Here is a 141061-nt window from a genome sequence, read left to right on the forward strand (position 1 = left end):
AGTTGAACAGTGTTATTTATGACACGTGTGGCGAGAGCTGAATAAAACAGAGTGGTGATACGTGGTTATAAAGAAAGCAGAGCTAAACTTTTCCATTGACCCAGGGATAAAGAGTGTTGCTCGTGTGAAGAGTCTTGTTCTCCTCTTGTATAGTTGATTACAGATCGTGAGGACTCTTCTGAACTGACAAAATAAGGGATGTGTTGCTGCCCTGACACTGTCAATGGGAAACTGAAGCATAATCTGCTTTGTGTGGTTTGACAGCTGTCATGGAAATTGTCTGTGACCGAGGCAGGAACTCAGTCCAGCTCTTCAGTTTTCCCCGATGGCTTAAAAAAATCCCTTTCTGCGGTTTGACTGAATTTCATTTAAATTATAAACATACCTGAGGTTTTATACTTTGTGCGTAGCAGGTATTGCATATACATCTAAAAGCTTACCAATAAACTTCTAGTGTTTACTACCTACTAATTCTGCAGGCAGTGTTACAAGCTCAGTTTGATTCGCACTCAATACTAGAGCAAATATTGCTACAAAGGACTCTGAAACACCTCAATACCGTATTATCTGCTATTTAATTTTGTTTGAGCTAGGGAGGTAGTGTTTCTGCCCCTCGTGTACTCAAACAAGGAAGAAAATTGTTCCTTGCTTTTTAGTTTGCAATCTCATTGTATCAGTGAGGCCTGTTAGCAACATATTTGCGTTTTGACTCCTGTGTTTAGAGTTTGATAACCAGCGCCTCCAATCCAGGGCGTGCAGCTGACAGGAAACCCTTCTGGATGGAGCACCCTGGAGGCAAATCTCTTGTGACATTGCTGCCCCTTTTGGGGTGCAGGTCACACCAAAGAGAAAAGGAAGCACAGGAGGAATCATGTACCGCTTGCCCATACACCCACCTTCTCCTTCCCCCTGGTTTTCAGACAACGGTTTGTTTTCACAGGAGCACATGGATGGACACGTTGCAGCTCTGAGTTTACAGGCCTTGAGCCCAGGTCTGTTGCTATCACCCACATGTTGCTGGTTTCAAAGATCATGCTAGAAATAACCGCAGTGCAAAAGAAGTATATTCTGAATTTAGTAACTAACCACAGGACAAACAGGAATGTACACCCAGCTCTGAACAAAAACAGAGAAAAGGACCTATACAGGAGAAAGAATTTTAATATTTTAGCTATTTGATTCGGTGCTTGGCCGGTGCTATTTCCTTCTTTGCTGACTTTGCCACAGTTTACTTCATGTTTTACCTGCGTGCCTTGGACTGTAATAAATCTATTCTTCTTATCATTTAAGGTGATGGATGTTATTTGTGGAAAAGGAAAGACCAATGAAGTAAAAAACAGCAACAGCAGGTAAAGTGTTTCTGAATATATGGTCCATTTGTCACCTTAAATAACTGTAGTCTGAAAATGTTTGCAATCTTGAAATCCATGGCCTGTCAGCAGAGGGTCTGGAATGAATGTTCGTGATCTGAAGAAAATATATAGTTTTCCTCTTATTTATGACTTAATTCACACGTGTATATGAAGCATCTGCTGTCATAGAGCTCGTGGGGCATCTGTGGCCTTACAGGTTGTTGGTCATTAAGGATCTTTTTATATTATGATCCATGGAATGGGTGGAAAATTCCCACAGATTGCCACAGTTGGGGCCTGCAGAGGCTTCCTAAGTGGAAAGCAGCCAGTGCCTGTTCCCAGAAACAATGGGAGAGTCAACAAAGCTTATCCTAGTAACAACCGCTTAAGGTTAATATGCCGAGTGGGTTGTCCATGAGGCTTTATTAGCCTTAAGCCTGAGATTAACACCTTGAAAATAGCACGGGCCATTGGTATATCTGCATCGGGAGAGGGGCAGGGCTGTGGTGATCGTACCCAGCTCTATCACAAAAATAAAGAAAGGAGCCACTGTACAAGCTTAGATCCTGAAGATATATTGGCAGGAAGAGTCTAGAAAGGAAGAGAGTATCAGGATGTGACTCCTACTGTCTTGAAAGTTACCTGATCTTTCCAAGAGTTTCCATCAGAATAATATACACATTTTGGAAGTTAAGCCATCTTCTCAGCTAGGCTTGTTCTATAAAAGGTAGGGAATTTGTTTAGTGTGGAAGAGGGCACGTTGGGAGGGTGTCTGGGTGTGCCTGAGTATCTGTGCGTGCATTGGCAGCTCTTGTGAGTTAAAACAATATTTATCCTAGGCTGGGATATCAGAATAATGCTTATTATTTGCTCCCAGCTTTTTTAAAAAAGCCTGAAAGGTGTTTAAAGACATGCCTGGAATCCAAACAATGGTATCATTGGATGCACACTGACAGGCAGCTGAAATATGCGGAGCATTTTGGGGAGGGCGGAATTAGCACACATTCCAGCCACATCTCCAGCTCTGCTGCAATTAACCTTTCCTGATCCCTGCGCGTATCAGTGGGCAGGAAGCCTCGATGCTCCCTCACTGCCAAGGGCACCAGTTGATCCAGTCACTTGTGCTGCACAGTCACCCAAGATCTTTTTGGTGTGGAATCCATCCCACTGCGAACCTCCCCAAAATTCCCAGTGTACAAGACTACCAAGGGCACTGAACGACACCCTTGCCTGTTGTGATCATTTTGAAATCAGATATGAACCTGGAAACTCTTACCCTGGTGAGCAATACCATTTAAATAAGAGAGACTGCTTAAATTAGGAGTGGCAGATTTTCATATATCTTGTCTGATATGAGAAAACAAGCTTTCCAGTGTCTATCAAGTAACAGAAAGGGACAGCTATGAACATTAGCAAATTTTCACTCAGAGGGAGAATTTCCACTAGCAGAGAAAAACAAAATCAGACTTGGATAGTGGCTGTTTGAAACAAAAATGGTGCAGTCTGGGCAAAGGTGTGAATGAGTGTCCTCATTTCATGGGTCTTCCCACCATTTCTGCACTAATAGTGCATAATAGTGGGGAAAAAAATAACCCCTTAATTTTAGAAGACAAAAACTTGCCCCTTGAGTGTGTCTTTATAACCACTAAGCACTGAGGAGCAAATTGCTGTGGTCAGGCGCTGAACACCATGGCAAGATCCACGTGCAAGAAGATCAGAGGACACATCCCAGTAAAGGGAAAGTACGTGCTCGGTTTAAAACAAGGTGCCTAATCTTAAATCCTCAGGTTTTAAATGATTGTCTGGAGAGCTGGGTTTTGCACGGTTACTTGTTTAAAACAAGTAAATGTCTTGGCCAGTGAGCCATCCCAGATTTTCTAAGATTAATAATAATAATAATAATAATAATAATAATAATAATAATAAGAAGAAGAAGAAGAAGAAGAAGAAGAAGAAGAAGAAGAAGAAGGAGAAGAAGAAGAAGAAGAAGAAGAAGAAGAAGGAGAAGAAGAAGAAGAAGAAGAAGAAGAAGAAGAAGAAGAAGAAGAAGAAGAAGAAGAAGAAGAAGAATCCAATCCTGTTGGTACATTTTTGCTTTCTGTTGGAGCTGAGAACAGAGTGTGATGTCCATTGACCACTAGATGGCAAATTGTTACAGCAACCTCAGCAGTTGGAGTCTTATTATTGCAAACCGAGTCCAGGGTTGTTATTAAATCAGATCTTACTGTCACTAGGCTGCTAAAAAGACTGACTAGGAGGAAACTATAACTCTAAAATCAAATGAATCCCTGTCAACCTGAGACCTGTTCCCCGGGAAGTAAAAGCTGAGTCAGGATGCAGAGGACTGGAATTCTTTCAGATTTCCAAACCAGTAGGATATTTGTTTCACGTGTAATTCCGGTGACTAATGGAGATATTTTTTGATCCTTTAATATAGTTGTCATTTTTTTTCATTAATTTAAGTATACATACTCCATTATCTAATAAGGCATTACATTTGCACAAGGTTTATTAATGAAAGATTTTGAAAAGTTCTAGAAACATAGGTAGCAAAGATTCACAAGATCTAACATGAATCATAGAATGGTTTGGGTTGGAAGGGACCTTAAAGATCATCTGGTTCCACCCCCCTGCCACGGGCAGGGCCACCTTCCACTAAACCAGGTTGCTGGAGCCTGGTCCAGCGCGGCCTTGAGCCTTCCAGGGATGGGGCATCCACAGCGGCCGATTCCAGTGTCTCACCACCCTCCTGGGGAAGACTGAGTGAAATGTTTTCTCTTTCAGAAAAGGGATGCAGCAAGAGATGAAAAATCAATCTGACAAAGGCCAATCGCACACCAACCGTGAGCACCGGTAAGGGGGGAAGCCCCAACACTTTGGCATTTTTCTTATCTCCCTCTCCTTATCATGACCCTGTTGCCATCAAGTGCAATCTAACCAGCCTCTGCTGTCTCTGCCTCTGCCCAGTCCTGCTGAGCCAGGCTCTTCCCTCAGGAGTATCTCACAGAGTCGCTTGGCTCGTTGTTTGTTTTGCGGAATTTTTGGGAGAAATGGGGCTGGAGTTTTGTAGCGAGGTCTCTGTCTCTTGCTGTCAGGTCCTGCTGTTCTTCTCATCATGGCCACATCCTCTGCAGGTTTTAGCATCTCTCTTCCTATTCCCCACGTTCTTTTCATTGCTCTTTCAGCTCAGTAAGAGGCAGCCAGATTCATGTGACTTGGTGGTTCCCACTTTATTTCATTTTCTGAGGGCGCGTATAAAGAGAGGGAGGTGATTCAGACCTGTTGAATGGGGTCCTCGAGTCACTCCAGCCATTTCTCATTGTGTAGAAGAGCGAATGTAGCATAAACCAGACCCTTTTGTGACTACGCTCAGCTTGGAGAAAGCATCCCTTAAAAAATCACTTAATAATTGCTGGTATAATGAGAGCTGATGTGGGGATATAAAGCTGAGCTGTGTTTTCTGAGCAGGTTCTTGTAATTCTGAGAGCTTCCAGGACAACCCAGACTATGAAGGTGGCTGAAGCCTTTATCTGTTTGCAGGCTGTAAATCCCGCCAGGCACTTCCCAGGTAGGACACAGCACATCCCGTCCATCCCATGATAGTCAGGATGCCAACTGACGCAGAGTTTCCCCTTTCTCATGTCGGCACCGTCATGTAAAAATCAGTAAGCATTTGAAAATATATTTAAATTGAGACCTAAGGACGTTAAGGCTCGAGCCAACAATGGCAGCCAAGAACCTTTCCGACCCCCTGCGATAGGCAGCAGGGGCTGTTTTCACCTAAAGAAGCTCCCTGATTAAGAAATTTGCCCTGAGCACACCCAGAGGTGTTTGACAGCAGCACATTAAGCAATGTCCCTGGGTGCGACACGGGGAGCTGAGCCAGGCCACTCTGCCACTCATTCCAGATAAGTCGAGCCCTTTAACACTATGGACTGCGAGGGGCTTGTTCCGTGCTCTCAGTGAGATAAGCTGCCATCCGCGCTTCACCAGACACTCCGATCTGCCAAGCCGCTCTGAGAAAAACTGGGAGATGTGCAGCGTGATTTAAAGCACATTACAGACCCCCCTCTCAAGCCACAATCCTAAATGGGGGGGTCTTGCTAATTAAAATTACCAGAGGGGTGGAATCCTGCAGATAGGGGGGTGTTCATGCACAGCTTACAGGTGTTAAACAGCTGTGAGGAGATAACTGCAACACAACTAGAAGGATGGAGCTAGCAGAAATTGAGGCTAAAAAGTGGGAAAGTGATTACAAATTCTCCAATTAATACGTGTTTTCATGATCCTGAGCCTCACAAATGTTAACAATGTATAAATAGTACCTGAGATTAGTCTCTGTATGCATACGCTGCCACTAAAATGGTCTCAAACTGATGTGACAGTTAATCAGAAACCAAATCTGTGTATCACTGGGGTGAGTTTCCTGGCTGTAGAGCTCTTGCCTCTGGACTCTCATTTTCCCTGCCTGTTGTGATATTGTTTTTAAAGCTGCCAAGATAAAGTACCATCTTTTATGCGCTAGTTAAATTTGGAGTGCAATTAGTCCTTCAGTTTGTTGGTCTTGGATATATTTGAGACTCTTTCAGGCAAGGAGAGTTCAGTAGTTGCCTTGGGAAGTGAGCTCTTAACAGCGTTTATCACATTCCTCAGTAATTCTGACCTATACGTAAGTGTTCTGAACATCCTAAACAAAGCTGCAGAAACCAGACTAAGGGGGCCAGGCCATCTTTGGATTTCTTGCTGTAATTGAAGCCAAAATTAGTGAGAAGTTCTGTACAGTTTCCCTTAAAAATAGACAAAATTTGATACTCAGTTTCACCGCAAACATAAATGAGAGAAGCTGCTGACAACCCTAATTTATCCAGTATCATTCAAATCATCAAGTTACAGAAACTGAAATGTAACACATTTTAATCTTTGCATTTTTAAAGCTGTGCTTAACCAGTATTTTTTCCTGAATCAATCTCTTCTGCTGTTATGTACAACTTGCTTTCCCTTTTTGATCCCAGCCCTAACATCAAATAAACAGAGCAAATATTAGACATGCTTGTCTAATTTTTCCTCATGTTTTGTTGATATGATTACAAGCTGTTGGCTTTGTAATCACTATCTCATGCTGAGATATCAGGTAACACTGCCAGAAAATATTCCACCTCTGCTTAGTACTCAACTTGTCAATTAAATAATAGCAAGCTATTAATCAAAATTGTCAACAAAATAATTTGGAGTGAACAGAGCCTGATTTCTTCCAACCCGTCATTCAAGATTAAGAATCCACAGTTCTAAAAACCAAAGACACGATACATTTAGTAATTGTTCCCAAGAACTTTGTGCTTTAAGGGCTGTGGGAGTATTTAAATGGAGTTCTCATTATGAAAAATAATGGTATTGTGCAAACAGCCCATTCGGAGGCAGTTGACAAAGAACGAGGAACAAGTTGGGAGGTTTCTGGCAAGTTTTGTTCAGGACTCTTGCTTTTGTCAGTGTCACTGGAGCTGCTCAGGGTTGCCCGAAGTTTAACACACACACACACACACACACACACACGAATGCCAAAGCTCCACAAAATAACTAGATGCTGAAAGAATTTCAAAAATGTAAAATTAAAACTCTCTCTTGACCTCGTTCTGTGAAGCAAGCATGATAAGAAGCCTGCGGAGTCAAACCTCCTGGTGTTAACAGCATGGCCACCCTGCTGTTCATCAGTGCTGCAGCACAATCGCTTTCTGCCTCGAGCTCTCACATAGTAACTGGCTGCTTTTTGGCCGTGTCTCACCAGGTTTGAATTGTTAGACTGAATACATTGGGTCACCTTTGAGGGTACTAAATTTTAATATTATTTCGGGCCTCTGTCTGCATGGAGGTAAAGGGAGTGGAGACAAATCCATCGATTTCTTGGGACATCTCCCATTCCCTGTGGGCAAATATTTATTTCCAGGAGCCATAATGTGCTTGCACTAAATATAAGCATTTTGATTGCCTGTTTCAGTTCATTTTGAGGCCTAGCAAGAAAAAAGACAGGTTATATGTGGAATGTACAGAAGCAGATACAAAACCAAGGGTCTGCTTTATCTTCCTCAGAAAGAACGATTGAAGAATTTTCTGTGTAAGGTTGTCTGAGTGCAGGACTGAGCGATGTATGCGAGCACGTGCTAGAAATTTCCCAATGAAATACAAAGCCAAGCCAATCATGCCAGAAAACAGCACAACGAGCACACAGGGAGCTGGGACACGGTAACAACGAAGCCATGAGCTCGTCATGAATTTGCCGCACGTGGCCATGAGGACACAGCCAGGAAGGCAATTCCCAGCTATCTCCTGCTCTTTTATTTCTGTTTCAGTTCCACTGGCTTAAAAATCTCTGCTTATCATTATTTATCTGTAACGCTGCGCGGCCGGAGACCTGCAGCTGTGGCCAGGTTGCGCTTGTACAAATGTGATGGGGTCCCTGCTTGGACCTTTTGCCACCTCAGCGGGGAAAAAAGACGACAGGAAAGGGAATTACCAGTAATAGCGCAGGTCGCTTGTGTGCTCTGCTCATTAGTGTGTCCCCCGTCCTTGTCACTTGCCTGGAAATCGCTGGTGAAGACGACGTGCCGCTGGCTTCCCACGTAAAGCTATCGATGGCATTTGTGTTGTCTCTGTTATACCCTTTAAGTAGTTCTTTAAGTAGTTCCCTGCACTTGCTGCTGCACAGCGACTTTCCTTCTCCCTAATTTCTTTCCTTTTTTCCCAGTCGCGCTGTTTGTAATGTGTTCCTACACTTCCCTCCCCGCTCTTTCATTCAATACCATCTTCTAATTTTCCAGTGACACCCAAAATCAGAACATGGAGCTGCTGGGAACAGCCCATTTATGGAAGGGGAATCCAGAGCAGCCACGAACCGAGGGACGCAGGAATAAGGACTCAGGCAGATGCAGGAATGGAAACTAATTTTAGTTATTCCATTGCAAGCTCATCACACTGTCAGTATCGCACTGTCAGTGTCACACTCGTCCTTATCTCCCGTATCACACCCAACAGTTACCTCATGCCACAGTTATCTCCTGACAGAGACCGTTGTGGGGCATTTTTGTAATAATTTCATCCCTGTATTTTGGAAAACGTGGAATCACATGCCGTGATGGTTGCTAGAGCACATTAGCTTGCATCACTCCTGCTCCTCTGAAATCACACGCGCGTCCGCGGTGTCCTGATTAGAGAGCAGCCCGGAGCTGAAATCCCTTTGGAAAAGGAGCTCAGGTTTGCCCAGCACGAGTTTTAAACCTTCTCAACAAGATATCTTGCTGTTGATCCAGCCTGAACGTTGAGATTCCATCCAGATAGAGTGATAGAGAAGTGTCTTATACCTCCTTACACTGTGCTGCGGAAAAATAGGTGGGACATTTTCACATTGAACTCAGTGTTTTGAGGGCCGACTAACGTCACCGGAGACGCTTCTGTCCTTCCATCAAAACACACCCTTTTGTGCTTTATTGACGCCCCAATACTTATGGGCAAAAGCAGTCATGTGGCTGCTCTCTGTGTCACTCCCAAGTGACGGCTCTTTGCCTCATATAGAAAAGACTCTCAGCCTTTATTATTATTATTATTATTATCCTTAGATACATTTTCTTTTACGAAACAGTGATGTTTCCCTCAGCTACCCTGTGTGTCTCTTCATGTGTATGTCTTATCTATTGCACATGCAAGTGTCTAACTGTGCTGCAGACAAATAAGCATAAAGCTTGAATGAAAATTATAAAGCTCTTTGAGATCATAAGTTACTGGAATTATTTGATGTTTGTTGGGTTTCCTGTCTCACCTGCTCTAAATATGGGCATTTGGAATTGCAGGTGGAAGATCTATAAGAAATGTCCCTGAAAGCCGGTAGTGGATATGAGTCCTTCCTTGTGAAATGTGAAATGAAATGCTCTTAGCTCCATATCCCAGCCACAGTTTTACCTGTGATATTTACCTTCATATATAAGCTGGACTCCCCCTCTAACAGATTCTTTATTTAATTGACTTTTTTTCATCAAATGGCTCTTCAAATATTTTCTGAAAAAACAAACAAACAAACAAACAAGACAGGAACCCTAAGGAACATCTGCTTTTCAGTAATGCTGATGTATTTAGACCAAGAACAGTTGTATTTTCCTGTGCTGAAACCTTCATCTCGTTGGGTTTCCTTGGTGGGGTTTGCTGAGATGCTCTCTCAATAGGAGCCAGTAAAAACAATCAGAGCAAAAGGAAAAAAAGAAAAAAAACCCCCAAACTCGAATGTTTTTAAAGCCTAATACTTAGAATCATAGAATCATTTAAAATCATAATTTTAAATAATAATTTTAAGTAATCGCAAATAATAATTTAAAAATCTTTATTACATTTGTTAAGGTCTGGGCTACTGAACCAAAATCCACTTGAGTTAACATGTGGAGAACTTATATGTGATTTATAATAAGTAACTGGCAAACTCTCTTTTTATTCACTGAGGAACCATTTGTGTCCAGGAAGCCCAGGACACATAAACACGAAACCCTTTCTCCTGGAAAGGTTGCCCATCCCAATCTGCTTGGAGTGTGTTAGTGGACAGCAGGTGTTCCTCCGTTCCGAAAACCAGCCTGAGGAAGGGTGAGGATGCTTAAAAAACCACTCCACGTTCCTTTTCCCCACTTCCTCTTCCCCAGAGGAGCATCACCCCCTTTTGATCCCAGATATCGGCAACCTTGACACTTGGTCACGCTCCGCTTCGCTTTCCAGCCTTTCAGCGCCCAGCTCGCTTCACACATTCCTGCTCCAGCCCATTCTTCTGCTGCCTCTTGACAGAAGAAGCCGTGGAGGCATCGGCCTGGAGAAACTTGTGGGGTGCCTGAGATTAGCGGCTATTTTGGAGCCCCACAATCTTCAGGACCGACCCTTTCGACAGCTGTTCCCGGGAGGTGCTGCGTCAGCTGCCCTGCTTGGTGCTGTGAGTAGGAAAGTGCTCTCTGCGCTGATTTATTTTTCCCCTCCAGTTCTTACCGTGGCGTAAGAACGGAGATTGTCCAGCCCATAGTGCCAGATCCCACAGGAAGGGCGAAACATTAATTAAACGGTGCTAAATACACAGTGATGTTGTTCCCTGGCACTGCCAGGGTCGGAGCAGAGGCTCAGCTTTTCTTTACCTACATTCTCCCATGTACAGCTGCAAATTCACTGGGGAAATGACACAAACTGCCTAGGAGTGAGTTCTATAAGTCTGCCTGCCTGATGCGCCGTGAGCGAAGTGGGCTCATTGTTTGTGCTGCAGATTTAATAATAATTAATCAGTGATGCTTATTAATGGTCCCTCTCCAGCTACCTCAGTTAATCTATTTAGCATAGATTTTTTTGAGGGCAATTTGCTTTCTAGGATACTTAAGGCCAAACCTCTTCAATACAGTGACATGGTATAAATCTCCTCTGTTATACATTTTAATTCAGAAAAAAAAATAAAATGTATATGTTAAATTGCTCAGCCTGCAGCTAAGGAAACAGGAAACTGCTTTTATATCCGATGTACTCCATGGTTATTCCTCATCTGGCAAATCCCCAGCAGGCTCTAAATGGAATAAGTGAGGAAACTCGGCAAAAGCTGGTTTGGATATAGCCCAGCGGGCTGCAGTGCCCTTCGGTACACGATTGTTCAAGCAGTTATCAAACCCCGAGCGGAAACGCAAAGGCGGTTGGAATGTCTGGGCGGTAATTGTGTTCCTAATGAGCCGCTGAATCGAGATGACATATGTGTGGGTTAGGAAATTTATGTCAGATCGCTGTGCGCGCACTACGTTTTACTTTACATATTTATATCTGCAGACTGCGAAATTACAGATTCATAGAAATTATGTCTGGGCTTAGCGGGGCTTGGAGAGGTCACTGGCCCGGCCTCTGCTCAAAGGCACTGTCAACGCTGCTTATGTTATTTGGAGCAGTCGCAATAACGCTGTTCAGTTTTGTGAACCAGAGTTGCACAGCAGACTAAGTTTTAGTACATAGGAAAGAGGAGTGAACCTAGAAAAGCTCCTCTAGAATCCTTCTTTTGGATTAACAGAGTTACAGAGAGAAGAATTTCATTCGATGTCTGATGGGGTCAGTCCTCAAAACAGCCAGTGTGTTGGTAGGGAGGGAGGAGATTCAGCTAAAAGCCTTGGAGCCATACAGGTGCTAAAGAAATCCTTTTAAATTCTAAACCTCCAGCTCTGAATCTCATCAAAACCCCCAAACCCTCAGAAAAAAAGACATTTAATACCATAGATCTCAGGGCTTACAAGCTCTGCAAGGCTGTTGCCTGTGCAATGAAGCCATTATTTGTGTTCGTCTGAGAAGCAAAACCAAAAATGAGCAAGGACTGAGGATAAGGCCAGGTGCTGGGAGGTGCTGAGAGCGTAGCAAGCAGGAGCTCTTACAATATCTGTCTGTATATGAAATAATTGCGTTTCTGAAATTAATACTTAAGCATAAAAAGGGGAAACCACTATGGCTCTCATGACAAATCCAGTCCCTGCACAGCTGGCTGGGCCAAACCACCCCGAGGACTTTCCTTTATAGTCCCCAGCGTTGTGCTGCATGAAAGAGTTAAGCCTAAGTCTGTTCTCATGGCTTTTAATGTTAACCCCACTTCCTATGGCCATAAGGACCTCAGTTCAGCATAGTCAGGTGATGAATCACCAACAAAAAGAAGATTGCGCTTTTCTTTTTAAGTTAATTAACAGAAGCGGCCTGAGCTCAGCTCCAAAATTTGCCCAAGTTTTCTGTGCTTGGCTCTGCAAAGCCACGATATTCGGGGATGAGCCTCCGACAAGGCTGCGGAGGACTTATAGATAAACTTGCACAGATAACCATGAACTCCACAATGACATCTAAATTAATCTTCCTAAGCTCAAACATCTACTTCTAACGTAGTGGAGCAATAACAGGGACCTTGGTAATGAACTTAGCGTTTATTGTCAAGTTCCCCGTGGTGCGAAGGAGAAAAGTTGAATAGAACGAGGTTTAAAGGCTGTGCCAAAGTCTGGCTCCGTGACATCAGCACCGAACAAGATTTTCACAAAGATACTGATATTTACTTAAAAAAACAACAAACAAACAACAATTAAACCAGCCATGGCTTGAGTGTCACTCTAATCAAGAATAACTGTAGCCTGACAAATCACATATACAAGATAAAGAAGGAAGGAAAGAGTTTTCTGAGCCGTTTGCAAATATTCCAGTCCTCTGTCTCTGAGCATTTACACGACACGCAGCACCGAGCACCAGCATTCAACTAGTGTCGATGTTTGGGTCAAGAAAGAGTGGTTTAGAGCAAAAATAAGCACTGAACCAAAGAAAATCAAGTCCTTTGGGTGGTGCCAATGCAGGTGCACGAAAAATCCGGGGGTCACCCTTGATGAATGGACCGTTTCCCAAAGAGGTTCCTTTGTAAGTCCAATATCAAGATTAAGCTCTAAATTAGTTTTGAGAAGGGCAGAGTTGTTATTTTGAGGGAGTTATTGTTTGCTGTTCGCGCAAAATCTGTAAGTTTGGATAGAGGCTGTGTAGAATTTGCGTGTTATTACAGCTTCCAATCTGCGCGGATCAAAACCGTTCGCGCACAGCAGAGGAAGCCGGCGACCAGGAGGCAGAAAGAAAAGACAGTTCTTCTTGGAGGAGAAACTCATCCTATCTGAGTGTCCTAGCGCAGAATGTTTACAAAACGCTCATTAAGGGAAAGGGGATTGCGAGATAGCAACAAATCTGGTGAACAGCTTACACTACCCGAGATAAGAGGGAAGGCGACCATAGAAGAGAACAAGCCATATCCAATTACCGAGACCTGCTTTTGGGGAGGGGGAAGGGGGGAGACAGACAGGACGGATCACAAGTTTCAAGACAAGAGCTTCCAAACTTGTCATCTCTCTGTGACACGAGCCGCCTACAACCCAGGGGATAAAACCGCCACTTAGCCCTCACGAGAGCTATTGCTTGTTGAGTGCGGTTGGAGGCTTGAGCAAAGCCATGGATTCCGTGGTCCTCCAGCTGGGGGCTGCCCTCTGTCTCTTGGGTCACCTTGCCACTTGTAGCCCCATCCTGAGCCTGGAACACTCTTCCTTGGAGGAAGACGTGCCTCTTTTCGACGAGATTCTCTCCGAGCAGGATGGCGTTGATTTCAACACGCTGCTTCAGAATATGAAAAATGAGTTTTTGAAGACCTTGAACCTCTCGGACATTCCCCTGCACGAAACGGCCAAGGTGGATCCGCCAGAGTACATGCTAGAGCTGTACAACAGGTTTGCCACGGATAGGACGTCTATGCCATCCGCAAATATTATTAGGAGCTTCAAAAATGAAGGTAAGATATGTGCATCTTGAGAGTAAATAGAAATAAGCGTCCTTATAGTCAGTGTGAAATGTATTTACCTGGCGTGGAGCGTGAACAGCACTAGGGGAAAAAAGGCCTTTCAGCGAGGATGGCGTTGGAAACCGGCAGCACCAACTATAATTTGGGTGCATAGTTCTCGTTATCCCCATGATGACACCCATCATTTGCAATCACCTGATTGATTTTTTCAAATGGATACCTTAAGTAAAATTTGAAATTAAAGCAAGAAACGTTTTTACGTACTGTTCAAAGGTGCAATAATCTCCCATTGTGAATTTAACCAAACCCAGCTTTCTGTTAATATCCTCTCACTATTGATCCTCACGGGATTTGTAACGATTTCTTCCTTTGACATCTGAGCATAGTCCATAGAAATACCTAGAGCAGAATATTGAATTACACTTAGGTGCTACTTTTGAGGACTAGAATATTTCCTATTAAAAAAGAAAAAGCCTAATTGTGACCATAGGTACCTTCACTGTATGTTTCTGCTTCAGCATTTCCTCTCAGTTCCACGAGGACCAGACAGCGTTTCAGTGCTAACGTTCAATAGTTTGTCAACCCCTATTTGTACCAACACAGATTTTATGTTAAAAACATTTTTCAGCTGGTCATTTCCAAATCCCAATTTACTGCACTTGGCAAAGTGCTTTGATGCGTTTTAGCTACTCTGGGGTACATGTGACTGTTCAAACTGCCATGGAGGTTCTCTCATCATATAATTAATGAAGTATAGAAGTCATAATTGCTTTTTTCTTACATTTGCAGTTTCAGAGATGAGCTATAGGGAGAGGCTACGTGCAAGTCTCCTCGGTTTTGCAGCGCAGTGAGATTAAAGGAGAGAATCTACCAGGCCCTCACACTCTTTACCAGCGAAGTGTTTCTGGTTTGAAGAGGCACTTGTGGTTTAAATCTTATTTTCTCCAGTGCAATTTGTTGATGCCGAACCAGTTACACCCACTGGTGACCAGTCACTCATCCCAAAGCCGTGCCTGTCACTGCCCCTCAGTATCAATGAACACACGAGCAGGAACGCATGCTGCTCTTTGCTCATTTTGCACTATTTGGAAAAGAAACGAGATAAAAATTGCCAAGTACAATGTGCTAAAGAATAGAATACGGTGCGGTTTAGTGACATAAATCTGAAGTGACGCCGCTGGTAAAACCGAAATTCTTTCAGGTTAGCAGATGGTACAGATTGACCTTTCGCCATAACACACGCAGGGGTTCGCAGTTGTGGGCTTTTCTGTAACCGAGATGTTCGCTGCCTGTTTCATCACTGCAGAAGTTCTGCACCCATTGGGTTCAATGTAACTTTCCGTGCTTTCAGTGTTTCTCACCTTTTCCCACCCAAACCAGCAGGATGCAGAGTGAGACTGCTGGTGTTCAGACAGCTTCAGAATCACCCGCGCTGAGAGGGACCGTGCAATTAATGTTTGTTATGTGTCTGTAGAACTATGAACCACCCATTACATGCTAAAGAGCTCTTTTGATAGAGAAATCAATTACTTGCAATAATCAGGACAGTAGAAACAGATCATACTATGGTATTTTTGCTTTCTACCGATAATCGGCAGTAGTGATAGTTTCATTACTATCCACTTGAACGTTCTAGAAATATAATGTGCTGCATGGCTGGCATTAGCTTTTTGTTTTAACCCACGGACCGGAACGTCTCCATTGTAAATGGACTGTAATCAGCTCTTAAAACTTGAATAAAGGTCTGAAGGGAAAGTTTTCTTTCCTTCCAGACTTCGGCTCTCCCTTCCCGACCCCGCCAGGGCTGCACTGGTAACAGCAGGAGATATTTCACCCTCCGGACCTTCCAGCTAAAGAGCAGAGTCACATCCTGACCTAGAAATAAACATTTCTCATGCCCTGGTAGCGCTCACCCGGCTTCTCACACGCAGCGTGGCCTTCCCCTGCCTCCCGATTAATGACTCGTGCTCATCTTCTGTGTGCTCAGGTGGTTTTTCTCCACCCTGTCGTTATATGTGATCACTGCAGACTTGCTTTAGCATCTCAGCGTCTAGGAAATCCCAAAGATTAGTTCCAGTACAGAGATTATAGCTGAGCTTTAATGGCTTTGTTTTCAGCTCACAGTCTGCTCCTACTCTGATGCTGTGCAGCGCATATGCAGCTCCCACCTTTATCAGTTGACAAGTAGGGAAATGCAAGCAGGCTCACCCCTCATTTTTTATTTATGAACAGATGAATGTGCAAAATGGAAAAAAAAAAAAAAAGGCAGATGCCTTAAAACCTCAAAACTGGAATTAAATAAGACAAGTCACGTGCTTAAGTGAACTGCTCGCTGCAGTGCACTGATGGAGCACGGCCAGTACTTGCAGCTTTATCAGTGTCATTTTTCTACAAACATATCAAAATGGGAGAGGTCAGAGATGAAGACAGCAACAGGTTGGAAGCAGTTTGCCTTTGCAGAAATGTTACCTGTCGTCTTGATGCCCAACTCTGTCCTATCTGTCTTCTGACGGAGCAGACAGCGCGGTAATCCAGCAACCAACACACAATTGTTAGCTAAGATCCCTGCGTTGTGTGGAGAAGTGCATTTTCCTATGTCTAAACAAACAGCACAGATAGGACAGAGCCTGACTGACAAGCAGATGTCACGTCCTTCTTATATGTTTTATTAAGTAAAGCTGCCAGAAGTGCCTGGCTGGGTGCAGCTGTTTGCTCCCTGGAAGCCTGTTGAGTCCGTGGTAGGATTCCTGTGGACTGGTGCTTCACGCTGGGTGTTCATCGCCTGCTCTTCCTAACCAGGAGCCTTTACATCTTCCAAAAGCACTTTTCCTCCCTTTCTGAGGGCTGTTTCTGCAGAAGGGAACACTGTCTAGCATAGAAGCTCTAAGCAAACCCAGATACAGCCTGCTGTTCTTGCCTATGCAGATGTATCACCCATCCCATATTCACTCCAGTGTCATAACTTTCTTCCCTTCCTCTCCTATGCTGTTGTTTTCCCTCATTTCTTAAACAGTTGCTGTGCAGCAACCTAGAAGTGATTTCAGTATTAGGCAACACTTTTAATATGTAGTCAGGTGACAAGGAAGTTCCTGGAAAGCACAGGAGAGGAGAATCTATAAATCCGCATTTATGGTCTTTATTGTGTCTGGGATCTTGCTGTCCTTAGACATGTCAGTTAAAGTCAGACTTTTTTACAAGTATGGTTTTGGGAAATGATGAAAAACCATTGTCCTGGAACTGTTCAACTGAAGCAATGCAACACATGTCAGATGAACTTCAGTGCATGTCTTGCTGGATGTATTGACCCTTCTAAAATATTTGATCTTTGTCATTTCCAGACTTGGCTTCCCACCCCGTTGGTGTTACAGGAATTCGGAAATACCCTCTTCTGTTCAATGTTTCCATCCCTCACCATGAAGAAATCACAATGGCAGAGCTGAGGCTCTACACCTTGGTGGAGCGGGACCAGAGGCTCTACGATGGGCTTGACCGGAAGGTCACGATTTTTGAAGTGCTGGAGAACGACCATATGGGGGTAGGAGAAGAGAGAAAGACGGTGGCACTGGCATCCAGGCAGATCTACGGCACGAGCAGCGAGTGGGAGAGCTTCGAGGTCACTGAAGCCATCAGGCGCTGGCGAAGGGCCGGGCTGACCACGCACCGGCTGGAAGTTCACATAGAGAGCAGGGAAGGGGAGGAGCAGAACGGCGAGGGGAAACTCGATATCGACATCAACTCGGAGGCGAAGCACGTGCCCCTCTTGATTGTGTTCTCTGACGACCAAAGCAACGACAAAAAAGAGGAGAAGCAAGAGCTGAACGAGATGATCGACCACGAGCAGCTCCTGGACTTGGAGAACCTGGAGGTTGGCAATTTCCATGGCCAGCCTGGCGAGGAGGCGCTGCTCCAGATGCGCTCCAACATCATCTACGACTCCACCGCCCGCATCCGGAGGAACGCGAAGGGCAACTACTGCAAAAAGACTCCGCTCTACATAGATTTCAAGGAGATCGGCTGGGATTCCTGGATCATCGCCCCGGCGGGATACGAAGCTTACGAGTGCCACGGGGTGTGCGCCTACCCCTTGACGGAGCACGTCACGCCGACGAAACATGCCATTGTCCAGACTTTGGTTCACCTGAAGAATCCCCAGAAAGCCTCCAAGGCCTGCTGTGTGCCCACCAAACTCGATCCCATCTCCATTCTCTACTTAGATGCTGGGGTGGTTACCTACAAGTTCAAATATGAAGGCATGGTGGTATCGGAGTGCGGCTGCAGATAGTAACAGGGAACACGCGCACAGCGGGGTGCACAGGGGGAGTATTGGGAGTATTTAATGATTCAGTCTGTAAATTTGTACATTTCAGATTTCCTATTTAATAAGGTTATTTAATGAGGCATGTACAGATAATTGTATGTTTCCTGTTACGGGGAATGGGCAAGTCGTGCGACTGTAGGGAATGTATATTTTGTTCCATTGCTTGCTTCTTGCTGTTCTTCGCTGTCCAAATTATGACCGAGTCTCTCTTCCTCTAAGGGCGTAGAGCAGATCACTGGATTACTTGGGAGGGCATTTCGTGCCAAAGGGGCACATTCAAATTCACAGAAATAAAGGCTTATTTTTGTACTTTAGAAATGTCGATTGGCATCTCTAGGGCTTTCCAGAGCTACTCAAGACAGGTGAAGTATGGGCAATACACACCTAGATTGTCTAGTTTTGTGTAAAATCTTTATAAAGATCTTTTCATGCTCAGATTTCTTTTTTTTAATGTAGATCTTATGTCATCATAATTCTCAAGCTCCTGAATCACTAAGACACAACAAGGTGTTAGATTTTTCCCTTTTTTCTTAATTCTTTCTTTACTCTTTCCCTGTCCCAGGGGTGATTTGGCACCATTCCCTTTCCTATTTTTCTTAGTAAAGCAACAGGCCCAGGAGCAACGTGCGATGGCAAGAAATTCCCCCTGTGCGTGTTTATTACCAAGCACCCCGGATAAAGCAACGCTGGCTTTGTTGCCTTAGCCTTGCGTTGTCTCTCAAGGGCCAGAGCTTCAGGTGGCAGAAATAAGTGCAGTAAATCTCCCAGTTGTACCAGTTTAGACCACTTAAGAAACTCATCTCCCTACCCAGTCCAGTACATCACCTACAATCCAGCTGTGCAATCCAGTTCCAATGGCCGAGCGGTCGTGTTGCATTTAGTCTGCATAGGTAGAGAAGGATCTTTCCTTTATTTATGTGCTGAAGTTGTCGATTCATAAAGATCTTGCCCCCCCATGTAAACTCCATAGGAGGGAGTCACATGCCATGTTTCCGCCACTCTTCTACAACAAATCCTGCTGATAAGAAGGTGGCGGAGCTGAGAAACAATAGACCCGTCACTTTATTTATACTAAGCTGCAAATTTGTCAGATTCTTGGGAAAGTGTAAGTGACGTTGACTCTTTTAGCCTGTCCCTGAGCCTCCTGTACTGTCCCCGCATCAGTTTTACACTTTTAAGGGAAAGTTATCTTCCCTGGGAGTGATAAGAGCCTTTGAAAGAATCACTCTAACACTTCATGGGAATGAACACAAAAGTCTTTATCATGCACCAACTAAAACCAGTTTCACTGATTTTTCACACATACTCTTCTGTGCTTCCCATAATTTATTGACCTATTTATTGACTGCCTGCTTTTGTAATATAATGTAGAATACAGAACGTTTTATTTTTGTGCTTGTGTGTAATCCCGCTTGGATCAAACCTTGTACCGCTCCTATTGCACGTGGAATCCCTCTGTTGAGTTGTGCTGCACAGAGATCGGGGTTGCTGATTCATTTTCTCCCCTAGATACTTGTAAATAGCGTATGTCACATTTATCTCCCTTGCTTACAGAAACATCTGCTCGCCGCAGTGATTTAAATAGTATAGTATAGTCTTGTCCAATGTATAACCACTCTTGCAAGGGTATCTCTGCCTTAAGTGCTCAGCCGTGTAGTTTATTGTTGAGTTACGCAGTCTCCACTCGTGTTTGCAGATAGCTGCGCCGTGGGGCTCTATCGCTTTATTCCTGCTACAGATGTCACCCTGCGAGTGACTGACGCGGCTCGCCTGCAATCTCAACCTGCGGTTAATGGCACGCTAAAAGAATCCGGGAGAGGTGCGATATTTCCCCCTGCTGACATGAACCGCGGCAGCCAGCGGTTGAAGTGTGACCGCTCAGATCCTTTCACAACCAGCCACGATTCTTCTGAAGCCATTTGCCAAGACAAACCATTCACCTTGTTAGGAGCGATAATCCAGCGTTAGGGAGATAATCCGACATTTGCTTTTATCATCTCTTTTCCGCGACTGTTGCTGGGCGGTGATCTGACCCGCGTGCTCTTTGCGCCGCTGCCCTTTGCCCAACAGCACCAACATTTCGGAACAACGTGGAGAACCTGTGCCTTAAATATAATAAATAACCCACTCTGATCGCCCATAACCAGCAGACATTTTCAAAGCAGAGGGGCTGCTTCCGTGCTCCCTTGTTGCCAGAGCTTTGTTGTATTGGAGCAGATGGGATAGAGTAACAGAGCAATGCGAACATGGGTAGGCAGGGGATTTGATCAGTTAGTAAAGCTGCATGTGTGAATTACAAGACCAGTAAAAATATCAGTGATAGCTTTTTAGGATTAGGGGCCACCAGTCTTTTGATATTAGTAACTTTTCTTCATAAAGAAATAAGGACTGTACTGATACAAGGGGATGTCAGCCGGAGTTTGTGGTGAAAAGCCATAAAGATGAATCCTACAGTGCTATTTGGGAGGAAAACCGAGCATCTCTTGAATCCTTCAGCAGCATCTGTACCATTCATAACCTGAGATCAGAGAGTATTTCACCTCATTGTGTGTCTGCTCGGATTGCACGGCTGCTTTGTGAGCAAAACCTCACCTGAATTCTGCCCCACCTTTGGCTAGAACTGTGCGAAGACATTCGCTGGGTGTTCGTGCAATTAGATCAGGCAAAATAGCACTGAAAAAAATGAAGGCAGTTATTTCCTAAAGAGCTTGACCTATGTAGAAAATTAAGGTTGCCTCTGCAAACTCAGAAGTGCTTGGCTTTAAATGCACCTGTCCGTATAGACACGACACACACAAATAACGTGGTGAGTGCACAAGAGCCGGTGCTACAAGCCCTCAGTGCTGGCAACGTCAGCGAGAGGGCCCTGGAAAAATCTTCCACTGCATGTTTTCATTTTCTTTGTTTCTTTACTCCCTTCCTTCCATCCACATCCGTACTGTGACTTCTGTTTCTAAAAGAATTGATTTTTCACATTAAATAGTAGCGTGCATTGATTTTCCTTTCATTTCTGATCTGTTTTGTCTCGACATGCTGGCAGATGCTTGACTTGAATCTTAAAAGCAGTTTCAGTATGGAAATCTCTGTCTTTCTATCCATCCACCCATCCATCTCTGAATTATTGCATGCACCTAAAGGAGGCAGCAACCCTGTCTCACTGAAACCAGCAATACCAGTCGGGTTTTTGCAGAAATAAATGATAGAAAGGGATAACATATCAACGAGGGAGCTGAGGGAAGAGCTTTGGTCTTGGATTGCTGCTCTTAAACCAACACACATGATGCTCCATGAACTTCTGAAGGAACCTCTGAAGGAATCCCCACCTGTGTCTCCGGTGCAAACACTCAGCGCCAGATTTCACAAAACGCTTGGAAACGTGGGGTTCCCTGAACCGATCCGTGATCTCTCAGCTCTCTGTGCATGGACTAAAACGCCTCAAATTGATTTCTCCCCAAAGCTTTCTGGTGTTAACCCATTTTTGGGTGTGCTCTCTGGGGTCGGGGCTCGCTCTGTGGTGCCCTGTGTAGCTGAAAATACAGATTCCTGGCTTTTTGAACTTGACGTTTTGTGCCAGGGCTGCCGCAGCCCCTTGCTCGGAGGGGACAGGCTGCTTGGGGTGGTTTGGGGAGCTGGGTGGAGGGACAGAGCCCCACGTTGTTCTGGGAGGAAAGTGGGGACCCCCTCTCCCTACCAGCTCCTGCTTCTCCCCTTTGCAGGGGCCCAAATACCAGTTTTAGCGGGGAGAGGGGGAAATAATTCCTGACTATTGTGGCCACATCTCTCTTTCCAAAGGCAGGTGAGCAGCAACTCTGGAGCTAAAGGCATGAGGGTCAACCACCCCATAAATGATAAAAATCATCTCCCAAAGCAACTGTCACCCAAAGCAGCCGCAAAAATCTGTGCCCAGCTCCTCATCCCGAGCTCCAGCTCCTGCGCTGCCCTTTTAACACGGCCCGGAGAGCAAAGTGAACAAACCCCACCAGCAGCCCAGAAACGTCAAAGGATCCCGCAGTTTTTAACGTGGACGGTTTGTCACCTACGGCATAACGGGAGAGGTTCAGTTAAGTATTGTCTGTGAAACACACTGAGCCAAACCCCAGCAAAATCTATCTTTTTTTAAGAAAAAAAAAAAGAGAGGAAGATTTCCTGGCACTTGAACATCTGCTTCAAGCATTTGAAAAACTACAGCCCAGTGTTAATTTAAACTTCCTTATAACCCAGTTCAACATTTGGAGTGCAAACACTGTTAATAGGCTGGGAACCGGGGTGGTGGTGCTTTCCTTACTATATTGGGAAACAAAGCCAGAACCAAACTAGCTTGAGATAGAGCTTTTGTTTATACTGCTGACCCATCTGTCTTCATTAATGCACTATTTACAGGAAAAGTTCAAAAAATTAGCTTCTGCCCCTTCTTCAATTGCAACAGCAACAAATACAGGCTGAATAGTTCAGTTGCCCTTGGCTAAAAATGGAAATTCTTATCAGCACCCCTTGGGAGAAGAGGTTTATTATATAGAGGGAATTATTACTGAATATTAGTGCTGGGAGAAGGCATTTTGGCCAGAGCTCTGTATTTCTAGCACAGGCAATGTTGGGAGTGAAGAATGGTCGGGGAGGTGCCCATGTTGCAAAAAGCAGAAACCAGCTGCAAAATGTGCCCCGTGTCTTACTCTAAACTCCTCTGCAGGAGGAATAATGTGGGTTTTCTCTTGTATTGACCCACACAGGTAACTGTGATTTCCCTGGGTGGGCAAAGGGACACGTTGGAGGCAAAGCCTCAAACTTCTGGCTCTCTGAGCTGCCTGAAAGGAGCTTGGAGCCAGGGGGGTCGGGCTCTGCTCCCCAGGAACAAGCGCCAGGAGCAGAGGAAACGGCCTCAAGTTGCGCCAGGGGAGGTTGAGGTTGGATTTAGGAACAATTTCTTCCCCAAAGGGCTGTGGGGCATTGGAACAGGCTGCCCAGGGCAGTGCTGGAGTCACCATCCCTGGAGGGCTGGACAGACGGACACGAGGTTCTCAGGACATGGGGCAGTGCTGGGGGCGGGTTATGGTTGGACTCGATCTCAAGGGGCTTTTCCACCCAAAACAATTCTGTCATTTGCACATCCCACCACTCATGACCTCAGAACCATGGGCACGTTTTGGCAACAAATCAGGTGTTTTGTCTCACTCCCACTCTTGTTCTCCTCCATCCCTTCATCTCCCTCCATCCGCTTTTGCTCGGGCAAGAGACGTTATTTGTCGGGCCATGGCTGGGAAGCGGGACGGGAGCCACGTAGCGTGTCCGTCCCTCCCCAGCGGAGCAGCTTGCGGGGGAAACGCGGAGCTGCTGGAAGCAGTGGAAGGGGCAGCCGTCAGGAATTCCGCTGCTTTTCCCGGATAAGAGCAGAGGGGAAAATCCCCCTTTTGATACCCTTGTCAAGAAGATGAATAGTGGCCGTGGGTCCAGCTCTCCGTGTCGAGCCCTTGGTAACATCTCCTGCAGCAACTGAGCACGTTTGCATTCAGATGCGTGTTAGTAAATCCCAATTTACTGTCTCGCAAGGAGTCACTTCACATGTCAGCGAGAGCAGAATTTGAGCCAGTAATTAGCTGTGAAAACTTCTGCTTCTAACCCCATCTCAGTATTGCTGCCAAAACTCGTTAGGACGTGGCTGCATTATTCCAGAAAAATTAATTACTTTTTAGAGTGGATAATACTGGAAAAAAAGAAGAGTGCTGCTGACATATATGCCACATATATCCAGCTCAGGGCAAACGAGTATACGTTGGAAATAGGAAGTTTACTTACCTGTTTTACACTGTTGGGTATGTACCCAATGCAATTCTGTTCACAGCACAAATTGATCAGCCTCCTGCTCAGCATTTCCAGGGCTTAGCGGGACCTTTGATTGCATTTTTTTAAGCAAACAAATGAAATATGGGGCATAAAAGCACTCAACACCGCTGCAATAAAAGAAATTCTATGAGAGGAATGGATTTCCACGACAGAGCAATGCTGGTTTTTTTCTTAGCTCCAAATCTTACAGTTTCTGTGATGGCCCCAGATGTCACCAACAATGACAATACGCTATTTTTCATTTCAAACGGGCAGCTGCAGTACCATTAATTCAATATTAGCAGGACTGTATTTCGCAGAAGCCGCTGCCTGTGGTATCTGCAGCAATTTGGGACAAGGGGACGCTCCCCAAACAACGTCCTTCAGCTCGCGCGGCTGAGCCTGTCCAGGGCCCGAGCCTCACATGGTGTTGAAAAGATACGTGTCGAGTTAAGTGAGAAGGTTTCAATACAGGGTGGTCTCTGCAATCAAGTCCAGTAGCTAACTAGCAACGGCAGCTAAACAACAGCCTGGCCTTCCGTGGCTCGCAGGTTTATGTTGGCTTTGCTGTAGCAACTCCTTATCTTTCCAGAGATTAGAGCGGTTTAGATCGGTTGTTGTGAGATTGGGTGGAATCCGTTTCCTGAGCTGTCACCACTGGCTAATCAGGCAAAGGCACAATGCGAAGCTTCGGGAGAACGGGACAGCAAACCCCATTATCATACGATACTAAACGTGCTCTGTTTGCTTTTATCATTACCAGATCTGAGATGCCCAGCTCAAGATACCGATGCAGAAAAGCCTACAACCTGAAACATGAGCCGGCTGAACTGTAAGCAGAGCAAATATTATAGGAAGAATGCACCATGTTACCGTTTTTACAAGTACTGGGAGCTGGTGTACCTGTTCACCAGTTAGTGCCCTTCACCAGGTGTGCACGATGAAACCCCAACCTGGATCCCCCATGGGTTAAAATGAGAGGGGGGATCCATGGGAAACTGAGACCCACAGCTGGGAGACTAATGGGCTGTTTCAACTGCTGAAACAGTTTAGGTGATTTGATTTTGGCTTACGTTCATGGTTTGTTGCTGAGATAGGCGCAAAATAGCGTGACATCAATACAACCTGCTATCCAAAATTTCCCTTGTAGCTTTGTGCCAGTTTTGAAGTCATTCTTGCAGGAAAAGCAGGGACAAACTCCACCACGGTTGCTTTCCTTGCTGAACTCTCTCCTTTTCCCTTGGGATTTCTCTCACTCGCATAGTTTCTCATTCTTTTACACCCCTCTGCCAATCGCCAACTTCCACCAGCCGCGAATTTGGCCCAATACTATTGATTGCATGTCTTGTGCTTCCTCTGCCCACCCTAATTAGTGCACTGGAGATAAGCAGCGTGCCCCGAGCAGCCAGCGCACAGCAGAGGGAGCAGCCCGAGCGTCGCGGGGCGTGTGTCCGTCCTGACGGAGCTGCCACACGCTGCTCAGGGCACTGCATGCAGCGCTAATGAGCCCTGGCACAGGCAAACAATTCAGACAAGGGCCTCAGTGAGCTCCCCAGAGTTGCGTTAACCCTGCACTTACTGCAAGAGAGAGGAGGAACCTTTAAGATGAAGCTGTTGGTATAAGCCGGACTATACGTCTGTTCAACCCCTCCAGGGATGGTGACTCCGCCGCTGCCCTGGGCAGCCTGTTCCAGTGCTTTACAACCCTTCCCAGGAAGAAATTGTTCCTAATATCCAATCTGAACCTCCCCTGGTGCAACTTGAGACCATTTCCTCTTGTCCTATCACTTGCTCCTCTTCTGGCCCAAAAACTCTAGAGTGAAGTTAATAAAAGGAAAGGTTATCTGGGAATATCTAGATATCACAAATATTAATAGCATAGATTCAGAACTCCTTTAGTCGTTGGCTCTGCTCCATATGTGCCCTTCAAACATTTCCATTACCGTTGTGTTTTGTAGAGCAAAAATGCGACCTCGGTTGCTTGACTTTGGTTGGGACAGAACACGTAATGAGTTTGGCTTGAACGGTGGGCGCTGAGCGATCTGCCGTGACCTTCTTTGCCTTGACTGGCCTTGGCACGGCGAGGCTGGCCCTGGGGCAGCTCCTGGGCTCCTTCCTTGCTGCTATTGAAACAAAAAGAGGGTGGGGAGCTAAGCCATGGGGCAGGCCCAGCAAAACCCAGTCTACCCATCCACACCCTACACCAGCGTCTTAAAAAGCCACTAGAGATGCAAACCACACGAAACCTCCATCTCCGCGTTGCGATGGGATGCTTTGCCCCAGCTGGCGTTCCCGCGTGTGATTTCTCACCAAATGGAAGAAACACTCTGCTGCAATTTTATTTTTAAAAGCCATCCTGCTTGCCATTATCAGTGAGCAGGACCAAGGCAGAGTGGTTGACAGCAATTTAATCTCCTGTTGCTTGTCCATAGCTTCTTGTGCTATCCTTGACCCTCAGCCAATGCCCTTCCACTGCCAGCTGGGGAGAAGAGCCAGTCTTGTGGCGCTAATGACTTTCTAAACATGCATCCCAGGTCTTCCGCAAACTGTAACTGTGGTTTATCCCCATTTCAGACCTCTTCATGCAGCCTTTTTTGCGCTGGGTAGGAGGAAGGCAGTGAGGGAGCTGGATGTTCCCCCTGCCCCAGTGGAAATGTCCCTTCCCAGGGTGTGAAAACTCTGCAGTGGACATTGGACCGCTCGCTCCTCGGTGCTGCGTGTAACTTTTTTGCTTGGAACAACTGTCCTCAGGGTGCTCGGCTGACATCCTGACTCCTTTTGGATCGGCATTTCCACAGAGTTCAGCACTTAACGTGATTTTTAGCAGCATCACAAAAGTGGATGCGTGCAAAAGGAATGCTTAGCGGCGGTAGAAAATCCATCCTCTGAGCCCCAGGAAGGGACGCCTGGGGTAAAGGTGTCACTGAAAAGACTCCAAACCTCTATTTGCCCTAAGGATTGAGGTTTAGATTGGATATTATGAAAAAATTCTTCCCCCAAAGGGCTGTGGGGCATTGGAACAGGCTGCCCAGGGCAGTGCTGGAGTCACCATCCCTGGAGGGTTGGACAGACGGACATGAGGTTCTCAGGACATGGGGCAGTGCTGGGGTGGGTTATGGGTGGACTTGATGAGCTTGGGAGGCTTTTCCAACCAAAATGATTCTGTGATTCTACGAGTGCGGAGCTCACGCAGAGCACATGGAGCACAAGGGGAACGTCCACGGCTGGATGGCAGCTCTGCTGGCCCTTATCCCAGAGCCGAGCAAGGAAACAAGGCAACACTGCCATGAGAAGGAAAAATTTACCTCTCACGTGCTCAGAAAGCAGACGCCAACCTGCTGCTTATCCTCACTTCTTTAATCGGAGGTGAAAACCTCGCTGCCCGGTTTTAAACCGCTCTCGTTTGGAAATAGCTCCCTGGATGCAGCAAAGGCCATTTTGGCTGGTGAGATTAAAGGAATGTTGCCCCGTTCCCAGTTCCTGTTATCGGTGCATTGTGTCAAGAGGGCCCAAATATCACATCGTGTTTTTACGCGTGATAAAGCAAATTTCCACGAGCCGCAGCAGCGGCCGCTGACGGGAGCGTGGGTGCCTGGGCAGGGCTGGCTGGGCACGGGGGACCTTGGGGACAGGGTCGTGCTTGACGGGCTTTGTGTGGAGCTGCCTTACCCGCTGGACTCGAGGGGTAAACAGGGTGTTTCCTTCTCGCTGAGCTCTTGGATGTTTCAGCTTGGTGAATTCTCTGGTGTTTGCTAAAGGCTGAGCACACCCTGCAGTCTGGCAGCAGCAGCACCACCGGGGTCTCTGCTCTGCACCCAAATTCATATCGCGCACCTGGTTGCTGGTTTGGGCTGAAGCTCTAAGCCTTATATTTTTTACAAAAAATAAGTTCCTAATTAACCTCTGAGCACTTCTGTTTATGGGAATTACCTACTGAGAAAACTCTTGTAAAGGGAAACGCCTAGAAGGGTAAATTATTATTAAATTATTAAAAAATTATTAAATTATCTCAGCGAGCTGTTGGCAATGGGAATTATCCATGGAAGAACCTCTCCCAGCTCAGGCCTTTCTGCAGGCTCACCACGCATTTATCTGCTTGAATAGTCAGAATTCCTAAACTTGCAGGTGTTTTGTGCCACAATAGATGAGCATTTTCACCAAAAGACTTCTTATTCAACCAACTCCTGTCGCTGTTACCCCATTGGCTTCCTCCCGCCCATGCGTTCCCTCTGGCTTTATCAGGCTGCTCCTTTTTTGCCAGGTTATTTCTCCTCCAGGCCAGTTTAAGTCTGGCTTTGTAGCATCGCTGTGCTGCAGCAAGGTGGCAGGAAAACTCCGAGAAACGGTGACATCGGGGCTGCACCCACGGAGGGTTCGCCTGGAAGTTCGAGGACAGTTTTTTTCTCACTACTTTCATACAAGAAATCTCAACTTGGCAGCATTTTCTTCTTAAAAACAGCCTGGTTTGGGGGTATCTTTCAGCTGGCATGTAAAGAAAAAGGCTGGACTGCATTACAGAATCCCAGAATGTCAGGGGTTGGAAGGACCTGGAAAGCTCATCCAGTGCAATCCCCCCATGGAGCAGGAACACCCAGCTGAGGTTACACAGGAAGGTGTCCAGGCGGGTTGGAATGTCTGCACAGAAGGAGACTCCACAACCCCCTGGGCAGCCTGGGCCAGGCTCTGCCACCCTCACCAGGAAGAAGTTTCTTCTCATATTTAAGTGGAACCTTTTGTGTTCCAGTTTGCACCCATTGCCTGTTGTCCTACTGTTGTTATCACTGAGAAGAGCCTGGCTCCATCCTCCTGACACTCCCCCTTTAGATATCTGTAAACATGAAGGAGTCCCCCCTCAGTCTCCTCTTGTCCAGCTCCAGAGCCCCAGCTCCCTCAGCCTTTCCTCACCCGGGAGATGCTCCACTCCCTTCAGCATCTTTGTTGCCCTGCGCTGGACTCTCTCCAGCAGTTCCCTGTCCTGCTGGAACTGAGGGGCCACAACTGGACACAATATTCCAGGTGTGGTCTCCCCAGGGCAGAGCAGAGGGGCAGGAGAACCTCTCTGACCTACTGACCACCCCCTTCTAACCCACCCCAGGTCCCATTGGCTTCCTGGCCACAAGGGCCCAGTGCTGGCTCATGGTCACCCTGCTGTCCCCAGGACCCCCAGGTCCCTTTCCCCTACGCTGCTCTCTAATAGGTCATTCCCCAACTTACACTGAACCTGGGGTTGTTCCTGCCCAGATTCAAGACTCTACACTTGCCCTTGTTCTATTTCATTACATTTTTCCGCACCCAGCTCTCCAGCCTGTCCAGGTCTCTGGATGGCAGCACAGTCTGCCAATGACAATTACTCTGTCATTCCTGGGGAGAACAACATGTTCTCACTGCTTTGCTTTTGAATTTTATTTATTTTATTTGTATAAGCCATCCCAAATAGTGGCTGGACACTTTTCCGGCACGTCCACCTCGCCTCCCACAACAACTCGCTGTTTTATGCAGTAGCCGAGCTAAAAAAGGAAAGTTATTCTCATGCCAAAAATGCAACTTTGATAAAATGTGAGGGGATAAGTCAGCATAAGCGTGACTGGCTTGGGATCCAAATAGAGTAATGTGGGAAAGATAATTTTACTTTCTTGCCTCTCACGCCTACCGAGTGCCTGGATGTAACGAACTGAATTCCTAAACGAATGCAGTAAATACCTAAGCAGAGCAAACCAGATTTTTTGCTCTAATGCAAAGAATGATAGACAATAAAGTAGGGCTAAAATATGTCATATTTTCACCCCACAACACATGGTTTAACAGTTGTAGATGCATTCAGACCTGTGGGTTTAATTGTTCTAATTTGGAAAGCCATATCACATTTAAAGGGAGGGGAAAATCCTCAGTGTGTTTTGTGGGTTATCCTACACACTCTCCTGTCACCTCGAAGAAGATGCTCTTGTGTCCTCTGGGTTAAATGGGGTGAAAATTGCTTTTTTGGGGGTTTCCAAACCTACAGTGCCCAGGACAGGCCTGAAAAGGATCCTTCTACAGGCTTTATTATTTCTTATAGACAGCCTATTGTACTTTTGTGTGATTACTATTACACTATTGTGTGATTAAGAGTAGTTCCACACTCTAGGGTATCCGGAATTAATGCTTAGAGCTGTCTGAGCTGAAAAGCAGCCACCAAACAACCAAAAAACGAGTTGATAATATCCCTTTGCAGCACAGCAAAACAGCAGCTGCCGCTTCAGGAGCAGGAGAGACTTTCTTGCTGCTCCTTCCCCAAAATGCTTCCAGGCTTGGCTGCAAAAATGAGAGAGGAAGGAAATATAGGTGGTGTTTTCAGGGATCTCATGTTCTGGTGTCTCCAACAGAAGATCTGAAAGTGGCATTAAATCCAGAGTAGGATTTGGGCATCGCCAGGATTCAGGTTATACCCTTGGGGCTGAAAAGGATGTAAAGTTTCCATAGGTCTGGCATGGGCAGATCCATGATCTTCTGTCTCTGGAAAAAGCTCACTTTTTATAAAAGGAAAACTCAACTTACAGCACCCAACAAAATACCAGCTCATAACATGCCCACGTTGTTCTCTGGGGCTGCTCATCCCCTCCATGCACTTCGGAATTTCCAGCCCACCTGACCTCTATTGGAATAAAGTCTTATCTTTTAAACACGACCGCTATAAACACTCCACATTTTAATGGGCAGAATATCTTCAAAGAAGTGGCTCTGATCGTCAGAAACAGTCATGGCTCGATAGAGGTTGTTGTGCCTATCTGCAGCGGAAGCGGAGGAATGCGCAGTTTATACTAAAACAACGCGCACTTGTCCTAATCACAGAGGCTTCTGAGCCTCGGCCAAGCCTTTTCGCGTCATCCCGCTCTGCTGCGGAGGAATTATTGTTTTATTTTCAGGGAATACTGTTTAATTTAATTGTCCTGATTTTTCCACACTTTTGATCTTTGCAGGAAGGAGCGTGTGGCATTTCCAGCCCAGATGTTCACCACGTTTCCCTAAGACTTGATGGAGAAATTTCTCCCTAAATGACTCATGAGCCTGATGCCCAGATTAGTAATGAGGTCCTTGTAAAGGTAAAACATTGAATAAGCTCTGGCAAGGTCAGACTGTTCTCCTTGGGGCTCCTTTCTGTGCTGTCCATCCCTCTGCAAGGGGGATGCAAAGGGCTACTGAGATTTAAAATTCCCACATTGTTTCTGATTTGAGACGTTTAAATCAGATTTGAAACATTCAAATCAAATTGGGTCATTGCCAGAGCAGAGGCCCTTGGCTGTGGGTCCTCTGGAAAGTGCTGTGATTTTGTACTAACCTCATACATCCCTCCAGAACAAATGAACTCCCTGGTGTGAAGGTTTGTGGCAGGACAGTGAGGGGCCGTGGGGTCTCTGTGGATCCTCTGGAAAGGAAAATCCCCTCGAGCCAGAGTCTGCAGGTCGAATGAGCAGTTTATGGGTCAGATTCTGAAACGCAGCTCAACTTCCACAAACATTTATATCCAGAGCTGAGCAAAGGTGGATTCAACACACCAAACTGAATCCAAGTTTGAGTCTAAGGAGTCTGGGCTTAGTTTTAGGGCTAAACAAGCCCCCTCCGCCACCAAAGCTCGTACCAGCAAGAGCTATATACCCACTATTGACTTTTATCCTCTGATAACATTTTCCCACTCCCATCTCCCTTTTTTCACTGTTTGTGTCCCTTTCCCCAACCAGTTCATTTTTCTCTGCAGTCTCTGCCATGCAGATCTGCAGCCTGTCTTAAGCTGGACTTTTCTATTACCAAGGCCGAGTCCTCCGTAGCACTAATCCAGTGTTGTTGCATCAGCTCTGCTCAGCACAGAGGCACGTGTTTGATCCTAAACATCTCGCTTGAAAACTCCTCTTTGTCCCTTTTTTGCTCCCACGAAGGCTCTAGGCTGGGCTGAGCCTACGTGCTGTTGTTCCCCCCTCTGAACAGAAATAAGGAGTGAAAGGTTTTCTTGCAGACTCTTACTATTTTCTTTCCTACACCAAAAGCTTCAGCAGCATCGTGGTACCGCTGGAAGGGCGATGTGCTGGCAGTGGGAAAACAAGACAAGTTTACAAAGACCCACAACAGCACCGTGAAACCTTCGGGTCTGACGGCAGCAAGTGACCCCAGTATCGTCATTGGGGTGCAAACTCAGGTTTCCACCAAGGTGGCCGAGCAAATCCTGTTCTGCGCTGATGAAATGATGAAAAACAAAGGCAGAGGTGATAAATAAGTCCAGATCTGTTATTCTTTGAAAACCATTCTTCGGGAAAAATGCAGAAGCCCCGTTTTGTGTACTGGGTAGAGCTCTGCACAAACAGCTCCGTGTACGGACGCGTGGACGTGCTCTCCAAAGCCTCGTCAGCAGCAGCGCTGGATTCGTATGCATGTGGCTACAAGGAACAGTGATTTAAATTAACCAAACAGCCATTTAAATGAAGAGGTTTTTGCAATATTGTGATTTTATACCGGAGCCTTGATATCCATGACGGGCACAGCACAGCCAGTGATGCTCTTCTCAGTGGACCTGATGGGTTGTCTGGGTTTCTCTTGCTCTATAAGAGCAATAATTAATGTGAACATCTCAACCGCAGCGCTGACGGCGTTTGCAGCCCACCATCCGTCGTACTGTGCCACCCCAGACCTTGGGGCTTCTCTGTCTCCCCAGATCCAAGATTGAAGGAGTTTTGGTATCTCCAGCAAGGAGCCCGCTGGCTGCCAGAGGGGATGCTTGCTAGTTGATTTTATTAAAGGCATAATATATCCTTAACTTGAACTCCTGAGTGCAAGCAATTCTGATTGAGCAGCAAGAAGTGTCGGCCTGTTCTACAGGTAACTTGAGCAGCTGAAAGAGGAGTTGAAATAAACACTGAAAAAGAAAAATGCTAAAGAATATTTGTGAAATTTCCTGTTTCAGAGCACAAACCAGCCTCTGACTTCTGGGCTCCTTCCTCCAAACCAGCCGGCGGTCGTACCAGAACACGGGACGGTGCGAGTCCCCGGCACTGACCCCGCTTGGCAATTCCTGTGGATTCACGCAGCTGCTTTTTAGTCTGTGCACAGCTGGGCAGCTTCTAGTTGGTTTTGGTATCGGTTTTGCTTGTGGATTTGGCCAATCTTTTAATCTCCTCCTCAAGCATCTTGTTTTTCTTCTCCATGTCCTCCCGTGACCGCTCCACGTCCTTCAGCCTCAGCTCCAGCTCCTCAGACTTCTTCTTCTCCCTCTCGATGTCCTGATTCAGCCTCACCACTTTGGCCCAGACGTCATAGTTTTCCTTCTCAAGGCTGCAAAGAGAAACGGACCGTGAATGGATTGGATCAGAAGAGTGCTGAGAAGTCATCATTTGGCCCTTAAGGTGTCTACCCTCTGCATCATTAAGCAATAAAATAAGTTAGAGGTGCTGTCCTGATCCCCTGACTCTCAGTGGCCACATAACACAATGCAATAAATCATTACACGTGGTATATAATAACATGATTAACAACATGTGAATCTATATAATGCTGATGGTTACAACTAATAACATAATAATGCTACTACTGAATTCTGGATGGTACAGTGGTACAATATTGCAATAAGAACAAGAATTCCGACAATGTAATTATTGCAGAAACAATACAGTGTCATAGAATAGTGTAATAGCAACTATAGAGTATTAATATTGTAGTAATATAACATTAGCAACTATGTCATGAGAGTGCAGCACATCAGCATTGACTTTTAGATACCTGCTATAATACTATATTTTATCATTAGTTGTTACTATTTTATACTGTATAGTATTATTGGGAAGTAAATCTGTGCAGCACTAGTGTGGTAATAACACGAGCTGCAGACTTCATACTCTCCCGAAAGCAGCACTCTGCAGCCCGTTACCTTTTAATCTGCTCCTCGTAGTCATTTTTCTGCACCTCCATTTCTTTTTCCAGCTTCAGGACCCTGTTTTGCAGGAACTCCCTGCTCTCCAGCTCGGGCTCGGACGCCTCGGCCGCGCTGCTGGTGGGACTGGCCGGTTCCTTGGGCTGCTGGCTGGGACTGGGGCAGGGCAGGAATTCCTTCTCGGAGCCGCTGCTGGAGGGGCTGGAGCCGCCTTCCCCACCTTCAGCCTGGGAGGTGGCAACATTATCATAGTTCGAAGCCCGGTGGAGGTCGAGCAGCTTAAAGAGATCATGAGACAACGTTCTCTTGTGTCCGTCGGGAACCACAGAGCGCACGCTGCTCCCAGGGGCATTTTTCCAAAAGTCGCGGGCAAATATGTAATTTTTGTCACTGCTGCCTTTCTCCCCGGATGAAGCAGCTGTCAGGAAAGATTTCCTGTTAGGTAACGTCTGAGTTCTTTTCCTTGCCTGGGTTTTCCACATTCCCAATGTATCTTTGGACCCGTTATCTTCTCCGGGTGCGCTTGAGCTTGCAGCTGGTCCGAGGGCGCTGCTGGAATTGAGGTCGTCTCTCTGTAAAACAAACCTGCGGCGTTAGGACAGGCTTGTCCTGCGAGCAGAGCCAGGCTGCAGCCGCCGCATTTACAAAAGGCACATTTGAACCTGCGAACAGCAACGGCCACACCTTTCCCATAAATATTATTTCGAGTTGCACTACGTTTTCCATTAAAAAGAACATTTTGCAGAGATTCTTTATTTCTGAGAAAGGACTTTAATCCTCAATGTTTTCACTTCACCAGCCTGAACAGAAAAGGTTTTACTTATTCTGAAAAGGTTTTATCTATTCTGCCCTGAAAAATCACACTAGGGCTTATTTTGGGGTAGGTCTTATTTTTTGGGTAGGTCTTATTTTCAGGGTAGGTCTTATTTTCAGGGGAAGTCTTATTTTCGGGGAAACGCAGTAATTTTAAGGCCAGAAGGAGATAAATTAATACATCTCTACCTTTTAGCTAAAAAACTTTAGGAGATGTTATTTTTTCCCAGAACAGCAGATTTTCCACTGGAAAGTGGAAAGTTGATCTACATCATTTTCCTGATGTAGATATTCCAGGGATGACCATTATTAATAGCAAGTACGCTTAGTGGCTTGCTGACCTGTTAGATCCCATAATAATCCATCATACATTTATTAAATGTACGTGCTGTTGTTTCTCTGAGGATCTGGCCTTACCATTTGCCTTTGGATGGAGCTCTTGGCGCTGGGTGCCGCGGGGTCCTCGGCAGCGTCCCAGCCCACGGAGCTGCGCGGGACGGGGGTCTTCTTGTCATTTTTGTGGGTGGGTGGGGACGGTGGCACATCCTTGGATGCGGGAAAGAGCTCAGCGTGGTCACTGATCATCACAGTCATCACCTTCTGGATCTGCGGCGTGCCTGGTTTAGATTAGATTAGATTTAGATTTAGATTAGATTTAGATTAGCGATCTGTCAGTGGCCAACCCAACGGAACAGGCTTTCTTCTACCCACACTTGCGTTTTCTTTTTGGTCTTTCTGGTGTCCGAAATGGGGATGTACATAGAAATGCAGGTGAAGACAAGAAGCAGGATCATCAAACCAAATAAAAGGAGGGATTTTTAAATCATCCTAGAAAAGCAGGAGCAGACTATTGAGCAACCAACACGGGAGTCTGCTCAGCTGCACCAAGCCATAAATCGTGCTTTTTTGGCTTGACAAGCAAGCTACAGGTATCAGTTATACAAAGAATATCTGGACCATTCGCATGTGACATCTGTTGGGCAGAGCAGCCTTTCCGTGAAAGTATTTCTTCTGTTAGTTGTGCTACGTCTGTCCTTGGGGTTTTTGTCACTGTAAACCCATTTATAGCCGAAATAACACATGGCTTTGCTCCACCCTGCTGTACTTACTGTGCCCAGGCATGTGTCTGCCTTATATCCAGGGGTCTAATTGCAAGATTGTGGATGCAACTGCACATCAGGTGCTCCTGTGCCAATTATCCCAGGAGCCCCTTTTACCTCTCATAATAATGGCAGGATCCTCTATCTTGGGTCTGACGAGGTTCACTCCAATCACCGTTGCCAGGTTATCCACACTCATCTTGTTGACACCGGAGTTCAACTGTATTTCGTGTAGAAACCTGGCAGAATCCAGAGGCAAATATTGCAGGTCAGAGGGAAGGGGAAGGGGAAGGAGAGAGGGAAAGGGGAGAGGGAAAGGGGAGGGGAAAGGGAAGGGGAAAGGGAAGGGGAGAGGGAGAGGGAAAGGGAAAGGGAAAGGGGAAGGGGAAGGGGAAAGGGAAGGGGAAGGGGAAAGGGAAGGGGAAGGGGAAGGGGAAAGGGAAGGGGAAGGGGAAGGGGAAGGGGAAGGGGAAGGGGAAGGGGAAGGGGAAGGGGAAGGGAAGGGAAGGGAAGGGAAGGGAAGGGAAGGGAAGGGAAGGGAAGGGAAGGGAAGGGAAGGGAAGGGAAGGGAAGGGAAGGGAAGGGAAGGGAAGGGAAGGGAAGGGAAAGGAAGGGAAGGGAAGGGAAAGGAAGGGAAGGGAAACCCCCATCTAATCTCCAACTAGAGAAAAACACCTAGGCTGGGTGCAATGCAAGAGTTTTGTGGCGCCGCACTTTGTATAGAAAAACTACACTTGATTTTAATTCTCAGGGATGTGTAAGTGAATTTGAGGGTGGGCACTGATGCTCAGACATTGCCAAGGTGTTTATCTCCGTGGCTGAAATTCCTCCCTTTACAAAAGATGCCCCAGGGGGAACCAAAACCCGGGTCAGAGGGCTCCCTGGTGGAGCCAGCCCCAGCCTTTGGGATGATATTTCAACTCACCAACCCCAAATCTAAGCCGTTTCTACCTTGTGCACAGCACTGACCTGCAGATGTAGCTGAGGAGGTTGTAGTTGTCTCTGGGAAGGAGGGACAGTTGCTTCAGGAGTTCCTGGTGGCCCTAAATGCAAGTTAAGTAATACCTTAATAAATACACACGGATCTTTATGGACTCAAGAGTGGTTCTTGGTCACTCCAGCCATCCCTGCATGGTCTCACCTCTTGGCATTTGCTCACCTTGGCAATTATGTTTCTCCAGCATGGAGATGGAGAAGCTTTTGTAGAGCAAGGAGAAGAACCCATCGCCCAGCAGCAAAGAGCAGGGTCCCCTCAGCCCCGCTCTTCAGACAGAGCTCATCGTGCCTAATCTTGCATTTCTTGTATTTAAACATTTAGGACATTCTTAATCCCAAAGATCTTCAAGTGAAACAACCTACAAGAAACATTTTCCCCGAAACCCAGGGCTGAACGCCGCAGTTCCCAGACCTCGTGCTACTGAGGATATCTGCCTCACCTTGTTGTGTATAGCAACAGCATCCCTGAGTGGGTTTTTTGCAGTGGGGAGGCAAAAGATGAGATAGTTCCCATCTGTTTCTCACTTGTCCCTCTCCCAAAACTCCACTCCCTTCCTCGGTGTCACCTCGAGCCCTCTGCCAGCTCCGCTCTCGGCACAGGACCTTGTGCTTCCCACCTCTCCCTTTACACACTCGCTGTTGCTGCGAGAGCTCCATGAAAAGAGATGCAGCTCTGAGCTCTGCTCTGGAAATTCAAGCTTTAAAATGGATAAACCCTTGTTGTCAAGTTGGGAAACCTCATTGGCTTTGGGAAATTTTATATGTATATTCTTTTTTTCAGATGTCAAAGCTCGATAATCACACAGCTTATAATGCACAAATAAATCTGCACCCGGTATCTCCAGCTGGCACTGAAACACAGCTACCCTGTTTCCCCGAAAATAAGACAGGGGCTCATATTAATCTTTGCTCCAAAAGATGTGTTAGGGCTTATTTTCAGGGGGTGTCTTATTTTTCAATGGATAACAATCTACATTTATTCTTGAAAATAAATCAACGTTCATTACAATATAGTCATGTCATCTCATTCTGGAACACCATCGTAACTCTCCAAACCCTGAATTTCATCATTAATTTCTCGTGACTCTCTTTCTTCTTTCCATGTACAACAATGGATATGTAGCAATATTCATGAACAAATATCATCATTTATTCAAATACAGTCATGTCATCATCTTCTGGAATATCACAACTCTCCAAACCCTATCTGTCCCGCTGCATTCTATTGCCAATTAATTTTACCTTTTTACATGTACAGCTGCCTGAGCACTATTTAAATTGACTGTTTTTAATGAACTGTAACTAGGCCTTATTTTTTGAGTAGGGCTTATATTTGGAGCATCCTCAAAAACCCTGAAAAATCACACTAGGGCTTATTTTGGGGTAGGTCTTATTTTCAGGGTAGGTCTTATTTTCGGGGGAAGTCTTATTTTCAGGGAAACGCAGTAATTTTAAGGCCAGAAGGAGATAAATTAATACATCTCTACCTTTCTCTCATCCGCCTCCAGCGCCTGCCCGCACAGCAGGAAATCCTCGTACTGCGTCCAGGGCACGACGGGCTCGGGGAGCTCCCGCAGGTAGAGTTTGAACAGAGAGGCCACGGTGTGCACATCCGTATCCCTGCAATGGGGAAAAAGAGCCGCTCGTGACACTCGCACCCAGCTGGTGAGCAAACCCCATCCTACTCCGGCAGCGGGGGATTGTATTTAATTGCATTTTATAGATGCAAGATACATAAATAGAGAAGCCAAAGCAAGCTGGGGAGAATCCATAGGGCACCCCAAGGCTGGCAATGGCCCCAGCTGGCAGGAAAATAAATATCTGGTGGAGACTTTCCCCCATCCTGTGGGTCCGGCAGGTCCGCAGGGCTCATCCCCAGCCCGCATTTGACTCCTGAGGGTTTGCCTCCAAATTTTGTCCAGTGTCCCTGTGTTTTGCAAATGCAGAGCTTGCCTGGGGTTTGTAACAATAACTCTCCAGCCTGTCCAGGTCTCTGATGGCAGCACAGCTTCCAGTGTCGCCACTCCTCCAGCTTGGTGTCATCAGCAAACTTGCTGACAGTCACTCTATTCCCTCGTCCAAATCATTGATGACTATATTGAATAATCCCGGCCCCAGCACTGCCCCCTGAGACACTGCACTAGGCTGCTCCAGGCAGCTCTCACAGCGTTAGGGGTTTGTGATTTTCTCTTAGCCCTGCAGGGGAGGGGGGTCAGGAGGACGCAGCCTCGCAGCTGCCAAAATCTCTCTCTCATCTCTTTCTTCTGTAGCAGGTGAGTGCAACAGGAGGAAAGTGTCATGGCTGTGGGCCGGCAGGGAAAGAAATAACTTCTGCTGCCTGCATTGGGGTGTTCTCTGAGCTTATCAGTGCTCTTCTACTTGCTCTCTACCCGTAACTGATGGGCTACATGGGCTCTTTGCTTCCTTCCTCGGCTGCTCCTGCAAATGATAATCAGTGTGTGGGGCCAGGATTTTTCTAAATGTTTTTCTTTATTTCCATGTGTCTCATCTCAGCGCCTTCTGATTCTGCTTTTGCCTCCATTTGGGGTTTCTGCTGAATCCCCTCACCTTGTCAAGCCCTTCTAGAGGCTCCAAGTTTCCTGCTGGACTCTCTGGAGCTGCTTTTCCCCACGTTTTGGGGTGTATGAGACCTGGTTGAGTAGGAGAGGGGGGAATCCAGCATTACCGGTCAAACGATGGCCTTTCCCCAGCGTCGAACGCGTCCCTGAGCTGTTTCACCAGGTTGTCTTGGCCGGGGAGCCGGAAGATTCCCTCCTCGCTCAGGCCGTGCTGGCGGATGAACCCAGCGCACTCCTGCACCAGCATGGGCACCTGGTGCTGCCCGAATTTCTGCTCATAGGCCATGGTGTCTGCCAAGCGCTGGCCAAACACCGCTGGGGAAAGGACAGAGAGGTTAGAGGAGCCCGAAAGCTTTGCTGAAGGCACATTACCTGCCAATGCTTCCTGCAAATGTGACAGCAGAACCTGCTTTTTAATAGCTACAAGGACTCTGCAGACTGGGTGAAAGCAGAACTTCCAAATAAATGATTAACAGCTCTCAAAATAATTAAAATGAAGCAGTGGGTCTTGTTTTTTGCTTGAAGCAGGGCGCTGATCCAGAGGGAGACAGGACCAGCAAAAAGGCCGATGGCACAGGGAGAGAAGGCAAGTTTGTCACTCAAACTTGATATAGAAAGCACAGGAGACCACCAAGAAAAAAGAAAAGCAGCCTTGCAGAGATTTGGGACTGGAAGTCTTACTGACTGTGTTGTTTTCTCCAGAAACTCCCCTGTGCGAAGCCGAGCGTGTTTTGCAGCGGGCGGCACCTTTCCTTTGGAGCAATGGCTTTTTCCTCCTGAATTCACAGCCAAACAAGAGCTCGGCGCTGGGAAGGCAGCAGCCTGCATCCCAGCTCTCCCTCCTTGCAGCCTGCGGCATGGTAAGAGCAGACAAATCCCCACTCAAACTGGCTCTGAGATGTTATTAGCAAAGGGTGCTATGGTCCTCTACCATATTTTTGCCCTGGGATGTGTTCACCTTGTGCTCTGAAGGCTGAAATAATTCCTGTGTGTCTTCCAGACCAGGAAAATACAAGCAAACGCTCTCATCTGGAGCTATGAGGCTTGTTGGCACTTGCCTGATCGTGGGGGTTTTTCATTTATAACTTTTAAACAATGAGTATAAACCTGTTGTGCACAGTAAAGGCAAATAGCACTTTATGTTTCCTCCTCCCTCTGCTTTGGTAGCTGGTACTGAAATGTTTATTTAACTGCAAGCTGGCAGATCAGTTAATTGGGGGATAAGTCCCCGGGGCCACCGCGGTGCCCGCCCAGCAGGCGGCTGTTCTCGGGGGGTGGCAGCCAGACCTGCGAAACCCCGCGGAGATTTTGGAGATGCCTTTGCTGTTGTTTCACGCTGTGCAGCTGTTCTGATTGTTTGATGTGCAACAAGCTCACGAGTAGCTGGGGCTCCGGGGGCTGCTTCCAGGTGGGCTCTTGGCACAACCTCCACCATGGAGTGTGTTGATTTAAAAGCACATGTTGCCTCAGCTTGTGTTGAAGCCAAAAAGCTAAACTGTGATGTTTTAGGGTACATTTACCTGTGTATTGACATAAAGTGCAGCTCCATAGTATCTGACGTCTCCACTATCCTCGGGGCTCTCTGTACTACTATACATTTACATTTTATATCACATAAGGTCTCTTTATCTACCTGGAAGAAACTGGCAGCCTCTTAAGTTTAAGCAAGGCTCAGATGCAGAGTTGTTATTAAATATTAGAGCCAGGTGGGGCGATATCCTGAGCATTTTTGGCTTGTGCAATCCTAATTTCAGGTGGGTGATGCTGCCACCCCCAGGGCACAACGTGTTTGGTTTTAGAGGCAGAAAATACCTGGGTTGCAGACAAAAATCATCATTTAGGTGAAGCTCCTCCGTGCCTATGGCAGGGTGATGGTGAAAGAGCTTGAACTGGCAGCATCTGCTTGTGAACTGCTGGGATTTATATTAACACAGGTGCTGTGGGAGGCCAGAGCTCCATTGTGCTTGTGTGATACAGCTGAAGGGCGACTCTATAAAAATATCATATAAATAGTTAGGGCAAAGAACAGAGGGAGGAAGGAGAGGCTCAGGATGATTGTCCAGGTTAGTGCTCTTTTGGAAAAGGGCTAAAGAGACTCCCAGCTGTGTTTTATTGTTGAATCTTATAGGAGAAGTCTGGATATGAATAGTTCACCCTTACAGGAAAGTGGCTGGGGTGACTTTTGCTGCTTCCTTTGTGGTGGCCGATTTCTGATGTGCTCCTTTCTGATTAATTCATGTTTTACTTCCCTGTTCACAATGTTGTAATGACATAAAGGCACGTCTGAGGGGGCTGGGGACTGGGATGCTGTCATTGTGTGGCCAAAGCAAAAGGGCTGGGCTGAGCGAGAAAAGCTGGAAGGAAAGCAAAGCAAAGCAACTGGCAGGTTGAAAGGCTTTTTACAATGCTTTATCCCTGAGCATGAGTTGTTTTCAAGAACAACATCTTCTGCGGTCAATAAGTCAATGTGGAGGTTTGCAAAAGAGGTTGAAACCAGCCCAGGAATCTTGGCTGCTGTTTCCTTAACGCTGCCCGTGTTTGCAGCAAACCCAACACCGCGGGGTCCGCGATGGGAGTAGGTTTCTAAGACATTACAAGTCACGTTGCAGCTCTATTTTCAAGGATTTATGAGTCCAGCTTTGAAATCCTCACACTGAGGTGCTGCGGAGGGTGAGACGGTAGGAAATCACCTCTCCGAGAGCCGTCCCTGCTCCCCTTTACCTCCTGACGCCGACCCCAGCGCTCGCCGGATGCATTTCACCCATTCCTCCATCTCCGACTGGGAATTAGCCATGAGCACGCAGGTGTCCTGCCCTGTTCGGTTCTGCTCTCCGCAGACTCCTAAAACATAAAGATTCTGCATTACTTATAGAGAGGACTGGAAGCAAAAAACAAACCCACATTCTTGTTTTCTTTGCTAAACGCTTTTGGTTCCAGTTTTCCCCAATAACGTCCATTTGGCTGTAAAATGAAGCAGCGCTCTTACTAAAGGTTTGCAAGAAAGGAGCAGAAACGACTTAACGCTGCACCTTGGCAAAGCTCCTCATGGGACGTGGACACTGAGACGGTGGGAACACGGAAAGCAAAACACTGATTTTCATGTGCAATGCGGCGCTGTGGGCACCTTGAAAATAAATGGGGGCAAAATGACCTCACTGAATGATTTTTGGGTGACCAGTCCAGCCCAGAAGTACGTGATGGGGTGAAACGTCCTCACCTGGGATGATTTCGAAGATGAATTTCCCTCCTTCCTCTGGGTTGCTGGCGACCTCCTTGACGGTGCTTCCCAGGAGCGCCAGGCAGCCCTAGGACAGAGCAGGAGCTGCAAACACCCGCAACACACACACCCTGCAAATACATCCCTGCCAGGCTGGTGCTACCAGCACTGAGGATAAAGCCCTTCTTTCAAACAAATTTCAGGACCTGATGGCCTTTGTATTATATATATCTGCTAAAAATAACTTTTCAAACAATAAGGGACACTTCTTAATGCCAGTTTTTCTCATGAAGTGATTCCCAGAATAAGAAAACTGGTTGTTTTGCTCGTTCCTTTTATTTTCCCCCTCCCTTCTTATTTTTTCTTTAACCCCTGCTGGGGCTGGGAGAGGAAAGTACAAAGGAGAAGGGACTTGAGAAAACACCCAACTTGGCCCGTGGGGGCCGAGCAGGCGCGTGAGTCAGCCCAGCGGCCTCCCAGGGCAGGAAACGAGCCTGCGCCACACAAATTAGTAGGTTTTTCAGCAATTTCAGCCTCCTGAAAAGCCCTTGGGCTCCTGGGAGCGCTCCGAAAGTCCGAATTGCAGCTCTGTCAGTCGGAATCGTCGATGGGATCAGAGAAGCTTGAAACGAAACGATGGTGCATTGAGAGCTGCCAAAAGCGCTGCGACCAGCAAGCAGCTTTTTATTATACAGCACTTTCTGTTTCTACATCCTATTTGCAACCGGGGAGGCTGCTCTGCCCAGTCACCCCTGAAATGAGGCAAAGCCTCATAGGACCTGGGTCCCGCTGGGCTCAGCCTTTGCTGTCACCCCGAGGATCCACTGATCACCGTCCCCTTAGGAGCGCTTTCTATCTTGAGATCCATTTTGGTACCAGTAACAATACAGAGAACGCTTTTTCCGGCAATGGGGAGGAGCTTTCCCTGGAATTTCTCAAAACAACGGTGGATATTCAAAAGTAAATTACGATACGGAGAAAATGGTTGAGAAAACTAAAGTTATCCATATAAACTGGGGGAAAAAAAGACTGATTTCTTCCTGGCAAGTGTTCTACAATGTGTACCCTGAGAAATGGTTGAGACAGATAAGCTGGGGATTGTTAGAACCCGGAGGGGCTGCAGATGGGGATGGTGCTGCAGATGTTGGGCGCTGGTGCAGATGTTTAAATCCAGCCCAGGTGGGTGATCACACTTGTGTTTTGTGCAAAGGTTTGGGTAATTCTCTGGGGATCTCAAAAATGACTGAACCGGGGCGTTCAGCAGATTTCAAGCCGCTTCCCTTAGGGGAGAAGGCAGCGGGCAGGTTTCCTCTGGCCGCGCAGGGTGGACCGTGGTGGCAGCCAAATTACACAAACTGCAGCCAAATAACACAAATTGCATCCGTACCGTGGAGCCTTCTGCAAAGGACGGGCTGGGATACAAACCCGGACTTTGGAGAGAGAAAGGCAAGAGGTGCTAAGGCAGCAGCTGCCCTCTGCTGTCACCGGTGAGCCCACAGCCCTGCCTTGGGCACATCCACCCGGGCTGTGCTCAAAGTCCTGCTTGGCTTTTCCCAAAAACATCCTGGAAGATGCTTTTCCCACCAAGGGCACGGCTGAAACCTCTCGCAAAGCTCCTGTCACCTTGTGCTGCACCTGCTGTCACAGAAATGCTGCCGTACTGAGCTCTTTTTCTCCTCATTGTCTTGGAGAGTTACAGCAACCTTTTAGTTGGTTACTGGTTTTCTTTCCAGCACTGTGTGGTTTGGGCATAGACACCCTTTGAGAATTTGAGTGCATAGAGGATCCTGATCAGGATATCTTATCTGTTACTGTTAACCTCTTTAATAACCTACTCCGTAGAATTGTTTTGGATGGAAGAGACTCTCCAGATCGAGTCCAGCCATTAATCCCCCATGTCCCCGAGAACCTCATCTCCATCTGCCCAACCCTCCAGGGATGGTGACGCCACCACTGCCCCGGGCAGCCTGTCCCAACTCCCCCATCCCAAATCATTTCCCTACAAGCGAAGCTGCAAGAAGATGGAGACCGAGCATCAACAAAGCCCAGCGCCTTCATCCTACCTGTGGTTTGGCATCGTCCTCGTCCTTGTAGTAGTAAAGCTGCTGGCCCTTGAGCACGAAGTAGCGCTGCTGCCAGTTCTTGACGATGGAGCGCTGCTTCTTCAGCCAGCCCGTCTTCAGGGGCCGCTCCAGCGGGTTGGGGGAGCCCGGCCGGGCGCCCGCGGGCTCCCCGCTCATCACGCTCTTGGACCGCGCTGCCAAGGAAAGAGAGGGCAGGGCTGGTGGGGCGCGCGGGGACACGGCGCCAGCAGCCCTGCCCGTCCCAGGGCCCGTTTGGGGTACAGCGGCGAGCGCGGCTCCCTGCCCCTGTGCCGAGCAAACTGGCGATGAGTTTGTAAAGGAAGTGGCCGCAGTATCTGTCAGTGTGTGCTTCCTTTTTCCTGTGTGGGAGTAATTGTCTTGCAAGTGAGAAGAAAATCATTAGCTTTTTAAATGGGAGTGTATGTTATTTTTTTATACCCACCCCAAACAGCTTGCAGCAGCGATAGCAGAATGACCCAGCCTGGCTTGGAAAAAGACCAAACAACCAAACCTGTTTGGAAAGTGCAGTTTTGCTCTGGGAGAGCTTCGCCTGATGTCTCCAACGGGGCAGCTCTCACACAATGAGGCTGGAAAGCCTCTAAATGTGCCAGTGTGGACTGCAGCATCCCCTTTCTCCTGTTTGCATCATGTGGATGAGTCCCACCGCTTCCAGGGACCGGGACTGGGGCACCTCTAAGTGCTTCTGTGACAATCAATGCCTTGGGAAAGATCATTTCCAGAAGGGACACTTTGATTTTTGCCTCTGGACCGGGCACTGCAGGACCCCGGTGCCAATCTGGTTGGCAAGAATTAGCATTTGTGCTCGCAGGGCAAAAATAATATGACTCCAGGGGAATTCAGCATCACTGATCTCTGCGCGGTTTGGACTCGGTGCTGAGCAGTTGATTCAGAGGTCAGAGTGCTGCAGTTGAAAAGTGTGTCCAGCTTCCCCTTCTGAAATCCCCTGGAGCAAGAAATCCCACTGCATTTTGCCTCCATCCTTCGGAGTCAGGTTTGGGTACAGCACTCCGAGCTCGCTTCTCCACTACAAACCCATTACGGGATTGCAAGTCGCGGTCCAGAAATCAAGAAGGATTGCGAATCCAAAGGCTCAGCCTTGGAAAAGCAGTGAGGACGCTGCCTGTGTCTCGGTGTGGGCTGATGCGGGATGTCCCTGCATTGCATGTGGTTGTAAGGAAGGACCTTCAAAAGGGATTTGCCAGCCAGCTCCCCTGCAAAACGCTGCTACTGGGGATTACCCTGATGCAAAAACCAACATGAGGTTTCCAAATTGCACCTCAAGCTCCAGGCAGCTCCTTTGCTCTTTGCCGGAACATCTGCATTACTCAAATCTCATAAATATTAATGCAATTGCTCACGAACATCATCGCTCCTCTCTGTAAATCGTGTTCCTTCGTGTCTTGCAGCTGCTGCGAGCTCCTTGGGGCTGAGGGTTTTCCAAGCACCGATGACAACAAGGGCTGAATCAGAAGTGAAGCTGTTGCGGTGCAGCTCGCGGGGTCCATTCTCACACCCAAATGGGTGGGAATCAGGGATGTGTCTCCATCTATCAGCTTCCCAAAAGAACTGATATTCCAGCGGCACAAGACTTGAAAGGAGAAATATTGTCTTTTATGACCTTTTATCAGAGATATTAATCTCCCTCAAATCCCATCACGGTTGCACTGTGGAAAGGAAGCGACCGGCAGGTGCTGCTACCCAGGGGGTTCCTCCTGCTCTCATTTTTGAGCTTAAATTGCCCAGCCCTTGCTGGAAATGATGTTTATTCTCCCTCTCTGCAGCCTCTCCTGGGCGGATAAAGACTGTGCATTCAGATGGGTGCACTTGGGTGCCCATTCTGTACCATCAGCCCTTCTGAAACACCAGACCTGAGGCGCAACCAGAGGCTGGTGCTTCGCCGTGGCTTAACCCCATCCATGCACGTACATATACCCCAGCGTGAACACGCAGATTTATCTTCTCTCTGCCCAAACCAGCTCTCCCTGTGCTATGGGCTCATTTAAGGCCAAAATAACGACTTGCGGGATCATTCTTACCCACGGAGCGAGTGCTCCCAGGTCGCTGTCCCCACCAGTGCGGAGGTGTGGGCAGCTTGGCTTTGCTAATTTCAGGTCTATTTTTGCCCAGTGGAAAGTTTTCTGCCTTCACCAAACAAGAACTACCGAGGCTGCGGCTCCCTCCTTTACCACCTTTCCAAATTTCTGCCTTTGTGGCCGGTGCAGCGTCCGGCTCATGTGCTGAAAGTGTTATATGCGGCTGGGGTGAAGCTCTTCCCTGCCTCTCACCATTGGGAGTCACCTCCTTCACCAGCACGTCCCTGCTCCTCCTCGCCGCTCTCGCAGCCACTGAAAGAGCGAACACGGTGCCTCCCAAAGCGTTTCCTGTGGTAACCGCCTCTGAAGCTGAATATTTCCTCCAAAACATCCTTGCTCTTCCTCCAGCCCCGGGAGCGGCTGCAGCAGGGTGCCTGTGTCCCGCTCCCCAAAAAGAGGAGCCCTGCCAAAGTGTGACTTGCAGGAGAAACTCCATTGCGTGCCACATCAACGCTGTTTACTGCTCCAAATCCTGCCCTTCCCTTTGCTCCTGCACCACAGGGCGTTGGGTACTCGCAATAAAAACCAGCAAAAGTGCCACGAGAGGTGTTGCGGTGAAGGTAGCAAATGCAATTTTCTCTTTCATCGGAATAAATCGCTTTGCGTTTTTCTCAGCGTGAGGAAGCACATGGGAGCCCAGCCCCTCACCAGCTCCATCGCCTCCTCTGCACCCTCTCCAGCACCTCAACATCCTTCTTATGATGAGGGGCCCAAAACTGAGCAGAGAATTCAAGGTGGACTCAGCAATGTTAGGCTTACAGATGGGCTCAATCTTAAAGGTCTTACCAAGCTTAACAATTCTACGATTACATTAAGTACCACTTGAAACATAATACATTCTTCAGGGTTTTTTTTGTCTTTTTTTTTACTTATCAAAAGGAAAAGAGCCAATTTAGCTCCCTGGGCTTGTTGATTGACTATGTTCAGTTCCAGATCTGTGCCCCCCCCAGGGTCATAGAAGCTGCTTGTGCCGTGGCCACAGCTGGGCCCGAGGAGGGGAAGTGTCCCGAGGCCGGAGGAGCCAGCCGGGCTGGTGGTGACTAATACACAAGTATTTTCCACAAGCAAGTGGCGTCCCCGCTGCACCCCCGGAGACGGCAGCGACCGGTCCCTGCAGCCAGAAACCCCAAAACACGAGAAGAGTCGATGCACCGAGCTTAGGTCTCTGCACAGACACACGAAACCCTCATCTCGTGGGCTCGCAGCAGCTGCAAAATGCACCCAGGATTTCATCACAGGCAGATTGTCTTGAAAAACTAAAACCAATTCCTGGTGCCAATGCAGGTTCAAGCTTGTGTCCCATCTCTGCTTCCCAGCAGCCGGTGGGCTCAGTGCCTTGTTTTCTGAGCTACCGATTGAATTTACCCACTACTTCACAGCGTCTATGCAAAAAATTATCCTAATTATCCTAAGAGTGCAATGCAGGAATCCAGGATGCTTCAGTGATAACTCTGTGGGGATTTCTCCTCCGCTCTCCTGCAAGCTGATGAGTGCAGATGCTGGTGTTGCTTCCTCCATCCGCCTGCAAAACTGCTGGACCAGCTGGGGTCTCATCCTGTACATCACCGAGCATCACAGGGACCAGCAGCACTTCAGCTGGGGCCTTGTGAAGAAAACAGTTTGGCCACGCCAACGAAAGCAGCTCCAGATAAAAGTCCAAATTGCCTTTGCAAGAAAATCCAACCAGGACGACTTTGTGAGCTGACGCGAGGCACGGGGAGGAAGAGCTCAGCGCACAGGGGCCAGCTCGGCCAAATCTCTCTGCTGCAGAGAGAAATCAAGTTGCCAATTTGTGCCTTGACCATGTTTTGGCATCGGTTTTGGGACAGCGAGGGACTTTGTGTCAGTGTGCGCGCAAGGCTGGGCTTGTCCAGCCCTTCCTGGACCGCAGCGTCCGTGTTCCCAATCCCTGCCCTGGTTGTTTGACCCAAAAATAGGTGTTGGCTCTGCCTGGAGATTTTGGCCACGTAGGGATCCCTCACCCCTTCCAAAGGTGATCTCCAGTGTTTTCCGTGACGATGGATCCCATGGTGGAGCAGAGCCGTGCGAAGCCTTGGGCAGATAAGTCAGGACATTGCACGGTGACGCCGTCCCAGGGCACGTGGGTGTCAGAGACCACCGGACAGGAAACCGGTGACCTCGGGGTGGACAAAGAAACCCGAGCAAGAGCCAGATTTGCTTCCTCCGGCCTGCGCCGCTCCGGCCGCCTCTTGGCCTGCGCTTCGCCTGCTGCGAGTCTCGCACCAGCAGAATGAGCCCGTGCGGATAAATCCCCCCAAACCTGGATTTTGGGTGGGCAGCAGCCACCAGGCCCCCTGTCCCCAGCCCACCATTAACCGCAGCCCTGGCTGTGCGTCCCTCCCTCCATGACGACTTTGCAAATCACTTCTTGCAAATCATTTGCAAACCATCTGCTGTCTCGAAAGCGGTAGCTGGGGGCCGGATCCCCCCACCGAGGCCAGAAGCGGGTTTGGGGCTGAGCCGTAGCCGAAATCACATTGGGACTTGGCCACGGCCACCCCAGCAGCCCTGCTGGCACCTGGAAGGCTCGATCAGAAACAGAAGCACAAAAAGAATCAATCACGATACCTATTTTTGCAGCGTCCATTCTCAGGTTGAAATCCCAGTTCCGTGGCAGCTTGAGGGACATTTTGGATCAGGAGGAGCTTTTTTGATTCCCAAGGGGGTCTTGCTTAGGAGATGGGCTGAGACGGAGCTCCGATGGTCCCGTGGGAACCGCGCGCCCGGGGTGCGATCCCCCCCGCGACAAACGCTGGCTCGGCAAGGGTCGATTCACCAATGTACTTCCTCCTCCCTCCTCCGCGAGCGGCCGCCAACAACCCCATAAAAGTACTTTCCCGCCCCGCTTGCCTGCAAAGCCCTCGCCTTGCTGCCCCGGTGGTGCCGAGGCGATGCCGCCCGGTTTTCGCTGCCCGTTTCGCTCCCGCTTTGGCCGCTGCCCGGCCCAGCCGCGCTGCCGCTGGGCTGCTCTCCGTGCCGCCCGTTGTGTTTGAGGAAGTGGGTGTCCTTCTGGGGCCCTCGCCGCACCAGAAAAGCGCTTTACCAAAGGACACGGCGTTTCGGGAAACGTTTTGCTGGGCAGCAAAGCAGAGCCGGTTATGGCTCGGGTGGCCACGGCCGAACGCCGCAGGACGGCGTCACCGAATGTCCTAATGCATCCCGGTGTGCACGGCCAGGGTGGCTTTTGCGTTTTGTTATTGCGGATGCTGATTTAAGGTTTTTACACCCGCTTTCTAATGGCTGCATGAGCAAAATGGGGATGAAGTGAGGCTGCTCTTGGAGGAAAAGCTCTGTGTACCAGTGGGGGCTGGGGGACGTGGGCACAGACCCCACCTTTCCCTGCTCACAACAGCGAGTGGATCCTGTTTCACATCATTTAATAGTGTTTTTCCTCAAAAGAAACACCTGTGCAATGCAATCAGACTGCGATGCATCTGGCGAGACACAGGATAAACGCAAGGAGAGTTCGTTGCGTTCACAAACACCCAAACGGAGCAAAATGCAACAAAAGTGGCTACGAGACAGGGCAACGTGTCCCAAGGGGCCAACGGGGCGTCCAGCCCGGTCCCCCCATCCTGGGCAAGCAGAGGGAAGTTTCCCAGAACAGAAGCAGAAGCAGCGATGTGTGGATGCTGCCCCGAGCCGCTCGCAAAGGGGATTTTTATAGCACAGTTGCATACATTGAGGATGTGCCTCTCCGGGGAGGAGCTGGAGCCTGCGCTGACCGCCCCGGGGGGATAATTTGGGTGAATCACAGCTGAAAAAATAGATGTGTTGCTTTGAGAGGTCCCCGGCTCACATGTTCCGCTGCCGAAAGCTCAGGGGACGTGACAGCGTGGCAAACGGAGTTAATCCGGGCGCTTTGGGTGCGGAGGATTGGGGTTAATGTCGTTCAGGTTTGGGCTGCTCCGTTGTGACAGCACCATTTCTGCTCCCCCCCGAGCAAAGGACCATGAATGAGCCCTGAATTTAGCGTCAGTTTTTCATCATCTTAATAATATCTGCAGAAAGCTCTGGGAAATAATGTGTTTTGAGGCTTGTTTTTCTCTTCAACCCATGTTGTTTTCTTTTTGTCTTTAAGAGAACAGCTTGTGAACAGCCGCCTGTCCCCACCTGCCCCGAACAGGATGTCACACGACACCTTCCCCTCCTCCAGAAAGGAAATAGAAAACGTTTGAGCCCCAAATCACGTCATTTATACCCTCTAGCACCCCAAACCAGCCCTTCTGAAGCTGAATCGAATGCCCCAGGGGAACTTAAAAAGGACAAATCTCAGCCCGTAAAGTTTGTTTCGTTTTTACATCCCTTTGCTCTCAGGATCTGCAAACTGGCTGAAGGGAAGAAGCCAGAGAGTCGTGGTCAATGGGCAGAGTCCAGTTGAGGCCTGTATCCAGTGCAGAGCCTCAGGGGGCAGTGCTGGGGCCGGGATTGTTCAATATTTTCATCAATGATTTGGACGAGGGAATAGAGTGACTGTCAGCAAGTTTGCTGGTGACACCAAGCTGGAGGAGTGGTGACACTGGAAGCTGTGCTGCCATCAGAGACCTGGACAGGATGGAGAGCTGGGCGGGAAAAATGTAATGAAATAGAACAAGGGCAAGTGTAGAGTCTTGAATCTGGGCAGGAACAACCCCAGGGTCCAGTGTAAGCTGGGGAATGACCTATTAGAAAGCAGCGTAGGGGAAAGGGACCTGGGGGTCCTGGGGACAGCAGGGTGACCATGAGCCAGCACTGGGCCCTTGTGGCCAGGAAGCCAATGGGACCTGGGGTGGGTTAGAAGGGGGTGGTCAGTGGGTCAGAGAGGTTCTCCTGCCCCTCTGCTCTGCCCTGGGGAGACCACACCTGGAATCTTGTGTCCAGTTGTGGCCCCTCAGTTCCAGCAGGACAGGGAACTGCTGCAGAGAGTCCAGCGCAGGGCAACAAAGATGCTGAAGGGAGTGGAGCATCTCCCGGGTGAGGAAAGGCTGAGGGAGCTGGGGCTCTGGAGCTGGACAAGAGGAGACTGAGGGGGGACTCATTCATGTTGACAGATATCTAAAGGGGGAGTGTCAGGAGGATGGAGCCAGGCTCTTCTCGGTGACAACCAGTGACAGGACAAGGGGCAATGGGTGCAAACTGGAACACAGGAGGTTCCACTTCAATATGAGAAGCAACTTGTTCCCGGTGAGGGTGGCAGAGCCTGGCCCAGGCTGCCCAGGGGGTTGTGGAGTCTCCTTCTGTGCAGACATTCCAACCCGCCTGGACACCTTCCTGTGTAACCTCAGCTGGGTGTTCCTGCTCCATGGGGGGATTGCACTGGATGAGCTTTCCAGGGCCCTTCAACCCCTGACATTCTGGGATTCTGTGATTCTTCGATCTCACATCCGGTTGGTTGTGTGAGACCTCATGCAGATGTCTTGGTTTGAGTTGAGTGTGGAGCACAGCCGGGGTTTCCCCTGGGAATCTGTAGTTTGTGATGGTTGATTTAATTAAACCAGCACAGGATGGGGAGGAAAATAAAGAGGAAAAGGAGGGATCTTCAGCTGAACAGCGATACAGACTCAGCGGCCGCAGAGCCCGTCAGATGATGTGTGTGACTCACGCCGCTGGCCGGAGATCTCAGAGCTCTTGTTGCAAAAGATACAACACCGAGGGGTTTTTAAAGCTCTCTCGGTAACATCTACTTGCTTGATAGGACGGCTGAATATTGCACAGTGCCGCTCAGCGATTTTCTGCTTAACTGGCCGAGCCCTGCGAGGGCGACGGGAGATTTGGGGCTTTAATTTCGCAAGGTTGCTATAGAGAAAGAGAGGGCATCGTGTTTTGTTGTTGTTGGAGGATGGATTTGTCTGGAGATGCCCACGCGGTGTGACAGGAAGCAAAGCGAGGGCTGGTTGGGCTGAGCTGATAAGTCAAAACCAGTCAAAATATCACGAGAGCTAAAAATAGGACGTTTTGCTGGGTAAACAGAAGGATTCTGCTCTCCTAACCCTACGCAAGTCAAGAGAAACGGCTCAAATGAAGGAATAATTTATCCCAAGTGGGATTCCAGCAGTTTTTCAGGTTTCCAGTGAAATCTTTAGGGCAAAACGAGGTGATTCTGTGTGATTCTGTGATTTGCAGGGTGTGGCGGTGCCAACACTTGATCGAGATGGGCTGATATGATCCCATCACAGCTTCCACGACAACCCACCCTGGAAACGCAGCCGGTTTTGTTCCTCGTGCAGGTCACGGATGGTCCCATCTTTGCCACAACCAGGAATATCCCTGAGGAAGGACAGTGACAGGGCAAGGAACGGGGGAATCTAAGTTTAAAATAGACCGATCTGCATTACAGAGCACGGAAAGGAGCTTTTCAGCACTTCCCCCGCTCGCCGGCAGCGCTGAATAAAATTCCACTACCATAATGGAATTTATATTTATTTAACAGTAACATATAGTATATAAATAGGGTAAATACTTTAAAATATACAATATATCACATTCAGACATTCGGTCAAAGAAAGGCAACTCTACATGTGTAGCTAAACCATGAATCAAAAGAACAATGCACAGAGAAAGAAGCGGGTGGTAGAAACACACGGGGGCTGGAGAACGGGAGCACGCCAAGATTACAGTGGGACAAACGCATCTCCGGGGTCGTTACAGAGGCAGGAACCGCGGGAGCTTTCACCCGCTGCTTTTTGTGACAAACGCCCGTCCCAGGAGGGGCTGGATGGACCAGATGGGTGTTTTCCATAAAGCTTTGCCCTCCTCATCTCGTCCAAAGCCGGTCGGAGGAGGTGGGGAAGGGGCAGATGCTCCCCCGTGCTCGGGGAACTCGCTGAGCACATCGCAAGCAGGAGACAGGACTTGGAATATCAGATATTCCCAACCTGGTGCCAAGCGTTAGCTGATGATTTCCAGCTTCAGGAGATGCACGGGTACCAGAAACCCCAAGGCAACGGCTGCCCCTTGGGATCAGTGTCAGCGGACTCGAGCCCATCACCCTGCAGAATATCTACATGATACACGCACAAGGTATGGTACCCTATGCAGAAACTAGGTTTGGATGTTTTGCAGGCTGCGCGTCCCATCTGCAAATGAATTCGGGCTACAACCAGACTTGGAGAAACCAATTCGCATTGGAGCGTTGCTGAGTGCTCATCCGCACAGCCCTGACCCCGCCATGCGGCTCCAACCACGACCAAACCAGCGCCCGGCCCGTATCGCTCATCACCCACCAGCAAATCAACGTCGTGAACATTCAGAGTCTCTCACGCCACGCAAAAGCAGCTTTCTAGCCACGTGCCGTCCCTTTGCTTGTTACATACGCTCAGGTAAATAACACTCTTGCTCGGCACAAGCAGGAGGAGTTTTGTTGCTTGTGGAGCCCATCATGAACAGAATCTCTTGTGCAATGCTGAGCTTGAGCCCTACAGCTGGAAAAACTCCCTGTGAACATCCCTGTGTCCCCCACTGAGATGTCCTGGGGGCATCTGGCTTATCCAGAAGCTGCAAAAACTCCCTGTGAACATCCCTGTGTCCCTCACCGAGATGTCCCGGAGTCATCTGGCTTATCCAGAAGCTGCAAAAACTCCCTGTGAGCATCCCTGTGTCCCTCACCGAGATGTCCCGGAGTCATCTGGCTTATCCAGCAGCTGGAAAAACTCCCCATGAGCATCCCCACATCCCTCACCGAAATATCCCTGGGGTGTCTGGCCCCTCCAGCAGCACCGGCTACATCAACCGAAATTCTGGTGAGAGCTGCAGCATCACCAAGGTCCTGCAAGGCTTAATGCAACGAAAAGAGGCGCAGTGTGTTTTGCTTCACATCCCTTGGCATCACATTTAGGGACAGCCGGAGCTGGTAACGCCAGCTTTTCATCTCCTCTTAACTTTCTAAGTCTAACTTGAAATATCTCCAGCAAACCGAAGCCGCTCCTAGGCTGGGCCAATGGGGACAACCCAACGGAGGACACGCCACGGTGCTCACCTGCATTTCTCAGCAAATTCAGCTGTGCCGCTCGCAAATCATCTTCACAAGCCTCATCTCCTCCCCTCCCTCCTCCCGTGTCTCAAACGCAGCTCCCAGTCACTTCACCAAACTCCAGTGCGGGACGTTAAATCCTTTCCACGGAGCTTTACCCTTCAGGATCAAAACAGGCTTGGAAATCCCTCCTTTAACAGGGAAGGAAGCAAGAATAAAGCTGCGGGGAAAGCCACCCACAGGCATTATTGCTGCTGCTTCTCTCCCAGCCCCAAGAAGCCGCTAAATGCAGCTGCTTTGCCCTCCAGTGTCCACATCCAGCACTGCACTCCGCCAAAAGGCCCAAACGCTACTCGAAAAGCAGGCAGAAAAAGCTTCGAGTTTGAGTTTTGCCCCGCTAATTACAACTAAAGAGGTACAAAAGGTATAAAGCAAGAGGAGCGGGATGCTAAAGACCCATATGGAAAATTTCTTAATATAAAGAGCAGGACACTTGTGCCATATTTATCAATGCTGTAGCCTCTCCTGATGACCGATTCATGATATTATTTTACTTCCGAACCTACCAGGGATTTTGGCAGATGTTGGCAACGGGCAGGGAGGATCCAGCAAAGCAGCAGCTTGTCCGACGCCCGGGACAAACAGCTTTCCAGACGCTGCCACATCCAGGCCGGTGCTGCGCAGAGGTGCCCTCGCTCTGCCCAGCTCAACTCAGCCAAACCGTCGTGAAACGCCGCCCGAATATTCTCCTTGTGAGCAGCAAGACGGCAGCATCTTAATTCTCCCCTTCCGTTTTCAAATTAGGGGCTTGGGCCGATATCCTCTGCATCGATAGAAAAGAAATCCCTGCCTAAGTCAAGCTGGAAAAGTCTCAACAACTAGTCCAGGAAAGACTCTACGTCCATCCACGGATCACAAAGCGGCTCCTTCACCGCTGTCCTGAAACACCAACCTTCCCAGCACCACAATGGAAATATTTGTGGGAATGGCCCCTTCTCCTCCGCAATCTGTGCTTTCCATCAAATACCTGTATTGGCAGCGCAACGGGCACAAACTTCACCCCAAGGTTCCTGTTTAGGGGGACGAAGCGGAGCTTACGACACAAAGAGTCCTAGAAGAGAGGTCGGTATCTATTAATGTATTTACACGCGCGCTCTCTTGCTCACTCGGGGTAAATGAAAGCAGTGGCAGAATCAGAATGCCGAGTATGAGCTACAAAATGCTTCCAGGTGGTTTATTTTCCGGCGATGCTCAGCTTGCCTGCAGCGTTTACACGTCTCCATACAGGGGTGTCTCTGTATAAGGTTTATGGCAGCAACTGCTTGAAAACACCACGTACTTGTGTATTATCTCTCCCTGTCACTCGTTCCCCAGGTTAAAACAAGGTAAAGTTTCTCTCTCCCATACACAAGCTACGGAAAGAAGTAAAATCGGAGTCATCGTGTGTTTGGGAACATTGAAGAAGGTGGAAACTGGGGGATATTTTCACTATCTGATCACCAAGAGAAAAGTTTTGCAATCTTGAGGGCTTTCATTTTTAAATAACCAAAAAAGCGTGACAAAAGAAAGGAAAAGCAGCTATTAAGTACAAACTACTTATGAGAAGATTGAGTAAGCGAAGCAGGACAGAAACCTGCAGGTAAATGAACCGGGACTGAAATGCGACGCAGACCATGATCAACTCAGCAGCACGACATCTAGAACTCAAGTAACAAACAGGTGATAGACGTGATCCCTGAAAGAAAAACAAAATACCCGGCGGGCGCTGGAGCCCCAACCAGCAAACTTCACAAAAACAATTAAATAAACCAACAAAACAAGTTGGAAACCGCTCTCTCCATTAAAATACCCCAGTGCAGCATTTCCAACCATCGAGAAATGAAAACGCATGGGTCAACGTTTCTTAAAGGTTATTGAGGGGGTAAAAAAGAACTAAGTTATTTAAAGGGTTGTTCTTACTTGGCAGGAATTACTCGATGAAATGTCAATGTTCTCGAAAACCTATTTATGTGATGCAGTTTTTGAACCTCCCACATTCCCACAGGTAACGACCGGTTTTTGACTCCTTGTCCTCAGTCTGTTTCTAGTTTAATTGGTTACAAAAATCTTATTTGCCAAAAAATCAGCTGTAAGTTCAAGGCCGTAAGCTCTGCCCAAGCTAAGAACAGAGCACGAGGACAGTCGTACCCTCCCGCTTCACCCAACGCTCCTTCCGAGCCTTAATTCCTACTGTTCTTTTCAGCTACAAACCCAAGATTTCGCTCATTTGAACCAACGCTATATAAATATATTTCAAAAAAAAAAAATAAATCCACAAATGCAAACATTTACCAAGAAAGGAAGAAAAGTTACAGTGAAATGAGGCCTTGTTATTGTCTTCAGGATTTTCCTCGAGGGGGTTTGTCCGTTTGCAGTCCCGTTGCCATCGCCCGGCTGTCTACGCGTCCTCCGGGTTCCCCAACACCCCCTTGTCGACCAGATGCGCTTTTAGCGTGTTGAAGATGTGGATCTGCTGGTCCGGCCGCAAGGTTAAGAACTGCTGGATCAGTTTGCTCGGGTTCGGGCCCCTGGAACGCAAAAACATGGCGAGCGGTGAGTCACATCATTAAGTCGCAACGGCTTGGGAACCCATGTGCAATTTAATCAAAATAATAGGCTTAAAGTAATAATTATGTCGCCCGTTTCTTCACCGGTTCTACCCAGGGAGCTGAACTCCATGTGAGACGTGGGAATGGATCCAAAAGGCATGGGATGCTGAGCTTTAAACATAAAAACCCACCCCCAACCAAATCTGTTTCAAGAGGTTTGTGCGTTTTCCCTTAGGAGCAGATGCTCCCCCGCAAAAATCAAAGCAGCCACAGAAAGGCAGTTCCTCGACTCCTTCTGTACATCTTTTATGTGCTTATGGTTTTTCTTCTATGCTTGGCTACAGAATACTTGTTAATACTATAAAATGAGAGTTTTCTGCTTGTTCGGCTCTGGAATCCCTGCTCGAGATTGACAGGGATGCAGGAGGGACACCGAGGAGCTTCTGAGGGGAATAACAGACCCTGGGAAATGGGGGTTGTGTTTCCAGCTCTGCACGACCCTGCTGAGCGACGCTTCCCTTCCTCAAACCTCCATTTCACCTCTTTATCTTGTATTTTCCAGGTTAATGGACCAGGGCTAACAACTATCTCACATTACAAGCCTGCACATCACTTGGCCCCCAAGCTTCACTGCAAAGCAAGAAATTACCTGATAAAACTTGCGATGTAGACGTTAACGAAGGTGGCCATCAGGTACTGGCAGTCGAAGCGGTCCATGATCCCTCCGTGCCCTGGGATCGTGTTGGCAAAGTCCTGCGCAAAGCAGAAGGGATTGGATTTTGCAGCCTGAAATGCCCGTGACCTGTTCTTGCTTTATGCCCAACGTCCATACCCTTGCTCTACATCTTCCCAGGAGGCAAAAGTCAAGTCTAAGAAGACACGTTGTTTAATCTCTCCCTGGTTTTCAGCGTTTCTCCTTGATGGTGACTACCAGGGCCTGAGGGACATCAAGGCTTAACTCAGATCTATCACCCAAAGGCTGATGTTTATCTCCTGCAACCCCGTCTTGCCTTTCAAGGCATCTTAACCAAACTGTTTATACATAAAACCAGCCTGCAAAACATCAAGGGAAGCCTCAGATTGCAAAATTTCCTGACTCGAGTCTTTCTCCATCTACCTCAAGGTCTGTGCCAAAGCGCAGTTTAGAATATCCCAGAATATCTCTGCATTCAGTGAAAAAAACTGGATGCTGCCCCAGGATTTGATCTGTGACCAAACAAACCTTTCCCAGAGCTCCCAGCCCTGGAGCACAGGAACTGCTTGGAGTAGTTGCAAACATTTAGTCTGTCTTGTTTAAAATGGCAATGACCTTCAGCATCCTCACCTTGATTTTGAAGGCCCTCTTGAACCCGCTGGCGAAGAAGCCTCCGAAGGGCCCGATGAGGGAGGCGAAGGTGGAGAGCGCGATGCTGTGGATTTGGAAGGGGTACATCCGCACCGTCTTCTGCAGGAGGAAAAACGGCTCAGAGACGGATTTTCAAAGAGAACAGCGCATTCCACCCGTCTTTCTGTGCTCTCCAGACTTTAGATGAGTTGGTTTTCAAGTGGGTTAATGTCTCACCAAACCTGGGACAGTTCTTTTGAGTCTTCAACCAACGCGGAGCTAAATTCCCCCTTTTTATGGATGTACCACCAATCCCTTGTTGTGTTCCTTTGAAGGCCATACAAATAAAGCCCTGATCTCTTTGCTTGGTGTTCCTATCCTGCCCAGGGAGGTTGTGGAGTCTCCTTCTGTGCAGACATTCCAACCCGCCTGGACACCTTCCTGTGTAACCTCATCTGGGTGTTCCTGCTCCATGGGGGGATTGCACTGGATGAGCTTTCCAGGTCCCTTCAACCCCTGACATTGTGTGATTCTGTGGAAGTGACAGAGTCACCATCCCTGGAGGTGTTTAAAAGACATTTAGATGAGGTTCTTAGGGACATGGTTTAGTGCTAGAGTTAGAATAGGTTATAGTTGGACTTGATGATCCTGAGGGTCTCTTCCAACTGAAATGATTCTATAAATGAGCTCCAATAAAGAGGAAAGTCCTACCCAGCCCAGCACGGACTGCAGCACGGCGGGGATGTTGTACTCCTGCAGCTGGAACAGCTCGGACGGCTCACAGTCCACCGTGAAGCTGTTGGTGTCGTTGTTGAACTCCACGGGGCAGGTGAAGCACCGGTACCCGGACATCACGTAGGAAAGCTGCCAGGAGAGACAGATGTGCGAGACAAAACGGGATTAATATTTCCCCGAGCGACGTGGCGGAGCCGTTGTGAAGGGAAAAGGCCACTCAAGGAGACGCGGCTTCATTAAGAAGATTAATCTCCCGAGAAGCACTAATTGGCTAAAGGCAGAGTAAGCATTTTCGTTTGGTAAGTGCGTATGTTCGGCAAGCAGTGATCAGAGCCGCGTACGAGACGATGGAAACAACCAGACACAGATCATCGTAAAAATGGATAAGAATATTCCAAGAGCGAATTCCCCGCACAGCCCGTGAAATGATGCCCAGTGTTCATCCAACAGCAGCAGGAGAAAGTTTCAAGGGTAATTATTGCAATGAACACATCGCAGGGCCTAACAGGGAGTAAAAACTTTGCCTATCTGCAGGGGCAGCACAACAAAGCCCAACCAGTTCAAATCCTGGTCGGTGAGGAAAACGTGAAGTCTCTGACAAGTGACAAAGCATTTTCTAGACAAAATTCTGTCATCCTACAAAGGGAAAAGACCAAAGAAATAAGCACTATGATTGCTACTTACTTACCAGCAATCCAAACAGCACGGTGGCAAAAAATCCTCCGATAAAACCCTCCCAGGTCTTCTTTGGGGAGAGCTGCCAAAGAGAGAAGAGATTACAAACCATCCATCTCCGCAGGGCTGTGCAGCCTTTCTTTGCTCGGGAATTGCCGAGGCAAATAGAAATTGGTGCAAACACCCAATAAATAAGTGTTTGGTTGGAACGTGACACGAACATCTCGATCTGAAACGATTCATTTCACTTCACAGCCTTGAACGCTGGGATGTGCGTGGGGTTGAATTTGGAGCCTTGCTCCAGACCCACAAAAAGCCACAGAACCGGAGGTGAGGGAACACAGAGCCCAAAGGAGCCAAAATGTGGGGTTTGTCCACCAAAGCGTTACGAACCTTGATGAGCGGAGTGCGGCCGAAGAAGAACCCGAACATGTAGGCCATGATGTCATTGCAGATCACACAGGAAATCGGGACGATGAACCTGGATGGGAGAAGAGTCAAAGCATTGAAAGTGCCAAGATCAGACAACCCCAAGACTTAAATAAACGAGCAGTTGCTTCATAAGATGCTTAGTGGGGCCACCACATCAACATCCCACCCTCTACTGTGATACAAGGAGCACAGAACAAGTCCTAAGTTGCTGAGCTATCACTCGATATTTTGCTTTTCTATTCTGAACAGGCTGGTCCCTCCAAGGAAGCACCTTTTCCTCGACCATTTGTTTTTTTATAACGTAACAGTTTTAACTCAAAATATGGTCATTCGAGGCTGCAGAAATCAAGCGACTCGCAACATGGGCCAACTCACCAAATCATCCCTTCGAAGAGGTTGTGAATGATGAGGTGCGACTGGGTGACGACAATGAGCAACGTGACGTGGGTCCAGCCGAACTGGAAGAGAAGACAACGCCGAGGTGCCACCCGCACACGGCGTGGCAGAAATCTGATGTGTTAACCACCCCTTGGACACCAAACGGCTCACGCATCTTCACCGCAATGAACACTGAGAGTCACCAGGAGCAAGAACAGTCACCCGTAGTGATTTCTGGGCATATTGTTCAGCTCAAGCGCTTCACTGCGGAGAATTCTGCTGGGCCCAATGCTCTTTAGCTCCCTCATCCCATACATCTCAGCCTTCTGACTATATAAGAAGACTGCTAGATACCCAAGCTGTATCCCAAGCTGAATATACAGGAAAGCAAAACTAGCTGCGTCGATGGTTAAACACAAGCAATGTTTGGGAAAAGGACAAGAGTCAATTAGCTTTGGGCAGTGCTCTCAGCTTGCAGGATGTTTCTTAAAAGCAACCGCAAGCGCAGAGAGAAGAAAACACGTTTGTAGGGGAACTCGGTCAGAGCCGCCTTCCTAAAAACACAGTTTGCTCAGAGTAACTTTCCTTCAGGCAGCATTACAACACACAATTAGCACAGGAGCATCTATGGACACGGAATTCTCCATGCAACACCTTTACACAGCCTGTGGTACTCATGCGGTTGTCCTTACCATGTAGAACTGGAGGCGATAGTGTTTCTTCACCAGGCTCAAGACGAACATGCAGAAACCTGATGAGAAATGGAAGAAAAAGTAAACGGTGGGAACGTATCTTCAACAGTAAGAAGGACTTTTTTACCATGACATTGCACAGCTCCTTAGGATTTGACCTGAGTAAAGCAGCAACGTGGGGTGGACTTTGGAAGCCACAAAATACCATTGGAAAGATGAACAATCAACATATAAATTACAGAGTTTATTCCACAGAGATTTGCCACCTTGACTCTAACACACAACCACGTTACAGCATCAGCGAAGAGCAGAAATAATTTGCTACGGATACAGCATTGGACACAATACTGAGGGCAAGAGTAGTTCAAGGAGATTTCTTTCCTCCAACCCCAACAAGAACCAACAGAAAATGTGGTCTCTACCTGTTAAGTACAGGGCGAAAGAAATGAAGCGGTGGTATTTGCTGAGAATTCGCAGGGGCTCCTCTCTCTGAACCAACGTGAAGAAATAATCCGTCACGGTCTCACCATAGAAAAAGTAGTTTACGCAGAGCAGGAAGTACCTGGGAGGATGGAGATGCCGTTAGCAGGAACCCTGACCGGCTGCTGGACAAACACACAACGTGACTGATCCCAAAGAGCTTTCTTCAAGTGACAGCCAGAGCTTTATGACCCTGGTTTAGCAACGTCACCTTCATTCCAACAAGTGGCTGCATCACTCAGCTCCACCTGGAGACCCCACCACCCAGCTCCTGTTCTGCCCTTCTGATGCACAGGGACTTTCTGCCTTTAGGTGACTCTCCTCAATGAGCTTGGGCATCCTAAAAACACCCGCTCTGTGCGTTCTGAAAGCGCTGCTCCTGCCCTTTCCCCAGCCCTGGGTCCCAACATCCAACCCTGTTCCACAACCACCTAAAAACTCACACCCCGCCCACGCAACCACGTTGTTTGGTGACACCCGGCGATCAGGGGATTCCAAACTCTGCGGTTCATTAACAACAGGAAAAACTTGATCAATATGGGCTCTTTCAAGATATTCATCTATCGGGATCAGGGTGTCTGGTTTGGAGATGCAGCATTACAAGCCTGGGGAGGGGAGCAGCCCCCAAACTCACCAGCTGAGTGTCCTGAACCAGGGCAGGTCGTATGAGTGGTACACGTTGTAGCCGATCGTGATAATCTCGTGGAAACATTTGATCTGGACACACATCACCTGCACAAAAAGACACCCGGAAGCTGCAATACCTGCTGGTTAAACATCTCGTTCCTCAAGGAGATAAAAACCATGCACGGGCAGAGCAAAAGTCTGGCAGGAGTCTCCTAATCCAACATGGGATGCTCACCACGTTGTTCTTCCCTCCCCTTTCCTCTGCAGGAGGTTTCTAACAACCCCTTTCATTAGTTTTGATTGCAGCGCAACACTGACCGCCAAGGCAGGTGGTCACAGATTCCTTCCAGGTTTCCCCCATGGAGAGAGAAATCCAGAAAGCTGAATAAGAACCTCTGAAAAATGCAACACTCCCCAGTATCGCTGTGAACGTCAGGGGGTCTCCCCGGAGCACTTACAATCGTCATTAAGACCATGGGTCCCAAGTAGATGATGATGAAGAAGAAGGTGATCATTGCCAGCGTGAGGATGCCTCTGACCCACCAGTTCTTCCATCTAGGCCACAGAGAAGGAAAGATGTTAGAGAAAGTCAACACAAAGCTCTTTGCACATCACAGGAGATCTGGAAACCCCAAGTTTCCTTCTGGTGCTGCAGAGAGATCTTGATACACTGGCAAAGGCCTTGTTGGCTATGGATCAGCTCAGTTTTCCTTGCCATGAGCCTCACCGAACGCAGAAAGCATCTCCAAGGGCGCCGAAACGAGACAGGAGAGCGTCTGCTACAGCTTTCCCACACCTCGGACACGCTGCAGGGTAAATTCAAATAAAATGGGGACCATGGCCGTTCTCTGCACCCCTTTTCTAGAGGAGACACAGGCATATTATACCCGCGCTCGTCACCAGCAGATCCTGCCGTGAGCCTCTCCCGTCCTCGCAGCACGTCCAGCAGAGACTTTTGTGATAGGAATAAGATGCTTCCCCCCAGGCAGCCTGCAGAGAACACCCCCCGTTGGCTCCGAAACCCTGTCCTTGCCAGCCTGCTTTGCTCAAGCGTCCCTGCAGAAGCAGGTCGCGCCAATGCTTAAATCCCACCGCAGCTGCAGCCTTCGCGCTGTCAAAGCAAAACGCAACCGTCTTGTGTCCCGCCCGCCCCCTCCCACGCACAGCGGCCCCAGCGCTGCTCTCCTGCCACCGTCACCGTGTCACTGTGTCACCGTCACCTTCCTGTGGCCTCGGGCCACCTTCCTGCTCGCACAGCAGGGAATGAGAGCAAAGCACTTCAAGAGCTGCTTATTGAGCCTCCAGCCGGGGCCGGGGAAGCCCCGGGAAGGTGCGTGGGAGGGGAGGATGCTCAGCGTGTCCCACCTTGAGGACAGGTTGGAAAGCGCTCGGTTCAGGACCTCGGGGGTGTCATCCGACGTCGGCACCGGGGCCGAGCCTCCAAATTCCGATTTGCTTTCGCTGTCTGACGCTGTCTCTCCATCCAGCTTGTTCTCAGACTCTGACTCCTGCAAGTTAAAGAGAGATAAAGAGCTTTACTAGACACAGTGCTGGCACTTTTTGAAGAAACTCAGACCTATTACTGCTTCTGCAGAAATGAAAGAGGAGAAAATATTCTGGGTATTAGTGGGGTTATACCCATGAGAAACAATATCAAGTGTTTTTAGGGGACATACACAACAGGGTTTCCTCTCCATCCATCTCGCAGCTACAGAAAAGGATTTAGACACCTCGCGGTTGATTAATAAGTATCTCCAAGTGCTTCAGGGACACGGGCTCGTTAGCAGGAATTTTTCCGTCGTCTCCCGTTCCCCAGGCAGATCTCCAAGTATGAAACATCACCCGAGTTAGGCAGAAATAACAACCTCCGAGTAGACAAGCTCAAGGCTTCCAGACGGATTTTTCGAGCGCTGACTTTCCAGGCGGGCACTATAAATAACGCCGAGCGCATCCTCAAATAGCTGGAGAGGAAGAGCGCGGCTTATCGCTCCGGCCCAACCGGCCTCTGCGGCCAAGCGAAGAAACCTGAGGTACCGGCTGGAAATCCACGTGTTTTCCCCGATCCTTGTTGCGCTCCGGCGCTCGGCTCCGAGCACAGCCCTGGATTTAGGGGGTGAATCAACCCAGGTGGGTTACTGAAGGCTCCGCAACGCGGCAGTGACGGAAAAAGGACCATAAAGCCCCGTGCCCTGTCCCCAGCAGCGCTTTTCCTCCCAAACCCGAATTCCCACGTTTTGCCGCTCATTCCAGCAGCAGCTTCATCCTGCTCCGTGGAGCAAGGAAGGAAAAGGTGATTCCGCGGGGATCGCTCATCCTCGGACCATGCGCTGCTTTAAAACCCCGGAAAAGACGGCGAATTGGCAGGAAAAGCACAATGAAACAGCTCCACTGGGTCTGGAGAGCCGGCAAAGATCTATTTTCGCTGTCCTGTAAGATCTACTTGTCCCTTGGGCTTCGGAGATTTAGTGCCGTGTAGCTGGGAACACATAAAAGATCGAATCCATAAGGCAGCTGCAAATGGCAGAAGGGAAAAAGATTGGAAATTATACAATTCCCTGAAGACTGTGAGTTTGGCATCCTAGAGCAGGGCCCTGTTCTTGAGGAGCTTTTGGGAAATCAGTGCCCCCTATTTAGTTCCAGTCCGCGTTTCCCATTGCAAGGCCTTCTCCAAGATCCCCCTGTGATCAATCAGAATAACAGAGAAAAACTCCAGCCCGACCCAACTCCATTTCTCCTCCTGGTCTTCCCGATTACATTTAGGAAATTGGAGCTTTGCTTCTGTTGTTGCGCATTTCTAAAAATGGGAAATGAAGTGCTTATGGACTTAGGGCAACCACCATCATCTGTACGGGCTAAAACCAAAAGCCTTCAGCAGAACTTCTACTGTAATCCCATCATCTCATGCGAGTCCCAGGCTCGTGATAAAAGGACTAAGCACTGAAATGAGGGAGCGGATCCAAGCCTGCAACCCTGTATTTTATTCCCCAAAGTACACGAGGCTCAGTGCAAAACGGGCAAAATTATATCTGAAATTATTATCTGAAATTTCACAAAGTTCTCAGAGGCCCAAAGAAAGGGAAAGATCACGAAGGATGGACACAACTGCACCCAAGAGACGGAAAAAATGGATGTTGCAACCCAGCTAATGCAGAGCACAAAGCCGGGAATCGAAAGGTTTGTCAAGATAAAGGGATGTTGTCAGGGTTCAGTATTAAATGTAGGACTCATTGCCACCACGTGCCTTGCTTACTCAATTTAAGCCTGATGGGAAGTGGAAAAACACCCATTTTCCCTGATGGAATAAACGGCCAGTCCAAGTGAGACCAAACGTACATTTTAATATATTTGTTTATTTAAAACAAATGAGCAGGGTCAGGACTCAGCTCGTCTCCCTGCTTGGATCCCTCCCCAAAACAGGGTTTGAGATTCTATAGGACGTTGTGCCAGATACAGGCTCCGGAGCGGACTCGGTAACTGACACTATTTTTATACCTTTTATGCAAATTGCACCCATCAGCCCACAAATCACCAGTTTAAGCAGCTGAGCGGGATGCTAAAGAACTTGTTTAAGCCTGAGCGTGATGCAGCTTGGGCTGGGCTACTTAATCCAGCGGTGGCTTTGCCTCCGTACCGACCTGCCCAAGCCGGACATGTCCCCGTCCCCGACGGATAATCACCAAATAACGATGTATTCCACAAAGCAGCTTGCAGCAGCGAGCAACGGGCGCAAAGTAGCACTGACGTGATGCTCGCCGAGGCTGTCACGGTGCACATTTAAGCTCTACGAATCGGTGATGCTGCGAAGAGCTCGTGGTTTGGGCCGGCTTAAGGCTCAGACTGCAAACGCCACGTCCCGCGGTGCCGGTGTGTCCTGGTTTTGTTAAAAAACAAGTTTCTCTTGTAGTGAATTTGCCTGTCAGCTAAAGCTTCATATCAGCTGCATTTTCCTGGAGAACCAGATACATGTTTTGGTAACATAGCAATGGAATGCGAAGTTATTGATAAGCATGGATGGACATCTGGCGAGAGGGGCAACGAGAAACAGGTGACCAAGAAACTGACCAAGTGTGTATAACATTCCATTCATGTGATATTTTATATAAAAGTGGGAGATCACGAGGATCTTGTCCCTTTTCCTTATGGCCGACATTAGGAGAGGACCTTGTGAGTCGTCCCTGTGAACTGAGGCCTAGAGAGAGACTGAATCCAGCTCCAGTTGGCTGCAGAGTCCAGTCCAGGACTTCGGGTGCCGGCTCTGCAGTTGCTGAGACTTTCAAGATTGGTTTTGTATATTTTGTATTATTTTCTCTATTCTTATTAGTAGCATTAGTAAAACAGCTTCTCTCTGTCCTTCTTTCCCTCCCAATCTCCTGTTCTTAGTGGGAAGCGGGGAGAGGGAGGGGTAAAAGGGGGAGAGGGGGTTAACAATACATCTGCCAGGGTTTTATTGTCACCCCGCAATCTAAACCCTCGACACGGTGCAACGCCGGTTCAGGGAAGCTGGGTCTAAGAGGTGGCGTCCTGCCATTAATCCACATTTCCAACGCCTCTTGTGCCCTGTTCGCTCCCATTTCTGCCCTTGAAACAAAACCCTGGAGAGACCCAGACTTGCAGAGTCTCAACCCAAAACCTGTGAGCGGTCTCCCCTCCCGGCCACCGGACCACACTTTACCCTTCCATGGACCTTTTCTCTGCCTTTTTTGGTTGGTTTTTTTTTTAGATTCTTCCTAAAACTGAAGCAAAGCGCCCACGTGAAATCTGTGCGTGATGTGGAGCCGGGAAACAATTCCAACCCATTAGCAAGAGCAAAGCAAACATCCGCTCCGGTCACCTTGGAGCCCGGCTTTATCTTCTCGTTTATTTTACAGGGTAAGCATCAAATCTATTAAAACACAATCAGATGCGGTAGCTTTTATTGGCTTTTGTTACCAATGCGGAGTTATTAAATTGAAAGGCTCTTTTTTGTGCAAATCTGCCATTCCAGCACTGTAGGCAAACCCAGCACTTCTTCAATTTATCATCTCGATATTGAAGGCTCTTTAATCAAGGGAATAAGTAACGCGGGAATAAAATCAAAACAGCAACGTGCATTTTATCCTCATTCATTCCTTTCTACACAGGTCACGATGAGAAAAAAACCCAGATTGGGATGTTTGTGTCCACAAACGAACCAGAGCAAATGGAGATAAAACAGCCAGAACCTACTTATTTGTTATATTTGTGAAATCAGTAAATCTACGCAACGTTGTGGAGAAATATTTTATCATCCTAAAGGAAGATATATGGAGAAATGAGTTGTCTTAGCTCGTTCGAAACAACTTAACTCCTGCAAACATGAGGTAAGAAATCTGTGCTCACATCTCACGTTATTTTCTCGCAGCGGAAGCTGTTTTGTTTTAATTTTACCCGGTATCCATGACATGATCTCAGTTGTCATAGAAACAAGTCGCTTATCTCCCTGCCAAAAATGTTCTGCCCGATACAGAGATACGGTTACACATTCGATGCTGGTAGATTAAATTAGTTGAAGAAATCCCGTTATTTGTGCAGCTTTCGCGCAGCGAGGCGGTTTAATTGAGGCTCCCCAACGGATTTGAACAAAAAGCAGTGACGGAAAATGCTCAAGAGAAGAACAGAGTGGCTTTTGCAAGCAAGAAAACTGGCAGCGAGAACAGCGACCAAGGGTAAACGCTCCACAATTCTCACCCCTGAGCGCATTTGCAGGATCAAGGCCAATATAATGAGTCTATTATAGGATATTCTCTTTTAGAGGTTTATGAGCTTGGAAGGGTGAAAAAAGAGCATTTTGGAGACCTTTAACACAAGAAGTGATCTAGTTGGCATCTAGTTGGTCACTGCTTGTTTGTTGTCTCAACCAATTCACCAAAAGGTTATGTATACACAGGAATCCCTTTCCCATCCTAAAAAAACCCCATATTGTAGTTGAAAGCATGCACGGTAATTAGGCCACGCTTAAAAATGGAGAGTGTTAGCAGATAACATCACAAAAAACATAAATGTTTGCGCAGTGGCTGAAAGAATTAAGAAAACTCCCAGTCTGGGGTCTGTTTATTCCAGGAAATCGAGGAGGTAAATGGCTCCAAGTCCTTTTTAGAAGCTGTTGTATACAAAAGAGTAAAAATAGGTTGGTGGTGCTGGCGTGTGCCCAGAGTTTCCTGCGGCTAAGGAAGGAACCTGCGTCCCCCTCTGAAACTGCAGAGATGGGCTGGACTTAGAAGGCGTTTAGACGAGGTTTAGGGACGTTGGGTGAGGTTATGGTTGGACTCGATGATCCTGAGGGTCTCTTCCAACCAAAATGACTCTATGACTCTATGACATGGGATCAGGGCCCGGAATCCAAATCTGAATACAGAATACAGGTCAGAATCCAGAATCCGAATCCAAATATAGAATACCAATCAGAATCCAGAATCCGAATCAGAATCCAGAATAAAAAATACAAATCCGAATCGTGATCGGAATCCAGATCAGAATGAGAATCCAGAATCAGAATCCAGAATCTTAATCATAATCCACAATTCTAATCAGAAACCAGAATCCTAATCAGAAACCAGAATAAAAATCCAAATCCTAATCAGAATCCAGATCAGAATCAGAATCCTGAATCTGAATCATAATCCAGAATCTGAATCAGAATCCAGAATAAAAATCCAAATCCTAATCAGAATCTGTATCCTAATCAGAATCCGAATACGAATCCAGAATCAGAATCCGAATCCAGAAGCCGACTCCAGAATCCAACTCCCAAGCCAAATCCTAATCCAGAATACAAATCAGAATCCAGAATCTGAATCCGAATACTAATCCGAATCCAGACTCTGAATCAGAATCCAGAATGCAAATTCAAAAACAAATCTAAATCAGAATCCTGAATCCGGATCAGAATCCGGATCAGAATCCAGAACCCCAATCAGAATCCAGAATCCAAAATGCAAATCAGATTTTCCTTTGTGCCAAGGCCATTGGCTTCTGACCCTCAGTTCTTCTGGATTTACACATATTTTTCCCAAAACCTAATCAGGAAAAACTTGGACCAGGATGTTTAGATGTAAGGCTGATGAACCCCAATCAGTATTTTTCTCAAGTCACAGCTACCCTGTTTCCCCCAAAATAAGAAAGGGTCTTCTATTAATTTTTGCTCCAAAAGATGCCTTTTTTTTTTACATGTACAGCTGCCTGGACACTATTTAAATTGACTTTTTTAATGAATTGGAGCTTATCGCAACTCAGCACCGAACATCCCTCTGTTCACAAGAACCACCCCAAGCTTCAGAAGGGCGAGCAGATACACCGTTTGAGGACAAAACAGCCTGTTTGAGCGACGAGGAAGAGCCCTGACCTCAACCTGCAATACAAGGGGGACAAAACCAGCAGGAATATCCATCGGGAGCAGCGGATGAGCCGCGTTCTCCCTCCATGATCTTATTGTACACGGTAACGAGGTGCGGTCGGGAGCCAACGAGGGAGCTCAGGAAGAAGCACCAGCCCCACCAAGATGCACAGGGACAATTTGGAAACCAACTGAATGCTAACGGTGGCTTTTCTGATACTGCCAAGAGAGGCAGAAGAGGGGAACGCAGCCAGAGTGGCCAAAAATAAATCATCGAGTCATTAAGTAAGGATTGGGAAGAGTTCTGAGCTATCCAGAGTAACACAAGAGCAATGTGTATTTAGGGGGTTCAACCTGAGCATTGGGAGCCTCCGTGCTTGCTCTGCCGGGCACAAGTGGGAAGGAAAGAACCTCCTCACAGCTCCAACCCTTGAAATCTTCCCGGGACCAAGCTTCTCCGGCATCGCTATAAATGCACAAAGAAACAGGCAATTCCTGCACATTTTGCAAAAAGGAACAGCGGTCAAGCCCAAGGAAACGCCGAGCAGCCTGCGGCGCTCTCACCAGGCCTTCAATTTGCTTGTAATGAGCTCCATTAGAAGCACAATCAGTCCAGTTTCTCATCGCCACAATTAACAGGAACAGAGAATAACACGCTCCTGTTGGTAGGAAGACGTAAAGCCGAGCGTCAAACAGCAAGGAGCCTGAAATGCGCTCTCACATTGGAGCCAAGATTGCAACCGTCCGTCAAGAATAAATGAGGCTCAAGCTTCAGCAGAAGCCAAGCAGACTGATGCTTGGTATCAAGCCTAAAATAACATTAAGAGCTATTAAAAAATAAGGTTTTGGGGTGGGTATGAAAATGGACTTGTATTTCTGCCTCTCTTAATCGCGGCTGAAGATGGAGAGAGGCACCACTGCGGGGGTTTAGTGGCTTCGGTGCTACAAAACCTCATCTCGGCATCACAAACTCCCAACTACGAGCAGCTCGGTTACTTGTCAGCACCAGCGTTCAAACACCTGGCAGGTACTTAGCTCAGCATCTTCGAAGCGCTTTGCATCGCTAGAGAAGTCTCGCAAAATGCCTGGAAGCACAAGAAATCACGAGGCTCGGGGGCCAGTCTCGCACTTTTTGTACCGCAGGATACAGATGTGGCCAGATAAAAAGTCACGTTGCTCGTCCACCGCAAAGCTGGGCTGGAAAAAACAAATGCCTTCATTTGAATCTTTTGTAAATGCAGCAATATTCCACTTTTGCACCCCTCGCGCCTGCTCTTCGAGGCAGAATCAGTGAAGCGACGCTCCTGCAATCACCATCACTTTTTTCCCCATAAAAACGAGCATCCTCAGCTGCTGGGGGAGCAAAAAGGTGAAGGGTGGAAAAATCCATTGCACAGAACCGCTGCCACCTGCTCTTGCAGCTGCCACCTCTCCGGAAAGGGACGGTATTTTCCAGTGACAAAAGGTATTTTCCAGTGCCAGAGGGGTCGGTAAATAAAGGCACAAGTGACACAGCGGTGTGACCCGCAGCCCGGCTAAGCCGGCCTCTAAATAGACCTGCCCTCCAGCCCTTCCATGGGATGTCCAGGACTCCCCCTGGGTTTCAAAGTATTAGCGCAACGTCTTAAAAAAGGACAGAAAAGGAAGAAACCCTCTGTCCCTAATGTGAAGTCACACAAAGTACAAACCACTCTTGAGAAATAGTCTTAAAACGCCAGTAAACCAGCAGAAGCGTTCAGGAGCTCCACGTGCATCGCGAAACAATTGCATTTTGCACTTTTCCTGCTCTCTTTGGAAGCTGGAAGAGAAAATGTGATTTAATGGGATACACACAACACAGGAGAGAAGGGATCGAGCTCTGGTTTTAGATAATTAATGAGTCTACAAAGCAAAGCAACGAGCCTTGAAAGACCAAGGGAGAATGGGATCTGAAAGGTAACAACTAGAACTTGTTTCAATCGTCTGACCTCAGATCTCTGCACACTAACAGCAACAGTTCAGAGCATCCGAGTCGTTTGGGCTAAAAAAAAGGGTACCCAGCACAAAGAACATCAGGGCATCCTTGTTTTTGCACCGCAGAGATCAGAGGGAGTTCACTGATCAGAGCAAACAGACGCTGCCTTGTTCCCTCCGAGACCAAGACTGTGTGTTGCACAACAGCTTGAACACAAATCGATTCGAAACCGTTCTGGCAGGCCGGTCTCAACGAAAGCCGCACGGTTTGAGCTGCAAGCAGGAAAACATCAAAGCTGCAACGCTGAGCAAGGCTTAGAGGACCAGAAAGTGAAACCAGCCCCTTGCTTTCCTTTATCAAAGCAGGAACAAGTACAAAATGCAACTTCCCGCGGTCTAATCTTAAACCCAGCCTTGGTGTTTACATTTCCTTCTCACTCAGTTCTTTTAATTTGCTGAGAGCTCTTTTCAGAAAACACGAGGGTTTCGTAGAGCACCATATGTATTAATAAATGATTTTTCTTGGCAAGGCTGACTGAATGACAAGGCAGAAACAGGACTCTCCCCTCTGGACAGCGGGAAACACGCCGGGTGGGTTCCGACCCCCGATAAACGGGACACACACACATACGAGCAATTTGGCTGCGTTGGCTTTATCCCCATGTTATTCCCAGGCTCTGCCAAGCGTTTCCCGAGCGCTAAAAGCACAAGGGCTCGATCTCAGGGGAGGAAAGAGAAAAGTGCCACGGAAAGCGCGATGCTGTAGGGTTTTGCTAATAACCTCCTCCCAGGCTTGATTTTAACAGTTTCGGGAAATTCTCTGCCTCCTGTAACTGCTTTCTATTGTTAAGAGACGTCTTTATTTCCTTTTCTTTTCTATTGTAATTCATCTGAGCTGCTTTAGGCCGAGCAGCACGACACAAACGTTCCCTCTCTCTACTAAAGGCCACTCGAAGTCATCGACTCCAAGGTAATCCCAGAGTGGTCCTTCAGAAGGCTCGTCCTATCTAAAAAGCAAACTTGCCCGGAGATAAGGAGATCGCACTCAAAATAGCGGCCCTCTGACCTTCTTTAGGAACACAGCACGAGGAGCTCAAGCGAGATTGCAGCTTTGTTTGCCGGGACGTCTTCCAACTCCCACAAAAGTTCTGGATCATAAAAAGTCCCTGAAGATTGGGGTTTTTTTGCTGCTGCTGCAAAATAAATTCCAAGTGAGACAAATGTACGTATCGAGAGGATAACGGCTTTGCCCGAGGCACAACAACAACAACATTGGAGCCATCTTATTGCTGGTCAGTAAATCTGGATGTGTGATTTATAAAAAAGGCAGAAATTTCAGATCTACACCGAGGCGGTTTGGTCAGCACTTTGTGTCCCAGTTCTCCCTCTAATCACATCAGGACAATAAATCTTCCTCAAACCTGACCGTGCAGCTCCCGGCAGGTGCTGAACTGCTATTCAAAGCAGCGCTTAATGTGACATTTAAATTGCAAGGGACGTTTTGGCTGATGATTTCACGCTTCTCTGAACCGCGTACCTCGCGCATTAGCAGACGAAACATCGATATGATGCTGCTAAGGGCAAAGGGATGAGCACGGGGTCGCCCCCAAGACACCACAATAAACACCAACACAGCGCAGAACGGCTTTTCCCTCCCGTTTTCGCTCTCTGTCGCCCTGCAAATATTATTTATAAAGTTTTTCTTCGCTGTTCATTCCTCCTGTTCCTCCCAACGATGACGAGGGTGACGACACGACGCACGGAGCGACTGCTGAGATCAGAGCATCCAACCGGGCTCGGGTTTGGAACAGAAGAGACGTTATAGGAGAATAAGAGTTGGGTTTTCTTTTCGCGGCTCTTCTTTGGAAAAATGGAACCGTTAAACCTCATTAAACCTCCTTAATTGATGGAGACCCCGTGCCCCGCTGCAGGGATGACTTAGGAGGTACCAAAGTCCTGCCTAAGGGAACCTGCGGGGTTTGTAACCCCGGCTTGAGATGCCCCATAAAACCGGTTTACGCCCCGATCTCCGGGGGATCCGGGGCCGGTTGTGCAGCCCCGGACACAAACTCCCCCCGGGGCGGGTTTTGCTCATTCGGCGCCGGTTTTAGGGCTGAGGGAGGAGACGCAAATAAACCAAGCGACGGTTTCGGAGAGCACGGGCAGCCCCGCACGGAGCCCGAGGGTGGTGACGGCGGAGGATCCGCGGGTCCCCCCGCGCTCCGCAGGCCGCAGGCCCCGCACCCCCCCGCCGATCCCCGCGCAGCGGCACCGCCCCGCTCGCCGGCTCCCCCCGCGCCGCCCCGCAGCCCACCTTCTCCTCGGGCTCCCCCGCCCCGCCGGGCTCCCGGCCGAGCCGCTGCCGCAGGTCGCTCATCCCGGCCCCGCGCCCGCGGCCGCTCCGCCGCCGATGCCGCTGACACCCCCACCGGAGCCACCAGGGGGCGGGCGAGGGCAGCGCGCCACCGCCGGCCAATCGGCGGCGCGGGATGGGCGAGGGGGCGGAGTTGGGCCACACTTGGCTCCGCCCAGGTGTACCCGGATGTGCGCCTGCCGGCGCCATGATGGGTGGGTGCAAGTGCGCAGCTGTCGCCGTGGGGAGGGAGGGAGCGCGGCCGCGCCGCTTCGCGATCGGGAAAGGCCCGGGCGCTGGGAGCGTCGTGACGGATTTGTGTTAAAGAGGAGAGTGCCGCTGGGTTTCACTCAGGAAGGGGTTCCTGTGAGGAACCGGCGGTTGAGCTGTCCTGGCGGACAGACCCCGTGCGGCACCGGCGCTGCGGGGCAGGCGGAGGACGGGCTGCAGGGATCCGAGAGCCCCGGTACCGCCATCCCGCTAGGCCCCACCGGCCAGTACCGCCCGGCGCGCGCCTCGGGGAGTGCGTAACTCGCGTGGTGATTGGCTCCCGCCGAACGAGGGGGCGGGATTAGGGGGCGAAGCGGTGTCGGGATTGGCCGGAGTGCGGGGGGATCTGTCACGTGAGCCTGAATTGGCTGTCGCTGAGGGAGGGGAGGGCCGCAGGCGATTGGCTGTGGCGCGGCGGTGGGCGGGGCGCAGGAGGCTATAAAAGGGGGCTCTTGGCGGGCAGCGCTAGTTTGGCGGCCGGTTGTGTTGGGGAGTTTGGTTCGTGCCTTTATCGCTGCTGCGAGGATGTTCGAGGCGCGGCTGGTACAGGGCTCGGTGCTCAAGCGGGTGCTGGAGGCCCTCAAGGACCTCATCACCGAGGCCTGCTGGGACCTGGGCTCGGGCGGCATCAGCCTGCAGAGCATGGACTCCTCGCACGTGTCCCTGGTGCAGCTCACGCTGCGCTCCGAGGGCTTCGACACCTACCGCTGCGACCGCAACATCGCCATGGGCGTCAACCTCTCCAGGTGCGGGCGGCGGGGCCTTTCCGAGCGCTGGGACTGGGCGGGGGGGGCCCGGGCCCGAGGGTGCGGGGTGTGTGAGGGGTGAGGGGAGCGGGCGCCTTCACTCCCGCCGCCCCTGGGGAGCGGTTTCTGGGACGGACGGAACCGTTGGGATCCCCCCATGGCCCTTCCTCCCTATTCTCCTCAGAGCTCTCGCGCCGTTTTTTCGCGGGGCCTGTCGGCGGCGCTGACGTCACTGCCGGGCGCGCCATGGCGGGAAAGGCTGGCGGGAGAGGGGCGGCCATGGCGCGTAAACCGCCCGGCCAGGGGATGGGGTGGGGGGAACCCGGGCTCTGCTCACAGAATCCCAGAATGTCAGGGGTTGGAAGGGACCTGGAAAGCTCCTCCAGTGCAATCCCCCCATGGAGCAGGAACACCCAGATGAGGTTACACAGGAAGGTGTCCAGGCGGGTTGGAATGTCTGCACAGAAGGAGACTCCACAACCCCCTGGGCAGCCTGGGCCAGGCTCTGCCACCCTCACTGTGAAACCGCTCCCTAGGAGGCTGCTGCTCACCAGCCTTGTTTTCATTCAGTAGCAGACAATGGGCTGGCATTCCTGACATATGTCTTTATAATGCTGTGAGTAACCAGCCTTTCCCCCCGCAGTATGTCCAAAATACTGAAGTGTGCTGGCAACGAAGACATCATAACTCTCCGAGCAGAAGACAATGCGGATACGTTGGCTCTAGTGTTTGAAGCACCAAGTGAGTGTTAGATTTGGGAGCAGATTTTTCTACTGTGATATTTTTAGGTAATCTTCATAAACCGTCCAGGTGGGGGGGAAGGAAGTGACAAGAAATAGTTCAGAAATGAGAGGGGCCACCTGCTAATTCTGAATTTGGCTGGAGATGTAAGCTTAGCCAACTTGACAAATGTTCTCTTTGTAAGAGACTCTTCTTTAGGCCACAAAGAGATGCCCTTGGCAGGTTCCCATCTTAGAGCCTACAAAAGGCTGTTGGGGTCACTTCCAGATTTCAAGCTCTAATTAAACAAGGTGTATCATATTGTCATAATTGAACTGGTTTTACCTGGAGGGAGGAAAGGGGCGAAAGTTAAATTCAGGATGAAAACTTCTAGAAAACACTGGCTCAAACTATGTTTTGTTTCTGTAGATCAGGAAAAGGTTTCTGATTATGAGATGAAGCTTATGGACCTCGACGTGGAGCAGCTTGGAATTCCAGTAAGCAGCCGCTCAAGTGACTATACTGTCTCAGAAATGGGCATTTTCCCATTTTCACATCAAACTTTGAGCTTGTAATGTAATTTCCTTTGGAAAGACAAAGTCAAGCATAGTGAGTAGACCAACCCTCTTGGTCGGAGTTGAATTCTGACGCTTCTTTCGCAGGAACAAGAATACAGTTGCGTGGTGAAAATGCCTTCTGCTGAATTCGCGCGCATCTGCAGAGATCTCAGCCACATTGGCGATGCAGTTGTCATCTCCTGTGCGAAAGACGGCGTGAAGTTCTCAGCTAACGGAGAGCTGGGCAATGGAAACATCAAACTGTCACAGACCAGTAATGTGGATAAAGAGGAAGAAGCTGTAAGTTAAACCTTCGTGGTGCCTGTGGTGTCCTATGTGTTGAGGTTTTTACTAATATGAATAATTCTCTGACATGTTGAGGGTCAAAGTTGGGTCACTGGATTATGTATTTCTCTAGTTTATAGTTAAGAGTCGTTGCCAACTGTGAGTCCCTACCCTGGAGCCTGTGGGCAGAATAGAGTGGGGAGCACTTCTGGCTGCCTTTGCATGAGGTTCCTGGATCTGGAATCAGAGAATCATTTTGGTTGGAAAAGCCCCTCAAGATCAGAGTCCACCCATAACCCACCCCCGGCACTGCCCCATGTCCTGAGAACCTCATGTCCGTCTGTCCAACCCTCCGGGGATGGTGACTCCAGCACTGCCCTGGGCAGCCTGTTCCAATGCCCCACAGCCCTTTGGGGAAGAAATTGTTCCCACATCCAACCTCAACCTCCCCTGGCGCAACTTGAGGCCGTTTCCTCTGCTCCTGGCGCTTGTTCCTGGGGAGCAGAGCCCGACCCCCCTGGCTCCAAGCTCCTTTCAGGCAGTTCAGAGATCAGAAGGTCTCCCCTCAGCTCCTGTTCTCCAGCTGAACCCCCAGGTCCCTCAGCCGCTCCCATCACACTTGTGCTCCAGCCCCTCACCAGCTCCGTTCCCTTCTCTCAACTCGCTCCAGCACCTCAAGGGCTTTCATGAGGTGATCCCACCACCCCTGGGGCCGCCAATTTGTGTTTTGAGGTGATTTTGGTGCTGCCATTTTGAGCCCTGAGGTGAGGAGCCCAAAACTGCCCCGGGGATTCACAGTGTGGCCTCAAGGGGAGGCCCCTGGAGAGCCCTGAGGGACCCTGTTGCACTTATTGACATTTAACCTTGCTGCTGGTTTTCCAGGTTACAATAGAGATGAATGAGCCTGTCCAGCTGACCTTTGCTCTGAGGTACCTCAACTTCTTTACCAAAGCCACCCCCCTGTCCCCCACAGTGACACTCAGCATGTCTGCAGACGTTCCTCTTGGTAAGTAGAAACATCTTGCCTTGTAAAATCTCATGGAGCTGCATTAAGAGCTCTTGACTTTTCTGAAGAACCTTCTAAATCTCTTTGTTTTTCATCTCCCCAGTTGTGGAGTACAAGATTGCCGACATGGGACACTTAAAATATTACCTGGCTCCAAAGATCGAAGACCAACAAGAAGGCTCTTAATAGGAACGGGACTGAGGGGAGACGACAACCAACTTTGAGGAGGAAATGGTGTTTTTAGCAATTCCAGTGCGTTGCAGCATCGTATGAGCAGCGTTAGGCATTTGTGTAGATATCTTTGTAAATATTTTTCGCCTTACTCTTTTGCTATACCCTTGTCATTGGAAATAGGAGATTTGGTGTTGGTTTTGTTAGTTGTTTTTTTCTAGTCTGTTCCTATCCTTCCAATAATCTCTTTAGATGTTGCCTTAAGGTGAGATATCTTACTCCTCTCAACCCGTGTTAGAGAAGGGGTGCAATATTTAAAAAGCTGTTTCCTAGACTTTCACCTGTGGAATTAGTTGACTGTAGGGTTGCTGTTCAATTATGCCACGACTTTAGTTGCCCTTCATCTGATTATTTTCGAAGCCGGTATTCTGCAACTTGGAAAATGGAAATAAAGACTATAATTTCATGGGTTTTATCCTGTTTAAATGTGGTTGGATGAATCGGTGCTTTGTCAAACTTCGCTTTTTCGAAGGAACTTCACTTCTTTTGCGCTGGGGTTACTGGTGCGTGCTGGGATGGTTTAGGTGCTGAAATGAGGAGTGTGGATAATTCATTGCCCTGTGATGCTGTTTCTTCTAAGCAGAGGTTTGCGGAGCAGCTTTTCCCGATGGTGCAGCAGCTTTGGCCGATGCCACCTCTGATTCTTGGTGAACTCGGGGTGTGTGGACACACAGGCGGTGATTTGGTGACCAACGAGCCGTGTGAACCTTTTGGGTTTGGTTCCATTTCTGGCTGATCCATGTGAAGCCATGTGGTTGTTTTTGTCCCCACCTTACTCAATCCTGGTGACAAGTGTTACCTGTTCCACCAGTGATTCCTCTTCATCGAGGAGCTTTGTGATCACGGTTGTATTTATTGATGGAGATGTAAGGTTTACACCACATTTCACCCTGAAAATTTGAAGGAAAAATAGGATTTTAAAACCATTTCAGGCACCTTCTGGGGTTTTTCTTCACTTTATTGCTGCCAGCCATAAATCCTGCTGTCTGAAATGAGCAACTCCACTTTGTCACAAATGAAGAAACACTTACAAACCAATGACACAATTACAGTTGTGCTGTGGTGAATTGTCCGGCCAGGCTCTCAAGTGCTGTGGAGATGCTGATTTTTTAGGAGGCTGCGAGCAAGACAAGAACATCCTGAGCACAAACTGCCTGTGGACGTGAACAGATTGAGCAGAATTTCACAAGGTGGCAGCAGCGATCATGAGACAAATTCTGCTGTGTCAGAATGATGCAGCTACCAAAGAGGAGCTGGTCCTGGGGACAGGACTTGGCATGTCCCTGCCCTGGGTTCCCCATTGCTGCTTGTGCTGCTTTTTTAGCAGAGATGCTTTGCTTGAACCGTGGGTTTTCTGCTGCTTGAACCCTGTTTTGCTGCGGTGCAGGTGGTTGTGCACTTTCAGCTCCCATACAGAGTTTTGTCTCATGTTTTCAGAGCGTACCCCAATTTATTCTCTCGAACTTGGCTTCCTGAGCCACTCAGCGATGTTAAGAAAACATCTCGAAAGCGGGATCTGACCCAGCTGCACTCAAGTTTTTTGGCAATTGCTGGGTTGTTGCCCTTAGTAAAATTGCCCAGAACAGGAGCGGTGGATGCCCTGGGTAACCAGGAGGCTTTTTTCACCCCAAATATGGTTCTTCTTGGATTGTATCACCATTGAACCCACAAGTCCAGTGAGCAAATCAGTGAACAATCAAAGATTCCTGGTGTTGAGAATAATTCTGCTTTCCAACGACACGCATAAAGCTGGGCTGGGGATTGTAGCAAATCCCTTTTGGTACGATCTGTAGTGGCGATCACCAAACTCATTATTTGTCCTATTCCGCTCATAAGCACATTGTAAACCATGGTTTAATTGCTTATTTTTACAGCCATAACGACCTAATTGAGCGGCCTTATGTCGCAAGAAACATCCTTCAGCATCGGTCTCTACGCACTTGCGCAGTCTGTGTTATGGAGAAATCCTTAAAGAAGCTGAATGTTTATTTTGCCGTTGCCAAACCCTAATACTCACAATTAAGATATTAATTCAACAATAAAAGCTGGGGAGGCTTAGTAAATGCTGCGTTTCTCCATGTTTGAGAGCGCAAGCTTTGGAAGTTTATATCTTGAATATATTTATATATTGAGGTTTTTCACCAAGGAGCAAAGGAATAAGAAAGGGGGAGGGAGAATTCTTTGAAACTTTGAAGATTAGGTGTTCGCGGCTCAATCCGGTGTGTACTTTATTAATTTATAGGAACCAGAAGAACGGCAATTCCCCCAGGTCCATGTTCGGAGTGATGGGAAGCGGATCCCCCACTGTGTTCCATCTGATGGGTTAATAGTGCTCCAGGTGTTCCAAACAATTTTCTGGGTTTAGCTTTTGATGCAGCGTCTGACAGTTTAATTACATCCGGATCTTCCTGTAGAAAATGAGCTTTATTTGTGTATGTGTAAGATGGTTCACAAACCCCCGACAAACGCATGAGGTGGCCGATCCACTCGGGCACCACGGGACGTGGTCTGATGACGATTAAATTAATGGTTCACAAACCACCAACAGACGCAGCCATGAGGTGACGGATCCACTCTGGCGTGACAGGACGTGGTCTGAGGACAATTAACTTTAATTCCAGCTGCTGAGCTGGCCCATGAGGCTGAAAACCGGAGGCTGAGAAGCGGCCCGCAGGCCGCGGCCTTAACCTGGAAGGAAACGGCGGCGGCGGGGAATAAACTTCCTGGGTTGTGGGGCGGCCGGGAAGAGGAGACGCGAAAGGGAGAGATGGAGCAGCGGCACAAATAGCGGGTGAGCGTCTTCGTGGGGGTTTATTAATGTTTTGGAGCCCGTGAGGGGTTTTGGGGGGAGTTCCCAGATGTTGGGAACTTGCTGCGTCGCAGCAGAGAAACCATTTCGAGTTCGGAGGGGGGATCGGTGTGTTTTTTGAGTTCCCGAAAGGGGAAAAAAAATCACATCCCCTTTCCTTTGTTATCCCTGGGAAGAGAAGGGAGACAAATATATTGCTGTTATTTAGGGGATAAATAGAATTTTGGCTTGAAATGTCATGTTTGCAATTACTGATGAGCTTATGGGCCTGCGCTCTGCCCTGGAAACCTTTCCCCGGCCTCTGACGGTGTTTAAAACACAACTGTAGTGCAGCGTGTTAAAATAATCGAATTATAAGCATGATTTACTATTTATTTGCCTCTTTAAGTGCACAGCACATCTTATTTCTGACCCGGAACCAATGTAGAGTGTGAGTGAAGCTCAGTGGACTTTGTACCGGCCCTTAAACATGAGGTCTGAGAGGGTTTTTTTTTTATTATTAGTCTTTAATAACCTCTTTCTTCTTGATGAGCAAATTAATGAGAAGGGCAGGGCAATTTCTGCAAGTGTAAATTGGAAATAATTCCTCGGAATAGCCTGGTAAATAAGTCAGGAATAAATCCCATGGTCCTCAAGGGTGAAATGGGGCAGAGTCGGGGAATCGGCCACATTTCGATGCGCTTGTTTGGTTTTGGCTTTTCCCCCCCTGCACATCAACCCCTGAGGATGCGACTGTTACCACCCCAGAGGTGGGTGGTATTTCCATTATCGATGGGGCTTGAAATGTGTTTTGTCTGTTCTCAGGTTTTGCTATGGTGGGGGGGAATTCAAGTTGAAGGTGCAGCTGAGGGGGTTTAAGCTCAGAGGGTTTTTATAAAAGATCATGGTTTGTTCTTTTTTTTTTTTCTTATAAAAGTCAAATTTACCATAGGAGGAACAAATTCCACCAGCGTGGGGGAATTGCAGGGTACAGCTCTGGCGTAACTAAATAAAGCTCAGCCTAAACTCTGCCTCCCTCGGGCCGGACAGACAGTGACCTGCACTTTAGCTTCTTGTGGGTTTTTTGGTCACCTCATGCACCAGCCACCCCGTCCCCTCGTCACGTTCTCTGAGTCATCACTCGGGCTGTCTCAGTTGTGACAGCTCCACTTCCTTCGAGTTTTTAGTGGTGTTAGTTATTTATTTTTAATGCATCTATTGCAAAATAGCGGGTTGAAAAGCCGCTTTGTTTCGTCCTGGTTTGGGTTTATTTTCTAGTGTCCCTGTGTAGAAATAGCTGGACCTCCGACATCTCCTTGCAAAATGAGAGCTGCTTATACGTTGTGTATTATTCTGGAAGTTCTATCTTGTTTTAAATACAGTTTCTTTGCTTTCAAATATTGGCAGCTATGTTCATGCTTATGCATTTTAGGCTTAGATACGAAGCTTTGTTTGGACAGATTGAATTGATGAAAAAGAACTAAGATTTATGAGCAAAGATTTGTGAATTTTATACGCAAAGATTTATGAATTTTATACGCAAAGATTTATGAATTTTATGCACGTCCACCTTGCTCTGATTTTCCCTTTCTCGCTGTTTTTTGTCTTCCAGGTTCCAGCTGATGCTCCAGCTTCTATGTAATGATGCCGTCACGTACCAATCTGACTGCTGGCATTCCCAGTAGCAAAGTCAAATATTCCAAGCTCTCCAGCACTGACGATGGATATATTGACCTGCAGGTACCAAAATGGGCAAGAAAACCTCTTTCTGCTATTTCCGTGGGCAGGATCCCTCGCAGAAGGGCCGTTTCAGAGCCCTGCTGCAATGATCTGCTCTGTGTCATCTGCTTTATTTTGTCTTTCATAAGTTACACACTCAAGGGGTTGAAAACCATCAGCAGATGTAGCTGAATTAACTCATCTTCTGTACTTGAACGCCAAATGCTGTCAGTTTGCCTGCTCGTATCATTTTAGAGTCCTGTTTCTAGCTTTCGTTTACTCTTGTTAAATAAAGCAGCTGGAGCTGCGGCCTCCAAAGTAAGAAACTGCTCAGAATTACCCAGTTTGCATAAATTTTGCCAAAGAAACACCACAGTGCTTTTTCACATGCGGCTTTGCATTTGTTCAGAACAAGGCCTACAGACAGCAGTGCCGTATTTCATAACGATCTTACTTGAGAATCGTTTAAAAACCCAACATAACGAAAGCAAAGATCAGGTCGGCATCAGTATCTGAGCGTTTCTTACGTACCCACATTTAGAAGTTTTCATGAATGAATTAATGGCAGGTCATTCTTGATATAGAAATCATAAGAGGTGTTATACGCACGAAGAAAATAGGTAACCAACTCTGTAATGCGGGTGTAACAGCTTTAATTGCTCTGGTTCCAGCTGTACCCAAAATCAGTGATGGAGAAAAGTAACTACACGACTGTCCTGTGAGGAACAGGGACTTGGACTCAATGATGTTTATGGGTCCTGTCCAACTGGAGATAGAATCATAGAATCCCAGAATATCTGCTGGTGTGGGAGGGGAATTGTTGGGTTAAGCTCTTTAATACTTGTTTGTTTTCCATCCAGTTCAAGAAGAGCCCACCAAAAATCCCCTACAAGGCCATCGCGCTGGCGATCGTGCTCTTCATGATCGGGACCTTCCTCATCATCATCGGCGCCCTCCTCTTGGCTGGATACATTAGCAAAGGCGTAAGTGCTTTAATTACGCCTCTGGTAGGAGTTTTGCGCTGCTTGCCCATTCCTCAAAGCCTGAAATGTTCCATTTCGAAGTTCCGAGCGAGGAAGCGATGCCCCGCGCTGCCCCGCTGCTGCGACAGCCTCCGGTGTCCCCACTGATGTCTCCTGTGATGGCCTGAGCGGGTTTGTAGCTGGAGATTTGCCCAGGAGGGCTGAGTTTCTTTGTCCTACCTGGGCTACAATTCCATTTTAATGCTACTATACATCCCCGCTCGCTGTCCTGGCGAAACTTAACACTGGGATCATCGCTCTCCTAGTGAAGATCTGGTACCTTCTCTGTAGGAGATTCCAGACGCAGCCCCACTTTGCTCATCCCTCTGCGTTTATGATCCATTGAAGTGGGATCTGTGGTTTATATCAGACTCGGTGCTGCTCTGTGGCACGTTTCTCCTTTTACCCCGTGCCGTATGGAATGACTTTACGACCGGCAGCTGCTGCTTATCCTGGAATCGACAGCATTTTGGGTGGATCGGCAGCAATCCAGGTGCAGATAGGAGAGCCGCCCCTCTTATCTGAAGGAGAAATTGAGTTGAGGGTTTCCTGTAGCAAACAGGAGCTGCCACACCAGGGAGAGGAATTTTTGTTCAACCTGAAGATAACATATTTCTGATTTGAATGACATTTTTGGCCGCTAACCATAGGGATGAATAATTGTGGTAATTTGCTCAGTGAGGCAGGGCTGAAAAAGGAAAGGCTCCCCTATGTATGTTTTCTTTTTGCGCTCACATCTCTCTCTGTGCCGCAGGGAACCGACCGCGCCATCCCCGTCCTCATCATTGGGATCCTGGTGTTCCTCCCGGGCTTCTACCACCTGCGCATCGCCTACTACGCATCCAAAGGCTACCGGGGCTACTCCTACGACGACATCCCGGATTTTGACGATTGAACGATGTATTTAATTGCATTTCTAATTAGGTTGGCGGTAAGAGCTGTTAGTTCCCCGGATCTCAGTGCCTGTAAGGTTGTAGATGAAGCGAATCGGTCATAAGACGCCAGTTCCTGGGTTTGAGGTGTTGCAGGTTTTTCCATTGGGGGGCAGGGGGTTCGAACGTGGACATGACCAAAAGGATTTTGCAACGTTAGGTGGGAAGAACATGTGATTTGTTGTGTTTTCCTCTCTTGGTTACATCATGCTGGTTACTCATAAGTTGTTCTTTTTGGGCAAGGCAATTCTAGCAATTTTCCAAAAACAGATGAGCCAGTTTTGGCAGCAAAGGTATTTTTTATTTCTTTATAGAGTTTATTTCAGTTTCCAGTGAGATTGTGGTTATCACTGGGTTTACCTTTGCAGACAAACACCGTGCTGAAATTCGTTTGCTCTCTGCCCATCAGAAATGCTTCCGATCTACTTGTCCTGTGCTCATCTGGAGTGACAAAGTCAGACGTGTGCAAGAGGGGAGGAAACTGCATTTGCATTAAACGGTTTACACACAGTGCATTTGCACAACTCCTCTTGTCCCACTGACCAAGGTTATTTACTCAAACACATTTTTCTGTTGCCCACGGCACTGTTGCTTTTGGCAAAATCCGCTTCTCCTTTAAAAGGCCTGTTGTTGAATTTTGTTTATTATTTTAAACCAAACGGATACAGGCAGAAGAGTTGGAATCCGGACCAGGACTCAAGTGTCTAAATACCAAAAAGCTTCGTTTTGACTATTGTTTTGGATATCGGAGACACTTGAATTCCATCTGTTCTATGTATATTTGGAATCATTTTGTCCTTGTCTAGATATGCTGTGCATAACTCCCTAGACTGGTCAAAAGAAAATCTCTGTATAGTTTGTACTGAACAAATCCTGTTTGTATTGTTTGCTAGCTTCAGTGATATGTTATTCAGGGCAAACAGATAGCAGCTCTATTTTATGTAAAATAAAACCCGTCTGTCTCCTGAAGCGGGAATGGACTCAGTGTCCTGGACAAGTGACAAGTAGTGATGCAAGTATGTGCATTTAATATGAATAAACCTCGCTATATTCTGTGTACAAACCATAAGTTTCTCCTTTTCACGTTGGCAGATCTCGCTGAGCGCTAGAAACTGTTCTGGGCAACCACATTAAGGCTTTAGCTGCGTGTGCCGCTGCCCGATGCAGCCGCTGCCATCAGCGCTGGGCTGTGCTGAGCTTTGGATCGGCAGAGCCGGGGACGGGGATTAACCTCGCCAGGTCAGGATTCGCTTGTTGAACCTCACCCTCAGCCCTCCTTAAACTACCAAGACCCCGGACTTGTAATCGCTTTGTTTCAAGGTCCAAACAGCCGTTTCCTTTTGTTGCGCGGTGTGACCGTGTCTGTTTGAACGTGGCCTGCGCTGATACTCCAGAATTATCACGTGCGCCTTGTGGACTGGGTGTTTTTGGCAGGAAGAGGGGCGGGTTATCACCGCCAGCGCAGAGCATGTCTGTGGAGATGCTGAGATGAGAACAGCGCTCGATAAAAGCCTCGCTCTGAAAGTCCTCTGCAAATCGCCCATTTTCCTCCTCCGACGTTCTCCGTTAAACCCAAACCCTGAGCTAAGGTCTTTTTTTAACCTACATCTCACCCTCATTTGGCTGAATTGGCTGCGCTCTGAGGAACGGCTGATTGAATTTGGGATCTCCCTCCGCACGTTCTCTGCTGCGTCACGTCGGCCGCACGTTCCCGGCGCCGACTCTTCCCACATGTTGTCACGTCCTTGGCAGCAGCTGAAATGCGGCAATTAAAGCCGGGTCTGGGCCGGGAGAGCGGCTGCTGACGCAAACGGTGAATCAGCCGCTATTAGGGGATAAGAATGTGGGGTTTGTTTGGGTTTTGGGAAAGGGGAGAGGAAGCGGAAGGGAAGTTTAGATGGCAAAAGAAAAGCAGGAGGGAGAAGATGCTTTCCAGTGGGGCCAAGAAGATGTGGAAAGCTGGGTTGGCTCAAGGATAAGGAAATGCAGGGGGTAGGAGAAGAACACGCTGACATTTCTGGAGGAAAGGCAATTAATAAGTGTGGTTTTTATTTGACAGAAGCAAAGTCCTCAGGCAGCACAGTGTATAAATACGAACAGTCTCTGCCCTGATGCTCAGGGCTGTCTGCATGAGGGATGGCCAAAGGGAAATCTTCCTCTCTACAGGGATTGTTTTATGTCTAATTTGGGAAAAAAAGAGGCACTTTGGGGAAAGAAAAAAGCTCTGGGGACCCCTGGAAAAATGTAGATCCAGACAGCTTCATTTGTTGAGCTGACATCTTGCATTCTAAGCATGGTTTTCCTCTGGAGTTGGTCTCTAGATGTTCCAATGTCGATTAATTGCCAGGGTTCAATTTTCTCTCGCAAAGTAGTTTACATTTATTTCAAGAGATTGGAAAATTCGACTGCAAACGCTTGGTTTCTCGGAGCCCGATCAGCGGTGCTCTGGTGTAGGTTTGAGTGGAATCGGTGCCGTCAGCATTTTTATTTGTTAAAATATTAGATGCTTGGTTCCCCTCCTGTAAAATCACGACTGTTGTGGGTTTGGGACGAACTGAGTCACTACAGTGATGTGGGGAAGAGGAAAACGCCTGGGAAGAGGTTTCTGGTTCTAGAGCAGGACTTGAATGATAAATAAGGCACCGGCCGAACGCTGATGAATGAGGATAATACTGAATAGCTGGTTGCTTTATCGAGCGTCACCCACTCTGGGCAGCTGTCTACCAGAAATAAATAGTTGGCATTTATATAGCTCCATGGGGTATTATGATGCACAGAAGCTCTGGAGAAAGAACATGCATCCAGATTTTCGGCTTTTCTCTAAGAGTGCTTGAATTTGGGTATTCTCAGTGATGCTCTTCTGTGGTAAATTTATATGATTATGTATTTAATACCATAAAGTTCCTGGGAAGACATTTGGAAATGTGATTCTAGAGTCCTTTGGCCAGCAGTCCCACGAAAATCCCCCCTGATGTATTATTTATAAAAGCAAAGACGCATTTGAAGTCAATGTCTTGATTTTATGTGTGGGGTGGCTTTGTGGGTTGTTTGGGAGGGTTTTTGTGGGTTTTTTTGGCTGTCTGGGTGAACAAAGCTAAAGAAAGTTCCCAAGCGTCATCCCATCAGAGGAAACTTCCCTTATGTAGAGAAGCCGTTTGAAACATCCAGGTGAACAAACAAGGCGGCCGTGGAGACTCTGGGGTGGCTGCAGCCATGAACTCCAAGCCCTGGAGGTGGCTGCAAGATCCAGAGCGGCTCTTTCTCTGCTCCTCGTTAGCAGTGGCTCATCGTTAAGAGCTCATTGTGCTCCCTGAGGCGGTGGGACCTGTTCTTGTCATCTCCAGGAGGCTCCTGCCCGCTGTTGGTGGTGCAAATGCCACCAGCTGACAGAGGCGGCCACCCCGCGTACCTCATTTTCTAACACTTCCCACAGCGTTTCCCTCGAGGAGGGGAATCTCGCAGCAGATTTGTACCGAGCGCTGACATTCGAGTGTCGAGCTAAGGAGTGAACCCGCTGCCCACGCGCTGGCTGGGGGACCTTGGTGGGTTTCCAGGAGAGGCTGCGCACCCGGAGATGCTGCTGGGAGCACCACGATGGGCTCTGCGAGGGTTTATCGCAAATATCGCATCAGTGCTGCATCTCTAGGTCGCGGTCAGTGCCTCTGTTGGGATATCATGTAGAACGCCTGCCCAAAAGTGGCTCTGTATCATAGGAGGGATGGAGATAAACGCAGCAGTGGGAAGGGGCGATAGGAAAAGCCAGACAGCCAAAGTGTTGTGCAAATGGTTCTGCTAAACCCTTGACAAAAGAGGCAGGAATTGTGCTTGCGTCGGTTGCTTGATGCGGTGGAGCAGTGAGAAGTTTCACCAGCATGGAGACTGTGCGTGAGTCTGAGTCCAGGAGGAGCCACAGCCCTGAAGGCTCATCCCGCTACCCCGCTCTCTCAGTTCTTTGTTTTAAGGCTTGTGGAGGCGGCAATGTTGTGATTCTTACAGGATCGTGATTTTGCATCTGTCCACGCAGCCAGGCTTGTGAGGGACGTCCTTCCCTCTGCAGGCGCTGCAGCCTGATCCTGGAAAAGGGGCTGGAAGTACAAAAATGATCCGAGGCTGGAGCAGCTCTGTGTGGGACAGGCTGAGTGAGCTGGGGTGTTCAGCTGGAGAAGAGAAGCTCCGGGGACACCTTATTGCAGCCTTTCTGTGCTTAAAAGGGGATGATAAGAAAGATGGGGAGAGACTTTTGAGCAGGCCCTGTTGCGATAGGACAAGAGGTGATGGTTTTAAACTAAACGAGGGAGATTCAGGCTGGATATAATGAAATTGTTGCTCCTGAGGGTGGTGAGAGCCTGGTCCAGGTTCCCAGAGAGGTGGTGGATGAACCGTCCCTGGAGACATCCCAGGCCAGGCTGGACGGGGCTCTGAGCACCCTGAGCTGGTGAAGATGTCCCTGTCATGGCAGGGGGGGCGCTGGGGAGCTGGGGAGGTCCCTTCAACCCCCAACTCTTCTATGATACTCCAAGTAGCAACTTTCTATGTGTTCTACATATTTCTCAGCATCACTGTTGATCATTGAGCAAGGCCCATCACTAGTCCTGTGGTGATGCTACAAGAGGAAAATGGAGTTTCTAACAGCTTTTCTCACTGGTGGTTTGGATTTCTTCACCCCCAAGGCCTGGCTGGAGGTTGTTCGTCCGCAGAGCCGGGTGAGGAATCTGGGCTGGCCAACAAGTTCCCGATCTTAGTCCTGAAAATATTCTACTAAAGTTGTGTGAAACATCTGCAGAGATGGAGAGAGAATGGGATGACTCAGAGCACGCAGGCTACGACCCCCGTGCTATAAATACAGCCCTAAAGCAAATCATTTCTTGAACAAACAGCACAATCTGCAACAGCATCTCCGGTGCTTTTCTGGTACCCGTCGTGCAGGAACACTCAGCCCAGCCCGCGGTCGGGATTTGCTTTCTTTCTGTCAACTGCAATTAGCCAAATTCAGCGACATTTGCCACCGAGAGGCTCCATGCTCTGCTGCTGCTCTTCCAGCACTATGGATTTTTTTGCTTAGCACAAAAGACGACGTCAAAGCCCCGTGGGGCAGGAAGAAATGACTCGGCACAACAGTTCTGTCCCTTCTAATCAGATTTGTGCTTCACTCCACTTACACTGGGGTCCAAACCAGTTTCTCTGCGCTCTCTGCATCCTCCTCCCCCTTGTGCCTGGTCCTTAAAGCTCCCAAGGCTCAGCTCATTCATACAATCGCATCTTCTCCCTCGGCTGTTCCTCCTGGCCGGTCCCTCAGGGTGTTTCTCCTGTTCTCCCCAGTGAGATTTCTACCTCCAGGTCTCCTCCTGCCACCCCACTTGGCCCTTTCCTCATTGCTGAACCCCAGAGCTCATCAGCTTAGCAGGTAAGCGCAAACCGAACCTTTGCTTTGCCTCTTCCAGCTCAGGGTCATCAGCAACCCCGGCCTCATTTTCTGCCTCCTCTACCTGCTGAAATGAAAACATTCTTTGCCTTTTTCCTGGAGCTCTGTGTTCATCCATCCCAGGCTGTGTTTTCATGCCGTGTGAAACGCGGATATGCACGTTCACAGGGTTCCTTTCCTCTACCCTCAAGCTGCTTGTGTCTTAAGGTTTTTAGGAATGCTGGATTTAACTAAAAATAGTCCAGACAGTTCAGTGGGCCACAGCAGTTTCCTCCCTCCCAAGAGAACCGGCTTTGTTCTGGGATGGAGCCAAGGGTCAAGGGAAGATAAAATCTTGGGAAAAAAGCTTAATTGTGGATTAGAAATGATTGTTTCCAAAATATTTCATGGACTGTTTTGCTTCTCCAGGCTCAGGCAGACTTTGGTTTGTGCTGATTAGGTACTTGTTACCTTAAGGCTTTTCCTTCTGCGGTTCTGCCCATATCTAGGAAGGTTTTAATTGGAAGCAAGACAATTATTAGGTCCTTTTTGTGGCCTGCATGGACAGAGCTGACTTGTGACAAGGATCAGGAAGCGAATGTTTCCTTCCCCGCCACTGTCCTTGTGTTGGAGACTGAGCTGTGATGTTGTGTCTTGTATCACAGACTTGGGAGAATCACACGGAGCTTTCCCAGCCCTGCTGCACTTACCCTAAGGAACAAAATCGCAATGAATCTTCTCCGAGACGGCTCTTTCCGCTCCTGTGAAATAGCGATTTTGGCTCTGAAAGCGCAAGTTCTGTGGAGGAATCGCCGCTTCAGCCTGGGCTGTTAAAGAAAACAAGAAGGAAAAACACCCACTAGTCACCACTAATTAATTTTATTTTGAAATATTTACTTGGACTGATGTTGTAGTTGCTTTTAAGTCTTTAAAGGATTAGCTGCCTGCTTGTCTTTCATGCCTGCAACCATTTATTTAAGCTGTTGTTGCAAATCATGCTATTAACCTGTCATGCGAGGCTTTAACCATTCTTTGCTTGGCAGCAGGAGATGCGTGGTACAGAGTCTCGCTGACGTGACAGTGAGAAGTTAGAACATACACACTGGGGTCTTGGGGATTCTTCTCCCAGCTTGAAAAGCTCCCTGAAGTGGGGGAAAGATACAAGATGAATATAGCAAGAATTGCCGAAATATTGCAAAGCCTAATGCGGGGCCGTAAAAACTTCACCGTGTTGCGTCACATTTAACGCAAGCGGTCAAACCAAGAGACCAAAACGCAGCTGCCAGGGGAGGGTTCGCTCATTTAAGAGCATCAGTTTCTGAGCTAAAAGCTGCATTGAGCAAAGGAAATGTCAGGCGGATCTGGAGAGAATCCCTGAAGAAGGGATTAGTTCTTACTCTTACGCAGTTAGTGTAAAAGAGAAAGATTTCAGATCCCTAAACCTACAAATACTAGTTAGCATCACTACATCATTTTCTAGCAGTTGCTTTCATTAATATGTCATTAGAAGCTCCTACAGTATTCATTTTCCTTGTCTCTCAACACTGACAGTTCACGTCCCAGCGTGACTTCTCTACTGCTATTTTGGGTGGTTCTTTTCCAGACAAACGTCTTATTTTCTCTGTATTGGCTACTGCAGGTCAAGTGAATCCTCTCCGCCTTTTCTTGCATGAGAACAGAGGCAGGATTGTAACACGGCCAGTTCAAATGTGTGCCTAAAAATAGCCCAGCGGATGGTCTCCAACTTCAAACAGCAAAAAGACGCTCTTGCAAAGGTTTCTCTTTGTTGGGTGGCCGCATTTCAAACCGCTGAGGAGACGCTTGGAAGTTCAGCTCCCAAACAGCTTGTGTTTCAATCCTCCTCGTGGAACAAAGGGGATGATTTTCACTCGGTTGAGATGCTGAACGCCTGGAGCTGTCAGCCTGGGTTATAAAATTGCGGGAGGTGGGTTTAACATCCCTTGGGCAGGGTCAGCGCAGGGGACACTATCCTGGTCCCTGTCACAGGTTCACGTCCCTTCTCCCACCTCTGCTGCATGTAGGGACAATTAACAGCGGCAAGAGGGGCCGGAGCTTGCAGAACACATTGGTGACAGCGAATCGGAGTGTCTGGCGCTAATTATGAGCAGCGGAGAGGTGGCACTTTGGGCAGGGAAGGAGTTAACAAAATAAAGGGCAGTTTGTGGGGGAGAAGTTGGAGTTCATTGTTCCGGGCTCTGCTGTGGATTCGCTTTTTTATCTTTGCATCTCTGAGTCTTGGCTCTCACGCAGGGGGCTGCTAGGCCTTGCTGCTTCTGGTTTTATTTAGGCTGAGCCCACCAAGGCCTGGGCTTTACCCTAACCTGTGCGCAGCGGGAAAGCTCTGCCGGTGGAGAACTATAAATAGTGAGTCTGGCCAGCCGTGAGGCATCCAGCTCGCTATAATTGCCCGGTTTGCGCTTCCGTGACAAGCGGTAGTTCAGCTGTTGGGGAAAGAAGGAACCGAAAAGCGTTGCTGCAGCTTCCAGCTCTCGAGTTGAGCTTTGGTTTAAGCCCAATTCTCCCTCCCGCCCCAGGGAGTTCTTCTTTTTCTCTATGTGTGAGAATGATGATTCCCAGTGTGATTCGGACAGTTCCACTTCAGAAGCGGGTTTGTGGTGCTGCTATTTTGATCTTTAACTTGTGTGCAAGTTTATTTTGACTTTTGCCCCTTGCTAGAGGAGGGTGATTCTGCAGCACTCATTCTTCTGTCATTCCTGACATCGCCGCACGCTTTTGTTACTTAAGTTCGCATGAGGAATTAAATGAGTCACGGAGAGACAGCGGAGAAAAGTAATGACAACACCCTCTGACAACATCCTTCCTCTCTGAACAGGTTGTGGATGTTCTTTCGGAATTGTTTGCAAGTCGGTTCAAGCGATGAAAGGTTAAAACGGGGCTGTTCTCCCTCGCTGGTATCACTTCTATGCTGAGATATGAGTAAGAACCGCAAGGATGCTGCTGCCTGTTCTTTGCGGAGCAAAGGAGCTTCATTTGAACTCCCAGGGGAGGTGGCTTAAGAAAACCTGGTTTATTCTATGCTACGAAATTCCTCTAATGGACCTAAAAAGGATTTTGTGCACCAGGTCCACACCCTTTTGGACGTAGATTAAGTGGAAATAAGTTGCTCTGCTCCTGCCTGCATCCATCTGCCACCGGGAACTGTTGTTTATCGCTGCGGTTTTGAGCAGCGTCCACACGTGCGCTTGATGGTGGCAAAATCTGGTTTTGAGACTCTCTCCAAATGACAAATGTCTCGCCCGATGGGTGGCTGCAAGCAAAACGCCAGCGTGGATGTGTAATAATGCCAGGAGCCATCGGCCGCGGGCTCTCATGGTGTCACGTCTCAGAGTCAGGAGATGCGGCTCCAGCGATTCACTGTGTTGGCAACGGGAACCTGGCAGAGAATGGGGACAGGAGGATAAATACACGATGTTTTCCTGCTCCCGCTGTCCCCAAGGTGTAAGGACCCTCCCTTGGCTGGTTTTGGAGCCTGTGCGTTTCAAAAGAGGACGGGAATGAGCTCCAAGGGGCGGCTGAGCCCGTCTCCTCCTCCTGCCAAATGCAGCCTGTCCACTGACTCAGCAAGTGGAACCTGGTGCAGCCCAGAGGTACCAGACAGAACAGCATCAAGACAATTAACTCCTCATGCAAAGCACTCAAGTCCCGTTGAGTTAGTGTTCCTGGAAGCGTCCTTTATTACTTTCTCCCCTATATTCACTGATAACAGTTGGATTAGTACCATGTGGGCTCAGCAACCCTCTAGTGGGAAGCTGCTCTGGCTGGTTTGTACCTCCATTTACAAAGCATTTTGCATTTCTGAAGGTGAAGCACAGTCTCCTCCCTCCAAAAGCTACCGGAGCTAAAACCACCTTGATCCAAACACCAGGGATCCAACAATTCTGCAACTACACAGGTTTCTTTTTTCCTCCTGCTCACCTATTGATTTATTATGGGAATTCAGGCAACTGTAGCTTTGCAGCCCCTGCTATTTATCTTTCTATATAGCAAGCGCAGCAGTACATCTGCTCTTGGATCGCTGACCGAAGCCTCAGTAATTTGAGTACTTGGACTCAAAGCAGCCCGAGATCCTTGGGCTAAAAGCCCTATTTGCTATTAAGAGCACTTTGCACTAATTAAACTTCAGAGCGTTATTCCTGGGTCTTCCTGCCTCCATTTTGCAGATGACAAAACGGAGTATTTAGCTCAGTTTTAGAAAGAGTTCTTAGAAATAAATACATTTTTTTTTTTTGCTAATTGTATTTCAATATAACACAGGGGAGGGGGGGAAACAGCCATCGAGTCACGACTGTTCCCAAGATAAACTATAAATGTATGTAGGTCAAGCAACCTGAAGCGGTGTTTTCCACTAGGTGGTGGTAGATGGCATTTTTTAAAGGGTGTTTCACACTTGCTTGCTTTACCTTAGAGAATAGAAACCCAAGTTCTTCCTTGTTCAGTGTTCTCTTCCCCTTACAGCTACTGCTCCATAATGCAGAGGAAAAAGCGAAACCATCGCTGCTGATGAGTTGCTATATTTTCTTGCCTTTTCTTGGGGAGTTTTCTTTCACCTCCCGTTGGAATACCAAGGGTTTAATTTTTATTTCGTGTAATCCAGTAAAAGCTATTCCTGTTATTCATATATACACGTGTGCTGGGTTGTTCTTAACTCCTGGATTCCATCTGTGGGATTCATATCAAATATTATTGAGATGATGTTGAGGAAGCTGTTTGTTTGCTTTGGTTCTTTCCCCCCCTTGTTTTCAACAAAAAACACACCAAGATAGGGAATTGGAAAGGAGCTGTGGATCCCAGACCCCCAAGTGATCATTCCTGGACCTGATTGTGAAGTTTCAATCTGGTCTCTTGGAGCCCCTGTACTCACATCAATGATTTATATCCCAATTGAGGCAACACTTGGGTTTAAAATGGAAATTTTGAGTAAACAGCAGAGACGCCAGCCGAAAAGATTGATGCCAGTTCTGTCCGTGCTGCATCTCAGGACAGCCCTGACCTCCTCTAGTCCTGTCCTTACCATTTTATTTGCACAGAGCCGCGAAGACACGAACAAAACAAAGCCGGCGTGCGTGGGGAACACGCTCGTTAAAGGTTAACACAGACTATCACAACAATGTCGAGTTCTCTGGCTGCAGAGAAGGGCGCAGCCCAGCCCGAGGGCTCCACTGTCCCACGACAATATTGTGGAGGATTTTAGCTCCCGTGGGCACGAACTCAGGTCCATACTTGCATGCTGACGTGGAGGTGTTGTGGTGATTCAGGCTGGCAAATATTGAGAGGCACTATTTGCTCATGCACTTTCTAATCGTTACCGCCGCGATTATATTAATACTATAATATTTATCCTGCCATTATGCCAGCAAGCGTAATGACTGATTAGCAGAAAATCAAAAGGCATTGGGACTGCAGGACTGTAGTTCTAGCTGAAGAATTTAGGCCAGGTAGGGTAATTAAAGGAGGAACTCAGGCTATGTATTTTCAATGAACAGGTATTTTACGCTGCCTGCATTGGGAAATCTGGCATAAGTCTATCGTGACTAATTGTCTAGACGCAGAAACACCTCACCTGGCCAGGTAAATCCCGTGCGAGCTTTGAGGAGCTCAGATAATCTCCTAGATTAGATATAACATAGAAAATAAAAGAAGAAGACAAAGGGAATGCCTCTCCTTCAGGATCTCAAAGGTCTGCACACAAAATGATTAATGACTGCTAATTTCTCTTGATAGTATTGTTATGAAGGACGTGCACCGGCACATCCTGTGTCTTTGATTCTTCCAACTGTTTTTGTGGCCCTGTGAATCATTTGGGCAGAAAGTGACTGGATGTTTTTGTAAATACCTCATGGTTCTTCACTGCGTTTTAATAACAGAAATTGCATATGCCAGTGATGTCAGGAAAATTGCTTTTAATTCTAGAGTGGGACAGCATAAAATGGGCTCTGGCTCCCTGAGCGAGTGAAATGCCAGAGTCGTTTCTGAAACTTTACAGTACAGAAGGCCACCTGGAAGGTAATTTTATCTATTTAAGAGGAATAAAGACCTGAAAAATGCTTTGGCGGGTTTGAACCCGTGGTTCCAGGGGGGTCTAGTGATGTCAAATTTAATTCCTGGAGTGCTAAATCCACCTTTGTAATCTTTCCCCTGCTCCTCTTTGGGATTATCATGGCCCCAAGGTCTCTTTATCTGTTCAACTTCAATCCGACTGATGGTTGTGTCTGAACTTCCCACTTGCAGGTTTCTTGCTGTATTACCTGGATTTCACTCTGCCACCTTCCACCAGGGCAGGTTAGAAAACTATAACACTTGAAAAAAATATAGAGCTCTGTCTCAGTGATTTCTGAACACGGGATGTCCTCATAGGGAGACTGCACCACTGAATATGTATGATCCATCTTCCTTTTAACAGTGAAACTGCTGCATCCCCGATCAATCTTGCGTTACTAAGATGTCCCTTGCATCACAGCTTTGTGTTCCTCTACCCTAACGAACAAAGGCTATTAACATTTAAAAGCTGCACCGACTCTGTGTGTATGTTTGGGATAAGGCCAGGTATTGAATAACGCGAAGAGATCGATATTCATAATCTAGAGTGGGAGAAGAGGCACGTTGTGACTTACCCGTGCCCTATATTTCTCCATATGGTTCACGGGGAAGCCTTTTAGAAGCTTAACAAGGAGAGTATCGCAGTGAACGTGGAAAAAATGATGCGCAAGGATAAGAAGCACAAATGCTCTAGAGGCCTCGTAGGGTCTATGGTCTTAAAATAATCTCCTGGGTTTTAATGGGATCTGATGAAACCCTCTTTATAGGGGCAGCGGGACAGAGGGGGTCGGACAGCTGGTGAACAAACACTGTTTATTCCTGGTAGCCGAACTCTGCGCAAACAGCAACTTATTAAGGCAAAGACCTGAAAGATCAACAAAGAATTGCAGGTCTGGGTAAAATGATGCAATGGATTATAATTAGTGTCACCGATCCGGGGAGCACAGACTTTTCTATCGACTGAACAGCAACGAGGCACCGTAATCAAATAACGAAGGGGCTGGTGGGGGGGAAAGATCAGTGTTGGTCAATATGATCTCAAGGACACCTACTGTAAATTTGCAGGTTGTAGCATGGATTCTTTTTGAGGGGAAAAAGGTAAAATTATTGGAGGCGGCTTTGGGGCCTCAGCCCTGGCGTCCTGGGAAAGTGTTGAGGGCTTCATGAGCCTGGCAAGTCCAAGAACTGCATGTCATAGAAAGGGCAGAAGCCAAATTAAAGTGAGTTAAGGTTAAGAAAACCCATCAGGAATTGTGGGTTTTGTCAAGAGAGGTGGTGTCAGCTGTGGTACGGGGTCTCAAAGTGGGAGATCTCTGTGGTTTGTCTGAAAACCCCCAGCTCCGTGTGCTGATGGTGGCAGCTTTGCCTCATTCCCTACCCAGAAAACTGGGAAAATCTCAGAAAAGCGCCATTTTTAGGACGAAGAATACATGTGTAATCTTTTGGGGGCTCAACTTCTTTAGCCTTCCTTTTTCCCTCCACCCAAAGTTCAATCTCCTGTTAGAAAAACTGTTATTTTCTCTAAAAAAAACCAAACCAAACCCCAGAGAGTGCGAGGGCTGAGGGCAGCCTATGCTGACAACAGGTGAGCGCCATTTTCCTGGGGGCTGGGGAAGGACCCCCCCAAAACGAGGAAACCCCCCCCAAAACGAAGCGCCCCGGGGGAGGCCGAGCCCCGCTGAGGGGGATCGGGCCTGGAGCCCCGAGCGGGCCACCCCGGGGCCGCCATGGCCGCCGGGCGCTGAGGGGAGAAGCGCCGGAGGGCGGCGGGCGCCATCTTGTCGGGGGCGGAGCGGGGCCCGTCCCGCCCCGTGCTCTGCCTGCCGGGCCGGCCCCGGCCCCGCCGCACTCGCCGCTGCCGACCGAGCGGAGCGGAGCCGCAGCCCTAGCGCCATTGCCGCCTTCAGCCCGCTATGGCAGGTGAGCCCCGTCCTCCTTTTTCCTCCTCCTCCCGCGGGCGAGGCGCCGCTGTTCCCCGCTCTGAGGGAGCAGCCTCGGCGGCGCCTCCCCGCGCCGCGCTCCCCTCAGCCCGCCGCGGTCATTGCGCTCGCCTCCCGCCCGCTGTCACCTCCATCCCGGCTCCCCCGCCGCCGCAGAGCCGCCCTCCATCCCCACACGCCATCCGCACACACCGGGGCTCCCTCTTTCCTCCTCCCGGGAGGTGCTTGGGGCTCCCCGGCAGCCTCCACCATGTTCCCGGCCGCGGGTTCACCTTGGCCGCGCGGTTCCTGCGCCGCCCGTACCTCCCCTCCTCACCATTTGATTTTATATTTATCAGCTAAACCCTTCCCTGTTCTCCGTGCCGGGGCTTTATAGCTCGGCATCGCCTGGCTGGCGGGGAAGGGGCACCCACCCGGGTGGGCACCTGCGGCGGCACCACCTGCCCTGTGGGGCAGAGACACCCGTGGGGCTCAGCCCTGGCTGGGGAGGGGGGTGGAAATGACTCTGTTCCATTGAGGTAATTTTTTTATTATTATTATTTTTTTTCCCTTTAATGTGAAACAAAATGGGTGGCAGAGTGGCAAGCTCGCAGATGGGATGGAGAAATGCAGGTTAATTCTGGTCCTGAAGGGGTGGCCTCGCTCTCTTGTCTGATCCTGTTCTCGTGATACGCTTGGAGGTTTTTGGGTTTTTTTTTCCTCTTTATTTATTTATTTGCCCTTTTTATTTTTTTTTCCCCAATGCAGATAGAGGCGGTGAATATTTCTGGCGGTTTTTTTTGCTTTTGACTTGCAAACCCCATTTATATCTTGTGTGATTTTCTTTTGTTTTAAGGTACGTTTTGGGTAGAAATAAGTCATGTAGGTAGCACAGAAAAATGCCCAAACAAAGCTTATTGAAAGCCATCAATTAGGTTTCCTGACTCAACAGATAACAACTACCTACCTGTATAATACATTTCAGTTATAAGTGCCTTTTGTCTTTTTTTTTTTTTTAATAAAAGATGGGAATGCAGGCAGCAGCTTGCACAGTTTCATTCCAGCCCTTTCATTTTGGAGCTGTCACTGTCATTTTGTAGCCTGGGAGGACAATCGCCCATCGCAGTTTGGGTTCCCACACAGTTTGGGGTCCCATTGCCAGGCAGGTCATTTTGTAGCCTGGGAGGACAATCGCCCATCGCAGTTTTGGGGTCCCACACAGTTTCGGGTCCCATTGCCAGGCAGGTCCAGGCGGGGGATGAGCTGGAAAGCAGCTGCAGGCAGAGCCAGAAGGTTCTGGCAGGGAAGGGAAATCCCCAGATGTATTTAAGACAAGGTAAAGACCCCGCCTGTTCATTTTTTCCATCTTATCATCTGCCCCATGCAGCCGACTCTTGAGTTCAGTGCCAGGTAGACACTGGGTTCCCTGTTGCCATCGAACTTGACCGGCTGAAATAAAAGTACCGAACGCTCTCTTTTCACAGGGAGCTTTAATACATCTGTGTATCCTCACTGCAGCGTTGCCATACTTGAGCAAGCTTTAAATTACCCAGTTTAAGCGTAAAAAACATAAATGCTGTTTTGGGTAGTGGTTTTGTTGGCAGCTGGAGTTGAATGAAGGATGGAAAACGTAGCTGAGGAGCAGAACAAATAGCGGAGCGATTGGCGACTGATGTGCTGTGTGCTGCCAGAGCTGGACTTAATGCTGCACACCTGGGTCTGCTTGGTGATTTCACTATAGATAAAGGATTATTGCAACAAGTAACTCAGGTTAGTAAACTGGAAAATAATCCTTGATGTATAGAACAATTGGATTAGTAGTTGATGAGCTCTTATAACCCTCATGATCCAGATAGCTTGAAATTAAAGCAGTATTAACATGGAGATGCGCTGAAACAAATTCAACCTTGGGCTAGCAAGAAGGTTAAACAAGCCCCGAGGTTTTTATCATGCATTTAAACAAGCCTTTGGCTTTAGTGAAGATGCAAATAGGAGTTAAAAATGTCTTGTCAGAGCCCTGGGGATAAGGGAAGGAGGTAAGGACTGTGATTCTCAAGACTGGGTTGTGCTCCTGCTGTTACTTAGGCCGCATTCATATGGTTTAAAATCCATCCCAATCTGTCACTTGTGTGTAAGCCCTGCTCTTAGCCAGGCTTAGCTTTGGAGAAGGCACCTGGCTCTCACGTTGAGTAGAGGGAGGGAAGTTGAGCTGGAGGGAAATAAGGTTCTCAGAGTACGGGCCTCTTGCTCATCCTGCATCTTCAGTACAGAAACAAATCTGATGGAAAAAGAGCTTTTCAAATAGCGCGTTAACTTGGGCTGCAGGTTGATGAATGTTTCCGTGTCACCGCCTGGTGCGGGTGCCCTGCTCTGGATGGGTGCTCAGGAGTGAGCTTAGGCAGCTTCTGGGGGTTTGTATTAAAGCCAGATCTGCTTGGAGAATTTTTACCTGCCCCTTCCCGTCCCTGAGCCACAGACACACCTGTGTGTGCACCGCTAAAGCTGGACCCAGGAGTCTGTGTGTCTGGCATTTAAAAGAACTGCTAATGTGAGAATTTCTGTCTTCTATACTCAAAGCTAACAGGGGGTTGAATACCAGTGGAGAAATAAAAGTTGTGTCTTTGTTGGTATTATTTGTTTGGAGACTGTTTTCTTTAGGGGGAGCTGAAGATAATGGCAGATGTTTGAGGATTATTTTTCTTTCTCCTAACACAAAAACTTTATGACTCTGGATTTTCGCTGCATTTGTTTAGAAGACTCTGTAGAAGATCTTGCATTTCTATGCAGTTACTGTTTAAAAGGTTTTTAAATTAAACCAAGCTGAGTTTTCTTTCTTTGATTCTATCAGCATGTTCCTTTATTTTTCTTCCAGCTGTAGCCAAACCTGTCACCTTCCTTCTTTAGAAACTTTCTAATTGTGGGATGAAGTGGCTTTGTTGTGCTGTTTAGGTTGATTGGAGACCAGTTGAAAACTAAATAGGCGAAATGTTACCCATCTTCAGTATGGATTCCTCTAGAAGCGGCTGTTAAACTGCTCTGATGACCTAATCTGAATTGCATCAGTTAACCTCTCCTGATCCTGGGTGTGCAGGCAGCTGGAACGCACTGGATTATAAACCAGTGTCCCATGCAAGGTGATTTTCGGAGGATCTTGTTCTGCTGTAGCTGTTCCTGTCAGTGTCTTTGCATGAACCACGTAAGACTCAAGCCTGACGAGATTCTGTGGGGCCATTTCTTCAATAGATTTATTTTACTTTTGAGCACTTTATGCATTTATGCTTACAAGAGATAATGTGGATGGCTGCGCAGAGTGGTTTTTCTTCCATGGTTCGTGTATTGCTGGAAAAATTTATTTGTATCAAGTGTTGTTATTTATGAAGCCTTAGTGGTCATGAAATGGTCTGACACAAGTTACTGTGTGTGTTCTTTTACTTAAAAGCTGCAGGGAGAAAATATTGACAGGATGAGTAAAGAGAGATGCATCATGATGGTAGCGTAAGGCAGGAATGAAATATCATAAATTGGTTAAAATGAAAGTTATTTGCTGTGTTCTCCAGCCGTTCCCAGGGGTGAAGTGCATTAAAATATTGTGCTAACTTCGTGGTGCTGCACATAATAATTTTATCAGTGCTGGGGAGCTGATTTTCTTTATGGCTAAATATTTTTAGTTGTCATGAGCCATCTTATGACGATGGTTATTTGAAGGAAGAAGAGAAATCTGGTGATATTTGGCCATTTTCAGGTTACGGGGAGGAAATGTCTGCTATTTAAATGCTCTTCATTTAGAGATGAATCTAAATATGGATTTCTTGCTGTGGTAATTTGGAAATTGGTTTGGTAAGTTTTAAAAGGTTTTGAATGGAGCAGAACCACCTCCTTGAGAAGGGGAATTGGGGTGTTGAAACATCGCTGGCGCTTAGGAAAGGAAATAGGAGGAGAACTGCTCTTGTAGTTAACGATCTCTCATTCTAGTTTTACTCCTTGCACTCAGTATTAACCTGAGCCATTTCTGTTGCCAAACATAGCAATAAAAATGTGAAGGGCATCAGAAATTCGCTGCACATCTCCCCTGGTTTTCTAACCCGGCGTGCTCTCAGAGAATGAGAAATGAACTTATTTTCTGGTACTGAATGTTGTCATCGGTCTAGTAAATAGTGAATCATCGTTCGCTGTGGGTCTGCAGGGCTGTGACTTTTCTTGGCTGTGCCGTGGCCCTGGAGTTGGGCAGGTTAAGGTTTGAAAACTCTGGGTTGGTTTTGGGAAGGACAAATTCGCCGCCGCGGTCCCGGCCAGGCCGATGGGAGGGAGAACAAAACCTCCCATTTTGGTCATCTCCATCCTGCGCAGGGGGAATGTATTGAAATATTCACTGTTCCCATCTGACAACTCCGTTTTATTAATTGCATGGGAATGGCTGGGCTTGAGGTAATTATCAAACTGGTCTGTAACGGGTTTATAATTAGAAATTCAATGATCTAAATCTCCTTGTGTCTCAGCTCTCAGACCAGAAGATGAAAGTGCTGGTGGGTGGGTGGAATGCACTTACCATCCAAGTGTCTGCTTTTATTTCTTTGTTTTTTAATTAAAAATAACCCACCTGATTTAGGAGCGAATCACTGCAGTCCTATTCTGGTGAGAGGCAGCTTCCAGAATTTGTTCTTGCCACATCCAGAATATTTTATTCTTCCCCCAAAACCTCCATTACTGATAAAATTGATGTGTATTGGTAAGAGGGTATCATGTGCACCTTAGACTGACGGTAAAGCTTGCAAATTATGGAGGTTGATGTATCTTTATCCTCTGAACTAGTGATATTGTGATCTTGAACTTGCGTCAGCAAAAGGCCTGAGGAAAAGAAAAAACCTCTGTCTGATAGTTGTATTTTTAGGAGCAGCTTAGTCCGATTGTAACGAGGTGTGAGGAGCTGGAAGGAGCAGCGCGGCACCCGCAAGTGTTTTTGAATGAAATGTGAATATTTTTGGTATGAAAGCAATAGCTGAGCTCATTTCTGCGTGTTGGATTTAACCAGCATTGCTCGTTATCTCCTTTGTGATAAAAGGGAGCCTTTTAATTCCGCACCCGTTTCCTTTACGCTTGCTTTAGATTAAAATTGAGCTCAGATCAGTATAAATGATGGAGAGATTGACTCACCATTGTTTTGTTTTTGACTGGTTTGAAATGTAGTGACTCACTGGATTTCAAATGGCTGCGTGTCCCCCAAATTGGTTGTCTGAATTTATTTTTACATCAAACTATTGCAGCGCTTGTGTCATCTGAGCAGTTGGCTGAAGCATTTTGAGAATGCGCGGTGGGCAACAGCCCTGGGGAGCAGGAAAGTAAGTCCAAAAATGACTTTGGGGGGGGTTTTACGCACTTACATTCCTGGGCATTAACCTGTGGATGCTTGGAGCAGTTTGGGCTCTAAATGTAGCAACACATTTTAATTGGATTTACTCTTATTTTGCATGGCTGTGAAATGGCAGCCTAAGGCAATAAGGCCTGTTTTAATGGTACCCTGCCTATTAATACTTGTAAAAGTTGAGAGAATAAAGTGCAGTTCGGAAGCTTTAATAGCAATGTACCTTAAACACTCGATTTACTCGGCGTGCGCTTCACTGTGTTTATGTGATGGGGCGGTTAATGTGCTGTGAGGGGATTTATCCCAGTGTTCCAGTGCTCTGGGTGCAATTGTTGAGCTGGTTTTTGGGAAGGAATTGCTGGAAATCTCTGCTGCAATCTGCCATTAAACACATCTTTATTAAGCACATTTTTCTAGCACAGAATTAGAAATTAAGGTTTATTTTTTCCCCGGCTTTATTACTTTTATCACTGAATTGTCTTGTATTTAAGCGTGTGGCTCAGTCTTCCCATTTTGTTGTGCTATTAAAGAAAAAAGTGTGTATATATTCTTATCAGTATTCAAGGTCCTATAGAGTCTCTCAGAAGAACCAGTGTGTGACTCCCTGTCAGGAGCTTGGCTTTTTATTTAGGAATTTGGAATGGAAATAAAATGCTGCTCTGCAAAGTTAACCAGCTCTTTTTATCACAGAATCCCAGAGTGTCAGGGGTTGAAGGGCCCTGGAAAGCTCATCCAGTGCAATCCCCCCATGGAGCAGGAACACCCAGCTGAGGTTACACAGGAAGGTGTCCAGGCGGGTTGGAATGTCTGCACAGAAGGAGACTCCACAACCCCCCTGGGCAGCCTGGGCCAGGCTCTGCCACCCTCACTGAGAAGTTTCTCAAATTTAAGTGGAAACTTTGTGTTCCAGTTTGAACCCATTACCCCTTGTCCTGTCACTGGTTGTCACCGAGAAGAGCCTGGCTCCATCCTCCTGACACTCCCCCTTTAGATATCTGTAAACACGAATGAGTCCCCCCTCAGTCTCCTCTTGTCCAGCTCCAGAGCCCCAGCTCCCTCAGCCTTTCCTCACCCGGGAGATGCTCCACTCCCTTCAGCATCTTTGTTGCCCTGCGCTGGACTCTCTGCAGCAGTTCCCTGTCCTGCTGGAACTGAGGGGCCACAACTGGACACAAGATTCCAGGTGTGGTCTCCCCAGGGCAGAGCAGAGGGGCAGGAGAACCTCTCTGACCTACTGACCACCCCCTTCTAACCCACCCCAGGTCCCATTGGCTTCCTGGCCACAAGGGCCCAGTGCTGGCTCATGGTCACCCTGCTGTCCCCAGGACCCCCAGGTCCCTTTCCCCTACGCTGCTCTCTAATAGGTCATTTCCCAACTTATACTAGAACCTGTGCTGTGATAAGGTTTGAATTTCCATGGAGTATTTGAATCCATACGACAGAAAAAAAAAGGGGGGAAATTCTGCAAATTTTGCTCTGTTTATGACTTGCCCTCTGTGTGGAGAATCCCATATTCTGACCCTTTTCGTACCGGAGCAAAGAAAATAAACCTTTGGTTTTGCAGATGATGGGCTCTAAAGCTTCCCAAGTTCCAGCTTTCTGCAAGACATAATTGCAATATTCTCATTTCCGTGTCCTTTCATACATGGGAACAATAACAGTCATTGTTTGTTTGCTCACACTGGAATTATATATTTGCATGAGTACTATTTAATTTTGTGTGTGGAATTTTGGGAGGTTACGCTCAGCATAGTAGTTATTATCAATATGATTTTACAGGGTTCTATTCTGGTTTATTCAGACTGTCAGACACTTGTTGGCTACCTCTAGTTTATGTCAACTTAGTAGCAAATGCTTTTAAAACTCAAGTAATGATATGGAAAACGAGGCAGCTTTTTGGTTTTCAGTCTTGTTTGCAAATATCAGAAGAAGCAAAGGATGGAAGGCTGAGCTATTCCAGAGCCAATACATGATCTTTCTCCTAAAAAAATAGATTTAAAAGGCTCTTCTGCAGCAGGGGAAGATCTCCTGTAATCTTGAGCCCTGGGCGCTTGTAAACATCCATTGCTAATGAGTTTTTCTCTGCTTTGGAAGGGATCAAACACGTTTAACGCTTTTCATGAAGACGCCAATCGAATCGAGCAAAGCCGTCAATTAAACCTTCTATTAAGTTTCTTAGTATAAACGAGCGTAAACCCACAGTGTTGTCTGAGCTCTCCTCCTTGGCAGTTTGGTTTTGGTAACTATTTTATGATCGGTTTTTAATTTTTCATCTCGCTTAGGTGCGCTGCTTCTAAACCCGCTGCCGAGCGTATTAAGCTCGGAGTCTAACGACTGGTTTTGTTCTGGGGGCTGTTGTGACAGCCGATGGTTTGTTGAATGGCAGGTAATGGATTTATTATGGAGACAGCACAGCATGTGGGCACCTTCAAAGCAGACTCCGTCTCTATTGGTCTTTTCTCCTCTTAATTATTCAAATGGCAAATTTCGTTTGAGGGCAAAACGTATGCCTAAATTATGTTACTCCAAATAAGTAGCAGAAAAGAGTTCTCACATTTTAAACTATGCCAATTAAGTAAGAATAATCATGTTGTTTTATTTTTTTTTAAGTAGTGCTATATAGACATAACGAGCCCTGAAGAAGGAACCAGTCAAGTACAATATTGAAACCACAGTGTATTGGCTAAAAAAGGGTTGTTTTACTGGCAAAAATCACTAAAAGTGTTCCACTAAGTGTTTCTGTAAAAGGCACGTCTTGCTGAAAAGAAAAAGCTTTCCCTCAATAAAGGATAGATGGCATAAATATTATTGTAAGTAATGTGAACTCTGTCAAAATATTACATTTTCTTGTGCTTTCCCTGAGCAAGCAGATCGGTGTTGAATGGACTGTTCCATTTCTGTCCCTTTAGCTGGGGAAGCATTCACTTGGCCTCTTTTAACAGTTCTGTTGCTCGTAGGGATGTTTAATGCGTTAATATATATTTAATGTATTCTTAATTAACCGCTTGCATATGGAGAAAAATCTTCAAAGCTTTTGGACTCAATTACGTCTTTCATCTCCGCGTAATAACGTGTTACATGACGTGCAGGTTAAATGGCAGCTGGGTTTCAACAGGTCCCACTAATTGTCCCACTTACTAATTGTCCCCATGGAGTCAGGAATCGGCGTCACCTCAACTCTGTGAGCAAGACAGAAAAATGCACATTTATAAGGAAGCTGATGGTGATTCTGCCTTGAAACACTTTCACCTAAAGCTGCTTGAAAGCCGAGTTCGGGAAGTTAAGCAGCGAGTCTGGTTAAACACAAGCCTGGCTCTAAAAACGCTCCCAGGCTTGTTGTGAAATTAATAAATTAGTAATTAGTTGGCTTCCCATGTGGGAATCAAACGCGGGGTTGCGTACAGTTGTTTAGTGTGTGGGCAGAGAGTAAGCAGTGCTGGTTTCACTTCAAAATCATTAATGACTTAATTTTTCCCTGTGGCTATGGGAAACCAGGCTGCGCTTAGTGACCAAGGCTCATGGGACAGGCGGTTGGTCAACGGTTATCGGTAGTGATAATAGGAGCTGGTATAATTAATAATAGCATCTATTATTGCTGGCGTAATTAATAATAGCATCTATTATTGCTGGTGTAATTGATATTAGCATCTATTATTGCTGGTATAATTAATAATCGCATTAATAGGAGCATCTGCTTGTGCCCTGCACTAGCAGAAAGAAATTCTCTTGCCGTTTTGAGGGTTTGCTCCATGGAAGGACTTGGGGTCTTTAAACCCAGCTCGGTGACAATTAATCTCTGGGAACATAGAATATTTTTGAGCAGATGTGTTGGGATCGCACTCCCAATGGTGAAGCCAGAAGATCCTTGGCCTGCAGAACAGAGGGTGCTTGTAACACAGCAAAACCCGCACAAAAGCCCCCGGAGGATCGTTCCGTCCGTCCCCCTCGGCGCTTGGAAGCCTTAAAATATTTCCTCTGCCAGCGGAATAAATTTGCTGATTATTCCCAGGAAAGATCTCTTGAAATAATCTCAAAGGAGTGAAAGGTCACTGAGCAAGGAGGGCACAACTCTCCCAACTGGATAATTAAAAGAAGAAAATTAACAAGTGTGCTAAGTTGGAGATCGACTTGTGGCTGTGCTTTGAAGATTAAAAGAGCTTTTTATTTCCAATTTCAGCTGAAGGAGGTTGGGGTTGGTGGGAGGAGGAGTTGTGGGTGGCGCCACGATGCTGCATTTGCTTATTGAACCGTGAACAAGATACCAGGATCGCTTACCAGAAACTAGCCACTCTTTTCCCCCCTGTTTTAAAACATTTAGTCTCGCAGCTGGAGATTGCAAGCTGGCTGCTCACTGCTAAGTACAGGTGGGGTTTTAGGCATCTGAGTTCAAAACTGGATGAAAGTTGTAGAAAAGTTATGCCTTTAGGAAGTGAAAACAACGGCAACTTCAGCTAAAGGATGGAACTTTCCATGTTCTTTGCAAGCTTGTAGCAAGATCAGTCTGCTTTTATTTTTTGCGCTTTTGAAACTATTTGCAGACACAAAAATAAGAGGGAAAATCTGAGTGTCCTAACTAAATGGGGCAGAGTCCAGTTGATCCTGTATCCAGTGCAGTGCCTCAGGGGGCAGTGCTGGGGCCGGTATTATTCAATATATTCATCAATGATTTGGACGAGGGAATAGAGTGACTGTCAGCAAGTTTGCTGATGACACCAAGCTGGAGGAGTGGCTGACACGGCAGAGGCTGTGCTGCCATCAGAGACCTGGACAGGCTGGAGAGCTGGGCGGGAAAAATTGAATGAAATAGAACAAGGGAAATAACTCAATAACGCAATAACTCAAAGGAAAAACACACAACGGACCTACTAAACTTGAGTATCAAATAAACTTCCACCTAAAAAGCTATGAACAGGAATTCTACAGTGAAGATTTCACATCTACAACTCCAGTCTCTCTGTTTCACATGGCACAGGCACGTCCAAGGTGCCCTCACGGGTTAGAGACACGAGCAGAACCCATGATCAGCTCTGACCTCTTCAGCGCCGCAAACCACAAAACCTCGTGGATATAAAAATGTATACACTAAGTCTAGACCTGAAACATCCGCTGGTGTCATCTGCTAAAGCTGTAATTCTGTAATTTTTTGCTGTTACCTTGGCATCATTTTGCTGTTACCATTTACAGAATCACAGAATCACCCAGAATGTCAGGGGTTGGAAGGGACCTGGAAAGCTCATCCAGTGCAATCCCCCCATGGAGCAGGAACACCCAGATGAGGTTACACAGGAAGGTGTCCAGGCGGGTTGGAATGTCTGCAGAGAAGGAGACTCCACAACCCCCTGGGCAGCCTGGGCCAGGCTCTGCCACCCTCACCAGGAAGAAGTTTCTTCTCATATTTAAGTGGAACCTCCTGTGTTCCGGTTTGAACCCATTACCCCTTGTCCTACCATTGTTTGTCACCGAGAAGAGCCTGGCTCCATCCTCCTGACACTCCCCCTTTAGATATCTGTAAACATGAATGAGGTCACACCTCCGTCTCCTCCAGGCTCCAGAGCCCCAGCTCCCTCAACCCCAATGGCTTAGTTTTTCTGCTGTTCCAAGTTCCGCCTGGATCTTTTTATTGTGTTGAATGTATTCTGGAAGGTGTTAACAGAAGTCTGATGTATAAATCTAATCTCTTCACTGATGTGAAAGATTACATACTTGTTATGACTTTGGTAGGAAGAATATTTATAATAGATTAGGAGATAGCTACAGAAATGTAGTCGGGAGACTCGTTTGGCCATCACGAATGAGGCTCTGAGAAGGGTCCCTTGCAGCAGCTGAATATTTGTGAGGCATCTGCTGTGCTGGAACAGGCTTTTTAAAAATGATTTCGGGTAAGTTTGCAGATCAGAGAAGCTCGTCCCCAGTTTCCCAGCGACTGCGTCAGACGTGCCCTTTTAGTGTGTGTTTTTCTTGTTATTACCTGGCAATACATGAAGGTTGAAAGGAGGGGTTTGGTTACCAGGTGTTTGCGGTCCCTGAGTCACTATTACCAGTGTTGATCAGATCACCATTGTGTGCCATCCCTGTACACAAAACACATTTTCAGTACATTCTTCAAAGAAGAATCTTGTCCTGATTGCGAGCGCTGCAAAACCAGGGAGGTTGGCCTCAAAATAAGTATCGGAACTCTGAATGTTGCCTGTAAATTGGCAGTTAGTTGACTAATGTGTGTCTAAGAGCAAACATTTAATTTGACCAGGGCACCTTGAAGTATTAGTTTCATCCTTAAACTGAACACTGAGAAAAAAGCAAAAAATTGGATTTTCTCATAATAACCAGAAGTGAGCTCCTCCTAGGAGTAACATTCTCAAGCCAGAGAAGCGCTCCCATCAGTTTAAACTTCAGATATTAAGCAGGTAGTAAAAATGCTGACTGGCTATGTCGGATCATCACAGTGATGAAAGAGCAAGAGAAGTTGTCTGCTGTGATTTCACTTCCATCAATAAAGTGCAGCCGTACATTGAGGTTTTTTCGTCTGTTTATTCCCTCCTGGCTTTCACACTATTATGGAGTTTGAAGATCCCTGTCTTGAAACAGTAGTTGCAAGAGTTAAATCTTGAATTAACGTTCATCTTCAAGCGTGGCAGTGATTAAATACCTATTCAGTGCGAGGGATTTTAACCAAACAACCTGCAATTAAATCAATCTAGGATGTCGATCATGGAAACTGGGCTTTAAATGGAGGCGTCCAGGTTAGTAGGTGGTTTATTTGAACGAAATTATTGAGCGTAAATACTAAGTCATCACAAATAAATCTCTTGAATGATGGAATTCTCTGCTCACCAGTGATGAACTTTGCAGCGATTAACCTTAATTGTAAGGTAAATAGACAAGTCTTGTTTAATTGGATGCTTAAGTTATGTTACCTGCGTTGAACTCAATTATACTTTGATATTCAGGGCAAGTAGAAGTTGAGTCCTTGGCATATTTTAATGCAACTATTAAAAACCCACACCTGGATATTAGAGTAAAAAGGAAATTGGCATATTTCTTTCAAAACCTTATGTTATTTTTTTGCTGTTGAGCACTGTGGCTCCTTGTGAGAACATCAAATGCCTTTAATCTAAAATAATTTCCAGCATATTCCTCAAAAGTATTGTAGATGTGCAATCTTACAGGCAGTCTGTGGATTTTATAGTCTTAAGATGTGGCGATGCTTTCATTAAGGGCTGGAAGTTTTCTCCTTATTAGAATTAGATGATGTTTCTTTTTGCGAAAACATTTGGAAAGCAGAAGTAAAGAGCAAAGGAAAGAAGAATAATTGGAAAAGGAGCAAGCGGAGGAGAAAACTTTTCAACAGCTCTTTGCAGTGAAGATTAAATGCCGGAACATAATGTGGTTTTATATACGCACGCATTGCATCAAATAATTGGTGGAGATAATTGGCTTTCTTCCATGCATTCTTAGTAAATGATGAATAAAGAGCATTGCGTGTAATAGGTGTCAGCTTTCAATTAAATGTGCCCTATTCAGTAGCCACCGCTTTGATGCGAGAACAAGCACATGCCGATTTCTGATCCGCTGAGGATCCGCAGCGTCAGGTCTTGACAGTTAAATAAGCTCGAGGGCTTTAGGCCAAGCTTTTTAAACTTGTGGAATGCCGGCTTTACCGGGTGAACACCGGGAGCCAGATGGCGCCATTGGCCTGTGTTCCACAGCAGTGTAGGGGAAAGGGACCTGGGGGTCCTGGGGACAGCAGGGTGACCATGAGCCAGCACTGGGCCCTTGTGGCCAGGAAGCCAATGGGACCTGGGGTGGGTTAGAAGGGGGTGGTCAGTAGGTCAGAGAGGTTCTCCTGCCCCTCTGCTCTGCCCTGGGGAGACCACACCTGGAATCTTGTGTCCAGTTGTGGCCCCTCAGTTCCAGCAGGACAGGGAACTGCTGCAGAGAGTCCAGCGCAGGGCAACAAAGATGCTGAAGGGAGTGGAGCATCTCCCGGGTGAGGAAAGGCTGAGGGAGCTGGGGCTCTGGAGCTGGACAAGAGGAGACTGAGGGGGGACTCATTCATGTTCACAGATATCTAAAGGGGGAGTGTCAGGAGGATGGAGCCAGGCTCTTCTGGGTGACAACCAGTGATAGGACAAGGGGTAATGGGTTTAAACTGGAACACAAGAGGCTCCACTTAAATTTGAGAAGGAACTTCTTCTCGATGAGGGTGGCAGAGCCTGGCCCAGGCTGCCCAGGGGGTTGTGGAGTCTCCTTCTGTGCAGACATTCCAACCCGCCTGGACACCTTCCTGTGTAACCTCATCTGGGTGTTCCTGCTCCATGGGGGGATTGCACTGGATGAGCTTTCCAGGTCCCTTTCAATCCCTAACATTCTGTGATTCACTGACACAAATTTGGTTTCCAAAGATGCGTTTCAGGTAAAGCGAGCTCAGGATTCTGCCCTTGAGCGCCCGGTTCTTGGAGACATGAGTTTGCGCAGCGTCTGCTGGTCGGTGCTACTTTCTGCTGGCTTCTTTTAATTATCTGTTGGAGAAGTGATGGTTTCTCGTTCATACTCCAGGTGCAGGATGTGTTTGGAGAGGTGATTTTTTTCCCTCATGGAGTAAGGTACACAGTTGATTATAAGCAGTAACTTTGAGGGCAGGGATGCAATGTGAGAAAGTGTGGAGTGATGTTTAGAAGTGGTGTTTAGCCTTAATACAGCCCTGCAGAAAGAGAGGTAAGTCAAGGAAAGAATAGATCCCTCCAGAAGGAATGGGTGTTAATTAATCTTGATTTTTGTTCTTGTTTCAAGTCTCTCGCTTCTATTCCTGCCTCCCTTTCCATCTCACTTCACCACACTGAACACCACTTTCAATGCATTATTTTCCACCAGGAAATCGAATGAGCCCAGCACGAGATCTGATGTGTGTTCTGAGTTCTTGGCGAGGTTGTGGGTTGCTGAACCTTGTCTTATAGAACAGAGCGTTGAGATCCGGGACCTCTCAAAAATTGCTAAACAAAAATATTTCCGTGCAAGTTGCACAACGGAGCCTTATGGAGAAAATCCCCATCCCGATTGCAGCTGTCGGAGCCAGGCGTGTAAATATTTATGCAACTTGAATTTTGGGGGCCTCAGCTGGGTTTTCTCCCTGTGGCAAGTTATGTAAAACACTCCACCGTCCCGGTTGGGGTTGATGTGTGTGCGCTCCGCTGTTACTCAGACCGTTCGCTGACTTTTTTGTGACTCCGGCAGGGACGTGTAGTAACAGCCGCCGGCCGTGCGGCGTCTTCCTGCGTTCCGGCCGTTGTGTAACGCGCAGAGATGGTGATTGGCCACGGTTCAGTTATACAATGTCGGGAGCCCGAGCAGATTATAAGAATCCTCCCTGGGGATGTGGGCATCCCTTGGGGCCGCGGCTGGAGGACTCGGCCGAGCCGCCTTTAGGACTCGCTGCAGGTTTCTGGAGGTAAGAGCTGCTTTGAATTCCCGTGTTTCATGAGGGTGATTACAAAAAGTTGCAACTGCTTTAGTGTGGGTGGTGTTAAACCTGTCAAACCCAGGGTTTAATAACTAAGTTTTAATATCTTCAGGACTTGAGGACTTAATTTTTCATTTAAAAATTGTTAAAGAGAGACTCTAAAGTATTTACCCTCTTTCCTGTTTACCTACAAACTTTTGCTTCCTTTCTATTTTTAAAACAAGAGAAATTTATGCGGTTTACATAGCAAAAAGATTTCAAGAATGCTTGACCCCAAAAGTATAGTGTCTTGGTTAGTTTTTGCAAGTTTCTTGAGTTCCAAATCTGTTATTACATTAAATGGAAGGGAAGTATTTATTTCAAGACAAGCCTAATAGTTCGACTCAGTATAAACTCTTCCAAGTGTGGAATCAGTTGCTGGTTTTATGTTGCTTACCGGACTACAGTTGTTTTCTTGCAGCAAGGAGTATTTGTTTTAAAAGTAGAAGTAGGAACGGCTGAGCCTTTGCAAAGGAGCTTCATATTCGGAGTTGCAAAAGTTGGCATTTTACCCTGATTTGCTTAATAAATGGAATTTTTCCTAGACGAGTCTCTTAACTTCACCTTTGTTTTAATGTGATTAAGGTCTTGGAAAAAAATGAGCTTTCATCCCAGTGCCAAGTAGAAGTACAAAGGCAGCTGAGAAAAGAACCCGTGTGTGCTCAGGTTGCTGAAGGAGCTTAATGAACTGTGTATTAACATCCATAATAATGCTGAATATCAGAATTCTTAGATTATTAATGCTCCGCAGGGAGACTGGAAGGACTGTATACTATTGTAAATCGAATTAGTGGGTGCCATAGGCGTTACTGTGCTGCGAGACTATAGAGTGGTGTGTTATATAAAGAACCGCGCTACACTATTTCAGTTCCATGGGTTTTTTCATTCATTGCTATCCAGAGAACAACGCAGGTGTCGTTTGATATCAGTCATTTCAGGTCAAGCTGTAAAACTGTTATCTCCTCGCTTTTGCTTGCGTTTTGAAATGTTATCTTATGGCTTCCTCTGTATATTTATTTTATGGTCTTTCGTTAGGACTCTTAGCGCAGACCATTGTGTACATGTTGGTGGGATCTCCTATGGAGGGTGATGCCCACACTGCACAGAAATTTGACCAAACTGTTACCTATAGGAACAATAAAATGAGAATGTAACGGGGTTGAAAGATGAGTAAGAAGTGGCTTGACCTATGTTTTGACCACTTGTACCTTCACGTTGATTAATACTTATTGGAAATAGAATCATAGAATTAAACCCCTCCAGGGGTGGTGATTCCACCACTGCCCTGGGCAGCCTGTTCCAATGCCCAACAAGTATTTCAGTTATTTTTGTTTAGAATCACACCCTAAATAAGCTCTTATTTAATAATTCGAGTAACCAAACATATAGTTTCTGAAAGCTGGGAGATCCTTTGTTAAACATCTCATTCAGTCGGGTTTAAGTTCTCAGCAAGCTCATTCACACAGGAAGTTAATGAGATTTTAGCTAATGTGCTTTAAATCAGTGGAAGGTTTGAGCTGGGCAGGACTTTGTGCAGACATGCCCTAATAACGTGGGTCAGTCGTTAAGACACACCGTTCTGGATGGCAGTCAAAATACCAACTACTTAAAAATTCATTAGCACCTACAAAGAATATGTTTGTGCTTTGAAGACGGACTTGGAAGTGAGAAACTAACTCCGGACCGAAACGTCTTAAAGTGTCCATCGACTCTTGTTTAAAACCTAAATATTAGGAACTTGGGGCATATTTAGCAGCATTTTGTCAGCTTCTGCTGCAGGTAAAGGGAAATGTCTTTTTGTGTAGTGCTGTGTTAGGAATTTGAAGTCTGCTTTTCTATTTTGAAGTGTGGAGATGGTTTGCTCTTGAGTGAAAGGGGGAAATCTCCGTAGCATTTAAGGGCATGGCAGAAATTCAGCGCGGTTTTGTTCCATGGGAAGGAGCTCCGGGTGCAAGAGGCACCTGGTGAAGACAAATCACCCGCGTTTTTTTCAGACCAAAGAGGCTCAGTTTCCAAACAGCCCCAGGAAAAGCTCCACTTCAGACTCAAGCCAGAGGATGGTTTTGTACATGTAGCAACAGAAGACAAGTGTGGGTGCTGTGCAGCTTTTTTCCCATCTCTAAGATGGTCAAAATCCCCTGGAAAGTTTGGGGAACACCTACGGATCTGGAAGGGTTTGTGGGGCAGAGGAGCTCACATGTACCATATCTAGGTACCGATCTGGAGACGGGATCCTCGTGGCCAGAGCTGTGAAGCAACTGAACTTTGATTGCATCACGTTAAATACTTTATTAGCCTCCCTGATGAGATACTTGTTGATGAATCCTTTGAAACGGCGAGGACCGTTTTACTTTGTAGGAAAACACCACGCAGCTTTTTGGACAACTTTGAGTAGGAAAGTTGTTCTTTCAGTTGCTTGTGATTTAGTCGTGAATATTTTTTAACTCCCTTGATAACCTATTGTTTCGTTTTTAACGATTTCTCAAAAAACACCTTTCTCAGGCTTAACTGTATTGATGCTGTTAAATAGATTGTGGCAGGCAGGCTGGAGAATTAAAGGGGGAATCTTGTTCTAAGGGTCTTTTAGGATTAAAAAGAGGATTTTGTAAAAGTGAGGACATGTAGAAATACAAACCATGGTGCCTGTAAGTCCCGTGTGATGCACAGAACACAAGGTGAGTCTCTTTTGTAAATACCTTAATGGCACAAAATCACTACAGAAATTTTGTATGACAGGCATAACTAGACCTACTAGCAATCTGGAGAAAGCTGTTCTACCATAATTAACCGGGAATTGCCCCACTTTTGTGTTGAATCATGTGTCTGGCCAGGAGTAGCTGAACCCCGTAAGTAAACTGGTTTAATTGGAGCCTCCACAAAGTTCCTTAATTGCCTTGAAAGCTCAGAAGCACTCGCTGTTTCCCTCATCGGTTTGGTACAGTGTTTCCAGTGAAGGAATCTCTTTTAAAACTTCCCCGATCTCCTGGCATCCCCGCCCCCCTCCCCAGCCGTCTGCATCTCCCAGGATGCGCCCGGCCCAGTCTGAGTGTCCGTCTGTCTGTCTGTCCCCCTCCGTGTCCCTTGGAGAACGTCAGCTGGAGACCAAACCGTGAGCAGTTTCTCTTTAATATGTCCCTAAGTGTTATCGAGTAGTAGTAGCTGTTTGGCCTAAATGCACTTTTTAAAACTAAACAGAGTAGTTGTGCTGCATTTGTTGCTGGCTTAAATCCTTCGCAGCTGTCCGATGCTACGGGAACTGAGAATTGATCTTCTTTAAAACCGGTTTTATCTTCTGCTCAGACTTGGTGCATTTTAACAATAAGATATCCTGATGTGCAGGGAGTCCAGGTCCCTTTCCCCATCTCTGTCATTTGCCTTTTGCCAAATTATCATCTCAGACTAGAGGATGCCTTGATTTGTATATAAACACACCATGTGCTTGAGTTTCAGAGACCTCAGACACTTGAAACAACCATTGGAGACAGTGGAACTGCAGATGTATTGTTGTGGTTCAGGTTATTCACCTCAGGTGTTCTGAATTTATTGAAAATGTAGGTGAAACTGTGCTCAGTTGATGCAAAGTGGGACAATTTCTACCTGAGCATCATCTCTGCTTGCAGGAGAAAGTTGTTGTTATTCAGGTGGGTCTGACACCTGGTTACAGATGATAAATTGAAGACTGTAATTAAGCTGTCACATTAGTTTGATTCTAATCTCAGTGTATGCAACAGGCTGAACTCTCTTGGCTCTTCGGCTGTCGATAAAAACCAGAAGGATCCGGGTTGGATCCAGCTTCGCTCCTTCCTTGGGACACTGTGACCTGTCCTTGCCAGGTGACAAACCTGCCCCGGTGACCCCAGGAGCTGTTCCCTCAGGTCACTCCACACAGTGTTTCATCCCCGCCGTGTTTTACAACCACTCTGTTGTGCTTCCTTGATGAATATTTCCCTTGCGCAGCAGTGCAAATGTAGGGCAGGTCCTGGTTTTCCACGGTCAAGGTGGAGAGGAGGGGACCACGGGTACTGATTAACTAGTTCATTTGGTTTGACACGTACCATGCGAAGAGATAGAAGGGACTACACTTATTTTTCATACGAGCTCAAATTCTCCTTGTATCTCTTTCACCAGCTGGTTTACTTGTCATCTCAACCTCCTCCAGCAGAGCTTAGTGTTGGATGGAAAGCAATACAGCAAACCACAGCTTTAAAGTACCCCATTTCCATTTGTGTTTGCGTTTCTGCTGCTTTATAGATCGATAAAACATTTGTGACTGTGCATTGTAATTTGTTTAAAGACAACAGGCGCTCCCTTGCTAAAATAGAAAATGTGGCGTAGCCATGAAAATGCCAAGTGTTGTGTCAAGCCAGACGCTCCTGTAGCTTCGCGTCCTGTGCGGATTGCACCAAATCAGGAAGATTTGTGTGTCAGAGGAAAGCAAATGTGTTGAAGATGCAGATGGACCTTTCCCTGCGAAGGGTGAGGAGGGTTTTCCTCCTGTGAACTTGTACGTGGCCTGTCCCTGTTTGTCTAGATCCTCATCTTATCTGAAGGGCTGTAAACCCTGTCAGCTTTGGACCCTCGGGGTTAATCATGTATGAGCGCTGGAGATCGTTTGGTGTAGAAGAAGATGAATGTTAATCAGTATCCTGGTGGAAATTTCACTTGTAGCCTTTCCATTCGACCCACGGCGGCAGATAATTCATTGTACTGTGAGTACCTGGCTGATGAATGAGTTTTATCTGTTTTTACGCAGCTTTTCAGCCTCTCCTCTATTGGATTTGTTACAGAGGGCTATAAAATGTCTGAGTCACCCTGTTTAGCTGTGCTCACTCGGTGGGATAAGAGGTTTGATAAAGAAGAATTATCTCTTTCATATGACCTGATTTCCAGAAACATTTCTGTTTTGATTTGACGTGTCTGATTGCGGAATCAAAGTATTCTGCAAATCTGGTTATCATCTGTGCCGTGAAGCGTGGATTTAATTGCCGAGTAGTAAGAAGAAGTAGGAAGAAGTAAGTAAGGAGAGTTTGGAAATTTGTTCTCCTTGTTTTCCCTGGGCCGTCCCCCCAACACTAAATGCATGTAATGATTTTATGTGTGTATATATGTGTACACACACATTCCCTCTCAAGGAAAAGTAGCAGATGAGGCTATTTTTGCCTATTAATTTGGAATCGCTTGTCCGTGGTCACCTGGGAACCCTTATCACACACTATTTTTCCAGCTCTCAGGAATTAATACAAGGTGCAGTTTATTTCTCTGTCCTCCTGATGCAATTCCCCGCAACAGTTGCGAGTAATGATCGCATCTTTGGGAAGATAGCAGCCTGACTCTTTTGCAACACCACGTAAAATAGGATTAGATGGTCTTTTTTCTTTTGCACCCGTGGAGATGCTGTTTAATGCTAACTAAGAAGCTTATCGTGCCGGAATACCTTAAACCAGATCTGAACGACGGCTTTGCTGCTGGGACTAGGCCGGGGTTTTCTTGGCGTGGTTGTGTTTGTTCGGGACGTGTAATTTGGCCCTTTTCCTTTCCAATCTAAGGTCATAACGCTGCCAGAGTAAACTATGCCGTGGTAAACTATGCCAGGTTCCAGTATAAGTTGGGGAATGACCTATTAGAGAGCAGCGTAGGGGAAAGGGACCTGGGGGTCCTGGGGACAGCAGGGTGACCATGAGCCAGCACTGGGCCCTTGTGGCCAGGAAGCCAATGGGACCTGGGGTGGGTTAGAAGGGGGTGGTCAGTAGGTCAGAGAGGTTCTCCTGCCCCTCTGCTCTGCCCTGGGGAGACCACACCTGGAATCTTGTGTCCAGTTGTGGCCCCTCAGTTCCAGCAGGACAGGGAACTGCTGCAGAGAGTCCAGCGCAGGGCAACAAAGATGCTGAAGGGAGTGGAGCATCTCCCGGGTGAGGAAAGGCTGAGGGAGCTGGGGCTCTGGAGCTGGACAAGAGGAGACTGAGGGGGGACTCATTCATGTTTACAGATATCTAAAGGGGGAGTGTCAGGAGGATGGAGCCAGGCTCTTCTTGGTGACAACCAGTGATAGGACAAGGGGTAATGGGTTCAAACTGGAACACAGGAGGTTCCACTTAAATATGAGAAGAAACTTCTTCCCGGTGAGGGTGGCAGAGCCTGGCCCAGGCTGCCCAGGGGGTTGTGGAGTCTCCTTCTGTGCAGACATTCCAACCCGCCTGGACACCTTCCTGTGTAACCTCATCTGGGTGTTCCTGCTCCATGGGGGGATTGCACTGGATGAGCTTTCCAGGGCCCTTCAACCCCTGACATTGTGTGATTCTGTGTGTCTCCATCACTGATTTTCTTGGAGAACAAAATATGTCTATATTGAGAGAAAACAGCACCGCAGAGATCCCCCAGACCTTTTTCCTCCTCTAACCCATTCACCTCACCTCTCAGACCTGCATTTGAGACAGACTTTTATGTAAAGATTTGAGGAGACATCGCAAACTTCAGCAGCACAGAAACTGATTTAAAATTGTCATTTGTGTCTGGAGATTCGTGCTTTTGAAGGGGAAGTCTGTGGTTTTTGGAAAAATAGGAATTTGTTTGCAGAATGGCATGAGGGTGGGTACTGGAACTAGGGTTTAGTCTTAGTTCAAGTGAGAAATAATGAATATGTACATGTATTTTCCCTCTTGAAAAGTTACATCACTTTGAAAGATTCATCTCTTTCACCTAAAGTAACCAGAATTTTCTAGCGAACGGGCAATTAACAGCCATTAAGAGTTTCGAAAATATCAGGACTCTAATTTTTCAAACAGCCCCAAATTGCCCTGAGCAGAAGGCGCTTTGTCAAGTTTCATTATTAATGCAATTGCAGTTGCTGTTCCAGCTGCTGGCGTTTTCCTGAGCAGCATTTTGGAAGAAGGGAGGGTTACAAAAAAACCCAAACCCTCCTTATTTTTGCTTTCTAATAAATACACAACCGTGTTTCTGAATGTCCATTAGCTGCGTTTCCACCTCGAGCAATTAAGTCGCAAACATCATTAACTTGCTTTTGAAGTAACGCCAGCGCGCGGCGGGTTTTGTTGCTTAATTATGTTCCTGGTTTTGCAGAAAACTTTGCTTAATATGATTGTGAAAAGGCCATTTTTCAGGTTCTGTCATGTCCTTTCACCTGGTGCTGTTTTATCTGGAGCTGTTTGTAGCTGCACTTTGGGTTTTTGAAGCACAGGAACCACAGGTTGCAAAACTCGGTTTGGTGCAGGATTTTCTTTGCTGTCCTGTGGGAAGTTTAGGTTCAAATCTCTTAATTCACGTTCCTTACTCTTGGAAATGGCAAAAGTGTGGGTGACCACGGTTTAATTTAAGGAGCAAACATGGGAAAACTACAGCGTAGTGACCCATATAGGAATGCAGAAGTACAGTAAACTGTACAGTTTTTCCCATTCCTATGCCAAAATAGTGGTGATATGAATTAAAATGCACATTTTTCTCCTGAAGCGGTTGCTTCGGCATCATCACGCAGGTTATTTTAAACGTCCCTTGTGGAACTTGGGATTTTGGTTAAGGGTGTTGAGCAGAAAAGGCTGTTTCTGGCTAAAATAGGCACACTGGCCATCCCGTCCAAGCTCCCTGGGTGCTTTTTATTGAAAAATAAGTTGTTTTAAAAGGGAGGATTTAATTATACAGAGGTGAACTCGTGAATACAAATGTAGACTCTTTGAAGAAGCGCAAGTGTTCTTTGCAGGGGATGTTTAATAGCAAGCTGTTCTATGTAAATGTTCTCCATCCATTAAGTTCTATGGAAATGACCGTGAAATTGAAACAAAACCAGAGTTTAAATATACTATTAATAATTGACGACCACAAGAGAAGAAGGAGAGAATAATCACGGTATTCCCATTGGGAAGAACTGAAAATATCATCAGCTTTATCTTGAAATGATAATCTGCTAATTATCAAATCCAAAAGGAATTGTAAGAGTTGGTGAGTCACGAGCATGAACAGGATCCAAGGCTGCGGGGCATGTGTGTTTGTACATCTATCTTGCGTAATCAAGAAGAAATTAATTTGTCTCTTCAATTCTAGGTGCCGTCAATGCTAATGATACCTAAACGAGCCATCCTGATGTTCCAGCTGGATTACTGAGCGCTTTGGTGATCCCTGGAGGTGCCGCTGGTTGAATTATTGTCCGTGGTACCTGGCCTGTCATCCCAGGAGCATCCTCTGGGTGCTGTATGCAAGTCCTGGACATTCTGGAAACGATGGGGATCGGGAAGAACACCACGTCCAAATCCGTGGAGGCGGGAGGCTCAACAGAAGGCAAATACGAGGATGAATCGAAGCATCCCACCTTTTTCACCCTGCCTGTAAGTACCGGTGCAGGTACCACAGCATCAAGTGGCGTGAATCAGTTTTAACGCTTTGTCTAACCGTATTGTACTAAACCTTTACGTCCACAAGTAGTTAGTAAAACATCTTTTGCCACTTGTTTATCTATAAATGTGACCAGTTCTGTTGTCTGCAGTTATTTCAGGCGTGTGCTCCCAAGCAGTGCTCTGCACAAGACATTCAATACCCGGGAAGGTTCATTATTAGAACAATTAACTGTCGTCCTGCAGAACACACCAGCCCTTGAGTTACTTGACTAAGGAAACGTTTGTCTTTTTTTACTCATTCAGATTTTCAGTTGCATCATTCTGTTGTACATCTGTCTCTTAAGAACTCTTGTAGTTCCCCCCACCCTCACTATCGAAACTTTGAGGAGCTGCATGTGATTTCTTTCAAGCTTCTGTACATTCCCAGACACGCTGTTGTAGAAATTACGGCTTGCCACGTTTTCTGACAAAACGTCAAAGGCAGATGTCAAGCACCAAGGGAGAAAACAGAGGTATGATTGCAGAAAAAAAAACGCGCATTTTAAGACCTTGTGCTTCTTTTGTTTTGTTGAAGGTTGTGATAAACGGTGGAGCAACATCCAGCGGTGATCAGGATACAGAAGACACGGAGCTGATGGCCATCTATACTACAGAAAATGGCATCGCAGAAAAGGTACGTGGTGGTTTCTGTCTGGTTGAGAACTCATTCTTGCGTTTTCACAGGATCACACAGTATCACAGAATGTCAGGGGTCGGAAGGGACCTGGAAAGCTCATCCAGTGCAATCCCCCCATGGAGCAGGAACACCCAGATGAGGTTACACAGGAAGGCGTCCAGCACCTCTTCTAGTCGGCTCCTCCACCCTTTGCATCACAAAGTTATCATCAGTGCACTGGAGAAACCTCCTGGACTGTGGCTGCCGGCCGAGTCGTCCTTCCAACAGACATCAGGGAAGTTAAAATCCCCCACCACAACCAGGGCCTGTGATTGTGAGGCTGCTCTCAGCTGTCTGTAGAGGCCTCGTCAACTTCCTCACCCTGACCTGGTGCCCTGTAATAGACACCCACAATAGTATCACCCTTGCCAGCCTGCCCCTTAACTTTTCACCCACAGACTCTCAACTTGCTCCTCATCCGTGCCTGGACAATACTCAATACATTGTAGTTGCTCTCTCACATAAAGAGCAACTCCACCACCCCACCTGCCTGGCCTGTCTTTCCTGAAAAGGACACAGCCATCCATGACCACATTCCAGCCGTGTGTGCTGTCCCACCATTTCTCCGTCATTGCCACCAGGTCATAGTCTCCTGCCCTAACACAGGTTTCTAACTCCTCCTGCTTATTCCCCGTGCTGCACGCATTGGTGTGCAGGCATTTCAGAGAGCGAGCTGAGCACACCCATTTCACCCCAGGGGTATGGGAGGCCTCCCAGCTTTCACGACCTCTAGAGTGATGCCCTACTGATGCAAGCCCAGCTACAACCCCATCCCCCTTCAAGTCTAGTTTAAGGCTCTCCAAATGAGCCCTGCTAATTCCTGTCCCAGCATCTTTTTGCCCCTGCAAGATAAACCTTTCCCATGTGTCACTGTTTGGACTGGTGTCTTGTAAAACCAGCCGTTATCAAAGAACCCAAAGCCCTGCCTATAGCACCAGTCCTGTAGCCAGTTGTTTACAGACTGAATTTTTCTGTTCCCTCCCATATCATCACCCAAAACTGGAAAAGGAGGGAACAGAAAATCACTTGAGCCCCAGACTCTTTTACCATCCATCCCCTCAGACTGTGGGATGCAGCTTCCTCCCCATCTGTCTGGAAGATCAGCAGTGGGTAGTAGTCAGTTGGGTGCACCACGCTGGGGAGCATCCTGGTGATGTCCCTGATCCAGGCTCCAGGTAGACTGCACACTTCCCTATGATGAGGCTCAACTCTGCAGACTGGGCCCTCCGGCCCTCTCAGAAGGGAATTGCCTATTACAATTACCCTTCTTTCTTTCTTATCTGAGGCGGTATTGAGCTGTGGGGTCAACTGCCTCTTTCTATGTGACCTCATAGGTGGGCCTTGCACCACATCCTCACCTACCTCCTCTTCAAGGGGGGTATCCCCCTGGAGCCTCTCTGAGTGGCACGCCAGGGAGTTACTCCACCAATCCATTTCCTTTTCACACTCCCTGATGGTCCTCAGCATCTCAATCTCTTCCTTAAGCTTTGCAACCATGTAGAGCAGATGTCGCACCTGCTCACACTTCACACAGGTGCCTTTCAGTTCTGTGATTTGTCCACACTTGTTTTACTTGCCTGACATATTTTTTTCCTCTAATCAGATGTGCTGACTTGCAGATTGAGATCAGACTTAGGGGAGCTGGGTCCTCATGACTCTTCTGGTCACACATTTTGGTTGCAGAACGTGGGGGATGAATGACTCAGCAAACGTTAGAAGCACTTAATGCACTTTGACCTGGCACCAAAATTCATAATAGGCAAGTTTTTTTATTTCTTCATTTCCATGGGCCTTTTGCATAGTTTCCCTCCTAAGGTCATTCTATTCTTCAGTTCTTAACCTTTTTCTGCTTTTAGTCAAGTAAACTGGTGGTGGTGGCCACATTCAGAAGTGGGAACTCTTCCACTCTCCCAATTTCTTCCAAGCTCAAACCTCATAAATTCAGTTTTTCTAATCCTTCTTTCAAGTAAGTGGATGCTTACCAGTATTTGGCGACAGCTTTGTGAGTGAAGTTCAGGTCTTTCATTAAAACCCTTGACCATTTTTCCTTAAGGTAACGATGATTGCGTCTTAGCTGTTCAGAAAGACCCAGTTGAGGCCTCAAATGAGACCAATTTGTGATTTTTCCATCTTTTTTCTCAATTCCATCATTCCTCAAGCTTGTTCAATTATAATGTTGCAAGAAGAGAGTGTGAATTTGTTTTTTTTTGTTTAAAAGAAGAGGATTACAGTAAATCCGAACAACACCCTCTGAAGTGTTTATACCTAATTGGCTTTGTGTTTAAGCATTATCTCTGAAAAACCTCAATTTGACCAAATTTTTCAGATGTCAGAATTGGAACAAGAACAAAACTCTTGATTCCAAGTCATAGCGCTCGTTGCTTTGAGGCTGTACATTCTCTTGGGGCAAGGATGATATCAAAGCGATCAGACATCAAAATTCATGCCTAAATTTCAGATTGAAAATGAAACGGGTGGTTCTGACAAAGGTCTTGTAGTGTGACGTTGTAGAAGAATGTTGTGAATGCCACAAGGCGCCTTTGTACGCTCTGTCTCTTACAGACAGTCTGTCCGTACGTCTTGAATACATCTCAACTCCCAACCCGATCACGCTGATAGTTTAACGGACACATTTTGGCAACCGTTGACACACACAAATCTGTGGTGCCCGATTTCTAGACCATGCTCAGGCTAGTGTGGAGAGACACAATCTGATAAAAGCCTTGAGCAAAAGGTGTTGGGGGTGAAATTGTGCAACTCAGATGAACCATCTCCAGACGTTAACACATGTCTTCATGGCCTGTTTTTACCAAGCAAATATTTTGCACCCTTCCGCTTGATCCGTGTGATCAGAACTGGAAATGATGGGTGATAATTCACCTTGTAGAGACCATGAGCTTTTAATCAACCAGATCTGCTTGAGTTAAACCTTTGCTGTGGCCTGCAGGGAATGTCGCAATTAACAGCCTCATATATTATTAAGTTTTTGAGGCTACTATTTCTGGTAATCTGAGCAAAGCTCCTGCTTTTCACTTAAGCATGCTTCATCACAGAATCACAGAATGCTAGGGATTGGAAGGGACCTGGAAAGCTCATCCAGTGCAATCCCCCCATGGAGCAGGAACACCCAGATGAGGTTACACAGGAAGGTGTCCAGGCGGGTTGGAATGTCTGCACAGAAGGAGACTCCACAACCCCCTGGGCAGCCTGGGCCAGGCTCTGCCACCCTCACCATGAAGAAGTTTCTTCTCATATTTAAGTGGAACCTCTTGTGTTCCAGTTTGAACCCATTACCCCTTGTCCTACCATTGGCTGTCACCGAGAAGAGCCTGGCTCCATCCTCCTGACACTCCCCCTTTAGATATCTGTAAACATGAATGAGGTCACCCCTCAGTCTCCTCTTGTCCAGCTCCAGAGCCCCAGCTCCCTCAGCCTTTCCTCACCCGGGAGATGCTCCACTCCCTTCAGCATCTTTGTTGCCCTGCGCTGGACTCTCTGCAGCAGTTCCCTGTCCTGCTGGAACTGAGGGGCCACAACTGGACACAAGATTCCAGGTGTGGTCTCCCCAGGGCAGAGCAGAGGGGCAGGAGAACCTCTCTGACCTACTGACCACCCCCCTTCTGATACACCCCAGGTCCCGTTGGCTTCCTGGCCACAAGGGTCCCTTTCCCCTTTCCCCAACTTATACTGGAACCTGGGGTTGTTCCTACCCAGATGCAAGACTCTGCACTTTCCCTTGTTCTATTTAATTAAATTTTTCCCGCCCAACTCTCCAGCCTGTCCAGGTCTCTGATGGCAGCACAGCCTCGGGCGTGTCAGCCCACTCCTCCCAGCTCGGTGTCATCAGCAAACTTGCTGACAGTCACTCTATTCCCTCATCCAAATCATTGATGAATATATTGAATAATCCCGGCCCCAGCACTGCCCCCTGAGGCTCTGCACTGGATACAGGCCTCAACTGGACTCTGCCCATTGACCACGACTCTCTGGCTTCTTCCCTTCAGCCGGTTCGCAGTCACCTCATGTGCGTGCTTATTTTGTTCTTGGCTTTCCGTTCCTCTTGAGGCATCATTCACCAAAAAAGTGAATGCAAATGCATAAAAAGCCTTTGACAAAGGGGACTGCAATGCACTTAATTGCTGGAGGATGCCCCAGTACATTGTCTCTCAATATTTCTTAACTGAAACAGTAAACTATTAGCCCAAATGAGAAATAACTGTATTGCTGCATCCCTATATAGTAAACAATGCCATGTTGCTTGTTGCTTAATAGAATTAATTTGAACATGTTGTCAGCTCTGTATTTAAGAATTTTTCTAAAGGGCTTGTTCCCCACAGTTAATCAGGGGGTTTTTGGTACTTGATAGCAGAGCCTTCATCTTGCACTTCTGTTGGGTTTTGCTTCTTTGAATTTTGGGGTGGGTTTATTCTGGTTTTTGTTTCGTTTTTCCCCAACGAAAACGTCTCTATTCCCACCCACCCTTTATACTTACTCTGTTTTTTACATTTCATTTTTGTGTTGTCCCACCTTTGGCCAGTTAAAAGTAAGAAGAACCCATTAGTCTCAGATGGGTATCTCGCTCTCCAAGGTGCAGTTAATTCCCAGTTTACTTGGCAAGAACCAGCACGCGGTCAGTGCATTAAACCAGCAGCCACACGCTCGAGCAATGACGGGGCCGGTGACTCCCCAGTGACGTTCAATGGGCTGGCCCGACCTCACCCTGCTCTCACATTCCTCATTTGGGCTCTTTTATATCATTTCACTGTAGCCATTATCTGCTAAAAGTTTGGTCAAGGCGAAAACTTCCTCTCCCAAAGCAGAACAAGTCTGGCTTTTGGAGGAAGTGAGGAATATCCTGGATTGCTTTTAATCTGAACACATTGCTGTGTATGACAGACATTGCTGTGCTAATTATGCTATAAATTTTGAAATTCTTTTGTTGGAAGACCGATAAACTTCACTTAAATGATTTAGCAGTTGTTGATCTGTTTTCTATGGTGAGTTGACTTGTTCCTAGATCTGGTGCCTGCTCATCTTTTTATTCTTTGCAGACAAACGTAGATGTAAATGGAACCGCACATGAAAAGCTCTTTCAGGACTAATAAACTTGCTGCATGTGCCGTGGTCGTCCTGGTAGAAAAAGGTCGTTGTTTCTGATTTCTGCTGCCCATAGAAGAGGGGGAGTAGACTAGACTAGACTAGACTAGACTAGACTAGACTAGACTAGAGAAGAAAGTGGAGAAGTTCAGGAATCTACGTGATGTGACCTCATCAGCGCTGTGAAGAAAAACAAGTGTTTGACGCTAGGTGGAATAGTTAAGTAGCCCCTGGATATTGGTTTGGAAATGCTAGAAAAGAGGCCAAAAGTTGGGTTTTCAAAAGGTAAGGGCTGAAACAGAACCACCAATCTGTGCGGATCACTTAGCGGGTTTTTAGAACACCTGGTATCCTCCATGGGAACATCATGAGCTTTGAAAACCCCATTTCTGTCTGTCAGTGGAAGGAGTCGTGCTGGTTGCTCAGTGCACCGTAGCCAGGTGGGAAATAGCCCCGGTTTGTTCTCCTGAATCTGTGCTGCTCTTTGGGTGGCTTCAGGATGCCAACAGTGATGTGATTCATGCAGCAAACAGTTAATTTCTGCTGACACCTCGCTGTTCCTGCCTCGGGAGCAGATGTTGTAATCGTTCTTTCTTCCTTCGTGACCTCTGAGAGTGGGTGACGACCTCTTAGTCAAAATGTTGAATAAACAGGCAGCATCACTGGTGAGCAAAGTTCTCAGGCAGAGCGTATGTTGCAGTGAAATAAAAGAGAGGTGAGGCAATCGTATGCATATTTTTATAGATATAGATGTATGTGTTTGTGTAGTTTCTGAGGAAAGGTTAACAAAACTGTTTTGTAACAACAGAAAGTAACCCAGGAGCTTCTCTGGGTGAATCTTGGTTTTCCTGAGCAAGTTCTCAGAAGCCTCTAGTGATGCTAAATGTCCATAACTCTGTTGGCTGTTGAGTCTTCCTCCTTGTGCCCATCTGAGCAGGTCAGACCTTGGTGTCCTGCCTTGGATCCACACGTAATCGCATTGTCGTGCAGACATTCGCCTGTTTTCCGAAGCCCCAGTTAGAGACAAGACATGTACGGTTTCACTGTCGCTCAGCGCTCGCCCTCCAGCACGAGGGGAAGCTCTAAAATTCCAGTCTTTGATTCTTTACATTTGTCATTTTTAGAGATTCAATTCAGGAGAGCAGCCTTTCAGTTTTCAATCCAATTAAAAGATTGATGTGGGTGCTGCAAATCAGCAAGACGAGTTGTGCAGTGAACAGTTTCCCTTATTCCTCTGTGTAGGACCCACACTTTAGTTCAACTCATCCTGGTGAGCAGATTGCTTGGTGCTTAATGACTCTTCTGAAATTAGCACTTCTGCATTTCCCTTTTCCATCGTAATACCCTCGACCTTTCCCATAGTGCTGCGGTCATTTACACTCCCTCAATTTGAATTAACCCGCTGGCATCGATTTTCCCAACAGGAGAATCGGAGGGAAGTACCGTGGGTCAGGTTTCCCTGGCCTTGGAGATGATAAACCACATGGAGATTATCTAAGCACAAACTGTGGTCACATTGTGATTTCTGAAGAAGTAAAGGCCACTTGAGGAACAGTCACGAGTCTGGCAAAGTTGTTGGTCTTTGTGTAAGGCTACTCCACATGAGTTTGTTGCGTTCGAGTGGGGATTAGGTCAGCGCAGTGGTTATATAAGGGATTGCTTTGGATAGTTGAGCCGAAATGATAAAACCCAATACTTCCTCCTGCTTTTATTGTTGGTATTTGGGCTTTGGAGCAATTGTGGGTTTGTTCGCAGGAATTTCAAAACCAGAGCATTGGAACAAAGCAATTCCGTGTAGTCTTAAAGAAGAAATGATTGAGCTGAATCGTTTTTTTAATGGAATATCAGTGGGGATTTTTTGTGTGTGTATGTGTGGTCAGTTGTGTGTTAGTTCTCCGCAAATTAGGACACAAGGCGGGCCTGAGTGTGGGCTCGCTGAAATTCCCCTCCCAGTTAATATAAATTGGCCATGGATATGTTCAGTTATAATGTTTAGCATTTTTCTTGACTGTTTGAATGTGGCATGGAAGCAAAAATTATAAATCTTGTGGCTTGAAAAAAGTTGACCGAGACTGAAATTGAGTAAGAATGAAGGGGGGGGAAGCAATTACTGTAATAAGGAACTCTCTCGCCTGTGATTTTGGTTTCTTATGCAAGGATGGCCATTCTGCTTTAAAAATAGCTATTGTTGACTCTTCTACTTAGTTCTGATTCTTCCTTTTTTTCTTGGTTTTTAGTAGACAGGTCTGTCATGATAATGCCATTTTTTAGCAGCTTTTGCCTGCCAGATCAGTTGTATCATAAACGAACAATTGTGTTCGTATAAATAAGCAGGGAATCGCTTACAGAAGTACATGTGCTTGGTACAAATGCAGTAGCTACAGATGAGCTTGGCAGAGGTGAAAAAGGCTTTAAAAATATAACGTATCAGTATTGCTTGGGAATATTATACCAACCTGGGAGTATAATACTCCAGTCTGGGAGTATTATACCAACCTTGGAGCATCAGGAACGGCCTGATAGTTCAAACTGGGTTTATTCCTGTGTGACCCGCTGCTGTTTCTTGTGTCCCCCCATCACAACAGAGCTCGTTGGCAGAGACGCTGGACAGCAGCGGCAGTTTAGACGCACAGAGAACTGACATGATTTACACTATCGAAGACGTTCCTCCTTGGTACCTCTGCATATTTTTGGGCTTACAGGTACGTTTCGAAACACCTATAATATTTTTCTCTCTAACTTTTAAAGCTCGTTTAGCGTTTTGTGTGTCACAGAATCACAGAATGTCAGGGGTTGAAGGGCCCTGGAAAGCTCATCCAGTGCAATCCCCCCATGGAGCAGGAACACCCAGATGAGGTTACACAGGAAGGTGTCCAGGCGGGTTGGAATGTCTGCACAGAAGGAGACTCCACAACCCCCTGGGCAGCCTGGGCCAGGCTCTGCCACCCTCACCAGGAACAAGTCTCTTCTCAAATTTAAGTGGAAGCTCCTGTGTTCCAGTTTGCACCCATTACCCCTTGTCCTATCACTGGTTGTCACCGAGAAGAGCCTGGCTCCATCCTCCTGACACTCCCCCTTTAGATATCTGCAAACATGAATGAGTCCCCCCTCAGTCTCCTCTTGTCCAGCTCCAGAGCCCCAGCTCCCTCAGCCTTTCCTCACCCGGGAGATGCTCCACTCCCTTCAGCATCTTTGTTGCCCTGCGCTGGACTCTCTGCAGCAGTTCCCTGTCCTGCTGGAACTGAGGGGCCACAACTGGACACAAGATTCCAGGTGTGGTCTCCCCAGGGCAGAGCAGAGGGGCAGGAGAACCTCTCTGACCTACTGACCACCCCCTTCTAACCCACCCCAGGTCCCATTGGCTTCCTGGCCACAAGGGCCCAGTGCTGGCTCATGGTCCCCCTGCTGTCCCCAGGACCCCCAGGTCCCTTTCCCCTACGCTGCTCTCTAATAGGTCATTCCCCAACTTATACTGGAACCTGGGGTTGTTCCTACCCAGATGCAATACTGTACACTTCAGTCCTACAAGCTTGATGACATCATCCTCAGTAGTAAGCCGGGCAGGGTAATTCTGTGCTCTGTGTGTGTCCTGTGGTGAGTAAACCTGGAGTAGTGAGCTGGACCCTCCTGCCAGCTCAACCACTCGCTTGTGTGCGCCAAAACAGTTTGTTTCATCCCCTTTCTCTCTCAAATGGCAATAATATCTGTCCCACAGGAATGCTGAGAATTTCTTAATATCTGTAAAGTATGTTGAGATCTCCAAACAAACACATTCCAAAGCATCGTTTTTATTTCTGCCTCTCCTCAAGGACAGGCACTTCTGTAGGGGATTTTATATTTCCCTGCCTTGTTGGACGTGGTTACTTGTGTTTGTTTGCTTAATGTATTTAGATTGAAAAAGAATTACTGAGTCCCTAGTTTCTGGTTCTTGGGAGGTTATTTGTATCCTAGTTTGCATGTGCTCTAAGTTCATTTGTAAGCAAATGGTTTTTCACATGGTTGAAAGTGAATGGAGTTATTTATCTGTTTTTCTGGGTTAGAAGCTGTTTTGCGCACAGTTTCCTGGATACCTCCTCATCAAGAACAGCAGCCATGTGGCTGTGTAAATAACCTGGATTATCCTACAGAAATAGCGACCGTTAGCAACAGGTCATGGCAGGAAAATACTTGAAGAAACGCTTAGGACCAGGAAATGACAGCTTTGGATCATTCAGAAGCATCCAACACAAAAGAAAAGATGCTCGTATATTGATTTACTTTCTTAATATTGGCTGCAGGATTAACGAAGCATTTTTCTCTTGCCAGCATTACTTAACGTGTTTCAGCGGAACGATAGCCGTGCCCTTTTTGCTCGCTGATGCCATGTGCGTCGGGTTTGACCAGTGGGCCACCAGCCAGTTGATCGGGACTATTTTCTTCTGCGTGGGCATCACGACGTTGTTACAAACGACTTTTGGGTGCAGGTGAGATGCGGGACTTGTTTCTAGTTGTTGAGCTGGTCCTAAAACATCTGTTGGGATTTCCTGGCTGCTGTCCGAGACCCAAGAGGTAGGTTGTCTTTATTTTCCAACATGAACACGACCCAGAAGATAGCAGGTCAGATACGGGGCGGTTAGGCAAAGCTTTTGGAAAGCTGCTCCAAAAAAAAGGCGGATCTGAAATCAGAGAAGGTATTTGCAGGGCAAGAAAACACAGCATGGGAGGGAGAGGGAAATCCGTGAAGACAGAGAAGGTACCGGTTCCCCAAAAATAAGACCTACCCCTAAAATAAACCCTAGCATGATTTTTCAGGCTTTTCGAGGATGCTCGAAATACAAACCCTGCTCCAAAAATAAGCCCTAGTTACAGTTAATATAAAAAGCCAATTTAAATAGTGCCCAGGCAGCTGTATGTGTAAAAAAGTAATCAGTTTCTGGAGCAAAAATTAATGTAAGACCCTGTCTTATTTTCGGGAAAACAGGGTACAGGTGTTTTTGGGGGAAAGGATAAACTCGTACACCTTGGTAAAGAGGAACTAATTTGAATATTTTTACCAGTTGGTTGAATGTTACTGTATTCTTGCCAGCATTTAAGTGGTTGCGATGAGTCCCCGCAGCAAATTGCGTGTGTGCTTGTCAAATTAAAAAGGTGGGGGAACGTTGAATTGACTCTTCCAATACAAATAAATCATTTAGTTTTATTTGTTAATTGCTCTGAGTTGAAGGTAATGAATTGGATTGGAAAGAAATACATGTTAGTGTGGCCTTATAGGGATACCCAGACAAAATGCATATTTTAAGAGCGTGCCCTCATATGGTTACTTGAATGATTTGTGGGTCATTTAATGCAATTTAAGAACAGTGCAAGCTGAAATCTTGCATTCCAATAGAAAACAGACAAACAGGCCCACAATTGTTAAAGGTTTATCTAAGAAACAGAATCTTCGGGTGGAAGAGTTATCTCAACAGGGCGGTGGATCACTTGTGGTCATAGATCAGCTTTTCATCTAAAAATTATCCAAACATTTCAGGTTTTCCAATGTAATCATTAGTCGCTATTTTAGTTAGTTTTCTCATCCTTTTCCTTTGAAATAAGAACTTCCCTTATTATTTTATTTTATCTTACTGAACTTAGAAAATCATTGCGCTGTTTTGTATGAAAAGTTCATTCTGATAATCCCACCTCTGTCCTCCATGGTGGTTTCTTTATCCTTTTCAGTGGCTTCTCCTTGCACAGGTTTATACACTGAAGACTCAGTTGTGTTTGGGCCTTAAATAAGTGATCTTTAAGGAGAAAACTTCCGCAGTTGAGTGTTTTATAACCCTTTAACATGTGATTCTGGTTTTATGTAAGAGTGGGAATGCGCTATAGCAGCGACGTTCTCTAGATGAGGTTTTAAAGTATTCATTGGCAAGGCTGTCAGCTACCAAGTATTTCAGCAAATAAAGCCACTATGGTTTCAAAAGGTCAAATTCCGCCGTTTAAAGGTCCTTAAAGATGGATTTAGCTCAATTACGAGGTGGAGTCGTTGTCACTTGGGTACCCATACTAATTTTAGGAATTCAAGCTATTTATTAGATTGTGTAATAAGCCAAAAGATTTGGGAAGGACTCAGAGTAATTAGGATGACTGAGACCATCAAATCCAGCTTTAATAGACTTGAAGGTTTTAGGTTTGATGCTGTGCCCATCGCTACATTGTCTGAGCCCTCTTACATCTGTGTGAAATGTTAAGGTAACGAAGACATTTCCAGATGCTTGAACTGCATGAAAAGCTCTGTCTTCACAAGGGCTGGTGCCAAAATTGAGCAACTTCACAATTTAGACGTGAAATTAGAATGATATTCCCATTGTAAGCTGGTGGTACTTTACCCAGTTAGTAACATTTAGTAATGGGAAAGGTATTTTATAAAGTGGTGTTGCAAACTGCAGCTGTGTCTTCGGAAAGAGACTGACTGATCTTGGTTGGCTGATTTTGAGTAATAAGTTTAAAATTAAAAAGAAAAGACACATAAATTCCACTCACACATGCAAAACCACGCTATTTTATTTTTATGCTTAGAAAAAATATATATATATTTGGGCCTACTGGTCCTTTTGGTAAATATTCCATGTTAACAGTCTTGTATAAAGGTTGAACATGTCACGAAGCAAGATGCGCTAAGATATGCGCAATATGTATATGGATTGTTTTGTGTGATACAAACCTCACACTCTGTACAACCGACTTCATCACCAAAGAATGTTTCTGCAATGTATATTTCCAAAACGATCGGGGGGGACAGAGTTCTGCGTAGGTGGGACGGAGGAGTAACAGCTTGTTACAGGTATTGCGCATTTTGCCGTGGGCACCAACTTGCTCCCTGTGCTTAACGAACCTGGAAAAATAAGGTGAATCATTCACTCGTAGCCACCAACCGTTTCTTCACCAAAGATCGAGCTTTGATTTTTTGCTGGAAGAACCTTTGATGGGAATTTGTGACAGGCGGACGTGCTTGGGGGGCTCGTGTGGCTTAGGAAGTTGGGCTTTTTAATGCAGTTTGCAGTAGGTGGATCAGCTTTTTCAATTCCTCAAAACTCCTTTAAAATCACAGTTCAGCTGTTCTGACTTCCCGCCTGTGAACTTCACCATTAGTCAATGTTGTTTTTATTAAGCATGTGTAGGATTATTTCCTCCTTCCTTGTGCCTTTTCTGATCTTTATCTGAATCTGCTCCCCTCAGTTTTTCCCTTTGCCAGTGTTTGCACTGGCATCGTTGCGGCTGTAAAACAGCCATAAGCACGACGCAGTAACCAGAGCCGCAGGAGCAATTAAATGTCCCACGTGTTGCAGTTTGAGATCTGCTGTTGAAGAGAATCTTGTTACAATCCATTAATCGACGGTATTTATAGGCCAGATCAAAGTGCGTCTTCTCTGTGGTTAAGTAACGCCTGAATATATGCGATGTTGCACGCGCTACGATTGATTCAATAAATATGTAGTTGGTGCTGGTAGATGCTCTTTAGATCTTCAGCCTTTTGGGAAGTGTAAACACCAATGGTAAGAATGTCGTCTTGAAATTCTTGTATTTATTGTCAGTAGCCACCTGGAACATCTAATCCGCTCTTATCAGCCTAATAGTTATTTACACGTGCGCTTCGAGATGAATGTACAAATGACTGTAGTGCTTGTCATGCAAAGGGAAGGTGTTGAGCACGCAGACCGTGTGCTGCTCCATCCAAGAGCTTTTTGAATGCAGTGGGATGGGAAAAGCTGCACGTTCTGGTGCTTACATGAGGATCTGCATCTGTATCCTGGTTGTGCTGCTGAGTCAAAAGCTTAAATCAAAGTCTAGTACCTACCAGGAATTACCTGTTATAGGTGTTGTATTAGTTAATGCGTGTAGCGTCTTCTGTTAAGTCTTGGGTTTGTGGAGTCGTAGTGTTTTTATGTCTGTTCTTTTTAATAACTTCTTATATTTCACATTCTTAATAACCACCAATAAAAGGTGGTTTTGAGAGTGAGCGACCACCTCACTGCGATTGATACCCTGACCGTACCGTAACACCGAGAAACATCAGCGTCTCTTCTTTCCCTTTCCACCAGGTTACCCTTGTTTCAAGCAAGTGCTTTTGCATTCTTAGCGCCTGCTAGAGCAATCCTCTCCCTGGAGAAGTGGAAATGTAATAATACAGGTAACTGTCACTTACACTCGTTCAGCTTTAAGTGGCGAATGACCCAGGTCACATACAGTGCAACTGCAAAACCGTTGGATAGGAAACTGCAATTAATGAGCAGGGAACAGAAGAAAATAAGATCTCTCTTTTTACAATATTAAAACTTTGTGCCTTGGAAAAAGATTCTTAAAATTGCCCTTGTTGAATTCTCTTGCTGGGATTTTTTATTTAATATTAAAAATGTTGACAGAAGAAATCTATGAGTAGCGTAAAACAATTCTGCTGTTAACAATGTAGAGAAAGGCAGAAGGATTTTGTAAAAGTTCCTTTGTGGTATTTGGAAATAGTGAGTCCAGTCGAGTCCTTTTTTAAGCTGAGTAGCAGGAAGTTTGAGCAATGTTCAGCATCACCTCAGGACCAGTATTTCCCTGTTTAACTCATATCTGATGGGTTTTGCAGAGCAAGTTTGGACAATATTCGATTGTTAACGTGTTTTCAAGACGAGCCTTTGCTGCATCTTGCTCTTGAACCTTTTAACCTTCCAGAGGTGTCACCACGGGTCAGTTCATTGTTCAGTGAGTGACCCGAATTGGTGAACAGCAAACGCTGAAGTGCTGGATTCCTAGTTGGGGAATTCTGCATTCGTCTGTTTATTGGAGTGGGAAAAGGATCCCTAATTGACCTTTCTTTCTGAAAGTTATGATTTTTTCCCACTTTGGTGCAGTGCGTAAAATTAGTGGTTGGCTCGTGGGGAATGGAAACGTGTTATTACTTGATTTGTAGCATTGCAGAACTTTTCTTCTGTGTAAATCAAGGCTTATTTGTCAGACGCAGCTTAAGGAGAGGTTTGGTTTGTATTAAATAATGGCAAAGTGGCTGAGGAATAAATACCCATGTTTTTTTCTTCTTTTTGTAAGATATAACAGTTACAAATGGAACAACAGAGCTGCTGCACACTGAGCACATCTGGTATCCCAGAATACGAGAGGTAATGTAAGAGCCGCCTTTAGCTGTTGATCTGTCCAATTCCAGTCCAGTTTCTCACCCAACCCTCTGTGTGTTCTTGTCTTTAAGTTGGTAATTCTTTTTTTCACTGCGATTTTCATTTGAATATATCCCTTTACTCATTTCGTGAAAGCCTTCATTTTTTTTGTATTTTTTTACAACTCATTCATTGCTGGACAACAAAATACAAGGAGTTAGTTACCACACAGTAAAATGTGAGATGAAAACTCCTCTTGTAACACTTTGCAATTTGAGCTCACTGGCAGCGGTTCAGCTGCTCCCAGGCCACGTGCCTGCTGTCCCGTGTTCAATAGGCTGTCCCGTGGAAGGTAAATATGCAGTTAGCAAATCCGTCCATCCCTGGGTGTCTTAAGACAATTCTCCTGAGCGACTTGTTGAACTAGATCCAGCTCCTTCTCCACTCGCAGCACCGCAGTGTGAACTCGGTCCCGCTCTGCAGAATCACAGAATCCCAGAATGTCAGGGATTGGAAGGGACCTGGAAAGCTCATCCAATGCAATCCCCCCATGGAGCAGGAACACCCAGATGAGGTTACACAGGAAGGTGTCCAGGCGGGTTGGAATGTCTGCACAGAAGGAGACTCCACAACCCCTCTGGGCAGCCTGGGCCAGGCTCTGCCACCCTCACCGGGAAGAAGTTTCTTCTCATATTTAAGTGGAACCTCTTGTGTTCCAGTTTGAACCCATTGCCCCTTGTCCTATCATTGGTTGTCACCGAGAAGAGCCTGGCTCCATCCTCCTGACACTCCCCCTTTAGATATCTATAACCATTAACGAGCCAGGTGTGCGCAGGCGTCCCGGCGGAGTGCTAGCTAGCGCAATCCAAACTCAGGCGAGTGTCATGGAATTTTTCTCTCCCATCCCGTCGCTTTGGGCTGCACGCTTTTCCTCAATTAAAACCCACCCCTCTCTCTTCCCCATGTTCAAACCATAGCGACATCCTGCCAAGAGCCCTGCAGCCACGAGGGCTGACAGTCTCCTGAGACCACAACGCTGCTCTATACCAGCTTCTAAGGAGCACTTGTGAACAGTGCAGCCCACACTCTGTCCCTAGGAGCTAGGAGCATCACCTCCCACCTCCGTGGCGCCTGCAACCCTTGCCGGTTCGATCTGAGAGCTTAAAGGTTAGCCTGGAACCCAGGTCTCCTGTCTGACAGTGTGATGTGCTATCCGCACAGCGACCAGGCTGGCCCACTGGTCTGTTGTGGCATAGTTTTGTGGAGAAAAAAATAAAATTAAAAAAAAACATAAGCGTTATGCTTAAACAATAAGCCACTTAAACATAATGAGCTGTTTTATGACGAAAAATTTGCTGAGTTCTTCTGTGTCGCTGAATTCTTTTAAGTGCAGTTTGTAATCCAGAGCAGAAAAACGAAACGTTTGCGGTTTGCTTTTAACTCTTTCCCGTTGTTGTGTGTTCAGATCCAAGGTGCTATTATCATGTCCTCCCTGATAGAAGTGGTGATCGGTTTGCTCGGCCTTCCCGGCGCCCTGTTGAGATACATCGGACCGCTGACCATCACGCCAACCGTCGCTCTCATCGGCCTCTCCGGTTTCCAAGCCGCTGGAGAAAGAGCCGGCAAACACTGGGGTATCGCTATGCTGTGAGTACTCCAGGGTGTTCTTGGCAAGAACTTTGGGGTGCCAGGAAAAAGCCAGAGGCTCCCAGTGTGAAGAAATAGCCTGGGCAGGAATGGGAGTGGGTCTGGGATAGGGTTAATTGGCAATTTGGGAATAAGGATGGCAGCAACTCGAGACGAGGAAGGGAAGGACAACAGTGTAAGGTGAGGAATGGAGAACAGAGGATTGTATGAAACAATAGTTGGTCTGGGAGCCATTGGCTGGGTCTAAATCGGTGTTACGGCGAAGATGATTTAGCAAAACGCCAGAGAGATCAGTGAACAATTTTAATTTCTGGTTTTGTGATGATATCGTATATATTTCTTATTCTGCAAAAGTGAGTAAATACCATTGGTAGTAGTGGTCCGGTTATCTCTATTACTGGTTTGCTCATCCATAGCCTAGAGAAATTTGTATGATGACAGAGAACATACGTATTTCCATGAACGCCATCAGTCGATGAGGCAAAAGTAGTCAGGTTTCTGTTCAGTGGGCAAAAAAGCCGAATTTCAGGGCATGATCTATGTGCTTCTGTAAGTAGAGATGCCAGGGAAATTAAAGAATTGAGATTAGTGGGGTGAAAGGGAATAACTGAGAAAAATGAGATGAAGAGAAGACAAAAGTTTCCTGTGTGATGCTGTGGATAACCAGACAGCTCAGGATGGAAACCACGTTTTAGGGAGAAGGAAATGGCGGTTGCTCTATTCAATATATAGTGACCAACTTTGTGCTGGCTCTGGAAGCGGAAGGAACAACTTGATGAGATCAGGCTCTGATTTGACTAATCTGTTTGCACAGTACTTTGAACACATAAACTATGCTGTAAGTGCAGCTTATGATTAAAAGGGCTGTTTAATTCTCTTTTATCTCGGATGTTAGCATCATGAATATTTTCGTAATTCCGCTATGTCAAAGCAGCTGACCCAAAGGAATGTTTTATTTTGCTGTAAAACAAATTCTGTGCAAGTTGGGACTAATGTTAAATCAATCAAGCCAGACCTTTGGTGAATTGGACATGGAAACATGTAATTAAAGTTGACATTTTGCAGCTGGAAAAAAAACCAAATCAATTTAGGAGCAGGATTTAAATATTACCCAGTCAATAAGTATTTCTGGCTTCTGCTATGCAAAAATGTAACTCCATAGCCATCCAGAGCCACTCTTAAGTAGCTGATCTCTACAAGATGCGGCACTTGAAGTTGTCTTGACTGTTTTGATGAGTTAAAAATCCTGTATTGCTGACTCTCACAGCAGAATAAAACCTGGGTAAGAGCTGTTATCCTGTTAACTGCAGATGCTATTTGACAAGATTTTCAGCTTCCCAAGCGGTTTTCTGACCTCGCTTGTTCTGCAGGTGCCAGGCTGAAAGAATTGAACCCATAAACCACATCGTGGTGGGTCAAAAGGGAAATTATTCCTGACTTGCTCTTTGCCTCAACATCTGGTGAATAAAACTGGGCTTTTGGACCCTCAGTTTTGGTAATATTTTACAGAATGGCAGTAACCCCACTATATAATAAAATATTACACCTATTTTGTAGACAAGCAAACTGGGAAATGAATTGGTCTCAGTGAATGTCAATGCATGTGTCCTCCTCAGCATTGTTTACAACTCCGTACTAAATAAATCGAAATAAAATACCACCAGTCCGCAGCATTGCGGGAGAGCTGCTGTTTGGAGCGCAGCCCATCTCTCCATAATGGGCTTGGGGAAAAATGCCAAAATGTTTTGTGAAGGCACAGAAAAGGTGCCTTTATCATTCGGGGGTAAAGGACCTAAATGCTTCTTGTACAGAGCTCTTTGTTCCTGCAGACCGAGGGAGAATAAAGCTCCGTTTTGTTTCTTATGGACTGAAACCGATCCTGGACAGAAAGGGGAGGGAAGCTGAAAATCTGCCTTTTTATTTAGAGTAAAGTCAGCTGATAAAAACATCATCTCAAATTGCAGCAAGTCTTTGCTGCTTCAGACATCTTGACTCTCTGGAGCCTTTTTATAACCAAACTGGGCTTGGGTCTCTCAGAGTTGAGCAACCTGCTTTCTAGAATACTTCTCATTGCAGTGGATACTTAATTTAACTGTAGAGTTGAATAAATTTGGAGCATCTAGAGGAGCTCAGCAATTTGGATGAGGGGGGAGGATTTGTAATACTGGAGGCATCTAAAAACTCTAATAAGTGAACTGCAATTGAATGGAATCTTGGCTTTTTGGGGCTCTGCTCTGCTTGATTTACAGCTGTTTAGTGAAAGATGCATATACAAAAAAGGGGGATGCTTAAGAAATCATTTCCCTTGACAGAAATTTTTCAAGTGCTTTGGAGTTTTACGCAAGTTTTGAAATGTAAAACATTTTATGTACAGGCTCCCAGTTTTCCTGTTTCTTCCTATTTGCAGGCAGCAACCTTTGTGCTTCATACGCACAAAAAATGGCACAAAAATGGGAGTTTTAGTCAAAAAGAAGCGAGGGCACAGTGCAGCCCTTTGGCTGCTTGGCTCTGGAAATCTTTATCTGATCTGATTAATATTCTTGGTTTCATTTATCTGTTTGCTGCTGTTATTGCAGCACTTTGGAATACAAATCATTTTGGCTTGGATTTACTTAAAATACATCCTCTTCTGATGTGCTAAATTTCCAGTGTCTGAAGTGCCTGAACAGGTTTGTGCTGAGAAGGATTTTTAACATATTGGTGCTAATGATTTGTCCCTCTTGTCCCACCCTCCTTCTTTTTTGCAGGACTATTTTCCTGGTATTGCTGTTTTCTCAGTATGCCAGAAATGTCAAATTTCCCTTACCCATCTACAAATCCAAGAAAGGATGGACAGCATACAGGCTGCAGCTTTTCAAAATGTTCCCTGTAAGTAGTTAAACTTCAGTTGGAAAAAAAAATAAATAAAATCCCAGAATGTGCGGGGTTGGAAGGGCCCTGGAAAGCTCATCCAGTGCAATCCCCCCGTGGAGCAGGAACACCCAGATGAGGTTACACAGGAAGGTGTCCAGGCGGGTTGGAATGTCTGCACAGAAGGAGACTCCACAACCCCCTGGGCAGCCTGGGCCAGTGTCTCTCACCCTCACTGAGAAGAAGTTTCTTCTCAAATTTAAGTGGAACCTCTTGTGTTCCAGTTTGAACCCATTACCCCTTGTCCTATCACTGGTTGTCACCGAGAAGAGCCTGGCTCCATCCTCCTGACACTCCCCCTTTAGATATCTGTAAACATGAATGAGTCCCCCCTCAGTCTCCTCTTCTGTCACCCACCTCGTTCATCAGTGGGCCTACATTGCATACATTGCCAAAACTAATTTGTGTTTTGGTTTTTTGTTTTTCTTTGGTTTTGATATTTCATAATACAATAGATCACAAAGGTGAGATAAAAGCTTAAGTAGGCTGATGGGAAACTTAACAAAATGGCTCATTGGCCAAAGGA

At 47.0% G+C, this 141061-nt stretch overlaps 6 protein-coding genes across 8 annotated transcripts in view; 4 read left to right on the forward strand and 2 right to left on the reverse strand.

Annotated features, from left to right (window-relative positions):
- Window positions 1-13349: 13349 nt before the first annotated feature.
- Window positions 13350-17974, forward strand: BMP10 (bone morphogenetic protein 10; the record flags this gene model as incomplete). Its single annotated transcript, XM_082072819.1, has 2 exons — window positions 13350-13683; window positions 17031-17974. The coding sequence occupies 2 exons, from the start codon at window positions 13350-13352 to the stop codon at window positions 17972-17974; spliced, it is 1278 nt and encodes a 425-aa protein (XP_081928945.1).
- Window positions 17975-29232: 11258 nt separating this feature from the next.
- On the reverse strand, window positions 29233-49597 carry ARHGAP25 (Rho GTPase activating protein 25). The gene is made up of 11 exons (XM_082072850.1): window positions 49212-49597; window positions 44488-44681; window positions 42425-42512; window positions 41929-42048; window positions 39315-39522; window positions 38116-38248; window positions 36602-36675; window positions 35750-35871; window positions 34950-35149; window positions 33717-34291; window positions 29233-33124 (listed from the first exon to the last, which is right to left on the reverse strand). The coding sequence occupies exons 1-11, from the start codon at window positions 49270-49272 to the stop codon at window positions 32914-32916; spliced, it is 1986 nt and encodes a 661-aa protein (XP_081928976.1). The 5' UTR covers window positions 49273-49597; the 3' UTR covers window positions 29233-32913.
- A 3429-nt stretch (window positions 49598-53026) lies between these two features.
- Window positions 53027-74742, reverse strand: CDS2 (CDP-diacylglycerol synthase 2). Its single transcript, XM_082072432.1, has 13 exons — window positions 74141-74742; window positions 63888-64030; window positions 62981-63077; window positions 62530-62627; window positions 61838-61977; window positions 61416-61474; window positions 60721-60803; window positions 60307-60394; window positions 59927-59995; window positions 59215-59367; window positions 58504-58623; window positions 57829-57932; window positions 53027-57158 (listed from the first exon to the last, which is right to left on the reverse strand). The coding sequence occupies exons 1-13, from the start codon at window positions 74387-74389 to the stop codon at window positions 57029-57031; spliced, it is 1533 nt and encodes a 510-aa protein (XP_081928558.1). The 5' UTR covers window positions 74390-74742; the 3' UTR covers window positions 53027-57028.
- A 150-nt stretch (window positions 74743-74892) lies between these two features.
- On the forward strand, window positions 74893-78400 carry PCNA (proliferating cell nuclear antigen). The gene is made up of 6 exons (XM_082072434.1): window positions 74893-75195; window positions 75839-75936; window positions 76345-76412; window positions 76578-76772; window positions 77640-77763; window positions 77867-78400. The coding sequence occupies exons 1-6, from the start codon at window positions 74975-74977 to the stop codon at window positions 77947-77949; spliced, it is 789 nt and encodes a 262-aa protein (XP_081928560.1). The 5' UTR covers window positions 74893-74974; the 3' UTR covers window positions 77950-78400.
- Window positions 78401-80629: 2229 nt separating this feature from the next.
- TMEM230 (transmembrane protein 230) lies at window positions 80630-85133 on the forward strand. The gene is made up of 4 exons (XM_082072437.1): window positions 80630-80785; window positions 82395-82522; window positions 83362-83484; window positions 84278-85133. Exons 2-4 carry the CDS (start codon window positions 82424-82426, stop codon window positions 84416-84418), a joined length of 363 nt encoding a protein of 120 aa, XP_081928563.1. The 5' UTR covers window positions 80630-80785; window positions 82395-82423; the 3' UTR covers window positions 84419-85133.
- A 12592-nt stretch (window positions 85134-97725) lies between these two features.
- SLC23A2 (solute carrier family 23 member 2) overlaps window positions 97726-141061 on the forward strand; it is a 57429-nt gene continuing 14093 nt past the window's right edge. The window contains exons 1-9 of one of the 3 annotated variants that reach the window (XM_082072481.1): window positions 97726-97854; window positions 120761-121041; window positions 121625-121723; window positions 129448-129564; window positions 131168-131325; window positions 134926-135014; window positions 135914-135984; window positions 137444-137625; window positions 140373-140493. In XM_082072481.1, coding sequence (XP_081928607.1) covers window positions 120910-121041; window positions 121625-121723; window positions 129448-129564; window positions 131168-131325; window positions 134926-135014; window positions 135914-135984; window positions 137444-137625; window positions 140373-140493 — 969 coding nt within the window. In that variant the 5' untranslated portion in view covers window positions 97726-97854; window positions 120761-120909. Of the gene's footprint in view, window positions 97855-112582; window positions 112658-120760; window positions 121042-121624; window positions 121724-121773; window positions 123525-129447; window positions 129565-131167; window positions 131326-134925; window positions 135015-135913; window positions 135985-137443; window positions 137626-140372; window positions 140494-141061 lie in introns of those variants that run through there. The other 2 variants (XM_082072482.1, XM_082072483.1) reach the window with 2 other exon arrangements.

The sequence above is a fragment of the Streptopelia decaocto genome (assembly GCF_964273445.1).
Source record: "Streptopelia decaocto genome assembly, chromosome: 25".
Taxonomy (NCBI): Eukaryota; Metazoa; Chordata; class Aves; order Columbiformes; family Columbidae; genus Streptopelia; species Streptopelia decaocto.

Coding starts and splice junctions, on each gene's coding strand:
- ARHGAP25 (XM_082072850.1), bottom strand. CDS start 49,272: ATGTCCCTCAAGCTGCCACGGAACTGGGATTTCAACCTGAGAATGGAC. Junction 38,249..39,314: donor GAAAGGCCATCGTTTGACCG/GTAATGCTGGAT, acceptor TCCCCATTGCAG/GGATACGGATGTGCACACCG. Junction 35,872..36,601: donor CTCCTCAGCTACATCTGCAG/GTCAGTGCTGTG, acceptor GGATTCTGCCAG/GTTTCTACACGAAATACAGT.
- TMEM230 (XM_082072437.1), top strand. CDS start 82,424: ATGATGCCGTCACGTACCAATCTGACTGCTGGCATTCCCAGTAGCAAA. Junction 82,523..83,361: donor ATGGATATATTGACCTGCAG/GTACCAAAATGG, acceptor TTTTCCATCCAG/TTCAAGAAGAGCCCACCAAA. Junction 83,485..84,277: donor CTGGATACATTAGCAAAGGC/GTAAGTGCTTTA, acceptor TCTGTGCCGCAG/GGAACCGACCGCGCCATCCC.
- PCNA (XM_082072434.1), top strand. CDS start 74,975: ATGTTCGAGGCGCGGCTGGTACAGGGCTCGGTGCTCAAGCGGGTGCTG. Junction 76,413..76,577: donor TGGAGCAGCTTGGAATTCCA/GTAAGCAGCCGC, acceptor CTTCTTTCGCAG/GAACAAGAATACAGTTGCGT. Junction 77,764..77,866: donor GTCTGCAGACGTTCCTCTTG/GTAAGTAGAAAC, acceptor TCATCTCCCCAG/TTGTGGAGTACAAGATTGCC.
- CDS2 (XM_082072432.1), bottom strand. CDS start 74,389: ATGGCGCCGGCAGGCGCACATCCGGGTACACCTGGGCGGAGCCAAGTG. Junction 63,078..63,887: donor CTTTCCAACCTGTCCTCAAG/GTGGGACACGCT, acceptor TCTGTGGCCTAG/ATGGAAGAACTGGTGGGTCA. Junction 60,804..61,415: donor ATCGCCTCCAGTTCTACATG/GTAAGGACAACC, acceptor CTTCTCTTCCAG/TTCGGCTGGACCCACGTCAC.